The sequence below is a fragment of the Chroicocephalus ridibundus genome, chromosome 3 (assembly GCF_963924245.1).
Source record: "Chroicocephalus ridibundus chromosome 3, bChrRid1.1, whole genome shotgun sequence".
Classification (NCBI taxonomy): domain Eukaryota; kingdom Metazoa; phylum Chordata; class Aves; order Charadriiformes; family Laridae; genus Chroicocephalus; species Chroicocephalus ridibundus.
Window position 1 is genome coordinate 118,379,779 of NC_086286.1, and position 121,462 is coordinate 118,501,240.

The window sequence follows — 121,462 nt, forward strand, 5'->3', positions numbered from 1 at the left end:
CGAGCGGCTGCCAGGAAATCTGAACCCTCCAGGCAGGTCTGAAGCTCCAAAGAAGCTCATTAGGAGCTGCTCAGCTCAGCTCAGCGAGGGGTTTGTCCCTGTCCTATGGTCCGGTACATCAGCTCTGTCACCCGCAGCGTGCCCCTGACTCCCATTTGCAGACCTGGGTACTTTAGGGATCCGTAGGTTCTGTGTGAGCAGAGGAGGAAGAGGCAGAAGCCCTCTTGTGCCCAGAGTACTACCGCTGGTGAGAGAGCGAACATTTTCTTCCTACGTTCATTCTTACCAATGAAACAAAGAGGGTCTTTAGGTCTTCCTACATTTCAGCTGCTATATAAGAAGCCTCCGGAGCATTTCCAATCTGTTAATGATGGGGGAAATGCTGCTCCCAAGATACATTTCGCGCTAAGCGAGTCTGGGAGAAGCAAGGTGGAGACAAGGATCTGGAGAGCAGAACCTACCCACTCCCACCTGCCTGCGTTAGAGGAGTCATGCTGCATCTTGCGCTGTTGGTGATGCAACGAACGGTTCAAGCTGTGCTAAAAGCCCAGCCCAAATTTCAGGAGCAGAAAGTGAACCCGCCCAGCTCCTTGCGGTTAGGACATACTCCTCTGAAGCGAGGGAGGTGGGTTCAAAACCCTGAGGCCGATAAAGGAAACGAATTCAAGCATCTCATTTGCTGGGCAGGTTCCCCAGCCGCAGAGCCAGTCGTGCAAAAGGAGGAGGCTCCGTCCAAAGGGCTGATGGAGGAAACACCAGCACTTCAGTTAAACCCGTACGCTTGGTCTTCCCTGCTGGCTCTCTGCCCCGATGCAGGGTGGTGGCTTCCCGACAGCCTCCGTGTTCTCAAACTTAATATGAAACGTTGGGGTTTGGTTCACTCTCTTGGAGAAAGCAGTTGCCTCCTCTCCTTAACCCACACCAGCTGGGAAAAGCCCATGTGCTGTATCGGCTCTGGAGGACTATCAACACCCGATGGACGTCCTTCTGTCCCTTCCACCTGGGAGGAGACCACCGATGACTGGTCTCTTCACGATAACAGCGCTGGTTTCTAACCCCTCCTGCTGACAGAGGGGGGTACCTGGGCTGCTCTGCCACACAGGAGTGCTGACACCCCAGGCTCCTTCCGCAGCATCACTCCGATGGTCTCTTCCTGCGTGGCAGGATCTACGTTTGCTAACTTCTCCTGAACCTCTCCAGCCCAATTCTGCACACTAGCCCTTAAGGAAACACAGGAGAGACTTCAAATTGAAACTCTTCAGGCAGAGTAACTCATTGCCCGTATCGCACCCTCATCAAAACACCAGTACTGCTCATGGACTGATGAGACTTTTGTGATTGCTTCAAGTGCTACCAGTAGCTTGGTCAGGCGCGAACCTTAGCGTTAACCTGACAGACACTCCTACCCTGTTGTGGGCTGGGGCAGCCGAGATCAGATACAGCATGTGGTTTTCTCCCCCGCCTTTCCCTCCTCAAGCAGCAACACGGAACTACATCATCACTGAGCAAAGCTACAGAAGGACCTGCCGCGCTCAGGACACACGATGACCAGCCACCGTGGTATAAAATTAATTCAGCGTTAAGAGCACCGCGGCTGACCCGACTGCAACCCTTCAGCAGCAAACTGCTTTTCCGTTGAGTTAGCACTGGGTCTTCTCCCCAGGCGCACGACTTCCAGGCAATCCACGATTTTAATTCCAGACCAATTCTACACCAATCATTAGGTCTTGAAATGCTTTTGCTGTTGTTCTCTCAGCTTTACTTCCCTGAATGACACGGTGGGACTCGTCACCTCACCGTTTACCCATTTTCCTAGTTACTAGCATGTTGAACATCAAACATTCTCAGGAACAAACCTGACTGACAGGTCAACCCAATGACCACGCTACTACGCAGGGAGGCACAAGCATCTCCTCAAATGCCTGCACCTTAGAGCAGCGGGAAGAAGTGTCTGAACTGTTTTCTGGATCTCCATCAGCACTCTAAACCGTCTGGACATTATGCCCCCAGAAACCTCAGTCGTCCCCGTACTCCGACGAAAAACTATCAAAGGATCGAGCAGTCAGGGAGGGAGGCAGTAGTATGGTTGTTCTGTCCATAAGGGGCAACTTAGGTGAGATATTTTAACACCACGAAGGAGACCCACTCACCTTGAGCTAAAAATGGTCCTTTGAAAATATCCTGGGCAGTAAGAGAAAGGAGTGTGGGTCCAGCGATGCCACTGACCGCTGACAATCCCAGCCAGGAGCTCAGCCCGGACCCAGCGGTGGGTGAAGAACCTGTCATCAGGCTGTAGCCTGGAAAGATTTTTATTTTTTTTGTTGGTAAGATAATATGAAAGTTTAGCTGCTCAGAACTAGCCTCCGGAAACTTAATGATCTTACAACAGGGTTCTTCAATAATTGACTGATTCCTGTCAGGTCACCAGAAATGAGCAGGACCTTCGCGAAGCTGAGCTCCACAGACAGCAGACAAGTCGCGCAACTGAGAATATAAAAAAGAGCTGGTTTCCTACAGGAAAAACACAAGACCAGATGTATTTCACACAGTGTTATTCACACATTTTCATTTTGGTTTTTTTTTTTTTTTTTTTTTTTTACAGTATATACATGTGAACATTACATCATTCAATATGAGCCACCTGGAGTCAAACCTAATCAACCTGGTCCATAAACAATCTATATCAAAAAGCGATACTTGAGCAAAAAGTCGAGTGGTTCTACCCCAAGCCTAAAACAGCTGAAAGGAAAAACAGTGATTTTCACGTTCCTGGATAGAATTTGCGCAAAATGATTTTAAGAGAGCAAGTGGAAGATTATGTTCAAGATACTGAAAGCACTAAAGATGACAGCTCTAGGACTGTTTAAATTCAACCATGGCATGAGTGCTACAGGGACAAAGTACTGGGACATGATCAGCTTCTGCCTGGACGTCCCCGGAAGCCCGACTTACTGTCTCGCATGTTGAAGAGAACGTCGGCTCTGGGGGTTATAACACACAGGGTAAAAATAGTCACCGAGGAGAATTCACGTGTCCAAAGAAGTGCCTCTAAAGTCACCCTCTGCACGGCGACGGGAAAGCTCTGGCTCCAATGACAGGGCTTGTACCCCTCGAGAGGAATTTTGTCAACCGCCACGCAAAAACTGCTTGGCAATCGGAACTGTGCTTACTGAACGACAGATTCAGAAACTGGAAGCGGGCCAGAACAAACGTTCCCATTTGCCTATTAATGAGTTAACGCTACCATTAAAAAAAAAACAGGTAGCGCCTCAGATGTATGCTTTAATAAGATTTATGTAAACCTGATATAAACAGTAATACGACAGAATTCCTTACACAAGTTACACCACCACTGTTTTCTTTCCTCGTGATCAGACCCCTACCGTAACAGCCTTTTATTTGATCAATGGTCAAGATGTTGCTTCCGAACGACCTTGTTGATCAAAACTTTAGGTTAAGCCATCCAAATGAACGTTTTACACAAAATACTTACTTCAACAACATACAAAGCACTTTCTTTATCTTTCAGAAACTGAATATACAAAGTAAGCTTTTTCCAAAATATTTCCATAGGCAAAGGATTAAAAAGGATTTTAATTATACACATATGGTCACAATTCTGCCTTAAAAAGATCATTGGGAAATGTACATAAGGCCGCTTGTAAATGTACATCATCTTTATGTTACTGTTACAATGTCATATGTCCAGAGAAAAAAATTGACAGTATCATACATATTTGCTTTACGCTGGGAGAAGGCTATTCAAAAATACAGTACTCTTCTGTACAAAAAAATCATGCCACATTTATTAAGATGGAAGAAGCATTGGTTTCTGCGATAACCAAATCTTTCAGTCCATTTCTTACTCTGCTTGTTATCCCGACTTAAAATTTGAACAGACTGATTTCCCAAAGTGTCCGTATTAACAGAATCAACAGCTATGTTATAAACAAAACATGTTTCTCACAATAGATAAAAAGAAAGCCGGTTCATATTTCTGAAACCATATAAAGATAGAATTTAAAAAAATCACTCTTGATTTGCTGAAATAAATTTACATTATACAACACTATATGCCAGGGGGAGAAAAGGGAACGGGGATATGAATATACACTAAAATGCAAATTTTTGTCCCAAAAAAGGGGTAAAACAAATTACATTTACAGCATGAAGGTTTACAAATGTACATCTGTACAACCAAGGTAAGCATCACTACTAAATTAGCAAGGCTTGTAATAAACATCGAAACGAGAGATTTGTTTTCAAACTGTAAACTTACACCTATTAACTACACGTATACAATGCATATATTTATAGGAAGCAAAAAAGCTATCTGAATATTTAATCAATCATGCTTAAATGTTGAGCTATCAAGTTTACTTTTCAGTGGCCCCTTTTCTCTTCATCAATAGCTATTTTTTTTTTTTTTTGCATCTACAGTGAGAAAGCAAAATAAATGCTCAACACTTTCAAATCCTTACAATTCTATATGCAAAATAAAAAAATACAAATCTCTACTCTTCCTGCCTTGTAAAACTGACTGTAAAGTTAATACAGGGTTCACTCCTTTTCCACCAGCGTACTTTACCGAGTGGAAGTACCACCATCATTTTAATCCCTCTACCTTGTACAACAATTAAATATATAAGTATATACAGCACTTTTATTTTTAATACATCGCTAGAGAAAACCTTAGGGCACCGTTTTTAAAAAAACCTGTAGCCACAGCAAGTGAAAGCTAGTCTTCTGAAGTTCCCATTGTTATTCCCTACTTTAATTTGCTGTGCCCTGTTTATTATTTGGATAGTATGTTGTGAACCACCAAAATACAACTTAACTTTTCAACATGTTAAATAATGTTTATGCAGCTGATCGATTTTAATCTGGTATAAAAGACTTCACACAAAAGGGAAAAATAAGGATTAATTCTATATACAACTCTATAAACCTGTTGTGCTATGATGCTGGGCAGACCTACCAGATTGCAAGCCAGTGTATTAAAAGAATACTGTACTTTTTCCCTTTAAAAACTATTTCAGTGACTTTACAAGGTAAAAATTTACAAAATATGTGACAGCTATTTTGATACAATTACATCATATACAGGCATTCTGTGCTTTGCCAGCCATCCAATCTGATAGGTCTCCGGATCAGGGCTGGAGATATTTTTTCTTTTCTTTTTTTTAATAATTCACTCCCCAAAAATATACACAAGAATAAAAATTTTACAAATGGATGAACAAAGTCAATAAATAGATTTAAAAAAATCAGAACATTTAGAGTTAAGTTGTATGTTTTGATCATTCACAATTCAATTTGTCTTCCATTTCTTTTTTGTCTTTTACAGCATCCCGTTTGGTGGTCCACCAATTGGCCCCAGATCAGCGCTGTTCTTCAGGTAATACTTTTCCAGCTTGGCCAGAATGTGTTTGCCATAGGTATATTTACGCAGAGTTGTGATGTGGGGTCGAATCTGTAAGAAGAAACCCGTTATTTTTTTTCCTTTCCCCCCCCCTCGAAAATTTCAAGTAGAGGTTACTAGACTTTAAAAATATTACGTAAAAAAAAAAAAAAAGTATGTCAGAAGCCTGTATGTCAAAATTTTGGAAGTTTGTGGAAAGATGGAAAATCGGTGATTTTGACTCGACCAAACAACTGGCGTACCTGTCGCAGGAAAAGGGAGGCAGCCCTTTTGTGGGAGCGCCCTGTTGGTGACTGGGGGAAGCAGAGCTCCTGCTGGAATGTACTGGGGCCCGCCTTCAATAGCCCGGGGCAATTATGGCAATAGCACTCTTGTCCGGGTCTGGATATTTTAAGTAGAAAACGTGCCCGTGTGTTAGGAAGTGTGGGAATGTCTTTTGGGAAAACTGCAGAATGGATTTAAACCAGCAACGCGCAAATAAAAAGAGAAACCTGTATTTCTTCTCCGATAATTAATAAAGATGACAGATACTACCTTTTTATATTAAAAGTATTTCCACAGAAAAGCTGGCACAAAGAAAGGATAGGAAATCCAACTTTGGAAACTTTTCTGTAGATTTCTATTTTTAACTCAGTGCTCAGAGACTTGGATATATTCTGCTTTATCAAACTCCACTGAATTTAGTGTTTATACATCAAGTTCTGGATGACAGGAAGAGTGAGTTTTACATCTAGCGGGAAAGATTCTAGCAGAAAAATTAGTATTGGTATTTTCTGAACCAGTAAAACTATATACGAATATACCTTGTGCATTATTATCTTCCGCTGAGCAGGTTCAGCCATATCAATCATCTTCTGAACAACATAGTTGGCGTACTGGTCCTTCATCATGGTGTATAAGGCACTGTGAGGACCATCATTCTGGCAACAGACCTCATCAATAAGTAAAGCTCTTTCAGCACGAGAAGCATGAGTTACGCATTTTTCTACCACATTGCTGAAAAATAAGACAAATGCATTCTGTGACTTAAGACCTAACGTTCTTTTAAATAGCAATTTTAAGTTTATCTGAATGGTGTCAAGTGTCTTAACACCACTAAAATGCCACGGCAAACGCATCAAGCCCTGACTTCCAAATCTTTAGCCCGTAATGATTGAGAAAGTTAAAGGATTATACACTCTTACTCATGTAAAAAAAGTAATTTTCCGATACTTATTATCTTGTAGGAGACATTTTCCACTGGACCTACAGTAGATACACCAGACCTCAGGCTGCAGATCTATTCTAGTACATCTATTTATTTTAGCTGTGGGCCCTTTAAGACACAATAGGGAAAGCCAGAAACGAAGCTGCCTGCTTTTTGAAATAAAAGTGCTTTTCAGGAGCATGCCTACATCAGTGACACTGTCAAATGTTTCTTTTTGTAGAGGAAGTCTCTGAGCTTCCAGACATCTCGGAAGCTGGAAAGGACGTCAATGCTTATAAGGCAGCAAAGTGATTCTGGTCCTACGCTTGTGCTTTAGAAATTAATCAAGTTCCAAGGAGAGGATTATGAACAGTTCTCTTCAGGCAAAGAAAAAGAAAATCCAGATAAAACTTGCCAGTTTGCGTACAATCGATTTTTCAAATGCCCCCATAATGTCACAGTGCATTTCTACTTAATGTTGGTGAGAAGGTTAGTCTCGCTAAATCATCCAGCATGGATTCTGAGGTGTGTTTTCCTTAGCAAAAGGCATGTAATCTGTATTCCGGCAAAAAACACTGAAGGATGAGTTTTAGGTTCTAGTGTTAGAGTGGTTCAGGGCTCCTGCAATAGTCTTTGAGAATTCCTAATGCATAAAATCCTTGTCATGCTGAACCACCGCTTTAGACTTGTAAATTGCTTGGCTGGACAGTCAGGAAGTCCCAGCTCACCATCATCAGTGTATCCAGCACGTTCTAGGAGAGGTTTTCACCTGGCTCTGGGGATGCTCACATACAGACTTGGAACCCATTCCCTGCACTTGTACGAGGTGAAAAAAAAGTCATCCCGTGAACCCGTGGAATCGTCTTTGTTTTGCTACAGAACAGCATTTCCCCTTTCCCTTCCTGAAATCTAGTACCAAATACCACCACTGTTCATCTCTAAAAAAAAATATGAAATTTCAGCAGGCAAGTTACACAACAGGAAAAAACCCACATCACATCCTTTTTGTAACACAATTAATAAATCCAATACTACAACTTTAAAAAGATTAGTGAACCTTTAATACACGAAGGCTGTGCAATACCTGGCAAATTTGTGCTGACTCAGAGCTAGAACTTTTCCTCTTATTTCTGAAACTATTTTACTCTTGTCTTCAGGACGACCGTGCTCCAGTACATGTTGAATAACGTAATTTCCATATTGATCCTGAAAATAAGATGACTTCAATTTTCTTTTGCGTTCAAACCAAGTAATCCATACAGCTTTTGTACATTTGTATAAACTTTCAAATTACTATTTGCACAGGTACAAGGAAAAATACAATAATGTCAACATAACAGAAACAAGCTGCAAGAATAGAAAATAGATGCAAGAAATACTGCATCACGAATTACTTAACGGCCCACCCAATTTCAAAATTTTACGCAAAATGTAAATAATCTGTAAAAACAGCATTTTGCTGGAGTACCTTTTATCCTCTTAAAGAAAGAAGTCCTCAAAATTACGATCCTAATTCTTGAACAGCCATAATATCTCCCTGAACTTTGGTTCCCCAAGACAGTTATGTTTTAACTAGAGACTTGTATATACAAGAAACCACTGAGAAACTAGACCGTGAATATGTAGCAAAAGGCAATTCTTGCCTTTTTACGTGTGGAAATTCCTACTGAACACCGAGTTCCTTCCAGTATTTTAGACTGATTCAATTTCAAAGCCATTTGTAGCACTCGTTTTGTTCGTCTGAGACAGGAAACCATGTTGTATAAGGTCTTTTGCCTTCTTTTAGAAAAGATGCCCTTTTTGTGTAAGAATACGCAACCTTCATATCTTTACAATGTATTTGCGTTCAGACATTATCAGAAGTTATCTGAAGAACATCTGAGTGAATCAAGATAAACTAGGAAAAAAAGCAATCTCTGCAATAGGAAATATACTAATTCTGTGCATTTACAATGTATATTCGAAGCTACGGTCAAAATTGTAAGGAAAAGGCTTTTTTATATCTTCTTTGCCTCCCAACTTCCAAATTCATTTTCATTAAAACTATGGAAGGAAAGAAAAACAAAAAAATCAATGTCTACAAAACTAAAAAGACGCAAATGCATTTAAACTATTACTTAAACTAAGAAATAGGAATAAATTATGACAACAATAAAAAGCTCTGAAATGCATTAAGAAATTAATACACGCACTAACCTGCACTAGCTGTTCTGTGTGTTGATGCAGTTCTTCTAAGATTGGCAGAGTCTGCTCAGCAGTACAGTGTTCCAGAATACGCTGAATTACTCTACAACCATATGGATGAGTTGAAAGTACAAATACCTTAAAATAGGATTGCAAACTGGAGTTAAACCAACCGAAGTTAACAGATATAGTAATGTTACCGTGTTCAAAATGGAACTGAACATGCCAACTACTTCTATTAAAAAAAGTGTTGCCTGCCAATATCAGGATTCCACCTCCAGCAGAAGACAAGAAAAGACAAAAATGCAGTTTTTTGTATGTCAAGGACTCCAGTAATTACACAACTAAGAACTCAAGTTTTCATTACAATGTTTCTACCCTACTTAGCTGCGAAGTAAAGCCTGGAAGTATGACCCTTAGTTAAGCACTGTTCACCTTTCAAGCTTTCTTTTTAACTTTGTACTTCATTTTCAAATTTTACAAGTCAAAATCTTGTTCATTCCTTTTGCTTGCTTCTCCAGAACCCAGGTTTGTGTTTCAGGGATTAATTCAGAAAATTTAAGAGTCAGTGTTGGTCAAACTGAACACAGAATCTTGTCTGATTAGACACCGATCCAAACGATGCAGGCAGATAAAAAAAGAGATATGCATTGTTACATTACATGAGTAAAGTGTGGTATTTTCCATTTGCCACTTCAGATTAGCTAATATTTTTTTTATGTATAAGGATGGATGATGGATGTCCAGTAAAAAGAGCGACATTTTAGTCAAGGGGCTCTATTTACAGTTTAGAAACTGCATCTCACCTACCCCATACACACTTTTTGACGTAAAAAGACCCGACCCTAGAAACCTTGGTATGACATTTACTGACCCGAGAAACCTTGGTATGCCATTTACTACTATGTACAACAATAATTCAGGTATTGCTGTTCTGTAAAACGTGAAAGAAGGATATTGTAGATTTTGTTAAGAAATACATTTGGCCATCCATTAAAGTAAAACTTAGTAACACAGCCAAGTTAGTAAGATTTTACAATTCTTTGAGACTATAAAAGCACACGTTTGTCTCAGAGTATTAAAATCTTATTTAGCTGTAGCTTGTTCTCTAGCCTGCAGCACAATGTCAATCTTATATTAATAACTTTTTTGGAAACAAAGCAAAAACCCCAACCTTAAATAAACAAATACCACCCCTCTTCACTTAACACTAGCCCATATGCAGGGAACAGATTAGTGTATTTCTTCAAAGTATTTCCTTAATGATAGACATTAATTGGGAAACATTGAAAGACAGACTTGCAACAGAAGAAGAAAAGGGAAATTTTAATGAAAAATTTATGCCAGAAAGCAGATACTTTATTATTACCATAAAAAATGGAAACGTTAAAAGTTATAAAGGAAATTTGAAATGGCGTATCACAAAAGTCAAACAGGAAGCCTGGCCTTAAGCCAAATACCTCTATTGGTATTTATAATACATCCAAACAGTCTTTCCAGAGCCTCATCTCCAACAGATTAATCTTTTTACAGCATTTACAGCTTTTCCGTTTTATTATCCCTTTTTTATCCTACTTAAAACCAGCTGACTGCAAAGTGTCAAACGCTATCTTGCATATGCAAATGATGGGAAGAGATGTGCAAATCAAAGCAACCCTACAGAAGAGGAAACGAACTGTTGACACTACCTGTCCTTTGAATGCGTCAATGATGAACTGGAGCGACTGGGGCTGAACACACTCGATACATTTCTGTACAACGTGGTTTCCATTTTGATCTTTCACACATTTCAGAACATGACCATCCAGCTCTTTCACCATGTCATTCTGGAAAAAAGATTATCCTTGTCTTTACAATGTTTTTTTTTTTTATTCCCCCCTCAAAGCAATATTCCATTTCATCCTAACTGTCCACATTCACTGGTGGTTTACCTGTGTAGCTCAGCAATTTAATTTAAACAACTATTTTAGTCCCTAGGGCATTTCATAATGAAAGGAACAATCAACGACTTAAGCAAGTAAAAAGATGGATGCAATAAAGAGAAATAAAATTAAAAAAAAGTATTGCTCTAACTTACAATTACCTGCTGGTCAGGTGAGATTGACTCAAGTGCTTTCTGAATAACACGACAACCATACATCTGTAGGGCTAACGGCAGAACATGACCACGTATGCGTGTTGCTAGGGCTAACTTTTGATCCAGGCTTCCAAACTAAAAGAAAATAAATATGCTGTTAACAAATGAAGACATAAATTCTAGCATAAGGCAATATTACATGTCAGAGTTAAGTACTTTCATGATGTATTACAGGTTTACTGCGCGCCTTGAATGATTTTTCCCTTTGTATTTTTTCTGGGTATATTTACCAAGAGCTTTTATATTCTAAATGCAGCATTTTGTAACATTCCACATTCCAGCTACATACCTGCTATCAAATGCATGACCTTGAAAGACAACAGAAGAGATCAAAGTAGTTTCTACTTGACTGACTGTAGAAATATTTAAGTGCAATAACCCGCTTATTTAGACAAATCATGCCAGGCAAATTAATTACAGATTACTGTAACATAGTCATTCAAATCAGATTTGCTCTGATATCTCAAATTTGTATAGGTCAGTGTATCTTACATCTTGTATACAGTAAGCAAGCTGTAAGAGGAAGGGGCGAGGGGTCAAAGATTTCAACCCCTGAGGTATCTTCTTGGTATCTTCACATGGCTTGAAGGATCATTCTTACCATGGGCACTTTGGGAAATCTAGAAATACTTGGGCTTTGTGGAGCAAAATCAAAATAGTTTTGTACACTGGCTGTATTAGAGTATAATACGTTTCTCAGCAGTAGCCAATTCCTGCCCGTATTATTCCCTCTACAATGCTGCTACAACCTTCTGTGCTGCTCCATGTTGGGTAGAGTAGAAGCCAGTCAGGCTTCATAATAACACACAAGACCCTGTTCCCAGATTCCACACAAGCTCCTGAGCTGGCACAGTGCAAGAGACCACACAGAAGTGATCGCCTGGACAATCAGCTGGGTGGCACCAGCAGTATTCACACAGCACTGCTGCGACCTGTCAAACCTCACGCTTGTAGTCACCTAAGACTGAAAAGAAACCCAAACAACTTCGTCTTCCTACACCTGTACTACAACTAAGGCCTACTGCACTTTTTTTCTTGAGAACTCTTCCACAGAATTAAGATGAAAACACTCAATTGACAATGATCATCTATGTATCCATCCAACCTAACATTATGGAAAAAAAGAGCAGTTGATGACCCTTGAGCAAGATCAGTATCTTACACACTATACATCATCCATGCTTTTCAGAAGATATTTTGGTTGCTAAAAAAGAATATCAAGTAAAAAAAAAAAAAAAGAGTGAGGACATTGTTTCATTGATTACTCATTAAAAACTGCATTCCTGTTTACAGCAACCATCTTATTTCTTACTGGACATTTTCCGGCTTCATCTTCTATCCACCCAGATACTTTGATGTAATCCCCGATTTAAAGTACACTACAAAAGTATACCTTCCCTACATATAACTTTTTCCAGGACACAGGTATTACTTTTTCTTCTCTCTGTAAGTCAAGTCTTGTAACGCTTTGATAAGGCTTTTTTTTTTTTAACTCCAGTTTTTAACAAAAAACAAAGTTGTTTTAAATACTAGTTTTAATAATATTGGAGGTATCTTATGATATCCCTTCCTCAAAATTCTTCTGCCTCAATACATTTTATGTGAGTTTCTTCATATACAGCACTGGATGAAGTTCACACAGGTATTTATTTGGGTACGAGTGCATTTCCCAGACCCACTCTCCACCAAAACGCAGTAACCAATAAGAAGTATCCTTCAAATTTTTATGTTCCTCATTATCTCCTGAAAGTCTGCATAAATTACGCTAGAAGGCTTGCAAAGCCTGTGTGCAGCCTGCACGTTCACCAATGTTCACCAACATACGCGTCACCAGCGTAAAGAGAAACTGGGCCTGTTATGAAGAAAAGCAGGGGATACAGAACAGAAAACAAACGTGCAATGCTACACGCTTGGGTTCTGTGCTAGAAGCGCAGCAGAATTCTGCTACAATGTTAAGAAAAAAAATCAGTTAAGTTTAATCAGATTTTACAGCATTTCACTCGCATTTCTGTTCATACACGTTAAGGTTATGCTTACCTCAAAGAACTTCTGTATTACATAGTTTCCAAACACATCAGTCATCAGTTGATACGCTGCTTGCAGGATCTCATTAAATACCATCTGGCGCTCAGCTGGAGTAGCTCGCTCCAGCTTTTGCTGTATAAATCTAAGTGCAAAAAAAGGTACATTATGCTTTACATAAACAACAGGAAAACCTCTCAAACGCCGTTTCAATGAGACACCTCAAAATTCTAAAGCAAGTATTCAACATTTATAAAACTTATTAAAATGAAAGTAGCACCTTCGCATAATAAAAGGACACGTCTTAGTGAAATGATACTTAAAAACTTTAATTTGAAAAGGATTAAAGATGAAAAGAAAACAATAACGAAGTACCTGATGATGTATTGCTGAAAAATGGTTTTACATTCCAGATGCCAGATATTTTGTTTTCTTAATCAACGCCTTTTTTGATACCTAAATACTAGAGTTTACAAGTCCAGTTATGAGGCTATTTCTACACTGAGAAGTTCTACAAGCAGCTAGAGGTATACTACTTTTATAATGAAATTTCCTAGAGAAGAAAAAGGCCAGCGTAAGAGCATGTGCTGCAATTAATGGCATGCGCTGTATTAAAGAGGACTAGCAGCTCATTCAAATGTTTGATGTCAACGTAACAATATCAAAGCAGTAAAATGTTATTAAGTTATTAACTTTACTATAGTCATTACCTAGAACCATGCTGGTCTTGGGAAAATTCAACAATATGTCCAACAAGGTCTCTTAGTTGAAGATTGGGGAAACGATTGTTTCTGAAATCTTCCAGCAATCGGCTACGTCCAGAAGGCATAATATCAGACCTACTGTAACGAAGGCGTGAAGGAGGGAAGAGCTGACTGGTGGAGCTAAAAAGACTGGAGGTACTTGCTGCACTGCGATACTTTGCTTCGGCTCCAGGTGCTGCAGAAATATAGCGACCACTACCATTTGTCAGTCCTCCTACAAGGAAGCAGTTCCGTCAGTAAAAGCCGTAAGGAAAATAAGCAACAGCACAACAGTAAGTGTACTAGAACTACGGATACACCCTGGAGCCAAAGTAAACAACAGTGTTGTCTTGTTATTTATATTTACCTCATTACGGTTGGAGGAGTTAGACAGCTTTATCTTCCAATAAATAAAACCATTTTCCTCCTCATTTTTATTTTACGTGAAGGGCACCAGGAAAAGAAATGTCATTAGAGGAATATAATGAAGCAGGTAAAGTGAGCGCCCACTCAGGCTTACGGAAACTTTAGAACTGGGTGGGCCTTAGCTCGGTGGGCAGATTTCCACTTCACAATACTGACTTATACGCTTGTTAGTAGTCTTGAAGTTAGCCAATTGTTTCAAAATAGACCATGAAATCTGAACTACCCTTCAGTCCCTACTGAGATATGTGTCCAGGGCATTTTTGGGGAGGCACGCGTGGTGCCTCGTCATGCTGTACCTGTTCTGCAGGATATTTAACGACTTCAGCATCCCGGGCTTTCAATATGGTACTTCTTGTAAGCACTAAACGCGTCAAATTTCAAACCAAGTAACTAGGAATGCTCTACTCAATTCTAAACCAACAAAAGGTATATCAATCCGAAGTTCCTTTTAGAAACCTGAAGTCCTTTCCTTGCTGCGAAAACATCCATCGCTCTCACTATACTTCATCTTTCCTTACTTTCTAAGAACTGAATTGCCTTCCTATGTTTAGGTCCTGCTCCTTTTTGCTAGTGATTCCACCTACAGCTATCATCATCTCTCAGTCCTCTGAATTTCTCCTTCCATGTCGCTCTCTAATCACTTTATGTCACTCTGAACTCCTCCAGCAGGCCTCTCTCCCCTCCACTTTAACACAGGCAGCCATTATCATAATAAGCATGCAAACAAAGCGTCTTTCCCAACTACATTATGATTTTTAACGGGGTACTGCTACTCTACTACAAGCAGAAATATTCAAAGACAATTCCCACCTACAAACCTCAACTCTACCACTTAAGAAACCCCAAAAACTCAACAACCTAAAATTATTGAGTATGAATTGGAAAAGGAAAGTATTTTCAGTTTCCCTACAAATTATCTAGAAAGTGACATAGTAACCAAAAGCCCTTTCGAAGTCAACAGAAGAAATATCTACATTTGAATTTAAAACAAATTGCAGTATGTGCTGTTTGAATGGTGCTCTATTACAAAATTATTAAAAAAAAAAAAGAAAAAAGAAATCAGCTGACAGTGCCCCAGCCAAGCCTTCTTTTGGTTCCAAGTATTTATAAGGCCAGGCATCAACAGTGTTACAGTGGGCTGGTAATGGATTAATGGTATCTTTTTTGAAAGGTCAAATTGCAATACCGGAATTTGAGATGTTAGTGCTCTGCAAGACATATCAAGCATCACATTTATTGCACTGTATCGGATTATGCCCTAAAATAGAAATAATTAGTATTTACTTTACAATTAGTTTTTAAAATTCAGTGGTAAGAATCAGTAAAGAATCAGTAAATACTCTATGCCCCACAATACCTTTTAAAAACCACTAGGTTTTCTTTTAAATTAAAGCCTCTCAATTATTTACAGCCAGAAAAATCAAGTTTTTTTTTTTTTAAACTATCACTTTTAGTTTACATTGACAATCACTATTTCCAGGAAAGAGCCGACAGCGACATGAGATTGGACAAAAAAGAGAAAAGAAACCCAACATTCTGCAGGTGAAGCAGTAAGCAGAGTGGTGCTCTACACTCATTTCTCATCTAGGACCAGCCTTCTAACGAACAAAAAGTTATGCATCTGAAATCATGGTATTTCTGATCTAGATTATTGGAATACACGAATGAAATCCTACCTTCCCTGTAAATGCTGTGTAGTAACACTATTTAATGCCACGAGAGGGCAGCAAAGCCCGTTTAAAAATAAGTCTTATAAGCTACTTTCCTGTCATAGCATCTCCATTTCTCCACTCATCACATGCTCAATTCTGTGCCAGAAACTGATAGGACAATTTATAACTATATGCTCAGAAACTGCACGGCTCTAATTACCATACACAGACATGGAATTGCACATGCGACTCACGAATGGCTTCAGCTTTGCTTTTTTCTTTTTTTAACTGAGCCTTCATGTAACTATAAATTAAATGTGACAATTTGTCCGGCAATTGAAGCAGAAATTAAGAAACTCGGTAGTGTTTACTAAATATACTGTATATGTGTAGTAGAACTGCACACGTACAATACATTTCATGCTCAGGATTATCAAGCCTTTCTTCAGTCTAATTTGGGAACGATCTCTTTTTAAGACTTGTAAGATGACTACGCTGCAACTGGGAGACTCCTGTCTAGCCTGTGAAACTACTTAGGACAATCAAGTTAAGCAGGATCATAATACAGGATGGCTGAAAACATGTCCATCATACCTAGAAGAACCTGTCATACTTCAAAAGCACACAGAAAGCTTAACCTTGTAAAACCCTGGATGCTGTTATAAAAAACAGTAATTTAATAGGTAATTAGCTTTTCTTCTCATGTAACCTTTTATTACAGCGGTGTCACAGCTCAGTGGCAACTTTGGGGATTTGAAAAATAGTGAAATCCCCAAAACAAAACTATATCGTCATAGGTACTTATTATATGCAGATATACTCTTATCTACAATGGGCTACTTTCTGAAATATCGTACTCGTTACTTTCTCAGTCCAAAACCACCAAAACATTAGTGTGGACATAAGGACACATGGTCTCCTTCCTGAAAACTTTGAGTGTGAAAAGCTTAGAAATGGAAAACTGAAATCTGAATTCAAGTTACCCAAATCCTCCTGGTTAGCGTACCGCATCCCCGTGCTCTTCAAGAACTCAGGACACTTGTTTTACAGATTCTGATTCCAAACTAGAAAGGTAACAGCCTAAGTCCTACAAATCACTTGGGGAACATACCCTACTGAATAAAGTCTAAACATTTCTGCAAACACTGAAAATTTAAGAGACTGTTATCAGGCATCAGTACAGCCACACAATTACAAGCCGCTGGGGAATAAAGCGTGCAGTTCATTCTTCGCATAATCACTTAGCTATCACTTCTGATCTTGTAAAACACAGATCTCCAGTGCAACGAATAATATTAAGTTGTTTTACAATTTAATTGAACCTAAATCCCTGTGGCTACTCCACAGGGACAAAGAGGCAGAGAGAAATAAAGAGGATATAGACCATCTAAAGAAGAGCCTTACTAAGCTTCAAGGACACAAAGCATGTTAAACTACGAACTCCTTAACATGGACAGCATATTAAATGTAAAGGAGAACATGAAGAAAATATTGAAAACTAGATCTAGGCACGTTTATTTTGATAGCATTAGTCTGTTAGTACTTACAACCAAAGTATTTCTTCAATAATTTCTAACCAAGACATAAAACAGATTTAGTGCGCAGTAACTGTTTGAATCAGTCAGCAACATTATTTTCTAGTAAAATACATATAAGTACACAAACACTTTAAGCTTGATTTCTGCAAAGTATTTGTTCATCTGTAAAAGAGTAGCTTCATCTCATCCTCAGCTAAAAATTTCATCTTCATATGGAAAACAGAATTACACACATATATATGTATGTATATTTTACGAATCGATGCAAGTGCTTATTACGCCTGGTTTACCGAAGCCCTACAGAGTAGGTACACAGCAGAGGCAACGCAAAGCTCCCCATACTGTCTTGCCAAGGGGCCTTTACTCTTACCCTGACTGACTGACCACTTCTGAAGAGAAAACAACATCCATCTAAACCGCTAACCACTTTGGCTTGCAATGCACAAAAAGTAATTACCTCATAAAGCCCAGATTTTAAAAACCCTACTCTACACCAAACCCTTACAATGCTGCAACGTACTATCAGAGTAAGCACTACCAATCTAAAAGGATTTTTTTTTTTTTTAATAACATAAGAAAAATACTTCCTCTTGCAGTTTTTTGTCCCTGGGAGTGAAAGGGTAGTTCAAATTCATGACCTTACTGCTCCAACCGATTACAGTAAAGAAGCAGTTACAGACAACTGAGAAATCCCCTCAAATACAGGAAAACTGACACTAGAACAAAGTAATCGGCACATTCCTATTTTAGGATGTTGGGTAAGAGTTGGTGCAGAGAGATAAAAACAGTAAAATATCACAAATTTCTTGTAAAAGGGAAACTGGTCTTAAGCTACAAATTGCAGCAGTGTCTGACAAAGGGGTTATAAAACCATGCACCCTTTCCCAGTATTGTGCTCTAGTGTTCTGGTGGCTGAAACAGGAGCAACCGAGTTTGATGCCCATTTTAAAACAGGAGTTAAACTTAGCTGAACCTGTTGATATAAGCAGGCAGGACAAGTTTTGAAGGTGGAGGGAGAGCTGCATTTGACAGGCATTATCAGAATACCAATGGAAACTGCATGCAGACATGAACTTACAATGTCGTTCTACTCTGAAAAGTGACTACGTGATAATCATACCCTTCTTAAGATACACTCCCTCTTTGATTTCAGGTGTAATTTCTCATTTGGTGAGAAAGCTTTGCCTTTTTATTTTTATTTTTTTTATACATGAGAACAAAACAAATGCTTCCATGAGTGGTCGATGAACACACCAGAATAAATTTAACTGGATAGACAATTAACTGCAGGAATGGTCTTCAATATTTTGTGATGGTGCGTCTCGGATGTAGCTGCACAAAGATACGACACAGGGCAGAGTGCAGGAAATGCTAAAAAAAACATTACTGCATTTTTGTGAAAGCAAAAATCCAGAAGACCTCAATTTCCAAATTGCAGATTGATTTGGTAAGGTAGCAAAAACTTTACCCGTAATCAAGGTCCACTTCACTTGGGAGATGAAGAGGCAGTAGCAGACATGGAAGCCAACAAGGTTGTGTCAATTTTCAGAGTACAACTGTACATTCTGGCTTTTACACACTGATCTAGAACATCATTTTAACAAACTATTACGCTTAGTTCACACTGCCAAACAGTCCAAAATGGATTAAACCCAGTATTTAACAATTTCTGCTGATAGAGGTAATCCTCTATATGATCGCAGCTTATTTTCTCAGAACTGAAAAAAGCCTTTTAACATCTATCAAATGTGAAACAACACAAAACTTTACATGTTTTGAATTTTAGATAATGCCTTCCAAAATTTGGTTTAGGTATAGTTTTCAGTAATATGAAAACTATTGTGAGAGTACTTTGAAAAGAAAGAAAGAAAAAGATTTCCATGATAACCCCATTGTCAGATGTTCAGAACTTTCTCAAAAGCCTCCATTTGGGCTGAAACTTTCCATGCTTGGTCTCAGCCCAAAGGTGCACTTTGTAGACCTGAAAAAGGAAAAAAGGTAAGTAAAAAAAAATAAAACGTGCTGAAACATCCCCTTGCCCAGTTTTACTTCGGGTATTCAGCACTTAACCGTGAAGGAGATACTGAACTGTAAATGTAATATATTTAAATTACTTTTAACCTTCTTATACAAGTCACTCACACATTTCTCACTTAAAGTGTATTTTGGTAGGCACTTTTAAATTTTGTCCTGTTTTATTCGCACTAACAGAAGTACAGGGGATTAGGCTGCCTATTACATGCACAAAACTGTGCACTGAATAGTTACTGGAGCAACAGGCAACTCAATCTTGAAATTACATCCAGTTTCATTGTATGATTTTAGCATCCAAATTAAATGGCCACAAATATTTGCAGCGAAAAAAGGGGAAGTTTATCAAGTAACCTCATGCTAGAGGCACCGTCTTGTAAATAGACTATAGGCTGTGGTGAGGTTTATCTTTTTTTTTTTTTTTTTCCAAAGGTTGAGCTTCCACATCATCTAACCAGCTCAGAAATTTTCTAAAAAATTACTATCATCATTCCTTAAAAAAATACATCTGATAACAGAGAGCCACCACTGACAAAGCCTTTGCTACTTCTTTCGCAAATGTATTTTCTTTTTTTGTTTTCCACCAGCCTGGTGATAAAACTATTGTCTTCCTGGCAAAGCATCTGAGCCACGAGGTAGAAGGCTCACCAATTCAAAAATCACCTTTCAATACATTTTACATTGAGATCTCTGCTCACTTTTCTACTTTATCATGGCAAGGGGCAGTAGCGAAAGTCAACTTCACTGTTAAACACAGCATCATTTTAAGAAGTCCTTAAAGTGGTAATACACTCAAGTAGAAACAAAAATAATGCACCTTTCCTTGTCTTACTGTAGAGACATAATACAAAAAGGACCACCAATAAGTCTTTACTAGGCTCTCTACTGGGCTTCTGCAAGGGAAGAAAAACCAATTGTTGGCCCGATCCTGCAAAAAGCTGAGTGCCCTCCATTGGAAATCAATGAGCATTTGAACGTGCTCTTCACCTTTGAGGAACGGCCCCTCTTCATTACAAAACTGTTCAACAGCAAAGGTAATGTGACATCTCTTATGCAACATATATTTTACACATAGAAATACAAACACACATACAAACAAAAAGTGTTTTTTTGATTTTTTTGTTTTTCTTTTTTTTCTTTTTTTTTTTTTTTTTTTTTTTTTACCTAAATGCAAACTGGATGAGGATCCATGTGATGAAAGTGATGGCGGTGGCGTAAGTGAATGTCCTGGCGTTTGGCTTGGCAGAGGCATGCCTATTGGACTTGGAGAGGAGGAAAATCCCAGACTATTGTAAAATGGCTGCCCTATGGGTGCTAGGCTGCTACTAGATCTTTTGTACAATTCAGAGCTAGTAGATAGAGAATCTCTCCTTGTGGCACTACTACTTGCAGAACTGCCAACTGAAGAAGAAATAAAAAGACCCTAATTACACAGTGTCAACTGAATAAAACCTATCCCCAACTACAGCTGGGCAACAACAGACGCGATCACAATAATTACAGCAATCGTTATGACAAAGACAATTACTGTGATAACCACACATGCTTTTAAGTAAATCTAAGTGGGTATAAACATACCACTGATAAGTAATTTCACCAATGCCCACGTCTTTCAACAGTTCATTCTAGACTTCTCACAGTAATATTGCAGTACTCTGTTTTAACCGCCCGGCTTCAGGCTTTGGGACAAATTTTTGTGATCAGATTACACCATCACTTTACAGAATAAATGATTCCAAAAATATTTCCACTAAACTCTTCAATAGATTTTCTTCCACTGCTAATTATTAGTCAGACAGCGATACCTGATTTCAGGAAAAAAAAGGCTAGAAACAATTGATTGTTGTTGTTTAAGGGTTCAGAAAATAATCTATGTTGCTGTTCAGCTGTTTCTGAACTTCCCCTTGTTTGTGAACCCCTCACCTGCAGGAAAAAAATGACTACTTAAAATTCCCTGTGAGAATTATGGTTCTCAAAGAAGCGTTTTGAAAAGATATTACGAAGGAGGAATAGGCTAAGAAGAACGTGAGAAGCAGAGCAGAGATAGGAAAATCAAGGTGAGAAACTGAAAATGTAATTTTACTGCTACCAGTATTTCTAAAAGTCAAATTAGACTAGAAGCTTTGGGAGACAGTGTATTAGTGAAGGACTGGTTATCCTGCACAGCATCATTCAGCAGGGCGATGAATAGTCTAGGATAAATTAGGAGAACAATAAAAAAGTTTTAGAAATGTTAAATTCTAGTATCTGTTGCATACTAGTGAAATATTAAACCAGATCGCCTGTTTTAAACACCGGAACAGTATTCCTCATGAACAAAACAAAGATTACGGATATTCTGATAACAAAGATGCTTCTTACAATGAATCTGGAAAATTGATTTTTACTTCAACTTAAAAAGGAAAAGGCCAGAATTTATACTTCCATAATCTTTACCTTGTCAGGTACCTTCCACTAAAGCTGGCAGCACGGCCCAATATAAAGGTCGCCTGATACTTCCCATTTTAAGGCACTAAGTTGTCTTCTCCTAATGTTAGCAGCTGGGCTAATACTTTTCATGGCAGGTACCTGTTTGGACCAAATTTTTCCAAGAAGTTCTGCCCAAACACCACTGCCGTTTCAGAAAACCAGGCAAGGAAAGATGCTTTATCCTTAGCAAAAATAATCCAGCGACCTATTATTTGAGAAGTTAATGCTTTCACATACACTCAGACCAACGTGCTAGCAACAGGAGACCTTTATTTTAAAGCTCTCTTTGATTGAGCTAAAAATCTTCGCAAAAATTGCAGTTCATACAAGTTCAGCAGAGATCTGCTACAGACTCATAGCTGAAAAATTAAACTCCTGCCCATACACGGCACATCTGAGATGCTGATAAAGGTTTTCCCTGCAATTGAACTCCTAGGCTTCTGTGTGCCGTGGGCTCTGAAACTGCTGTCCAAGATCCCACCTTGTGTTCCAAAGGCCCATCAGGCAGTGTGGAAAGGAAGTCTTTGACTTCAAATGCAAAGGAGACAAAAGCCAAACACAAGAAATAGACCAGAGAAAAAGGAAAAAAAGGAAAAAAAGGAAAAGAAACCAGAACCAGGAGGAGAGAAAGGTCAGACAAAGGAGCCAACAAGGAGACTGCAAGAAAACTGGCAAGCACTTTCAAAACCAGCAGGACTGAGGATGAGAAGAAAGCAGATCTGCAGAAAAGTTAGGCTGTAGAAGGTATATATGACTGTGGGGCAAAAAGACTGGAACAGTAAGCTGATAATGGGAAGATGACACAATACAAGCAGGAACAGAAACGTATTTGGGAGGGGGAGGGAGGGAAAGCAGGAGATAAATGTTGCCTGGACTGGGAAGGAAGACATCTAGAGGAGAAGCCAGAAGGAAAAGACACCGGACTAACTAGGCAAGGAGACTGAGAATAAGAAATCAGAAGAGCAAATTAAGGCAAGAGTGGAAAGAAATCTCAAGATTTAAGACTAGCTCTACAGGTTCTGGCTCAGCTGGTGAACCACGTGAACAGCGTTAATACAACGCTACATGATGAATTGTTATTTTTCCAACTATGAAAAAAGCTAAGCAAATTTTAGCTTTCTTTCTAGGTTTCTTACTCAGCTAAATTACTGCAGCTTAACAAGCTACCGCGAACCAGCTGAGCTGCATTTTCACATACACACACAAGCAAAGTTCACAGAAACCAGAAGGTAGTTTGAATTAGCTTACCCCTCTTCACCACTGCCTTTGCTGACGCAATTACTTTACACTTGGTTACAAGCCAGAAGTAGGCATCTGGAAAGCTGCTGTAGCCGATCTAATTCTTAGTTACCTGTTAAGCTGCAGTAACTTAACCTTTAAAACAGAGTATGAATAACTTTATAATAAAAGAGCGGAGACTGTAAAGTACATACAGCCATTTATATGGTACGCTCGCCTCTTCCGGGCTTTTTGCTTTATTGTTCAGTCATTCATCTAGAACATGCTCATCTCTGCATTTTTTGCAGGGTTTTGTTTTTTTTTTTTTTCACTGCAACAACTGAAAACATAAGGGCAAGATCTGTATTGCCATCTGTCAGTCTTCATGGCAATATTTTAACTGAAATTCAACCTTTACAACACATTGAGGGGAGTTACAAAGAAGCTGAAACTTTGGCAAATAAAAAATTAAAACTTGTTTTTAATTTGCCTCAACATGCATTAACACCATTTGTATAATTATTCATCTGTGTAATTCAATTTGTATATACATACAGCTCAAGAACGCCTTAAAAAAAATTATCAGGAAGCTTTTTTTTTTTAAGTGGCTATTATGGCAAGTACAATTTATATTTGGCAGACGGGCACTTTCAATATACTTTTATTCCAATAATACTACTAAAAATATTTCAGGTTTAGATAGCACCTTTCATCAGCACTTCTCAAACTGCAAAAGCAAAGGCTTCCTTGCTTTCCTGTGGAAACTACCGTGCTAATTAAATCACCTAGGATACTGCTGCAAAAATTCAGCATATGCTCTCTATGCTGAAGGCTTTGGACAAAGCTCTGGAACTGACCTTTGTTAGAAGAAAAAGGCTTAATCTCCTGTGCCATAAAGAACTACGCTGATTCTTCTTAAGTAGATACACAGCTAAAATTTGTATTCTATGGAGGTTTTTGTGATAATGCTGGACAAAGACATTTATGACTTAAAACTATTCTACCTAGAGACTTAAAATGTGTGCACTGCATTATATATGCAGATACACTTATAATCACTATCTTTCAATGAAATGAAACTACTTAGGAGTGAAACACAGCTGCTACGAATTCACTGAAATCCTACAAGTAGCTCAGGACAAATTATATTACAAGAAAAAAAAAAAAAAAGGACTTGAATAGCACAATGACTTGGTAAGTAAGATTTACCTGCTGTGGTATTATGCAAAATTAAGAACCTCTACATGACTGAGTAGCCTCCACGTTTTTTTTTTTTTTATTTATTTTGTTTTTAAATTAAAGATGGTATTTTTAGTGTCTCCTTCTCCACTCTTTAAAATCAAATTCTAGAGAGGATCAGTGTAAAACTTAATTCTGGATTACCTAGCATTAGTTTAGTGTTTAGTTAAAGTAAATAACTTTTCAGATTATTTTATGAACAACAACTTTGTGTTGGTGCGTAGTATATTTAAAGTCACTATTCACCTCCACTTAGTTACCAAATAACAGGTATCATGGTTTAATACTGTTTTTCCTTTTGTTTTTCCATATACTAAGCTACCTTGCAATAATCATTCTTTTTTTAAAAAAAAAATACATTTTAAAAAATTATTTCCCTTGGGGCATTTAACTTTGAAAACAAAACTATCAGAGTTCAAAATTTCCCCCAATTTCTACCCATTTGCAAGATACACAAGATTATAAACATGCTCCACTGATTTCATTGATTATAATAACAATAATGATAATAAGCAATTCAGTGGTGTAATTTAGAGATTAATAGTCAAAGGAAATATTCTTTAGAAAAGATATTTCACTTGCCTTACTAATACTGAATCTGAAACATAAGAAAACCTACCTTGCATGTTTAAAAACTGTAAGACATTTCTGCTATAGAACAGAAACATGATGGCAACATTGATTTTAATTTTATTTTTTTTTTTTAAACACAGATGGGTTGATAATATTCGGGAGCATCTATTGAAATAATTCAAGGCCTCAAACTTGCACACAATTATTTATACTTAAATGTATCCGTGATTAAACCTACTAAAGTTAACAAGGACTATTCTTGGGTATTAAGTCTTCCAGTTTTAAAATCCCATTAAAAATGTTATAGAAAGAAGCACTTCAATATTAGATTAAATTTAGAAAGTTATATGCTATTTAATTTTTAAAAAATTTAGGAATTTTCCTGACATGAAAATTACAACAAAAGAATGCATATCTCAAAAGTCATCAACTGTTATTTTAAACACAGAATGAAGACTTCCTTGAAAATAATAATAAAAAAAAAAAGCTTACTAAAAACAGTAACACACTTCTGGGGCAGAATACAATGATCAATACGAAATAGTATTTTGGAAATGACCAAAGGATATTCTTCAAAAACGCATCTTGTATACAGAGCCCGAGTGAATTTAAAACCCCCCTTTTCTTCCCCTATAGTTTGTTTTAAACCTGAGTAACCTATTTTTGCATTCTTTTTAGAAATGTATGTGTATATAATACGTCTGGATACAGATACATTTTTTTTTTTTGCTTAACCACAAAAATCTCACAGAATTTCCTCACTATATTAATAACCTACCTGATGAGCCAAATCCACCAAGTGCAGAGCCGATAGCTGCTCCTAAAGAGCTGCTACTTCCAAAGCCAAGGGATGTGCTTCCTGGTTGGCCAGGACCATGTGAAAAAAGGGAACTGCTCTGGGAGTTATTGGTCAAAGAGTTACTGCCATAAAATGAATTGGATTGTAGGCTACTATTTGTTTGCTGTTGCTGTTGTTGTGGCTGGGCACCAAGTGGCCGAAATAGACCGTTCGTGGCTCCCGCGAGATTGTTTGCTGTTCCTCCAGCTGAAGCAGCTGCAGCTGTAAAACACATGTTTTCAATCATAATTACTCCCGCAAACATTTCTGACTGAAAATGGACTATTCAGATCTAAATTGTATTTTCTCGAAGCCCTTTTAAACAAGCAGAAATTCACATATTAACAGACTAAAAGAGACTTTATAGTATTACACAATCTTAATTACCCGAGGGGGAAAAAAAAAAAAGACAGCATGCATTGTAGGCTAATCAAGGCTGTAGAACTGTTTATGTAATTGAGGGAATTTTCAGTGTAAACATGTAAGACATTACTGTTTACTGCACTGTACTTCTATATCCAAACTTGCAATAGCAGAGTTGCAGCTAAGAGTCATTCAAAGACCTCTTCAGCTACTAATGTCAGAAGCGAGTTCTGCATAGAGAAAGAAGCTTACAGAATAACTCAAAATCTGATTTTCTGAACAGATTAATGTAATTAATCTGGTGCTCGTATTTTGGATTTTAATTTAACAAATGCATAAATACAGTGGTTCAGTAAAGTAGTACCAGACCTTATTACTGATAAAAAGAGAAAAAGGAAACTAGAGACTTTTGATATAACTAATTATCCTCTTGTGATGTTCATTCTATAGTTTTTTCCTTGCCATACTTTTCAGGAGAAAATACTTTCCGGAGAAAAGCATAGCAAGGCCCCAGAGCACTCCATCATCTTCTGCCAGGCCGAAGCAATGAAATGATGCTTCTCAGAGGACACCATTTAGGAGATTGATGAGAAGTGCATGTTATATGCATGGGGAGACGAAAGGGGAAAATGTTCATATCTGACAAGCAACAACATTTGCAGAAAAATGCCTGTGTATGTATGGGGAGAGGACTGTAAATTTGAATTAAAAAAGGAAAACTACTTCTCTGAGAAACAGCAGTGTCTCTCAGAGAAAGGGAGGCAAGAGAATAAGACAGAGAGCATGGACAGTATATCCTTCACAACTCGAAAACGTCACAGATGCATACAAAACACATCAACAATATCAGATACTAATCAACCAACATTACGGTTCAGATTCAGTACAGAAGTGGAAGAAGCCTCCATGCAGGATCAAGTACTTACCTGCTTGTGCTGCTGCAGAACTGATGATAACAGGAGTCGAGGCCACCAGTCTGACTGGTGCTCCAAGGCCAGTTCTCGCTCCAGGGCCTACTACTAAGGCACCAGTCTGATCGTAATAGGCAGTGGGAGCTAGTACTTGATAGCCTACACAACGCAGAACACAGGAATTACTAGTACAGATAGTCAAGCGTTTCTTCTCTCCTTGAAATATTCTGACAACAAACTACTAGGAGGCAAACAGCATTTCTGCCATATTGCCTTGGAACCTCAACTGGACATCAAAAAAACCCAACAGTGAACATTGTAAAAGAGTGTGGCAAAATCTTATCTAAGAATGCTCTACATAATTTTTTAAGGCTAGAACAGCTAAATTTAGTAGGCTAAAGCTGAATTTTATTTTCAAGGTCAACAAAGTACGTTTGTAACACCATAGTGAAAAGGTACAGAACAACACAAGTGGCCACATTTGGATCATTATTGAATCAAATCGTTCCAGCAATTTAAGATACTCTACGTTTCTCCTGTACTCCTTTATACATGAAAAAGGTATTGAAATCCGCAATTAAAGGGCTGAACTAAATGCAACTCTGGCAATTCCATACATTGCCTAGCCACACTTAAAAAGTCCATCTAGAAAAACACCTTAGGAAAGGAATGCTCTATGTGCAGGAATACCTTGGACCAGTCAGTTTCACAGAAGAAGAAAAAAAAAAAGACTGTAATCCAAGTATAATTTAATTCAGCTGACAGTTAAAGAGTTGGACCTGGGGGAGAAAAAGGAGGAGGGACTGAGAAAGGAGAAAAGCAAGCAGTAGGAAGGAAAACAGGATACAAGATATGAATGAAGGAAAGCAAGAGAGACAAAAAAGAGCAAAACAAAACCTGTTTAGGACAAGAGCAAGATAATTAATTTTAAAGCTCTGACATTTTATAATGAAGTAGAAGAACTGGAATAAGAATCCCTAAAATATGGACGTCAATAGGATAATCTAAGAAAGGGTGCTGACAATGAAACAGTAACACTGTCTAATTTTTAGGTTGACTACTCTTTATAAAGCAATAAAACAAAACCCAAGAGAATTTCAGTATTCCTCCCATGTTCAAATATATACTAATGCTATTAAGAAAAAAGCCAAGATTGCAAAAATCACACATCTATTTTTGTACGTGTAAGAATCAAGATTCTGCATACTATTTTAAGCCAGTTTCCATGTAGGTTCAGAACTAGGTCTAGCAAGAGTTCTCTCTGAAATAAACACGGACCTGAACATAAAGACCTGGGCCTCTAATTCCAAGTGAGTACCTCAGTCACCAGGCTTCCACGTCATGTTTTCTCCTCAATTTCTAAAAGATCTTTTTAACCTTTTCTGCCTATACGCCTTGCTCCAAAACCAGATCTGGAAACACCATCTGCCTACTGGCCTGGTGGACACTTTCTCTCCCACTGAGAAAATCTGAAGATAGGAAAGAGACCCAGAACAGGAGAGTAGTGATGAAAATCCAGATCTTTAGGTTCAATTCACGGTTCTGGAGATGACTGCGCTACAGTGGTTATAAACACTCGTCATTACTACCATTCCAAACCTGTTTGTTCTCAATGCTCACTACTTGTTTTGCATCACAGGTGCATCTATCTCCTTTCCACCAACAGCACAGGAAGACAGTTGTCCTCCACAGCGCTTGTCTGAAAGTTTGGCTAGTTAAAAAACAACAAAACCAGGTTTTTACAATTGAATTGGTTAGGAAACCTTCACTATAGGTGCCATTGCCTCTTCCACCTACAAAATTGTGCTGTCCTGCTCTATCACCTTCCCCACTAAGAAAGATTGCTGCATTCCCAATGTAGGGAGACGTGAGAGTGACTGCTGCCTCTTCTACTGTAGTTCTGTAGAGAACACAGCATAGAACTTTAGAAGATTAGTGACACAGCAGGAAAGCTCTTTAAAATACCACATACTTTCCTGCATACATTAACAATGCTTAATGAGTAGTACCTACACCACTTCTACTTTTACTCATAGCATGATCAATTGATAATACCATGTTGGTCCTGCCATTTGTTACTGTCATATAAAACCCCTTTGTCAGAACTCAGAATTGGCTAATAATTACCAGCATTTACTCTGTCCACCTACCCTCTCCTAACGTTCAAACCCACAGACAATGCTATAGCTGCATAAAAAAGGATTGATCATATATTTACACCCTGGTGCTCACCTGAAACGAATACACAGCATTTTATATGACTTCAGACCCACAATGTAAACAAGCCTATTTTCCAATGCAAAATACTTGGGGGAAAAAACCAAGCAAAAAGATAACTTACTAAGTATTGCATAAATTAAATTTACTGGGATTAATACTAATGCAGTTTAATACATTAATTTTAGAATTTCTGTAATAATTGACTAGTATGACTGCTAAGCAACTTGCACTTGCTCTTTGCATTACAAAATGCCCTGTTTCTCTTGATACTTCCTTGCCACTATCTTATCTGTGATGCTACCCCCAAACAGGTCATTTAAAATTAATTAATAATAATTAAATAAAAACTAGTAATAATCAGGTCATTAGCATCAAGATACCAGCCATCACAGAAGGTTCAAGCTATGCATGAGAACTGATGAGCGCTTCTATGTTCCTGATCTCTGAAACAAAGACATTCTGACCTGGAATATGAGGCCCCCCAGCTTTCTGCTCAAATCTACTAAAGGAAAGCAATGTAGGACTACTTGTGAAACTGCTGAGGCCTTGCTAAATGCACCTGCAGCCTAAAAGGTATAAAACTATTTGCTTTGACGTCAAAAATACGATTTCAGAGAGGCCATCTTAGATCAGATGAAACAATTGAAGAACAGCTCCCATAGCAAAACTGAAGTCTTCTGCTTTGCCTTCCTTCAAACTTTGCAACCCACCCCAGGAAGATGAACACAAAGACAAAAACTATTTTCCAGCCTTCTCTCTTATCAAAGATAAGATGGTGACTTGCCAGATCATCTCCTCTCTAATTCCCTCTCTCCTCCTGTTTCAGTTTTCATTACCTCTCCCTCACATCATCATCTCCCTGTAGCTGTGCAATTAACCCTCCAAATTAACAACTATCAAAGCTCATTTCAGTGCCTTCACATTCAAGCTTACTGTGGTCTTCCACGGCAACCAAAAACCTAAAACATACTCTTTGCTTCCTAATCAGTTCCTAATCACACCTTTTATTTTAGAATTCAACTGCTCTATCCACACTTACTGTCTCCAGATCAGCGGGGAATATGAAAGTAAACAATCTGGTTTACCAGTACGGCGCTTTGCTGAAATGATTTCTAAATGTCTCCAAAGCCACAGACTCTGAAAACTTTCTGGATTCTTTTCACACAAACCTTAAATGTCCTTAAAGAATGAGAGGAAATCTGTTCTCTTGGCTCGTGCAGCCCATTCTTAGTGTTGCTTTTATCCATCCAGTAATTTCTTCAGTGTCTTTCACTGGATACTTCACACTCTCTTCTCACTTTTTTTTTTGTATGTAATACCACAAAGTTCTGCCCAGATCTCCTACTCCCTTCCCTGTATGCAACTTCCCTCCCTGACGACATCCAAACGTATGTCAGAGTTTGTCACTTCTCTCTACTCAATTTAAGTTAACAGATACGACATGTCTTACTGCCAACTCAATTATCTGCCCCTTTTAACACCACCATCCTGACACCTCTCTCTCCCCCCCTCCACTCAGGAGCATAACCTGGTCCCTGGAGAGTCCTCTCTCTCCCTGTGTAGAAAATTTACAGCTTCTCCCTTCTCAGCACTCCCAAAATCCAACTGTTTTCCTCTGCATACACATTTGAAAATTTATTCCGCTCTTCATCTTCCACCTTTCCTCAAATGCTGCCGTCTTCCCTTCAGTCTCCCAAGCTCACCAAAACCTGAACCACTATAACCTTTTGTTTGTTCTGAGGAAGATACACACAGCCTTATCTCTGCACTTCTCCTCTCACAAATAAAATTCAGAACTTACTATCCTAGCAGTGATTTATGCTTTCTACCAGCATTATAACCTTACCAATACTGTAACGCCCTGTTATGTTTGCCACTATTAAATTTGACTTCTATTTCATACTACCTAGAGACACAGCTTACATGACACACTTCAAACTCCTCTACATAATGAAAAATGCAATGCTGATAGACAGAAATTGTTGGTTTTAATGTTTTATACGTGTTTTTCGGACAGATCAATTTATGTGCCCCACCTACATGCTAGATGCACCATTACAATCAGTGCTAACAGCTTCACTTGCGTGAAATTCAACAAAATTAAGTTGCATCTGATCCAACCAAAAGAGTCATTGAAGCCTCCGGAGGGACTGAGCTGACCTGCCGCTACATATTCTATTTTAGGGTAAGCGGAGCAGCTCTGCAGCCTCTGTACAGCAACCGCACCAGGGAGATCTCCACTGAGCACAATGGCTCCTTAGACAACCGAGGTCACATGCAGATTCCTGAATTTGGATGATTAAGCCAAGTCCAGCCATCATCTATGACGAGAACTGGTTTTATTCATAGAAAAGAATGTATACTGACCACTTTATGATGAAATTGGGAGTACTCTTTGACTTTGTCTTGCATATTTATTCAGTCAGAAACTGTCTGGATTTTAAGAAATCTTGTTACTGAAAGACTTGCCAAATTAGGACTGGAAGAATTAAAAATCTAATCGCACAACTCCAACGCAAAATGTATTTCACTTCTGATGGTTTTAAATAACAACCCTAGTTTTTCTGAAAAGAGACTTAACAAAAACATAATGTGAGAAGCAACCTGGATTTCAGACACTCTCTCTTTGCACTTAGGATATGTGCCTTAAGTGCTACATGAATACACCTCCCTAAATAATTAATACAGAAATACTTGAAGTATCAAATTTGAAAAACAGAACAATCCCATAGGTGGGATAGCTCATTAATTTCATCCAACATGAAGGCTGTGGCAAGGAGAAAGCAGCTGAAACAATTTAAAGAGGAATATGGACAAGCTGAATATACTCCCATTTATTAGCTTGCAGTTGAAGCCAAACCACAAACACTATCCCTGTAAAAACATTAAAAAACTTGAAACTAAATTTGAACCTACACTTTTCTTGTAAAACATCGAAGTCCATTGAAACAAGAATTACACACATTTTCTGCTCATTTACTACATTGTATGTGTTGTTCAGTGGTTGCTACCTGGGATGCACTTAAATCACATTTTGGTACCTAGATGTAATTTAGTCGCCTTGACTCAATTTTATAGAAAGTGAATTGTAAAATGCACCTCTGGAGCAAAACCCACTTTATCCTAAGCCAGGTAACTACAATAGAGGCAGATGGATGAAGACCAAAAGTTCCTATTTCTCTTCACTAGCTAAAAAAAGTCTTAAGTATCTAGCTCAAATACAGACATACAAACCAGTATCATGATTTCCTTTTTAAGTGGCTTGTATTCGTTTCATTATTCTATATCCTTCTCCTTCACCTAAGAGGAGGAATCATCAGCGCTCCCTACGACTCAGTACAAAACCATCTTATGATGGCTGAGAAAATAAACGTCCTTTTTGTTTATATTTTGAGCCCCACTCCCTGTAATAGTATGGTCAGTAAGGTTGAAAGCCAGGTGCACACAATTCCTATTACAGAACAGTCTGAAATACGTGAATAAAGTTTTTCTCTGGCCATCCAAGCATGCAGCAGATGCGACAAAGAATCAACCTCCAATAGAAATGTAATAAAAAGCTTCCTGCCCTCACAGGAAACCTCTTGGGGCTCGTGCAGGAGGAAAAAAGTCTCCAAGTCCAATCTTCACAGGACAGGCTCTTGCATTTTGAAGTTTATGCATTTGACCACTCAGTATTACTTTCAATCACCCCTTGGAGAGGGAGCCTTTTTGTGGGTTTTAAGAATTACCCTTGAATTATTTAAGATGGATACTTTTCTGTTTGGAAAATAATGCTCTTTTTTACATCCTCCTGTAATGAAGCCACAAATTTGGGCTGGGTCTCGGGTGTTGATTGACTCAAGCTGAACATCACAGGCTTTTTACAAGGCACAGACCACTCCACAGTCTTAGAGCTCCACGTCCAAAGCAAGAAGTAATAAGTAACTATAAACAAGTAAGCACACACACACGCCAGAACACACAAAAAAGGTATAGCTAAGCCCTTTTGCAAAGATGCTCATAACACCTCTGATATGTCTCTCTTTGCAGGCCTTCTCCACTGCTTTGGTGAGGCACAGAGATAGCACTTGGCAGGTGCTGTGAAAGCACACTTTGCTGATTCCTCATTTTAGGTGAAAGAGAAAGATCCTAAAAGGTGAAGATACTACTGCATGAGAAGAAATAAAAATGGCAGTTATAAAACAAAACAGATAAGAAAATCACAAGTGCCAGTCTGTTCTGCAGCTAGAGGCGTAAAATCTCATGGTGTGAGGCCAAGCGCACAATGCAGTCCCGGAGAATCCAGCAACAACCTCTGACTTCTACAGGCTGCAAGGCATTTCACAGCCGCGCTGACAGAGGACAGAACCTGTACACGTCAAATGCATGTGCAGCTGAGATCAACTTTATCCAACTTACCTATGTAAAATCTTAACTTTCATCCTGAAGAACGAGCAACTAAACTTAAATTGTTCTCGCTCAGGTAACGGCACCAAACACTTAAAAGTGATGCCCAACTTCAAGCTAACACATCGTGCATTTGTGACACATACACTGAAACTCAGAATAACCATTCCCTGGATAAGTCACAAGCTGTGCATGCTAAAAGGATCTCAGGCTCCAAGCTTTGGAGTGCTTCCACTTCAAACATGTTGTGATCTTCAGAGGTGATTAAACAGTAATTTTCTTTTAAATTTTCTGATTTTGGATTCTGAACTCTAGACTTCATTATTATACACCACAAGTAAAAAATTACTTCAGAAAGACAAATTAATACTTCCAGTTGCATCAGAGGAACCATTCAGACAACTCATGACCTTTTAAGACAGCACGTAGTTCTTTCATTATACATGAAATTATCCTGCAAAAATCTACAGTATTCCTTGTAACAACAAAAACAGAGAAAATGCTCCAAATCAAAAATGCTAGGAACTTCTTGTGCTTTAAGAATCCCGTGCCAATATTTTAATCCACCCAAACAACATAAAACTATATAAAACTCAATTCTAAGCAGCTTATCATAAACATAGCAGGATTTCAATAGTTAATCTGGTATCTAATAACACCAGTATTTTAACTTGCAGTGATTCTCTTAATCCACTGACAACGTACGTACCTGGCATGCCCGTAGCAAGACCCTGACCAAAAGCCAAAGCTGGATTTGCTGCTGCAGCTGCTGCAAGTGACTCTGCCTGCTGCCCCTGTTGCCCCTGATTGGGAGTAAGTGGGCGCTGAGTTGCTCCAGCACGCAGAACCTGGGAAAGACCAATACGACACCCTCTCCTTAAAAGGTAAGAAAGCAAGTCCATTACATGCTAAAAAAGGTCTAGGACAGTTGGTTTGAATATCTGATGCCACTTAGCTCTGAATTTCATTGTGGGAATACTTCACCTTATTGATTTCACAGATAGATACGTACAAAGAATAAAAGGCATAAGCTATTTTACTGACAAGCGTGACAGTAAAATATCCGCCCTGCTCTGGGCAGCAGAACTCATGTATGTTCCATCGATAGTAATGAGTATAAAGTGAGCACGAAAATCTGCAGGAGTGATACATTTATGATCTGCATTATTTATTACCTGAACACCTGTCGTTCCCTGATAAATACATTTGTTTACACTATGTTCAGGCAATTGAATGGTGTAAGCCTGGATACTTTAGAGCTTGTAGTAACCTGTCTAAATAATTAACATTACACTGCCAACAGTGCTGTAAAAAATGCACCCACTAAGTTTTAAGAATTCACACAACACTCTATCACCATGCAACACAGGCTTGTTTTATTGTGTTCTGACAGCGTATCACTGGGAATCTGATTGAAAAGCAATCTAAATTCTTGCAACTACTCTATTCCTCTTGGTTAAAACAATCTTTTCCAGATCCAAAATAAGAGGGGAAATACAATTTACAATATATCCCCACAAAGTATCTTCCATGTTATTTGCATAAATTGGATATTAATTTTGTAGAGAAAGCAAAAAAAACACCGGAGAACAACTATCAGCAGGAGGAAAGAGCCACCTGAACATTAAAGCAGTGATGAAGCTACTCTGGAACTTCCCAGTAATTCAAAGTCACTTCCCATCCTAAATTTATAAGAAGAGCATTGAAATTGACAATGTTGCTAATAAAAAAAAAATAAAATATTTACATTCATTCAAGCATAAGATTACTATAAGATCTGGGTTTTTGCTTTGTGGAAAAAGGCCATTTGCTTACACTCAAAGATCATACAATGGTTTTAAAAATCCATCCAGATTTTTAAAGTTACTTAAGAAATGGGTATTTCAGTAAGTTCTTGTAACAATTGCTTACTCTTGATTTACCCAGGCAAAAATAACATATGGCACACTGTGATGTTGCAATACAATTATTCCATCACAGAAAAATATGCAGGGCAATCCGTCTTCCCCATGAAGCAACAAAACTATTGATAACCACCTTTATTTCCCTACTTTTTAAAGATACGAAGAAAAATGTGTAACATTTTATTTTTCAGTTAATTAATAAAAACGCGGATCAATTTTTTTTCACAAGCTTAAAAGAAAAAAATATGCTCTTAAAACTACTACAACATCTCTCTTTTCATCCCCTTATGTTAGCTTTCCAGATTAGTTTTCTACTCTACATTAATTTCTGAATAACTGTTCAGGCAGCATTATCTAGACATAATTAGGATTAAAGGAACTATTTTTTAATTTTTTTATTTCAAAAACTGTGACTGCAAAATAAGCTAGATGTTTTGCATGCAGTAAATAAATTTTTAAAAACAACGATAATCAGTAATGTAAGGAAATTGACCATTTTTAATACTCATTTATTATTTGATGCAACACATCCGAATTATGTAAAATTTTCTGGAAGCTGATCCTTACATAAGGAAAATGTCAAGGTAAGGCTTTAAATGCACATCTCCTTTTTATGAAGAACGTACCGGTTGCTGTCCCTGTTGTGCCTGTGAAGCTGCTTGCTGATTTGCTGTGGTATTTGCTGCTGCAGCTTGCTGCTGAAATAAATTCGCTGGATACACCCCCCATGGAACACCATAATACTGAGGCGGAACCACAGCAGGACCTAAAACCAGAAAACGCGATTATTCCATCTATTGCAGCTAGTTAAAAATAATTGTTTCTATTGTTTTTAGCATCCCTCATTGATCTATCTTCTAAATGTCAAAATGGAAATCAGTACTAAGAAGAAATGAATTACCATGTTAGCCAAAATGATAAAGGAACACAAATGGGTTAATTTAAAAGACCTGCATCACACCATACCTTCTCTTTGGAAAAAAAAAAAAAATACCCTTGTGAGACTCAGGTGACAAAGAAAATACTTTAAGTAATCAAAGCTTATATACTAAAGAACACTCAAAATCAGTTTCCATGGTTGGAAAAAAAGATCATTTCAGAACACTGCAGAATGAACACAATTAACTCTCCTGAGAGTGATACACTGAGACTCTGATTATCTATTATTCCTCCTTTCTGTATGCTTCCTTTGCTTATAAACACCTCTGCCTCCCCTGCCTACTACGTCACACTCTTCAGAGTAGGCACGCTTACTTCTTTAAGTCTATTGATAAAGAACCCATAGAAGAACAAGCTCTCTATATCATTGAATCATACACATAATGCGATATGTATACATGTATTTTAGTTCTTCCTACTGCCTTTCCTGAGAAACCACCAACTGGAGATGCAAGGTTTTTTTTCCAAAATGTTATGCTCAGGTCTGAACACTAGCTGGGACTTGAATACTCAGTAGTGTTGTTTCACAGGGATATCTATTAACTTTTAAAGAGATCTTCCTGGGCTTGGGGTTTATCTGTTGTCTGGGCCTTTTAGGACGCTGGAGACCATCTTTATAATGAGTAAGCCTGGAATTAGAGAATTAATGCACCAAGTAAAAACATACAAGGAAAGACTAGCTGTCTCATCTTTTGAAAGTAATACACACTACTAATGTCAGATCAAACCTTATTATGAATAAGTAATTTTTGGAACAGAAGAAACCGAATTACTGCATATAAAAAGCCAGTGGAAAGAAATACTCAGAATCCATATATAAGAGAAACTGAATCCCTTTACATTTTAGTGAAAAATTTTCAAAACCACAATATTAATTTTCCTACAAGTCCCTCCTTCCTAGAAATACTTTTACAGGAATAAACAGGATGGATTTCAGCTTTTTTCTAATTTAATTCAGTAAAATTATCAAGACAGACACTAGAAAGTGTTCAGTTACCTGCTAGGGTAGCTGCTGCAGCTAATCCAGCTGCAGTGTATGGGTCAGTACCTGGAGGAGCAGCACTGATAATGTATGGGTTTGGCACAAAAGCAGCTGGAGCCAAGCCTGCTGAGAATACGCCTGCTACAGTAATAAACAGAGTTTAATTATAGCTAACATACTTAGCAAGCATCATCATATTCAAACCAATCAAATCATAAAGCATATCTGTTAAAATCAGAACTGCTTGTACTTTGGAAGTTTTAAGAGCAGATACACCATTACAGAAATTAACACTTCTATGTCTTCTCACCAGTCCTTTCTTACTAATCCCAAGGCTTTGTTTTGCTGGATCTACAAACCCCAAGGAAATTTATCGCATACGTATCTACCCACCCTTAAATAGAAGGGATTATTCAAAGTGGAACTTATCTTGCCCAACTTTAACTATCTGAAAGTTACACTAGTCTCACAACTAAATCTGTATCAGACAAATCATCTAGTGTCTGAAGTGAATTGGCCAGAGAGAATGAATCACCTGCTAGAGATACAAATCTCTTTTCACTACCAACAGGAAAAAAAAGTCTGACCAGCTAGTTTAAATCAGACACCTGGCTTTTAAACAGTCAGTTATGAGGTGCTAATCTTACTTTCAAGAAGCCAAATTTGATATAAGGATTGTAATGGAAGGAGACAAACTAAGCAACTCAGCCATCAAATGAAGCATCACTACCCAGAGTTTTCCCTGTCTGTCAGATCCACAGACTTTCTCCAACACCGAGGCAGCAGCTAGTCCACCAAGCACGGCACATCAAACTACGCTCCTCCTTCCAAATAGGAGGCTTCTTGCTAAATTTCTATTAATATGGATATCAGAAGCGGCTGCATTTCAAAGGGGCAAGATACAGCTGACTGCTGAGTCGGCACTTTATACAGAGCAGGGGCTCCTCAGCACTTTAGAAGTCAAAGACAGGCAGACAACAGGACTTGCGGACCCACAAACATCTCAATCTGCCACACTCCCAGCTCCGAGACTGTATGAGTCAGCCACGTAACACTAAAGAGCTGCCAGTTTTAAACCCCAGGCTGCTGATCCCTGTCTGAACAGACCTCAATCTAGCTAAACAAGCCGGTGGGAAAACTTAACTGTCACCGTATCAGGAGAACATGGACACAACCCTTCGGAGATGCTGTTTCCTCTTTCTCTCTGCCCTTCTGATCCTGAGAACTCTCTTTCCCCTCACAGAGGAAGGAGAGAGGTGCACACACCTCAACAGCCGGCTGGTGAGAGAGGGAACGGCAGGGGGAATCTTTAAACCTGCTCTACGGTGTCAGAATGTGAGAAGCAGCCTTCCTTAAATAAGGAATTGCTTCCATGTGCGCTCCAACCTCCCTCACCCCAAGCGTACAGCTTCCCCATAGCAGCAGATAAAACTGTTGTCACTGAACTACAGCCTCCTCGTTGATTTGCCAGCACACGAAGAGCTTTATGCATTTAATTAATTCACTGAATTACTTTAAAGGGATGGAAAAAAATGCTTACTAAAGAATAATTCCATCACAAAGAAAGGTACCCACAAGAATAAAGAGCTATTTGTTTAAAAGGTGTCATTGACAAGGAAGAATGAATTAATCAACACAGACGTTTGATTTCAAAATCCTACCATAAAACCATTTCAAAGTAGATTATCAAAAATACTACTAATAATAGAATAGTAGAATTGAAAATTTTTGTTATTTTAGTAAATACAGTGTTTCTATGACTACTTACAGCAGAAAAGGTTTTTTACTTTTTCTCCTGTCAAAATTCAACTACTGTGCTACACAAGCAAAAATAAATCATATTTCTTTGTATAACACAGGTCAAAGTAGGCAAAAATTCACAAAACAGCAAACTTTCTCTAAGGACAGGACAGCGTTATGCAGTCATTCTGAGCAGTTTTCAGGAGAACCATTAGAAGGGGCCAATCGATCAGTATCTATTTGAATTAGAATACCATGGGCAAAACAGCAAGGATTGAACCAAAGTAACACACTCACTTTTGCCAGAGATTTTTGCTGTACTTTACAAAAACCTCACCTATGTGCGGCTGCTGAGCTGCAGCCAGTGCGTATTGCTGCTGCTGGGCTGCTGTTAACTGTTGAACAGTCAGAGCATTAGTCCTCTGGAAAAGCTATTGGAAAAGAAAAAAAGATGCATTTCAGTTTTCGAAAGTCAGGGCTATAAAATACTGGGATTTACTGAGACAAAAAAAAGATTTTAACCAAAGATTCTATCCTAAGAAGTTACTAAAGTAGAAAATTATGCACCAGTATTCTTCTAGATTAAATAGACATTTATTTGCCTTTGAGTAAGTCACAGTCAAAACAAAATAATATGCTTAAATGACTGATTATCAAAGAGGATCAGTTTGGCATGTTTTCAAGTCCAGTACTAACCTGCTGCTGAGAATTGTAGTCAAAGAGTCCTACAGTAGCTCCTGAAGAGTCCATTTGTACCTGATTGCCAGGATAGTCAAACTGCAGAGAATCAAGACCAACTTGTTCCATGGCATCTAGATTCTGATTTTCTGGATTTGAAAATTCTTCTACCAGAGGCTTGTGGGCGGTAGGATTGGGAAGTGGACCTAATCCTTCTGTGGTGCTGGGATTGGGGCCCAAGCGTTCAGCTACTTCTGTTGGGGAGGCTTGTCGACTTCCAGGGGTACGACTGTTCAGAAGAAATTTAAGATAGACTCTTCAGTCTTAAATAAAGCTGTCCACGGGTAGACTAGAGTATTTCTATTTTAAAAGGATCTCGGAACTCAGAGACTTTACAAAAGGAAGTGACAGACTGATTTTAACAATTTTAATCAGCATGCATTGATGGCTCAAAATAAAGGACACATTTCATTTCAAAGCATAATTTTATTTATTTTTTAAACCTTAAGACTATACAGCTCTTTAAATCACTGAGAGAAACAAACTAATCTTTGAGGCTGTCTTGAACGAAATGGAGAGAACTGTTGTCACCTGTAACTTTTGGGATGGCTCTTTACTGCATTTTGGAAGCGACAGGAATTATTAGAAAGCGTACCAGAGAAATTTAAAAATAAAAAAAAAGGAGAGGAAATGGCTAAGTGCATCTCAAGCAAGGAAAGAGACAACAGAACCTTAATTGGAAGAGACAAACACACAATACAGCAAGTTATCTTTCACGTCTCAAAGGCAAACAATACTTTTTTTGCCTTAAGTAAAATGGACTAGCAACTGCCTTATTTAGCATTTGACTGCAACACTTAATTTCCTACACTACTCATTTAATAAACTACACTACACCACATGATTGGTCAGGGGAAAAAAAAGTGTTCCTAGTATAATTCCGTTGATTCTATCTCAGTTTCCGTAAGAATATATGTATAGCCTGTTGTTCCAGAAGAAAGTCTTTAGGATAGAGCAAAACATAGGTGTTTGATTTCTGATGACAGTAAGACAGAGATATGGAGCTAGAAATCATTTACTGTGCCAAACCCCTGAAAGTTCAGTTTCCAAATATAAAGGTCTGGTGGCAATTCAGATGTAGATACCTAGACTTACGCATCTTTGGGTGCACTAATTGTTTAAATTTCCATCAGAGGGGATGAAATCCTAGTCAATACCCTTGGCAGAGCCTAGACAGCGACTCAACTGACCAGTCACTAGGTGTTTACTTTGTGGTAAAAGCTGAATTGTTCTCTCATCTCTACTGGTTGTATTGGCTGCATCCTGGCTGACTACAGGGGAATCTGTGCACCTATAAACACCTACAGGCAACACCTGAAGTGAGACATCAACAGATTCACAGCCTAAACAGATTTGCAACCCTAAATTTGGTTAGATTTTGGGTACTTTGATCTGGAGTGGTATCCCACGTTCTGTGTCAGGCCACATTGTTGAGAGTACCAATTTTTACTGGCAAAAATCTAAGTCAGCTACTCAGGAGTGCGTGAGGAACCTACGATCCCTTAACATTATCGTGTTGGCAGAACTCAATAATTATATATTGTTTCTCAGGAAACATACAACTTCCAGTTAAGCTTGCTTTATTTGTGAAAAGTAAGCTCAAAGACAAAATACCATCTTGCAAGATGAAACTACATTTATTCCAGCAGCACGCTGCCAGACCAGTATGGTGTACTGCTAATTCTAGAACAGTGACACAACCTTAGTACTACCTGTTCTCCTCCCTCTTCAGGGTTCAGAAGCTGAAGTATTTGTTTCCTCACTGAAGCACAAGATTAATGCAAAGAAATCTGCCAGCACTTATGTATTTGCTGATATCGACTCTAAAGACTGCATAGCAAGAAAGCAGTCTTTTAGTGAGTTTATTCAACAATACTGTATGGTCTATTACTTCAGACAAAATACTTCAGAGATACAGCAGTTACACTAGTTTTTTTGTAATGTAACAACCAACCTCATGATGATCATCTGTAACATACCGGCTACCACCTAAATACCCTAGCTAGCTACCATGTCTTGCTCAACATACAAAACTTTTTTGTTGTTTTTTGAAACCACGTAATATTCCTTGTTCTTCCCAAGTGGCATACAGTATCAACAAAGCAAAGAACAAAGGGAAAAAAGGCAGTTATTTCAGTACATATTTTAGTTTTTAAAAAAAAAAGCTGCAAGTACAATAAAAATATGAGGAGGAGGACAGGACAAAGTTTCTTTGTTTACCTAATACAGGTTGCTCCTTATATTGGTGCTGTTCTGTTGCTATAGTTAAAGTTGTGTCAATACTTCAATTATAAACCTCTGTTTGGAGGGCTTTACACCACCACTTTATACGGCCCATTTAAATTAGATGGCCTTAGTTTTTTATTTTTGAGAGGTTTACTGGCTTTGGATGCTTTTTTGCACTTGTGTATTTTTAAATAATTTCTCTATTTAAATAGTACAAAAGGTACTTTGCAAGCAACTATTTCAAAACTGAAATAGATACTGGTAAAGAAAACCAGGACAATTTTATTATTTTTTTTTCCGCACATGATATTGATGGTAACTTTGTTTATAGTGCATATTGCAGCATGCATCCGAAAGGAGCTAATCTGAGCTCTCCAATACGCTTGGTATTATATTCTTCCCAGTACTACGTCTTGAAAAATAGACTTGACGAATCCCTCCTTAGCCTCAGGTAAATACATTTTTTAAAGGGTAGGAAATACTTACGTATGGGATTCAAACATGCATTTTAATATACTTGTTCAATTATGAACTAATGAAATCACAACTATTCGGTCACGTTCATCACATTAATACAAATTTATGAGCAGCACTCTAGTTAGCAGATCTTATTAATTCTTCTGTATGACAGTTACAAATGCATCACAGTCATCTAAAAACAAAAATTAGTCCTTTAAAAATACCCAATTTAAAATGCAGTTTAGTATTAGGAAATAAAAACAGGCTGGCTGTGCTGTCATATAGGAGTTCAGTTCAAAAGCTCGAGCTTGGTCCAATTTTTTTTTTCCCCCTAAGAAAACAACCAAACCACAACATCATTCTACACTGTGAAGAGGTGACATTTAACTATGTGAACAGGGAAATACGTTGTTTCTCTTTAGTCAAATAGATGGTTTCTATAAAGACTTTTGCGGGAAATAACTGTGTTAAGACTGTGGTATCCACTAGAAAAACTAAAAGGAAAATTAAAATTCTGTAGGACTTGCTCTCTACAAACAACAATCAGATGCAAAAGTTATAGAGTATTAAAAAGAAGCAGAGAGAGAAAGGAATTTAGTTTGAAATTAGAAGGGTTAAAGTTTTCATCCCTCTTTAATTCACCACATTTTGAAGGTACCCATTTACTTTGAATAATTACTATAATAACATGAATTTGTCTCATGAGAAGTGAACACACACATTAATGACATCCTAAGAAACATGTGGCACAGTGGGAAAAGGGAGGACGTGGGGTAGGAAGAATCAGTCTGCAGCTGGGTAATGTTTAAAGCTGACACACAAACCAGAACTGTAATAATGCCCTTAAGAGACATGCTCGTCTTCTTGAGAAACAGTTAAAAGCTTACTTAAAATCTTTGCAATCGGCATCCATTCCATTTGGCAAACCTCTGCCATTTATTTTAGTAACATCCTCATCATCTCCTTGTTTAAGATCTCTGTTTTTGTCCTCCTCAAATGGAGAAGCCTTGCCTTTCTGATCTCCTTTCTCAGGTCCATCTGTTTCAGCATCTCTAGTGCCCTGAGGAAAAAGAATCTGTTTGATTCTGAATATTGAACAGAACACAATAGGAGCACCACAAGGTGACCTAATTCTACACTACAGTGCACGTAAACAATACAAACAGTTTGTTTTCAATGAAATTGCATTTGGTGGGTAACTTGGTCATCAAGTTTCAACCACATGCAATTAATAACTGCCAAAATGTGAAAAGGAATGCCAAGATTTATAATGGAAGAGCTAACTCAACCTTAACTATAGCGGTGCTGTTAAAGCAGTAACACTTTGAGTTAGATAAAGTTTATTTTATACAGTTAAAGCATCTAGTACAGAACAAACCCATATGGAAACACGGAATAAGAAGATCTAGAATAAAGCCCACCACGCATTTTGAATTAAACTATTTGCAATCTTTTTCCTACCTTTATTTAAAGTTTTTTTTTGTTTTGTTTTTTTTTGTTTGTTTGTTTGTTGTTTGTTTTTTTTTTTTTTTTAAAAAGACAGCTATTTAGTCAAGATTCCCAAACCACTTCCCTCTTCTGCCCCCTCCAACCAAGGAAGACAGACAGATAGCAACTACACGCTTCCTTCTAAAGAGAAGAGTTAAAAAAGGAAAATGGACAAATAGAGTAGAAAATATAACCACATAAGACAGTAAGACCGTAACAGGCAACTAGGCAAGCTTAACACACTGCGTTACTTACAAAAGCTCCTTTCCTAAACCGGGAATCCAATTTATCAGCTGGAGAGGAACTTAACACATATTCTACCATGCTCACTCCAAGGCCACCACTTTCTGATCGTGGAGACAATACAGCATTTACTTCACTGTTTCCATGAAAACCCTGTCCAGGCTTTCTCTGTACCATAATAGGTTGGGACATAGAATGGTCTGTTAAAAACAAATAAATAAATAAAACTATTGTATTTTTTAAAATACGACTTGTAATATTTTTGCGTTTCAATACAGAGGCAGTATTAAACAAGACCAAAATTAAATTAAATAAAAAACACCAAATCCTAGTTTCAAAAAGTGTAGTTGGCACACAACCACCAATGCAGTATACATTTTCACAACTGAAGGAAAATAAAATTTAATATACAATTAAAATGATATTAATTTATTTTGAAATAACTTTTAATAAACATGACTGATTTTTCAATACATGTACATCCATCACTTACGAGGAGTTCCCCATGCAGTCTCTCTCCACTCATCACCAAGGAATATCCCTTTTTGTCCATCTTTTGCTGAATCATCAGGTTCCCAAAACTTTTTGGCAGGTAAAAGCTGTTCCAAAAGAGAAGATGTTTTTATTTAAAATATGCCTATAAATGGCCAAAGAAAAAAAGCAATACTATTAAGAGGATATGCAAGTAGTTCATTTTAGATACCCAATGCAGCTTTACATAAGGAAGCGCGCATTGTGCTGTGGAATAATTATAAACACTTAAAAGTTACATTCTGTTACTGAAGCTGATGCTGTATAAAGAAATCGCTCAAATGACCATAATGAGACTGAGATTCTGAAGTTATGAGGGAGACATACAGAATATAGAAGCAGCTGTGAAAAAAGCTCATCAAATTAGAATCACAGAACAGAATCATAGAATAGAATAGCTTGGGTTGGAAGAAACTTCTAAAGGCCACCTAAGTCCAGCCCCCCTGTAGTAAGCAGGGACATCTTCAACTAGATCAGGTTGCTCAGAGCCCCATCCAACCTGACTTCAAACGTTGCCAGGGATGGGGCATCGACCACCTCTCTGGGCAACTGTTTCAGTGTTTCGCTCCCCTCACTGTAAAAATTTTTTTCCTTCTATCTAGTCTGAATCTTCCCGCTTTTAGTTTAAAACCATTACTCGTTGTCCTATCGCTACAGGCCCTGCTAAAAAGTCTGTCCCCACCTTTCCTGTAGGCCAGCCGCAATAAGGTCTCCCCGGAGCCTTCTCTCCTCCACGCTGAACAACCCCAACTCTCAGCCTGTCCTCATAGCAGAGGTGCTCCAGCCCTCTGATCATCTTCGTTGCCTCCTCTGGACCCGCTCCAACAGGTCCATGTCTTTCCTGTGCTGAGGGCTCCAGAGTTGGACACAGGACTCCAGCTGGGGTCTCACCAGTGCGGAGTAGAGGGGCCGAATCACCTCCCGCGACCTGCTGGCCACACTGCTTTTCACGCAACCTGGGATGTGGTTGGCTTTCTGGGCTGCGAGCACATTGTCAACTCATGTCCAGCTTTTCATCCACCAGCACCCCCAAGTCCTTCTCAGCAGGGCTGCTCTCAATGCCTTCATCCCCCAGCCTGTATTGATACCAGGGGCTGCCCCAACCCAGGTGCAGGACCTTGCACTTGGCCTCATGAGGTTCACATGGGCCCACTTCTCCAGCCTGTCCAGGTCCCTCTGGATGGCATACTGTCCCTCAGGCATGCCAACCACACCACTCATGTTGGTGTCATCTGCAAGCTTCCCGAGGGTGCACTCGATCCTACTGTCTATGTCACTGATGAAGATATTAAACAGTACTGGTACCAATATGGAACCAGTAATTAATTAAAATTGATCCCTGCATTAAACCAAGTCAATACCCTCAGAAACTTTAACTAACACTGCCTTCTTTCCATGTTGGCTCAAAAGCTTGGCCTTTAACTAATACTATCATAAGCAGAAACAGCAGCAGTTCACTGTCAAGTTCTTTTCACTTCGAAATGCATCATGTTCCAAATTTTAGAAAGCGACTAACACACGTGGTGGCAAGTCAGTTCCTTTAGACCATGGGGATCTGCTGGTTATAAATCTGTGACATTCATATTCGAAGTTCCACATAACAATGATTTCATTTAGCTGTATGATTTCTTTTTTCCATTACTACTTCTAAAGTAGAGCATTTCAAGTTAGATGTGACTTCTACTGTCTTCGAGGACCAAAGATTTAGTACGACATGACAGAAGCACTGCACAAACAAAAATATCTCAAATGTCAGCATTCTTTTTACTTTTATTTTACTATTTTTACTTTATTCCTCTAACTTTTCCCATTGGTAGCAGTACAACTGCCAAACTCTGCCTATCAAATTTTCTCTTGAATATGTAATCAAAAAAATGTATTCTCAGACCATATATTACATACTTTAAAAGGTCCGTCAACTGAAACTACAGTGAAAACAGCTCGCAAAAAAAAAAATAGGGAAGATCTCGGAAGATAGCATCGTAATCCATCGAACTTTGCAAAATGTAGTGTTCAATTCAAAATTTCAATTTTTGATAATTTGGAAAAAACCACATGTAATCTCATAAAGCTCTCTTTGCAATAAATGAGTACATTCCAGACTTCTGACTCTCCTGTTACTTAAGTGACTAAAAAACGCTTTTGAACTTCACAGCTGCTTAGTATGACTAAGCCACAATGACCCTTGATGAAACTACTAACAAGAGTAGTTTTTTCATGTATTTCTTAATGTAACATTGAAAGAGTTCATAAAAACAGTTTAAAGAGGAGGATAAGATTGCCATTACCAGGCCACAACATTAACACTGGAACAGAGGTGACAAGAGCTCCTCTGGTGTAACTTAAGGACTGACTGAAGTTTTTCTATGCTGCGCATAGCTCTTACCAGAAACAAAGTATTTTGACTAGCTAATCTGATGAAATCCCTGGGTTCCTCACACAAATTCATTATCACAAAAGGACTCAGGGTGGAGGATGATAAACAGCCAAAGCTCAACAAAATTGTAAGAGACTATTATGCTTGCAAGAGCGTTACACTGTTATGACCTGCCCCGATAGAGATGCCCACTTTCTCAATGCATGGGAGAGTCATCACCAGGTGTCAACCAAACATACTTCGGAAGCACCAGGATATTACATTTTTACCCTGAATTTAAGGGATCAAGTTAGCCATTCAGAGGACAGGGAAACAGACTAATGGAATCTTACAGCTCTGGTTCAAACAAAACCAAAAAGTTACACATTTCAGGTCATCCTATGCAGTCTGCTCACTCTCTTCAGCTTTATATTGTAACAAGTTTGCAACACTACCTATTTTTCATTTTGTCAGTTACTGGTAGAACAGAAAGCAAGCATTTCATCATACCTATGAAACCTTGGTTTTGAGAAAGAGAATCACATTTTATTTTAAATGCAGTCTAAGACAAGTTCAACTGCGTCCAGCTGAGATGAGAGCTATGAGAAATACAGAAGTGAAGGTGTCACAACCTATCACAACTATGTCAGTATAAAACAGATAAAAGTTAATATCTTGGGTGTCCTAAAACAAGCATCACCTTAAAGTATGCTTACCGTGAAATTAGAAAACTCCACTATTAGACAGGCGTTCAGACAACATAATGTTAAGAACAACATGCAAATTTAGAGCAGAATATGCTGCAATACTGGTTTTGGTTTCAAAACTCATTCACAGGATTTCTACCAGAGGAAAAAACCTGCCCGCTGGTAGAACGCAGCAATAAACCTCACTGCAAAGGCAGAGGTGTTTTGGGGGGACTTTGTTGTCGTTTGTGAGGCATTTTTTAGGTTTCCTTTGGTTTGTTGGTTTTGTGGGTATTTTAACTACATACTTTCAAATACCAAATAGATATACTCAACTGATTGCAATCTTCACGTACTCTGGTACACAAAGAACACAGAATATCTTTAACACAAAACATAACGCATCACCTGTACCTCAAGAGCCTCAATTTAAACTATCCTGTTGCAGATCAAACAGATTTGCAGAACATTTTCTGTTAAAATCTCTGCGCAACAAAGTCCCTCAAATATTGAAATAAATTGAACTCTTAAGTTTACGATTTTGCACAGCCCTGAGGGCCTGTGATTTAGATTTATTATTTACTTATTTTTGATAGATGTTGTACATGACATACACTATGCTCTTTTTAAAGGGATGTTTTAGCTACTGGGTTGACATATAAATGAGCAGCGTTAGCAGCTGTCAACTATTTCATTGTGGAACTAAAGAGTACTTTTCAGAAAAACAAAACAAGTGTGTTTCTCTTTAACAGACAAGAAAAAAAAACGATCAGTTCTACTGAAAAATCAAGTTAATCTAAATCAACTTAATCAAGAAGTTGTCATCACAAATTAATACAGCTAAAATCACTGTACTTTACCATTTGATAACATGCATTTTGGTCAATATTTCCAGCATTTAATCCAATAAAAAAAGAAACTTTACAAAGATACATCCAATCCTAATTCAAAATAATGGAAAGAGATTGCCATATTTCTTACTAAGCTCTTCCAACTGTATGATAAAAAGTCTCTTTTTTAGTATCAGTACTGATCCCTGTTATCATCTGCCAGATGAACAAAGCCCTTTTCTATGCACAGATAATAACCAATTATGCTAAAGCTGCCTCTTAACCAGCTCTCTGATAAGTAACTGCACAGTCTCGATTACTGGGTCTTGAATTAAGGATTTTTTTATTTATTTAAGATCAGAAATCATTCCTACAGAGCTGTCTGCAATTTCTCTGAATGAAGTTTTGACACCAGAAATGAATACGTTGTCCTTAAAATGGAATTTGTGTATGCTTTGATGCTGTAAGTTTCTATAGGAACAGACACCATCAAAAAAATATTTAGTTTTATATTCTGTTTGGCAATTAATTTTATGTATCCCTGTATTAGGTCACACTAAAGGTCCTGAAGCCCGCTATGTTGGCCCCAGAATAGCAAAGAACAGATGCCTAGAGAAGAGAAGCAGCACCATGTGTCAGTACTTCTTCAGAATATTATCATGACCTTAAGGGTCATGATAGCTTTTGGGAGCCAGAGCCAGAAGCATCATCTGTGTTTAAACCAATCTAACAGCTAAAATTTTAAGAGACATTTAGAGAAAGACGCCTGCAATACAGCAGATCTCCTGCTAATAAAGCTTCAGTCTGTTTCTTTACAGAATAAATTAACAAAGAATTGCAAGGCAGAAACAGATCAAGGAAACTGTACATCTGGCCCGTGTTACGCTGTGCTATTCCCGATACGGATTGATACCAGGCTCCATCTGAACGCAGCTCAGATGGATAGCTTAACAGAAGGATTTCCAGTACACATTATTTCCAAAATGCATTATGGTACAATGAAAACAGATTTCATACTATATTCCTTTACATTGGAACATGGAAGAGATACTTGCTTGATGATTCACAAACAGATTTTAGTAATGATGTGAAAAGTAAGACTTAACAGCCTCCTAATGCCAAGTATTGATTCCCAGTCAGGAAAAAAAGAAGACCAAGAAGGACTAGAATTAAGAACAAGAAATTAATTTCAGTTCAGAGAAAAATCTATCCAGACAGAGAAAAAGAGGAAGAGAACTTCCCAATAGCTAGAAGCAGTTCACTTGACATGACCTCTCTTCCACACCTTTCAAAGTAGACAGTGAGCAGCATGCAAGAACGTACAGCTACCAATTCTAGCTTACAAGGGTATTTATGAAGACATTTCCTTTAATATTTTGTAAGGTTAAAATCAAAAAGAAGGTTAAAACAGCCATGGAATCTATTCCAGAACTACTGTATTGTTTTGCAATACATTAAGAAAATTACTGAGTAACTCCACCTAGCTATGTGAACCAGTCATATGTAACTTGATTTAATTCCCAAGCATTTGTGCCATCTTTCACTTCTACTGCTTTCAATCTTTCAAATACTTCATGGGTGGCAAAAGAACAAATACCAATATAAATTTCACCCATCCACCCTATCGTGCTCTTGGTACCATCACAGATACCTTACTAACACCTTTACCTTTCAAAAAGGAGCTTTAAGAGCTGAGGGGGTAGGGGGAAGCAAGTACATACAATGTGGCTACTCAGCTTTCAAAAGAACAGGGCTTCATCTACTACTGCTTTTTCAAATAGGAGATCGTTCAAGAAAGTCAACATGGAACCCTGGATGAAGCAAAAATTGCTGAAAAGCCAACTGATTGGTTAAATGCTTCATCAAAGTGAAAAAAATCAAGTAAGAATAGCCAGGTGTCATGCCCAGAAACATTCAGCAACTAGAGCATGGCATTTGTTTTTCATCAGTGAGTTATTGTTTCTGTAAAGATCATGGTCCTATCATCACTTTTAAAAAGTTGAGCTGAAATATTCTCACCGGTTCAATTATCAACTGAACTGGGTAAATACCCAGCAAGACAAAAGGATCAGTATTTGAAATCTTAGTTCAACGTGAATTTATTTCATTACCATATCCTGTCAGGGCAAGTAACTCTAATGCATGTTGATTACTTTCTAAACAGTTCAGGGAAGTGCTTTTGAAGGTGCCAAGTCATCTTTTGTGATGTTAATCCCCCCTCCCCAAAGTACACTGACTTAAAAAAATCCCAAACCGATTGAAAAAGTCCTTCTTCCCTCTAGTTAAATTATACAACAGCACTCTTCACCTTGGTCGAAATCTTCTTTTAAGGAGTAATTACCAGTAAAAAAAAAAAAAAAAAAAGTAAATTACCACACATTTCTGCTAGGGTATGCCAGTGTCACTTTTTCCGGAGCCAAAGCTTTTTCAGATCCCAGTCTCCTTGCCTTCTCAGAGGCAGTAAGCAATTCTTCTAAGCTTTCACTAGCTTAGACACAATGACACTGAAAATACGCCCCATTTCATAGAATTCCACCAACTTTCAAACAAATTACCCCGTCACTTCCCCAAAAGTATCAGTCATCTAGTAAGACTGACATAGTAACACAGTAGATCCAGTCAACAATCAGCCCAGTGTCCTTGCAAAGCACTTGGTTTACTTTCATCTTAGACCAAAAACCTTCAGTTGCCTGAAAAATCAATTTGGTCTTAAGAGAAGCTCTTTGCTTCGTGTTGTAATATTTAAGACTTCTTAAATTGTATCAACATTTCCAAATCACCAAGCGGATTTTCAGCCCTCAATAATTACCTCTCCCATTCCCCGAGATTCTAGGGCAAGAGCTTGAAACTCATGATTCATCTCATCCACAGATCGAACCTGTAGGGGGAAAAACAAAAGAGCGATCCATTAGTCAAATGTATTTTCAAAAGTTGAGTTTGTCAGAAATGTTGTGGAGTATTACAACTGAAAGCACACACAAAATTTGCTACTCAACCTAGACTGAACACGAGTTTAGATTTCACGAACAGATACAGTTAGTGACCAATTTAATGAACAATGCTAATATAATAACATGCAAGAAATTCTAAGAGACTTAAAAATTTTAACCTTCATATATCCTGACAGGCATCACTCACTATGGAAACAATGACCAATATTACATTTGCAACAAATGCCAAGAAAAAGTGAAATTAAAGATCTGGACATACAATATCCTCTGGAAAGGAGACGAGCCATTGCGCACAATGTTACCGAGTACTTTCAACAGCAAACAAAGAAAATCTCACAAGACAGGTTACAAAACCTACTAGCAATACACTGCTTTTAAAATCTAGTAGCTGACTGCATTATCACAATTTCTTCTGCTTTCTTCCAGGAAAGAGCACTCTTTCTTCTCTGCGTGTTGTCTTTTTTTTGTTTGTTGTAAATATGAAAGGCATATTACTAAAGCAAGAGTTGTTGCTGCAACAAACCACCTCCTTTTCCATGGCATGCAGACACAATGCACTGGGTGCATTCTTTCCTGAGAAAAGGGGTTTCCACAAGGAATTTTCAAAGCCATGACAAGCTTTGAAAAACAAATAAAAAAGGGAAATTTAGAGCTGTTTCTGCCTTTCCCTTCTTTCTCAACAGCGAGTTGCAGCAGGGTAAAATGGTTCAAGTTCAAAGTAAAATTAAAGTTTCCCTCCAAATACCAGTCTCTCCTGAGGAGTTAATTTCACCCAGTAAACCCAACTGTTTACATTAACAAATAAAACAAAAGTTACTCCATAAAGCTGATTACACATTAAGATCAGTTTTTGAAAAAACACTCAAATATTAGGCAAAGAAACAATCTCGTGCTTTTAATATCCTGGCGCAAACAGCTTTTCCAGTTCTTTTTTCGCAGTCTCAAAATGCTCTATTCTCAAAATCCTACTCTCAAAATACTGCTATTGCCCCATAATCATTATAAGCCTTTAACTTCTGAGGTTTAGTGTCTCTGTACTTTTGAGGAAGAAATTTCACAGCTCAAAAAAACATTCCCTCAGAAAGAACAATATTTTAGTTAAGATGGATTCTGAAATTTCCAACAATTTCAGTGAGCTACTAAAGAACAAATTTAGTTTCACAGTGGCTTGGGGGGAGGGGGGGAGGCAGAAATCAGCACCTTGACCTTTTTTCCAGTGATGCTGACATTTAAGTCAATTAGGTTGATTTTCTTCTTTTAAAAACTGAAAGCAGATTTTCATGTATCCTTAAGCTAGTTTTTCAAATGAATTAAAAATTAGATTATTTATAACTTATGTGAAAGCAGCTTTTTTTGATTAGCTCAGAGAGATAATCAAACCTTTATGCATGCATATAGAAAAATTAACTGTAGAAGAATAATTATTCAGAAAGAAAAATCAGAAATTCAAAGTTTGAAGACTTCTGAATTTGGGTATTACAGTTTCTGAAAACAGAATTTCTTCTACAGATGATTGAGAGAGTTGCTTATCTTACCATAAGCCACTCCCCATGCTGACATCATGCACTTTAGTTTCAATTACAATCAAATCATAAATTAGATACTTTTGCCTTAAGAGGTGATTTTGGTCTAACGGTATCTAAACAAAATTTGTAGCTAATACTTGCCATACTATATTTACTGTAAAAACTACCCAAATCATTGTTCCATAAAGAACAACCAAGCCTGAACGATGTTAACGTTTTTTGGTTGTGTTTCTTTTTTTTGGTTTGTTTTTTGGGGAGGTGTGTGTGTGTGTGTTGGTTTTGTTGGGGGTTGCGTTTTTTTTGTGGTTTTTTTTAGGTTTGGTCAGGTTTTTTTTAATTTTTGGTGGTGATGGTTTTGTCTGGGGCTTCTTTTTGGCGCTGCAAAACCGAACACCAAATGCTTATTTTTCACAATTCAGCAAAGTTCAAAAACATGGCCACGTGCACTTCCAAGTCTCTAAGAAAAGACAATCCAAGACTCAGGGTAACAGCACATAATAGCACAGCTAACTTTTTTTTTTTCCTGAGCAGTTCAGAGCCAACTCTAAGAAACTGAAGTTTTCTGAAACCGTAAATAAACTTTAGTACGCTTAACATTTTGCTCACTGGCCCCTTTCTTACAACCACGAAATTTAAGTTAGTGTTATCTATTTCTCTTGCTGCTGATAGCAAAAGTACAGTCCTTTTCCTGTAGCAATGAATCTCCATTTCTGTTTCCATCAAAACCAGCAGCCCACAAAATCCTGTCCCATATCACAGATAGTTTGGAGATTGGAGAAAATACAGGCAGCACTAGTTATCTTCGGAAGATCTGCTTTCCTCAATGCTAGCCCTATCCCTACAACAACTGGAGGAAACATACAGCGTAATAAAGCCCAAGCTAGATCTACTGCTTCTAGAGACATGCCCTCTCCCTGAAGGAGAAACTTCGCTTAGAATTATCTGTATTACCAGAAAGTTTTGTTTTCTCTAATTCAATGCCAACATTCATCTAATTCATATACTCCAGAAATAAGCTTTTTTTTTTTTTTACATACTTTTTAAACCCCAAATTCAGAACATTCAAAAAATAATTTCTCTATTTTTATTTATTCCTTGTCATCTGGAATAATTCATAAATCAAAAGAGAGGCCTATGAAACATACTGCTCAACATTTACAACTATTTCCTGGTTTTGGCTGATTACATTTTTTTTTTTCTCCCCCACGATCACTCTGAAGACTCCTCTTTCTCCATTTACCACCTACCTGCTTTTGGGATTAGTTGCTAGATCTAATCTTAGTTTTCAGGAGTTGAATGCTAATGAGCCTTTCCAACTAAGACAAGCTGGCAACAGTTCCACATTTCTGATACACATCAGATCATTCCACAGGGCCCCCAAATTGTGCACAAATGGATACTACACACCAAAGAAGTCTTTAGGTATAACAATTCCTCACATACTGCTGTTAGAACTGTTTAAGCGTATCCATGAACTTTTCCCCTTAGACATACTGATAGGAAATTTTGATCTTTTTCCCCTTCCACAAAAACTGGATACAACGTACCAGCATGTATTACTCCGTTTTTCATTCCTAGGGCTGTGATGAGATTTTAATAGAGTGAAAATAAAGTTATATTTTTAGTAGACTCTTTCTTCATAAAGTTTACACTCCTTCCCTCTCCTCCTGAAAATCACAAAATAATTTATTTTAAATCTCAAGTCCTGTGCAAACAGCCTGCCCAGGGAGGTGGCTGAGTCACCATCCCTAGAGGTATTTAAGAAACATCTAGATGTGGTGCTTCAGGGCATGCTCTATTGGCAGAGACTGTAGGTTGTTTGGTTGGACCCGATGATCTTAAGGGTCCTTTCCAACCATGAAGATTCTGTGATTCTGTAAAAACCTTCCTTTACTCCATCGAAACTCCCAGTAAGATTAGTTATCTCATTTCTTTCTGTGTTTCACTACTACCTCACACTATGTCCACAAGACTATCCTGAATGCTGCAACATTCAACCATAAATTGAGTCCGTAACCAAGCCGAGCACATCTAGCCAGCTACTGATGAACGGGTCCTTCCACCCTTCCCCCAACAGCTTTTACCACTCCCCTTGCAATGAATTTGGTAATCATCAAGTAAAAGGGTTGATTCTGAAGGATTTTTCCTTCTTCCATGCATGAGAGCTTCACCACATCACACAGCTGAACTGGCTGAAACCCTACAGTGGGGAGACCACTAGATTTGACACGGGGAAAACAACGAGGAGAAACTGGTCCAGAGCAAGGTGGAGTGGGAATACCTACTCAGCAGCAGCTACATGATAAGCAATGTCAAACCGTGTCCTGACATACTTCGGGACAGAATTCAGGAGGCCGACTGTTGACTGGATAGTCATCTAGGATTACCACAAGAAACAGTTCTTAAAAACATATAAATTTCTGTAATCCAGGCACCCAGATCCAGGGACAAGTACTGTCTCCAACAACACTGAATCCCACCAGAAATAAGCTTCTAACCATTTTCTTGGAAAAGCAAAGATCACTCCCTTCTTTGGACAGAGTTGGGGAAAAATAATTATAAAACAAACAAACAAAAAAAGAGTAAAGACGACTTCATTTTATATGTTAGAAGTGGTTAAACCAGCTAACCAGAAAGTAGTAAAGACACTTTTTCTGCATGAAGAAATTCCAGATCTTATCTGTCACCTCCCAGGTGAATACTCTGATCACCCTGATGAAGAAGAGAATGACACATTTTGACACTGGAGTTATGTTACTAGGCCATAAATTCAACACAGAACACCTGGCAATTACTGTACTGTGACTGGAAAGAAACGGAAGCTTCTGTTCACATTGCAAACGCTTGAGCCTTTTTCTTTATTACGCTGAACGCTTTAATGCAAAATACCTTTTTAGTAGTTTTCTACAGGGGTGGCTCTTCTGCAGCATTTGTCTTCTTATGTATGATACATGCTTATGGCAGAGTCTTAGAATTATTAGCATGTTTAAAACTAATTTAAGAACACTAAAATGGCTTCATTTTAAAACACAATACATAGTTAAACATTGTTTTGTGAAGCCATGCCAGACACTTGACTACATATACAAAAAGCTCATTTAACATTTCAGATGGGTAGCCAGGAATAAAAACAGTATTTTAATACAAATTAAAACATTAGACACATATCTAGTAGATTTAAAACAAAGGACAATGAGAGAAAACTATACAACAAGCCTAAACTGCAAACCCCCAGATCTCTTATTATCAAATATTGCAGTTCAGGGCTGCATACAGAGATCTCCCCTCTAGGATATTTTGCCAAATTACCTAAGATTTCTTTATTTTGGTTTAGAAGCCAGACAGCAGTACCTCCAGACAAAAAAAGCTGCTCAGCAGCTGAACAGGCAACTTCCAGAGTCACAACTGAACTATGTTTTGTACACAAGTTAGTTAAATACTAAATATTTTGTGTTCACATTTTAAGAAAACAAGACATTTGATTAAAGCTGCCTTTGACCAGATGCATCTTCCCATACCTCTTCGAGGCATCAAGGAACCAAAGGTTCACTTACTGCCAAAGCGGTTAATGTAAATTGCTGCTCATGAGTCATTCAAAGTCTACAGGTATGTCGTGTTTTGAAAAGAGATAACATTTTTGAGCACCATATGTAACAGTAATGCAACTTCAGACTTAACTGATTACTCCAAAACGGAGCAGTCCACGCTCCTTAAGCGGTTTGAATAAACAAGATGTTAGGCATTTCTGACAAACACTTAAGCAATCAATTTTAAGTTCTAATACACACTTTCGTGGTCAAAATCCCAAAAGCATAACATCTTCCACCAATAAGTATTTAATAATTTTCATTGCATTAAAATATAGTGTTCTAAAACCAACTCAGACTTTTTGCAGGCAAGTGAATAATTCCTCAATCCCTGTATTTTAGGCTTCTTAACTCATATTCTCAGATTGAGCTATACTTTTGCACTACATTACCCTTAATACATTCAAATACTCTTAACAAAAACAAATTTAATTTGTCAATTCAGTTGGCCTGGCTCAGCAGCCACTCTGGATCTTAATGTTCTTGTGGTTTATTTCCTTGTGAACTTTCTATTGTAAAGTTTGAGAAGCAATATTACCAGTGCTGAGGACACCAACAATGAAAAAAGTGAAACTAGGAGATTTCAAGGCAGGGTTTCTGCAGCATGTAGCAAGGGGGGGGGGGAAAAATATATATACTCAGCAAAAGGACTGTGCAGTCTGCTGAAAATGCTAAATCACAAAGGGGCAAGGTGAGAAGAGCTGACACTTGCATACACAACACTGACCAAATGTTTTGCTTGCTTTTTGGTTTTTTTTCAATAGGAGTATCAGTAACCTGGAAGCATGCACACGGGAGAAAGGCATCTCCTAGGTTTTTATCAACAGCACATACATATATACATACACACACACACACATATATATATATCTAAATATATATAAATTATGCTGGTTAGCATCTCACAAGTTAACTGCCAAGTTTGGAAATTACAGATCTACTTGCATATTCCCTGCCAACAGACCATACAGAGCAAGCAGAACAGGACACCACCTCCCATGAAGAAACGCAGAGGAAAATGAAGCACACCTTGCCACCCGTCTCAGAGCTACACGATGGTTCAGGAACCTTGGGTTCTGTTCCCTACACGATGGTTCAGGAACCTTGGGTTCTGTTCTCAGCTGTGAAATGGAACGCGCTCTAGGAAACAGGTAATTGCACTCGTTCCCCTGAACATTAACTCTTCCATCATGGAAGAAACTTATCTCTTCCTTGCACAGGCTTTCATGCTGTCTTCCCACCCAACAAGCTCAAGCTTTACTCTAGGAGTGGCAGAACTATTTAGCACAAGTTTTTTCTAAATTACTGTCATGTGTCCTCAGTGCTCAGGATCTTAATCCCTACAGTCAAATACTGGTAGAACTAGCAGCCTCACGTAAATTAATAATAATGTGTCTGTACTGAAACCAGATTTTATAACTATTTATAACAGTTACACTGTTTGCTCCATTTGAAGACTAAAGTGATATATTCCAACATAAGTAGGGCATATAGTTTATACTAAATAACTTAGCACGTTTCTCAAAGTCTTTTAATTGTCTAAGAAATTATCCACTCAAAAGTGTTTCTAAGAAATGTACAGAACAGGAAGTCAGGGTGACAGATGTTGCAGGAGTTTGTAAAATAGAAGTCTAGAGAAAGAGACAGCAGATAAAAAGTTTATACGTAGATAAAAAGTTTATATATAGTTTTACAAAATAGAAGAAAAATCCCATAAAAACTTGTCCAATGAGAGTTTTTGTAAACAGGAAGTTATTTTAAAAAATTTAATTGAAACAACTGATTAAAGTAGTATTTATCCATATATTTTCTAGCTTATTATTTAAATGAGCTATAAGAAAAGGTAATTCTTAAAAAAAAGGGCTGACTGGTCCTTTACTGCTTGTAAATCAAACTGAAGAAGAGTCTTTCATATAAGAAAATGTACAGGTTGAATCTTTAACGTGAAATAGTTCAGGTGTAATGCCATCTAGTTTGGTGAGACTCTGAACATTCCCCCTACCGCACTCTTAGACAGGCGTGTATTATTCTACATCTCTCACTCCAATGTTCCTGCACAAATATACCACAAACAAAAGACAGACAAAATATATTCAGAAGTTTGAAAACAAAGCTGTGAAATGAAATCTGAATCACAGTTCTTGTCTAAACACGCTTCTTATTTAATTGGTGCCTATTACTTAGTATATGTACAGGACAAATCTCTTTCTTCCAATTTTAATTATTAAGCTAGTCAGTTAGCATCACCTTCCTATAACAGAGTAGTTAGTGCTACTGATGATGAAACAGAAGTTTAGGGGAATTTATGAGACAAATTTCTAACCATTATTGTTACATTCTACACCGAAAGCCCTTGTGAATAACAACACTATACAGCTATTTCTATAAGGAAGCGTAACATTAATTTGCTGCACTGCTGTTTTGAGACATCAGCCTTCGTTACTTCATTGTTAGCTCATATTCAAAAACTCTATTAAGTTAAAAAACTTAACAAAAAATTTCAGTGTTCTCTAGACAATGTGCTATTAAAAAAGACTTTGCCTTTTCTGAAGATGAAAACTCTGTGTTCAATAAACCCAAAATTTATCTACCCACAAGCAGGAACTAGAGACAATTTATCTCAAAATATATTGTAATGATTAATAAAACATGTAACATTCATTCTAATAGAGAGTCAGCAAGGGTTTCTTAAATGTGTTAACAAGAATTGGAACAATTAGAATGTACAAGCCTAGAATAAAGTAAAAATTTCCATAAATTAACTTTCTACATCGCAATCAAGACTTTTTTTTGCTGATGTGTTTCCTTTAGATATCTGAATTATCTTCACTTTTCTATTCGCTACCAGAGAATCCGAAACAGAACACCTCCCCCCTCCAAAGTAAAAAACACGCTTTAAATTTTTGTTTCAAGAAATTATGTGTTTTTTAATACCGCCTTAAAAAGAATGTGATTTTAAGGAATGCCATGGAACATAACTGATTTCTAAACAATATAATTTATACCAACAAAAAGATTTTGTACATATGTATATACACACCCACCCCACACCCCCATGAAAAGTGGGGCTGAGGAAATTAGAGTCACTCTGACAGAATTTCCAGGAAACAGTTTTATTCTGTGTTATGGTAGCACTCATAGCAACCCCCTTCCTCAGAGCCGTTGCTTTCATTTTCTTTACTCCTGACCACAGTAGATGCATTTACAATAACATTAATTTTTCAAGGACACTGGATGCAAGAACTGAAGTCCCACCAGTAACTCCCCGCTCAGAAGTTTCTACCGTCATGACTTCTCCCTCACTACCCAGTACCCTTTGAACAAGCTCTGTTGTTGTCTTCTTTTCTCCTCCAGCAGGCAAGAGGAAACCAGAGAATACCAACACAATCTGCTCTTCTCAAAGTGGGTGCTAAAACCAGGGATGAAGACATAGGAACTACCTAGTCTTTAGGCAATGAACTGAATCATGGGCAGAAGAAAGAAGAAATTCAGAATTTTTAGACTTCTCACTCCACTATGAATACGTAGTTGTTTGAAAGAAGGCTGCTGATAAAGCACACAACTTCTCTTTATCACCAGCATAAAATGGCAGCTAAAACCCCAGAGTTTCAAATATATCAGTCTGATTCAAAATCTACCTTGATTCTTCGAGCGTTTAAACTCTGCGTAACCCCAAGGACAGCCAGAGAACACTAAAGCATGTTTCTTTTCACATGTTTTAGAAGAATTACTATAGGGCAGCATATGTGTTTTCTACTTTATCTGTCTATAGTAGGGGAAGGGACACTTAAAGAAATTGCTGTTATCAATTCTTTCAGCTGTTTTCTAAGGATGTTCTCTTTGGACAATATCTGTATTTAAACTAACCACAGATTGCCGAAAAGCTGAAAAAAACCAGCAAACTGTTAAAAAAAAAAAACACAACTACAAAGAGACTACTTTAATTCAATAAGCCTCATTTCTAATTCAGTAAGAGCAGCAGCTTAGCCTTGGACATTAATATCTCATTAAATGTTGGCCAGCATAGTCCTTCAAAGGAAGTAAAAAAAAGTCCAAAATAACACCGAAGACTTTATACTGATGACAATTAAGCTACTGGAAATAAAGCAGGCTATTTACAATTCAAATTAAAGTAATAAAAGCTTTGTAACAAAAATTAGTTCAAAGACTGATTAATACATCTGTGTTATGATGGATTTAAAGCCAAAATCTTCAACCTTTTCAGTTAAGAAGCCAAAAATTTAAAAGCACTTATATGTAAAGGCAGCTATCGGCACATCAACAGCAGAACTTAGGGTAGGCAGAAGCAGTAACCGTGGACGCATACAAAAAACTTTTGAATTACCATCTAATAAAATAAAGGAAGGCATTTTACAAGCAAAACTTCTGATCAGATGTCTAAATTCCAGGTTATTCATTCTCATCCAAACTAAGATATTCCCTCAAACTGTTTACCCCATTATGTGCTGCCCCCCAATTCCCTTCACATATTTACACACCACTTTGCTTTGCTCCCCGTGAATTCCAATCTCCATTGTCTTCACTATAGACAAAAAGCTTCCACTAACTCTTCTGTTACCTTCACAAAGATACCCAAGGGCCCTCATCACCCTGGCTTTAATGTAAACTGTACCAAACCAAGGTAGTTCAGAAAACTAAATGTAGCTCCTGCATGCAATAAAGCAGTGTCATACATTTTCATAAGCCCCAATTTTAATCACATGAAAAAAAGAAAACTACATTCTAAATGTGCAGATAAGAACTTAGATTAAGCAAAAAAACATAACACTGACACAAATTTAAAATATTTTTTCTTTACTTGACACCTTGAATAACAGAAGAAAGTGAATGAGAAAATACAAAGAAATAAACCACAAACGCAAAGCGCCTGAATGGCTCCATGCAGCCTTTTTCCCCCCCAACCTTACTGGCTCCCAGCACTTTATCCTGGATGTCTATGCAAAAACTTCTCTAGACTGGCTACAACAAGTTTTAGCTGTGGGACAAAACTCCATAGCCACAAGAAAATCATGTTTGGAATGAGGCCTCACTCATAATCCCACCTCGAACCTGGAGCACATGGGAATAAAATGCAAAGAAACATCAAGTGGCTCCGTTTGCAGGCAGCTCAGGTCTCTGGTTCCCGCTGTGCCAGGCTCCAAGGTGCTTCCAGCCCGTGTTACCTCCTGAAGCAGTGCTGCCGTTCAGATTTATGCTTCAGTCATTAATTCCTCACAGACCTGAATCAATTCTGTACAGAGCTATTGCTGCACAACTATACAGAATAACTAACCTATATGTAAATCAAAGATAATGCACAGTTGACCACATGCTATTTGTTTTGCTGTAGTATAAAATCAGTCTCCCTATGCTAACTACTGAATAAGCACTAAAGTATGAAGGACTCTGGTTCAAAGAGCTCTCAGTCTGAGCATAAGACAAAGATTGATAGAATGAGAAACCGAACTGGCAAAATAAGAATAAAGTAGTTGTTCACGTTGAGACAGTCAACAGTACATGCGTGCCAGGTATTTGGAGACATCAAGGCAGGTGAAAATGTAAAGACTAGCTCAAGGAATATGTCAAAAAAGGTGAAAATTTAAAGACTAACTCAGGAAGTATGTCAGAAAGCACAAAAAAGCTGAAGAAGGCACAAGCGCGCTTGTGAATACACTTAATAAAGACACAACTAACACGACAATCCACAAAGAGGGGGTAGCAGTTCACAGCTTGATAGCATACGAGACAATGTGCACTGGGGGGGAATTGGCCAAGTATCTCATGAGCTGAAACTACCAGCTGCAGTTCGAAATGTTGGTGGTGAAAAGGTCAGAAATATGCAGATGAATCAACACAGCAAATGTGATTGGAAGTGGTGATTAAGGAAGAGATTCTCTGAACAGAAGTTACATGAAATAAACTTGTTTGCGCAAGTCAGGTGACTGCAATTACTCTCCTTGTCCTGAGGACAGTTAACACTAAGATGTCTATTCCATGCACTACTTGCTTGAAACTAGTAAAAATACAAGCCAAGCATCTGCAAAATTCAAAGCTGTAATTTTCTTCTCTCTAGCTAGGGAAGTGATTTAAAGTATATCACAGAAAAGTTCTCAATGCTTTTCTTTCAGTTGAATTACATGAAAACACCTTGCAGTATTTCCCAAAATATTCTTTTTTAGATATTTCAAATCAAACCGAGGGGAAAACCAGACAAGTTACCTCTTTCCAGCTATGTCTGCTGCCAAAGCTGTGAGTCACAAGCAGGTAGTAAGGCAATGTCTCAAGTATGCAGGTTTCAAAACATTTAGATTTTTTTAAACACACAAAAAGCCACAACCTTAAAATTCACCTGAAAAACTTATACTTGCTCCGAATTTCACAGCACTAGTATGATGAAAAAAATCTCACCAAGAAATTAAACAAGGTTGTTTTAACAGGGCATAAAAGATTTTCCAAAACAGGAATCAAATGCCCTCCCCCAGGTCTCCCCTGACCACAACAGAAAATCCTTTCAGTCTAAGATTTCTTTTCCTAGTTTGTTTGTGAAGCTTCAGAAGTTTTACTAACTTGTAACCTTGAGAAGCTGCTTAAATTATATGTTTGACATTCATAATCTGGGTTTCTAGTTAAGTGGAGCTAAATGCTACTCTAATTAATTGAAGAAAACAGCAAAATAAAAAAATTAAAACCAGTGTAAACTTAAACACAGACAACACTTACAACAAAGTTGTTACAGAACCTGTTGACTGCAGAAACAGAAATAAATGATCTTCAGAGCAGCTTCAGATGGATATTAACTTTACAGGGAGATGGAGCCATCAATCAGCCAAGACAAAACTTGAGCTTTTACTATGATAGACTAGCAATAAAAGGAAAATTATGTGCTGCTTAGCACTTGAAAAAGTCTTGAAGTATTACTCATGAAAGTTATTTTGAAAACACTTCAAAATAGTTAAATTTCGCAATTCTACTTTATTTTTAAATCTCAGTAAAAGTTGCAAACAAAGTTCAGAAATCAAAAAATTTGGACTGTAAGCTCACTCAGATTTCTAGGGACAGTAAGTAGAATCTATAAAAGAAGAACTAATGATTCAGGAAATGCGACTCCCACTGTAAGGTCAGGAAACAGATGATGTTGTTCCCAATTTGAATGATGAGATTATGTTCATTGTTCCAAGGGACTGGCTACACGACTGTGAGGTCTCATATGGGAAAATTATTTCCCAATTTCCATTGCACAAACATATTAGCATATCTTATTTGAACAACACACAAAACAATCTTATTGTTCAAAATCAAGACAAAATTTTCGCTAGAAATTGTCCATTTTATCCGGAGGCAACAACGTTAAACATTTGCACATTTTATTAGTTTAATAACATCCATGCATTTTCTCTTGGCTATATTAATTCTAATAGATTCACACCGAAGCCATGCTGAATACTTGCAAAAACTGTTACATGGAGCTTCTCCTCCATATCACAGAAGTGCTAAAAAGCTCTTGAACTCAGCAAGACTGTTTCTTTTGTTCTCTCCATCCCCCCCCCAAAAAAGATTTTTCTTTGTTTCAGCAGCTATTCACAAAACTTCTCCAGAAGTTTGTAAATTCTAACACAAATGAGTTACAGCAACTGCAGCTCAACTGCAGCTTTGCGCAAAGACACAATTTATGTTCTTTTGTTTATAGCACCACTATCCTTCGGATGCTTTGAAAAGGCATTTTTCTGGCGTTCTTTTGCTTATGAACTCGTGCTTCTTCAGGATCTGACAAAGGCTCTGGTAGACGTACATGCAGGCTTCTAACATGTTCACCATCAGTTCTTACCCTTTTCCCTCTACTGGAGGCATAGAGAACAGAAGCAGCAAACAACATGTTAAAATTCATAACCCAATGTATTTAGCTTAAACTGCTGAAGGGCTTAAGTACCTTTGCCATGAGGGAGGGAAGCAGATATGGGGCCAACAGGGGAATAGACAGGACAAATAGCCTGGGCCATATCACGCTGCTGTAGCTCTTTGCTTCAGCATGTGGGAAGAACATTCCCAAGTACTCTGACATCCAAGAAAATATATCCTGGGCTTCGCAAAAAAATCATCTCCACAACTCCAAATATTACCGACTGACTGCTGATCACTAAGCCTCTGTATCCTAGACGATTCTTCATTGCAGAAGTGATGTGAATTAATGACAAACAGATCACTAACCTATCTGCAGCCCCACGGGGATGTTAACAAAAGGACAATGCCACAGTGGACAGTGATATTCCTCAGATGCTGTGCTATTAAAGAGCCTGAAGTGCTTTTTCGGTCTTGAGGGAAAGAAAAAATATGTCAAAAACCTAATTGAGCTGTTTTTTATCCCTAGTTCGTTACCTTTTACAACTCTCTTCAATATTAAGTATTTTAAAGGAAGATGAATGAGACCCAGGGACAGTAATTTCTAGATTAAGAAGTCTGTACTTAATCCTGTCAGTCAGTGACTAGATGCTCACTGCTGTTTTAATATGAAGGGTGAGGATGGCGGTCTCTTAACTTAAATTGCGCTTTTGGCTTTGACATCTTGTATTGAGGAGCTGCGCATGCATCACCTTTCAGTCGAGTGTCCAAAGATTTCTTGGATATCATCTCTCATGCAAACGAGTGCTCCTCTAGCCTCTGCCCTCCCTTATGCTACTGCCTCCCCCTTTGACAGCAAAGTAGTTCAGCTTTCCACAGTTTTTGCTACAGGAATAACTGCTGTCCATCACTTTTATCTTCTGTTGCCACAGCTGAAGCAACCTTAGAAGGACACAGACGGAATGTGAATGTTAACAACATCACACATTTCTGTGGCTCTTATTCTATGAGCCAATGATTTTAGTTTTGAGTCAGAGTGGCTAGTAAATTTAGACAGCACCGTGTCAAGCATACACAGATCAAAAAGATTTTTCCATCTCGACAAAGTGTTGAATTCCATTCAACAGTAGTGTGTTTGAACTTCCTGCTCTTCTCTTAAATGTGTACGGCACCTGAAATTTTTCCATCACAGTCTTGATAATTTCCAAATCAGCATACATCAAGCCTCAGTTACTACCACAGAACTGCAGAATAAGCCACTTGGCCTTTCCCTGTGCTATCACAGGCCTCTAATGCTGTTGTGTATTAATAGAATAGAATATTTCAGCTGGAAGGGACCTTCTAGTCCAACTGCCTGACCACTTCAGGGCTGACCAAAAGTTAAAGCATGTTATTAACACCATGAACTGTCTTCCAACTACTGATGGTTCACTGAAAATTCCCATAGTTCATTTCTCAATAATCCCTTATGAGGGACACTTACAAGCGATTCTTCAGGCTTTTAACCAGTGAAAAAAATAAATATCCTACTAGAAAAACAGTTATCTTTACTAAAGACGCTGTCTTGCCTTATGCTTAATGAGATGCTCAGTTCTTCTGATGCCTTTCACATTTCACATTTCAGATGCCTTTCAGAAGACCAAAATAACGTTTCCCTAGTCTTCCCAGGAATTAGTTTCTTGGAATTAATCAAAAGTATATTCATTAACTTCTTATTCTGACTGACTTTGAATGGGTTACTCGACTTCTTGAGCACTTCAACTAATTTAAAGATTCTTCAAAATCCACCAGATTCCAGACAAGTTGATCTGTTCCTCTTAAAAACAAATCACTCATAACAACTCTTCTTTCAACTCATTTCTACATACCACTCAAAGAGCCAGTCAAAAGGACCAGGTATCTTCTGGTCCAGAAGAAAATACGTTTTTCCACATTCTGTATTTCCTTGAATCCAGCTGTTAAGGCCTCAGGCTTATGCTAGTTTCTTGCCAGAAGACTAGTAGGGTTTCAAAACATAATTTTAAGCTATCCTTATTTTCAATGTATGAAAATGTCTTACTTTTAATAATTATTTTTTCTTGAAAAATCCCTGCTGAATTTACAATTTTCCATTTTTGTACTTCACTTTCTAAACATTTTAAGTTCCTATTGAATCAGTGGGGCTAAAGCTCCATTGCCTTCATGAAAAAATGGTTCAGTCTTACTATATTTATCTAACATGCTTTTTTATTACTTTAGCATTCTTACATTCTTTGACTGCACTATGGCATACTAGAATTTATGTCAAATTTGCAGTTTTAAGATACGCTTAGATAACATATGATGAATCAAAGATTTCAATATTTTCATCTCTACTTCTTACCTATACAACAATTTGGGCAGCTGCTTGAGGAGGGGGGGTGAAACCAGATGACCTCCACAGGGGCCTTCCAACCTCAACCATTCTGTGACACTTATCTACTGTACTTATTTCTGTTATTTTTCCTTCCAGTTTTTCTCTAAACGCATCGATGTATCTACCTGCATAAGCTGTCTACGCAGTACTCACAGAACACAGTTGTAACTAAACTCCCTCCACAGTTTGCATAAATTCAGACTTTAGAAAACCCAGTTCTTTAGTACTTCTAACTCAAGAGATGTCTTTTCTAAAAAAAAAAAAAAAAAAAAAAAAAATTTAAAAAAAACCATTAACTTCTGTCTTAACAAAATCCCTAGAGACACTGGTACACAGAATACTCAAATCAAAGAGCTGAGCTGGAGGAGTCTCGATCTGTACTTGTTTTCTGTTAGTTCATATTGCTCAGGGAACTGCAGAATGGGAGCAGTGAAAAACGGCACAACATAATGGCAATACCGATTACAGTAAGTTGGAAAACACTACCTTCACATGGGTGACAATGCAGCAAAGTAGAAGTAAGACTAGTTTCCCCTTCACTAAATCTTCATAATGTGTAAAACCACTGAAGCTCTTTAAAAAATAAGAATAGTTCCCCCGCATCCCCCATCCAAGTTACCAGAAAACACACATGAGGTTCATGACATTAACCTGATGAAGGAATGCCGAAATATTTTGATGGACCTCACCGATTATTAAACAAAGTTAGTGATTAAGACATAGCTCTGATTACCACTAGGGATGGAAAGCACGTGTCAAAAGAGAGATGCAACTGTTACTCAGCACTTACCTATCTGTGAATAATTTTACACATTATCTACACAACATATCAGCCTTGGAAAATGCTAGTGAAAACTGGCACCATTGCCTGCATAACAGACTGAACACTGGAAAGGAAACCCCCACATTTTAATACTCAGGAATTGTGTCCAAGTGGACAAATAGAATACTGTAGAATTTTGCATTTACAGAACTGCTTTACAGTTTCTGTAAAAGTGTAATACAGAATGTGATACAGGCTGAAACAGGATGTAAAGGGAATTTGCTATGCAGATCAATGTAAGAAGAAAAAACTAAGAGTAAAACCACAAAAAAATGCCACAAAAAATTAAAGAATGAGAAAAAACAGATGAAGCAAAACCCAGACACAACAGATATTCCCGCTTTCAAGCAACATTTTTAAGCAAATTTTATTTATTCATATTTGCTCCTGTATTAACTACATTTTTTGAACATGTTCCAGAAGTCCTTGGGCTTGGGAAGGTGCAAAATGTTCCTCGTGGACTTAAGCGTAGCACATTACAAGAGTCCTGGGGAGGAAAGCCATTCTTATCTCAAATTCAGAAGGAAGTTTTTAAAGAAAAATTAGGAAGTTGTATCAATTATTGGGAGTAAAAGCTTAAAACTGGATTTTTTTTCTTCTAGGTTACTATCTGCAAAAGGAGAAAGTTAAGTTTTGATCTACACTTAATTCTACTACGTCTGTTTTATCTTAACAAAATTTTACCTGCAAGTGTACAAGTAAGACTGTGTGCTAAATCCATATTACTCCTCATAGACTACTAGAAGCTAGCCCCTTTTCGAACTAAACCAGCTGTTTTGCATAAATTCAAACCTAATGATCTGATGGTATTCTGATAAAAAGTAGTTACAGAAAAATGAAATGCTTATATAAGTTAAATGAATGGTTCAAACTGAACACTTCAAAATTATTTTATTTGCAGTTTTACTTATAACTCCTTTAACAAAATTAACTGGAAGGTTTTCAAAGTCTATAGTAACCTAAACTGTAAAACTAGCTTAACTCACACCTATCTTTCTAAAAGATGTAGATTTAACACAAAACACAGGAACTGTTGCTATGAAAAACAAACAAACTACCTACCAAATGATCTATATGAATGCTAACTCTTGTGGGCTAGTGGTGTTTGCTGGAGTAGCCACTCAACTGCTCACCAGCCTGCCCCTGGAACAAATACCCAACTCCAGCATCACTCTGAGAACATCCACTGAGGGGTACCTGGGACACTGGAAGCATCTGACACTGCAGTTGAGAAGTGTTTCCACCTGAACTGGGCCCTGATGTTGCTCCAACTACTGTTCCAGGTGGGGCAACCCCTACTCCAACCCCACTGGCTTCCTGATCAATGTTCAGAGGCATCATTTCTCTGGTCTCCTGCCAGGCCACTTCATTCATGCCTAGGAGAACACATGGAATGCTCATTCCATGTAGAAACCTAAAAGAAAAAGTCTTGATAACATAAAAGGCTTTCCCACATATCTTTAAATATACAATTCTTATAACTAGGATTAAAGAAGTCTAAGCTATATAAGAACAATATTCATTGTCAAAATGTTTACTGATTTAAACTTTAAATTTTAAATACCATTACCAAACTAAGCCTCTAAGATAAACAAAGTACCACAGATTTTTTTTACAAGACAATATATTAATGTGGTACAGCTCTATATATTATCAATGCTTGCCCACATATTTCCTTGCTAAAAACAACCAAAATACAATTTTCAATCACAATTGGCAGCAGTTTCTTTTACATTGCTACCATGATGTGTAAAACCACTAATTCTATCATACCACTATGTCTAACTTTATACATTTGTAGACTACATAATGAAGCAGCACAGAAAACTAACTTCTCTATCTGAACTACATCTCATTCTTACACACCAGCATCAGTTTTTCTTTCAAATTTGTTAAGCTATGTAAGATTCTAACGCAGTAACTGACATTTAACTTCTCTAACCCACATGACGATACATTTTGGGGTTTTCAGAAAATAAAGATTTCGGGCTCAGATTAAAATGAAGTTTGCCAACTCCTTTTTGAAGCATTTAAGTTTTGGCTTGAAACAAGTATAAAGGACAACAGCAAAAATATCTCTCTGATCTTGACAAAATCCTCTGCAGGAAGAGATACCTGCCCCTGAACACATACTCTTAATGATGTCCACGTATATTCTTCGTCTACCATATTACTGATGTATTATCAATCTTTTAGTACGCAAATGGACTTTTTAAGGCAAGAGGACTAGATATATAAACCCCAAAATATCCCCTACAGTCTTAACTAAGTATTTCCAAGGGGGGGGGGGAAAATAATTTAAATTTCAAGAAATGCCTCGCTTTTCTTGCTGAACAACTGTTAAATCCAAACAATAAAAACTGACATATATGGGAAGATATTTAATCAGAATAGAACACTTAGGTATAAAGATTTACACGAAATAAACCACAGTCCTCTAACCCCTCTACACAATTCTACATTTTTAATCTAACTTTATCAAGTACTGAATGTCCAATCTTTTGGGGGATATATAATACATAGATAGATACATGGTAGAAGGATTTTTTTTTTACGATCTTGAACAATCTTAGTTTTGTGAGTAACCTATGATCTTGAACAATCTTAGTTTTGTGAGTAGCTACTTTGTCTTATTACTACTGTTACAGTAGATACTCACTCATTGTCAAAATACCATACTAACATCAGTTTTGCAACGTCTTCAGACTATGTGACTAGTAGCATGCCCAGAACTAAAGGTTAAGCAATATATATCAGAATGGAGATAAACAGCAAGATAGTTGAAAAATATGAGTCAAAACAGACAGACTCATTATTTTTAGCTCAACTACACGAAGTCCTCTCCAGCAAGTCTAGCTTTGTATTTAATCAATAAGCACATGTAAAGACTTACAGAACTAAATACACCAACCCAGCTTTCAAAAATTCACTTCCCCTTTGAAGAGATTAGTGAACAAATTCTATATGCAACTTCAGACCAGACACACAAACAAAGAAAAAATTTATACAACTAGTTCAATACATCACTCAAAATTCTTCCTTGAAATAACATGGATGAAATTTAAGAGTGAAGTTATGAACATAGGTCTGACACAACCCTTATTTCCATTAGGATGTATATGCTGAGAGCTTTATAATGGAAAGAAATACAACCTGACCTATTGCTTGTAACTGAAAGTTTTCCTATTATCTCAATAGCACTGATGAAGCAAGAGGTAACCTATCTTAGAACTGCATGAAAAATGAAAATAATCAGTATTACAAAATGTAGATCAGATTACGTAGTCCAAGGTACACACATCTATGTTCTAAAAAGTCTGCCTGTTAGAAAGGCTGCAGATGTGATATTTAGCACAGGCAGCAGAGGACAGAGGATCATATCACCATGTTTAAAGTTTAGTGGAAATAGGTGCATATATAGAACAGCTAACAAAAAAGTCAAATTGCAGAGATACTTTTGCTACATTTTTGAGTTTTAGATTTCTTTCTCAGTTCCTAAGATGGTCGTCGTAACCTCTTCAGACATATTTCTTCTACATGTCTACAACTGTTCTTAAACAGCAACGTTAGGAAAAAAAATTTGTTAACCGATAATGAAATATAATCTTTATAAAGATATTGCTAGAGATGACATCTGGTCTTTATTTGTAAGCTAAGCATTTCACATACCAGCTTGAAAAGCTCTTGCCTGCTGTTCTAAAAGCGACAGCAGGTATTTCAAGTGGGATTCAAACTAAACCTTGCTGTAAAGTTCCAGCGTGCAAGCCGTTACTATAAAATAATTTTTATACTACTTGTTTGAAATTATACCCAAGCAGCTAGAACTGAACAGGTTTACATGTTCTGATGTCATTTAAAGCTCTTTTCTACTATATGACTGTGCAGTGCCTCCAATTCCATTACAAGAAGCACTACATAACTGGTATTTGTTGTTACAGGGGGAGAAAATGCGCTTTTAAACGCAAGACTTCTTGTCCGGTTTCTGAGACAAGAGCCTGGGCACTGGCTTTGTGACAAGACTGGAATGGCTGCATTGTGTGGAATAATCAAGACAACAGCTATGTTATGGGTGGGGAAAATTCACATTAGATGAGGTAAACATTTTCAACCAAATTTACTGAAGAGAAAGAAAACTGTATGTATTATACGTATAGATATGTGAGTTTATCAGTGAGAAGTGTTTATAAAGCATGTCTACTCTACAGTTTTATGTTATTTCCTTTGTAGAGTTTCTACTAGAAACTGTTTTTAAAGACAATACAATGTATTAATGCTTGTTTCACAGGAGATTCCCAACACAGAAAGAATTCAACGTTCAAGAAAATTTAGGTTTCTTTTTACTGCAATGGACAGTGAATTTTTATGTAATTCCACATTCAAAAAGAAGCATGAAGACATAAGAGGCAAGAATTCAAACCATCTACTGGATTACTTGCCTCTGTGTATAAAAACTTGGTCTAATCATTTTGGGGTTTTAGAAACCACTGTACAAAGAAAAAAAACCAAACATGAGGTTATCAAGGAGAATGCTTTTAGAAAATTCTACATATGATGATTATTCAATGCACTGTCACATATCATTAAATCAAGGGGGGAAAAATATCTATAAGCGAACTAGAAAGTGCTGTTGAAAATCAGATCTAGTTCATAGTACTCAACAAGCTGATGTCCTGTTAACACACTTGCCCCAAACATCTGCAATATCTGGCCCAATGAACACTGCAAAGAAATATTTGAGAGAGCAAATCTTGAGGAAAACATGTATACAAAGCTTTCACTGTGCACTACAATCCTACGTAACATCTAATATGTAAGGTATCTTCTCATCAGAAGACAGGCAAGTCCAACTTTTACAGCCAACTGCTTCTTGCACTATTGGCTCAATCATGATCCCAGATAAGATTGTAATTGCCTCAGCACTGTTCCAATATCACTAGTATAGAGGACAAATATTAAGTACTATAGGAAAAAAAAGTACCATTCCCTATTAATGAAGAAAAAATGCTATTCAAATAACATGGACTTTCCTACGTGCAATATCCACATAATAAACTCCAGAATCTGCATTATCAAGCAGTTTCTCACATGCATTTGCCTACTAACCATTCTTCTGGGACAAATTCCAAATTTTCAACTCTCTGAACACTTCAGAAAACTGTCAGGTGATTTAGTGTCATTTCTACACATATAACCCAAACTACACCACCACTAAATTATCATTTCCCTTTTTATCCAAGTTTCCTTCTCCCACCTACCTATTTATATTCGCATTGACACAAATTGAGCTGTAGACCAGAGAACGGCAGACAATAATTCTCTCAGCTTCTCAACAACACTACAACTGTTGTTAACATTTGGTTTTAAATCTAAACATGACTAAATATAACAAAATACTATGGTTTATATGTAAAAATGGTAACATGGGGTAGTAATTATATTTCAAATGCATTCATATCCCACATACCTGAAGAGCTATACCATCAACTCACGCAAACTAAAAAGGCCTGATCTCTCAGTTGAGATGCAACAAAGACTTCAGTAAAAGAGAAAGTAAAAGAAATCTGAAAGGATTTTGTTAAGGTGTAGCATATAAGCGACAAACAATGAGATGATATAACAAGTTTTAGCGATTCTCATTTGCAATGACCTAAATAGCTCATACACGGCTACATTACTCAGAAAAAAGCATCCCAAAACCAGCTGCTATAACCTCTTATCACATCACGTATAAAACATGCTACACATTTCAGTGTTAAGCCATCTTGCTTCTGTTGTAAGCCAGAAGAATATGAAGCGTCCCGGGTATATTAATTTTCTCTCAAGGAATTAGGAATCGGAGGTTATGAAATACATGAAAGAGAACAATGCCAAAAAAAATAATCAAAAATAAATATCTTTGTACAATTACTGCTAAGGAGATTAAAACCCAAACTGTTAGTTGTAAGCACGATCCACTCAGGGCAGCTGGCATTTTCCTCAACTTTTTTGTTATTGTTGTCCGCGCAGACACGTTTGAAGAAAAATTAAAACCTAGCACTTCATTGTGTGCTATCAACTACCAAAAGCGTTTGGCCTCCCTCGCTCCACACCCTCAGAAAGCAGTCATTAGCCTTAAGACCACTAAATATATATATATACACACATACATACGTATACATTAAGCAAGTTTTCACGCTTTCGGTACGCCTAAACAAAGCCCGTTTCGCCCACGTTCCGCAGGCAGGCGATTGTCCGTGGGGTGGCCGAACAGCCCCCCCCCCATGTCCCCGGCTCCTCAGGGCACCGAACCCCATTGTAACACCCAGCGCGGCGTGTCCGCCCCCCGCCGGGGCCTGCCCCACGCTCCGGTCACCCTCACGCGTGTACCGGCACCTCTTCCCACCTGAAACCCCCCCCGAGGGCCCTGTGTCGTCGGTCCCTCCCCCCTCTAAGACTTCTCTGAGGCAACAACTTCGCCCCCCAAACCCCGCTGGGCTGGAAACTGATCCCCGAGGCCCCGCTCCTCCCCCGAGCCCCCTCCACCCCCCGTTCCCCTCAGCTCGCCCAGAGCACAATGCCTGCCGCTCCCCCCCCCCCGCCCCCCGCAACGCCGCCGCACCCCTCACGCCGCCTCCCCTCACGGCGCTCCTTCCCCACCTCGGCGCCGCTCCCCGGCGCGGCGGGAGGACACAAAGGCGGCGAGGCGCGGGCGGCCGCCGAGCAGGCCCCGCGCCGCCCGGTGACCTGCCACAACATGGCCCCCCTCCCGCCCTCCTCCTCCTCCTCCTTCTCCTTCTCCTTCTCCTCCTCCTCCCCTCCCCTCCCCTCTCCTCCCTCGGCGCGCAGCCGAGGCCAGAGACAAAAGGGGGCTGGAGGAAGGGGAGGGTGGGGGGCCGTCCGCCCGCTCCGCCCGCCCGCGGCCTAGCCAGCGCGGCCCCAGCCCCCGAGGATACTCACGGGCTGGCTGGCGGCGCTGCTCGCTGCGATGGAGCCGGAGCGGGCCCTGGGACACCCCTGCCCGCCCTGCCGCCCTCCTCCTCCTCCTCCTCCTCCTCCTCCCCTTCCTCCTCCCTCTTGGCGCCTCTCCTTCCTGCCTCCCCTCCCCCCCGTCGGCGGCGAGGGGCTCACAACAACATGGCGGGAGGGCGCGCACGGAGGGAGAGGGACAGCGAGAGCGCGGCAAACCTCCCCCCGCCGCCGCCGCTGCCGCTGGCCCCTGCCGCCGCCACAGCGCATGCGCGCCCCCGCCCGGGAGGGAGCGGCAGGCGGCGGCGGCCCCCGGCCCCTTCCGCCGCCCACCGCGCATGCGCCGCCGGCCTCCCCTCAGAGCGGCCGCGGCGGGCGGGCACCAAGCGGCCGGGCCGTCCCCTTGCCTCCCGCCAAACCAAGCGGTCAAAACACGGCTTTTGTGTGGTGACTTTTTTTGTGCGTGTGTGCGTGTCCCCCTTTTTCGTTTTTCGTCGTCGGGGAGCGGCGGCGGGAGGCGGTGCCCGTCCGCAGGCCGGGGGTGAGGAGACAAAGGCGAGGCCCGCGTTGAGGGGTACCCGGTGGCTGCTGAGGGCCTCCTTCCCCGCCAGGCCGCCTGCGTTCTACAGTAAACAGAGACGCATCGCCCTAGTTATTAATTAACTACTGTGCCGGTAGCTGCTGCGAGATGATCTTGGGAAAGGAGTCAATCGTTTCCTTCCCTCGAGAGAGAGTTAAACACAGGCTCTCTGATACAGCGGTGTGGTTGCTGTTGGTAAATACAGTGCTGGATGCTAGTAAACACTGCTAGTGATGGGTTTTAATGGCCTCACTCAATACGAGCATAAATTCTACTTATTTAGCTGCCTCTGAAAAATAATCAGAATGGTTAAGATCGGAAGGGATTCTAAAGATCATCTAGTTCCAACCCCCCTGCCATGGGCAGGATCCACTGGACCAGGTTGCTCAAAACCCCGTCCAGCCTGTCAGTGACATTTTAAAATATGGGTTTCACAGAAAAGCTGCTATTTTGCCTTTTTTTACCAGTTCTTAAAGGAGTCTGGTTAGAGAGTTCTCCATTTTAGGAAGCGGCACGCAGATGCCATCCACAGATCAAACCTCCAGACAAAACCCAGTTATCAGTCCTGTGGCGGCTGTTCTGAACCCTGCTACCGGCTGTTTTTTCTGTAGGCAGGAAGGAGTCGGGCTCTGCCAGCACCGGGGACCCGTTGCAGCTACGGCAGGGCAGGAGCAGCGAAGTTGGGGTGCAGGATTACTGGGGTACCACTGCTACGGCTGGCGGCAGCAGCTGTGGGGATGAGATGTCTGTGAGTACCAACTGCGTTCTTAAAAATAGAGATGTCTTGAAGGAAAAACCCTCGCTGTTTTCAGTATTTATAGTCAAGGTTAAAAACATGGAAGTTCCCAGCTCCTGGTAAAGATAGAAACGTTTTTGCAAGAAATGAAAATGACTTCTTTGGCCTCATGCTAGTCAGCTCGGTACCCAGACGCCTGCAGTCCACTGCTGCTCACATGCCTAATCCCTGTGATCCCTGGCATCCTGTCCCACTGCCACCTTTGGGCTGTCTCTAAGGAGGCTGCAGGGCTGGAAAACCAATTCCTTTGCTTACTTGAGGAGCAAAGGCCTCTAAGTCACAGCCTCCAGGCCAGCCCTTCCCTTCATGGAGACCAGCTGGGACTGAAGAAAACCCTGTCACCCTGCCATCCCGAACACTTATAGCAGCTGGTCTACGTTCCACCAGCTCTCCAGCTCAGACCCTTTTGGGGCCCTGGTTTGTTCTGGATAATTCTGATCAACGTTTGTGTAAAGCATTAAACGTTCAGGAAGAGCTCAACATGTATTTGATAAGCATAAGCTTGAAGGACTTCTACATTGCTCTGCTTCTCAGTACTGGAAAACCCAACCTGATCAAAAACCAGAAAAAGGTTTAAATGCAATCAGTTCAGGATTTGATCTGAGAAATACAATTATTTGGTTCTTGTCTAAAGTATTTAAAAAAAAAATATCTTAGCACCACACAACTCACAATTTGATAAGGGCACTAAAGTTTTTGGCTGATGCTAAAATAGTTCAAGAAAAGTCTTTCTTCTGAGTAGAAACTTTTAAAGTACTTAATACTTTAGATAGTTTAACTTGGTATCACTCCATTACAAAATGCTTTTCCTTTCTCTTCCTTCTTTAAAGAGGCGTTAACAGCTGGCTGGGCTCTGCTTACACTCCTAATGTTTCTGATAAACGCCATTAACGCAGTTATGCTTTGGGGTTTTTTTCTGTCAATAATCATCCTTAATGAAAAATACTAAACAACTGTCATTTTGTGATTTGAGTAGTAGCCAAAGTCCAGTAATGACTTGATAAATGCCCAGTCTACAGTTTGGAAAAGTAGCCAAGGATATGGAAAACCTGGATGCCATTTCTTTCCTTTGCAGTCTTCCTATGAGACCTTGGGCAAGGTACTTAATTGAAAAGCACTCACAGAAATTGAAAGCTGCACACCTAACTGCCCCCACTCAGCTACTCTCTAATCCTGAAGATGTCTACATTTTCTAAAGCTACAAACTTTGGGACCTAAAACTCTACATGAACAAAATTTGTTCTGCTGTGCTATGACATCCACATCCCCCAGCAGTTTTGACAGACAGTGCTGTTAGATCTAGCAGGGTAGCAAATAGTTGACCTGTATTAATTAAAACCAAGGTATTCCTCCATGGAAATGAAAAAAAAAAAACAAAACAGATGTGGTAGACCTTCTCAAAGCATCTCCAGAAAAGATGCAGGTACCTACAAAAGGTTGCGCTCTTTTAAAAGTCTTTTAAAAAAACTTCCCAGGACTAGGGAGCACCCAAATTGAAACTGAAAGAGGGAATATTTAGCTTAGATATTAGGAAGAAATTCTTTACTGTGAGGGTGGTGAGGCACTGGAACAGGTTGCCCAGAGAAGTTGTGGACGTCCCATCCCTGGAGGTGTCCAAGGCCAGGCTGGATGAGGCTTTGAGCAGCCTGGTCTAGTGGGAGGTGTCCCTGCCCATGGCAGGGGGGTTGGAACTGGGTGATCTTTAATGTCCCTTCCAACCCAAACCATTCTGTGATTCTGTGATCTGATTCCTTTGCTCAAGATTCACAGGTCTGACTTTCTTAGAGAGAGTCACGGAAATCAGCAGACTACTTTGGCTGCCCTATGCTGCAGCTGGGCTGTTCTTCAGAAAAGAATTCAAGATCTTAATCTCAGGTCTTCTGCTTAATGGCCTTGCTGGCCTTGCAGTCATAGAATCATAGAATGGTTTGGATTGGAAGGGACCATTAATGATCCTCTAGTCCAACCCCCAAGTCTAACTACGCCCAGTCTAGTCCCCAGTCTACTATCCTATCGCTTAAGAGGAGCAGTCATAAATAGGTGACCCTCGCTCAGTTCTCTGAAATAACAGCTGCAGTTAACTACCTACCAACTTCACAGGACAGCGCTGGTGCTCGGAAGCAATTAGAGCTATCTGTCCACATTCCAGAGTAGGGTGCTGGAATGGTGGTTTATGTCCTTAGCATGTCCCTCGTTACCTGCATCTCTGTAAGATGTGCTGGTCTGGATGTATGTTTCGTGCATTTACAGGAGCAAATCCCGTTCTGAAGCTACTAATTTTCCCAAATACTGCATAGCAAATCTAGGCACTCCGTGTACAATTCTGGATTCCACTTTGTCAACAGACATACAATTCATTAATTAAAAAGTCAATGAGTCTGAAATACATTGCTGTAGGAATTGGTCAGTATTTCATGGTTTTTGGCCAGCAGTGACCATAATACATAGGAAAGTTTACTGAGATAAGAACTCTGGCCCAGTGGGCCAAGTGACCCCTTTGGCTAGTCTCTCCCTGGGGCCACAGAGAAACAAGCCACAGACTCTTAACAGAGGGACTTTTCCATCCACGCCTCCTTCTGCCCCACCACTGCCTCACGAACACAGCCTTTCCCTGCCACAACCATTCACCGCGCTAACTCAGGATTCACTCTTCTATTGCTTTTGACCAGGTAACTTGTTCATTAACTCAGCTCCTGCTGCTGCATCTCCTTATACCTATACTGTTGCCTTAATTCCTACAAGCTTCACAGCCTATTGCTGTCTCGACCCCCTCTCTCTTCTGATACAGAAACACCTGTCCCACTATATACAGCTGCATCCGTTGCCCAATTCTAATGTTTAAAACTACACATGTTTAAGCTTTTTTCCCATGTGTGGGATGAACTCTTCTGAGTTACCTTCGCCTCCTTCAGATTTCCCATTTAACACACAAACTGGTACAAAAAGACCTTCCTTTAGTAGGATTCCTGTAAACCCATTTGAAAACAGCCAGGCTCTCAGTGTGCTGAAAAGCCCAGTCTGCCCTATTGCTGAAAACTGTGGTACTGCTTCCATTTGTTTCTCCTACCTCTCTGTGCAACTCTAAGTTTCTTCAAGGAAGACCATCTATTCTGTGTTCTGGTTTTTTTGGACTAGCTAGCAACTGGCATCACATACTGAGCTAGTGCGAATGAGAACACTTCCGTTTAGGACCAACAGAAAATTCACAGCTGAATTAGAAATTTTGCCGCTAATCCCATTTTTTCAGACTTACCCGTTCCTATACTACTGTTTTAAAATGCAGGGAGACTGACTTGCCATTCAGTTACATTGCTCCTGTGGACAGGATCAGCTTTTCCAAAGAAGCTGGTCTGCAATAAGGTTAAAGGAGATGCGTGGGAGGAGGCGTCAGCGAACGGAGCGTGCAGCCCTGCAGCACTGTATCTTCATGAACTTGTCCCAAGGAAGAAGTGTCTCTTGTGGAAGTCCTTTGCTAAGTAAGTCTGTGCTAGAATGGCCGAGAAGGTGTCAGCTGAAGACTCGTTTCACCGGCAAGACGGCTTTTGTCCCTGAGTCATTCACCCCCTCATAATCGGCTGAGGTATAAACAAGCTTCATAAACATACCTCAGAGTCACAGCCACCAGAGACAGTCATTGTGACAGAACAAGAGTAACTAATGGCATCACTTCATGTACATGAATGTAAATAGCTTTGGAGTGGCAAAGCCAGAGATAACGCCAGCTGTTTTTTAGATTCACATTCACTTTGTTCACAACAGAGTGGCTATCAATGCTTATCTTAAGAAAAAAGCCCGTGTGTCTCAATAGAAGTGTATTTTTCTTTGCAGTGGAGAATTAAGTTCCAGGAACTCTTCACTGAATTCTGCTGAATGCAGACTGCAGTGGCTCTTAGAACTGAAGATCGCATATTATACTCGGTACAAAGAAAGAAACCTCAAAGGTGAGCATCAAATCGATTCTCACTCATTTCATACATTAAGCAGTAATGAGTAAACACTCTAATTTCTAAAAAGTTAAAGAAGTTCAAAGAAAGATCGCAGGCAACAAAACCGATCACAAGAGCTCTGAATAAAAGGCGGTATTTTTTTTTTTGTGCACTTAGAAGAAGATAGTTCAGCCATATCACAACAAACTAGAGTGGGAAGAACGTGGGATTTTTTTTTGTATCTCCTAAGGAAAACCATTCTAAGAATCCTAAAAGCGCATCCAGAAGTTTTGATTTTGTTGCATAAAGTCTCACCAACGTAGCTTGCATGAACTAGAAATTCTCTGTATTTTCAAAAGTAAGGAGCCATAGAACAGAGGATAAAATAGTAGAAAGATCTGCAACAGTACTTTGTGCTTATATCATTTCGCTCATCTTAGATTCCTCAACACCCTTCTACCTATTGCTGCATCAAACACTGATCCTTCTCCTGCAGCAGGTTCTTCTGACAGGGCTCCGAAGAAGCAGCCCAGCACCAAGTGGACTTTGCTTGGGGTAACATTGGACATCTGTGGTCATCTCTGCTCTTGTGATGTGATCACTAGACTATATGTTTTTCTTCTATTTTAATCATACCTGAAGCTCCCCCACAATTTTCCACCTTACACAGTGTCAGGGGGCACAAGCAACGAGACATGTCTACATGACTGGAGATGTCATTTGAATACCAAACCGCAGTATAGCCCTATTAGCTCAGAGCTAATTAAGACCCCTGTTCTGACCTGCCATTATGGCATGGAGACATACCCACTGGCCCCCATTTCCACGTAGAGAACCCAAACCTTATTCTATGCCAAACAAGCCTTCAGCGCAACAAGACACAGCGCAGCAAATATACAACGCCAGAGATCTATGCAGGAATGGAAATCCTAACTTGCTTCCTGAGCATAAACAAAATGGTTGAGCCCTGTAATACCGAAAAGTAGGTGTCAATGTTATGCATGTATTGCATAAAGTATTACATAAATAGCGACAGTGTATTCATACATATGTGGGCTTACCTTTAATTATATCTGCAGGTTTTACAGACTTCTGAAGGACCTCTTCTGTTTCCAGTGCATCCCTCTTCCTAGACAGCTAGGCAAACACAGAACAAAACAAAAAAATTCATCGAGCTGAAAATAATGTGTTTTTTAATATCGCCAAAAATTCAAGTTCTGTTTCTGAGTCAGCTCTCCCTCCCTTGCAGAGCAGGACCCCTTGTCTGCAGCTAATCTCCTATCAGGGCCCGACAGCCGTTTGTGCCCCCGCAGTGCTGGGGTGGGGACCCAAGGGTGAGCCTGCGTCCGTACCAGAAAATGGAAAAGGCAGGGTGAGAAGGAAGAGCAGCACTTTGTTTTTCTGCGGGAGCTGCTGGGGGAAGAACCCTCCAGCCACCCAGCTATACCTTTGCTGTTCGTAACACTGGGAGCAAAGAGCTGTGCGAATGGGAAGCAGAGATTAGCTGTTCAAATGGGAATAATCGATTCCCGTTTCCCTGACAGAGGAAAAGTAGGCACCAGAGCACACCCCGCAGCCTCCTGCTTGCTTTGCCTACTGGCTTGAGCTGGCTCCAGACGGAAATCCAGTTCAGCTGGAAAACTTCTTCCCTCGTAACACACATCCTGTTAGTGGACTGCAAAACAGGAAGTTTATGTGTGTAAATATGAGTGCCTTTCCACTCATTTTGGCTAAGGGCTAAGAATTAGAAGACAACGTTTGTAGATTCATCCAATTTGCATTCAAGAGAACAATACTACTTGAGAGTGATTCTTGGCCATCATCATTACGTCATGAATTGATCGGCTTGACTACATCACTGACAAGGGCAATTAGGAAGCGATGATCAGGGACCGGAAAGAGTCCTCCAAGCCTTTAAGCATGGTTCTTTTCCTCATGAAATCTCAAATAAAAATTTACCTAATGGAAATAGAACCTGGTCCCCATCTCCCACACATATTTCCCCTGGAAGGCCAAGAAAAGACGAGTAATCCGTTTCATCCTTCCTTTTATTCATATCTATTTATAACATTAACCAAAGCGTACAGATGGGAGTAATTACAGTCTCAACACATCACTATCTTCCTGAGATCGTTAGTTTTTCTATCAGTAAAATCGTACAAGAGGAAGCATTAGCTGCAAAATACATGTTTGTAACAACTTCATAAAGCACCAGCCAGAGATCTGAGTGTCATAACCTATGTGAATTTTCCAGGTAAGCGTTTTTTTTTTTTTCCTTGATATTTTGCAGAGTCAGAGTGAGGTTATAATTAAACAGAGTGTTAAAATTAATCCCTTGTCCTAGCTTTTTGAGAAGCTAGGCAGAAACTGGCACAGAGACAGGCTGATCCCCTTTGTCCCTTGTCCCCCTTATTCCAGGAGAGGAACTTCCCAGGGCCCTAAGCATGTCCCGGAGCCCATCGTACAGCCTATATCTACTGCAAAAACGAGATGTTTTGGGCAGGCAGGGGCGAAGCCTGAGCTCGTGCTGGCCCTGACTGCCTGCTGGAGCACATCCCACCCCAACGTGGGGGAGAGTCATCTGCCCCATGCGTGTTGACAGCAGTCAGTGGGATGAGGGGATAAGCCTACCCAGCCCCACCCTGCACTTCGTGCCGGGACCGAGAGAAAGCAAACAGGCAGAGACAGCCCAGAAAACTGTCAGGAGCTGCCGCAAGCCGTGTTACCTGATTTTAATTCCTGGCTACAGTTCTCTGAGTGTCTTTCCTTGTCCCTCACACAGGTCCCACACTCTACTGCGCTACCAAAGCTGGATACTTCCTCCCTTTTGCCCTGGCGATTAAGAAGAAGAAAAGAGGCAGGAGGGCAAAGAACCCTCTGCCCCTTTGGGTTGTTGGGAGGAAGATGCTCGCTGGCAGCAGTGGGGTGGGCTGGGGAAGGAGCTGCCTTCTGTGGGCCTTCAGTGTCACTTCTGCTCCAGGGTTTCGTTAACAAAAAGGTATCAATTTGGGTGAAATCTTTAAGGGACTAAGTTAAGTACCTTCAGTTACTATGTCCCCTTTTCACCTAAGAAGAACTGGGATTATTTGGGCCAGTGTTATTATTATGTTTTTGACAAGAATCATCCAGAGGACGTTCTTTTATTATAGAATGATACCTAACACAGCGAATATAAAGTTATAGGTTAAGCTCTATTGCATGTGTTGTTAAAGTTTGTTTTAAAAATAATAAAACTATTTAGTGTTAGTGAAAGTATTATTATACATTTACTCATAAATGTAGGAACGCATTTCACTGATTAAACAGAATTTCAGAGTTGAAAATATAGCCGTGTTTTAATTCTGGTTTTCATCTTGCTTGGTAGAAAGTTTTAATGAAAATGTTTATTTGTATTCTGGTATTTAAAGTGACAGCATTCGTTTGATAATGATTTTGCAAAACAGACTTCATATAGGACAAGATAATCTAATCTTGAATTAAACCTAATAAATAAATTAAAAATTAATTCAAAAATTCAGAAGGAGTTCTTAAGAGTGCAAACAAATGCAAAGAAATTGTTGGGGCTAATTTAAAGCACTGCTAGGACAACAAAAAGAAAACAGGACAGGTTTGAAATGCTGTGAATATATACATGTTTATACACTGTGTATCTATATAGCCATAAAATCAGGAAATATGGAAACAGGAATGAAGGAAGAAATCTGTATGATATTTCCTCAGTGGGTGAAAGAAAACGTGGCAATGGCACTTAGTACAGCAACTGCCTGCAGTGCCGACATGGGAAGTCCTGGAGCCAGCATCAGTCTAAGACTGATGATTTTTTGTAGTTTTGGGGTTTGTTTTTTGTTTTGTTTTGTTTTTTTAGTGAAGTCACTGCTGCCCAGCCTGGGGAATGAATACTTACACAGATACTTTTCTGTTGCTCTCAGTCTTAAGACTGAGATCTTCTTCACTTAGGATCTTCTCTTGTTGTATTTGTTTCTAATGTTTGCAGTGTCTACTGGTAAAAATACAACCCTTATTTGCCTGTTTAGCTTCAGAATGCGACTCTAATCATATGAGAAGCAGCATTATTTTTCCCAGTTTTATTGTAAACCTTTCTAATAAAAATTTGTTATAAACCTTTCTAATAAAAATAAAATGTTTGTAAACTAAACTTTAAGTTACAACTCCTGACCTCTGCAGGCAGCGCTGGGATCAGTCCTCGTGAAACTTGTAATTACTTTCTTTTCAGCTCTGGTTCTTGTTTTGTGTTATTCCACCGCTATTTTCTGTAACGGTTCTTTTATTTAAGGGTACACCCACGCAACGTATAAGAGTGGGACCGTTACTGCCCTATGCCCGGCTCTGCAGAGCAGCCCAGAGAACATGCAGTACCACGCTAGTAGCTTCCTCCTGAATACGGTAAGATAACTGAACAAAATATTCAGTATCTGATTGGCAACACATGGGATACCAAATATGTTTTCAGGCCCAATATCTGTAAAACAAAAGCAAATCTTTCGAAGTTTGATAGTTGCAGAACAAGAACACGCTGAGCCCGTACTGAGCGAGAGCGGGGAGCCCCGAGCTCACCTTCCAGTGGCCCCACTGCAAAGCCGGACAGGAACCACTAACTCAGCTTACGGTAAATTCTTGGTTTTTAGATTCCCTCTTAATTGCCTGGACTCAGATCTGCTGTTGTAACATGACAGGGAAAGGCAGTTACAGTCCAAACTTAAACAAGCTCCGTTTTAGTGATTATTCTTGGTGTGAAGCGTAGAACAGCTATGCATCCTCAGAAATGCCTTTTTTCCCCCCATTCTGCTCCCAGTGGCCCAAGCTGGGTTTTTTTTGCTAGCTGCAACTCATGTTGGCGTTTTTACAATCCCAGATGGAGCTTCTTTGCTGCAAGGCAAAAGCTTTAGTGACATGGTTTAGTGGTGGATTTGGCAGTGCTAGGTTAACAGCTGAACTCCATGATCTTAAGGGTCTTTTTCAACCCAAATGATTCCATTCTGAGGCATGACAGGGGCCCTGGTCCCTTGGGGGCAACCAAGCATTGCTGGCCCCTGGGTGCACAGGGGCTGGCAGCGCCATGAAAGGACCTGGTGGGTCCAGGTCATCTCCAGTGGGGTGGAGGCCTGAAACTGCACTGTTTGGGAGCTCAGATGTGAGAAGAACCAGGACGCCCTGGGGAGGTAGGGGATCAGAGTCAAACACTCTGGCACCCCTCCTCCAGGCAGACCCCCCTAAAGAAGTCCTCTTTCCTTCTCCTGTTTTCACATGGGGCACCTGGGACATGTTTTCTCCTGCCCCATTTTTTCTATTTCAGAGCTCCACTTTCCTAGTCCTTATTTCCTCCCTTTTTTTGAGCAGGCATCTCTACTTATATCACAAGTGCAGGTACCAAGATCTGCCTGCAATTGCAGCTCCAAGCCTGCATTTTGGAGGAGAAGGTACTCAACTTGGATTTGTGAGTTTCCATGCTGTCAAGTAGAGAAGGCAATTGAACCCACATTTTATGTCCTGGGGTAAATTCTGTAACCCTTAGTTCATCTCATACAACTTGACTTTTGGTTTTGGATTTTTTTTTTTTAATGTATTTAAAAAAATAAAATCTCAATTCCTGCACAATTTTCTAAGTATAATATTGGTGTCTACTTCCAAAGAAGTTTACTGGCAATGGCTTTGGCCACTCCATCCTCAGATTGTGGGTTATTTTTAATCCCCATTCTGAGATTTGTAACTCTTTCCCAAGCATGAGATAGGGAAGCCAAACCCATAACTGTGTTCCAAATACCACTCCTGGGACCTAAAATTAAATATTGCAAAATATTTGCCCACATGTTTTGTCTAGTTCTTACCACTGACATTGGCCTTTACCTTAAATCAGCTTTCTCTAGTCCTTGTAGCTATTGCTGGCATAAAAATAGTCCTAAACACATTAAAAAGAATTTTCTTTCACTCTCTATTTGTGTTGCCTTCATATTGAAGAACTGATACTTACTGTAGGCTTTCCTTTTAATCAGTAATGCAAAATACCAAAACCAAAGGTAGAGTGAGCCATGTTTCACTGGACAAAGCTGCCTTATTGTTTGGAGACCAGTAGATGGCAACACTCATTGCAATGTCAAAGGTAAATGAAAAGTGAGATGAGAGTTGTTTAAATAGGGGATTTATTATGTGACAGCTTGAGCGGCAAAGTTTTGCTACTCCACATAAGAAGAAAGCAGTACTTTTATTTTTATTCCTGCTCATGCACATCTTCTGAAGGGGAGCAGTGAGACAGTTTTGACAAATGATAACTGTGACCATCCATTTGACTAAAATATCTTATCGCTGCTCCTTACTGATGATACCAGTCAAAAAAAGAATGAGTCAGCGGAAAAAAAAATCTAAAGCAATCAGACTGTCTTAGCTTCCACAGGAATAGCCTCAAGTTCTCATCATGATTAATTAGATTCATTATTACTTTAGGTAGAAGCAGCTAGAACTGAGTAACAATGATCCTGGGATTGGAAATAGACCTCCCTTTAGGAACTGAATGAAGCTATTGATGTACCAGTTAATTAATCCTTGTTATCTGAGTGGTCGTATAGAATTTTTTTTGACATGATCAAATTTTGAAGAAATGCAGATTCTTTCTACAACATTAGATTTTTCCCTTTTTTTTTTTATTTCTAAGAACAGGAGCTGTGAAGGGTTGAAAAGAGCCTCTCAGGCCCTCCAAGAACCTTGCATTTACACTTCAGAAAAGAAGCTCCTTCATTAAAACAGGAGAACAGTTGTGGGAAGATATCCGTAATCTTACTGGAAGGATGCTTAACTACCTGTAGTCATATTAAGTTTTCCTTTAGCATTGATTTAACTGTATTTTGTGAATGTGTTTTAAATTAGGATTGGTATACATGATGCATGTATGGATGCACACAGAAGTGCAGTGTCTGTAGCAGAAAAAACCAGACCTTTAGACCAATGAAGGATTCCAGCATCGCCTCGCACTGTGATTAGCAACTTCAAAAAGAATGCGCTACAAATAGCTAAACCAGCTAACAAGAACAGCACTGTCACTTAGTGGAAGTAAAACAAAATACTCTGCGTTACTGGGATGCCTCCCTCCAAGTTCTCAGGCACTTTGCAAACCATTAACTTGAAATACATTAATTTGCATCCTTGAGGTACGAGGTGTGTATGTTTATTCTCAGAACTCACAGCTTTGCTAGGAAGACTTTAAAAACCTGCTTGATACAGGTAAAGTAACCTTTCACTCTTGTTAAAGCTACAGCTTGATCAGCTGTGAATTTTTGTAAGTGACTTTGAAATTAGCTGGGATCCATTATTAGCTTCGAAATCCAGCTGGGATCCATTTCCTAGTGAATACTAGTGAATTGGTATTAGGAATGGCTTCTAGTATCCCTTATAAACCCCCCAAACTTTTCTCATTATTTCCTTGATCGCATAAGATTTATACCGTAAAAAACCCTACTGTTTAATGAGATCTGAGTTCTTTTTTTGCTTCTTTGAAAAAATTAAAGGCCTTCAGCCCGATGCTAAAATTTGTGCAACTTTATTTGCTTTATCATGAGAAATTATGTGACTCGTATATGTTGTTTTTCTTACAGGCCCATGAGTTCTGCTAGGTCCAAGATAACTCCTGGACTCTTCTTGCAGAAAACTGCCAAGCTAGCAAGATGATTTAAAGAAAAAGAAAGGCAAGCAAAGAGAAATCTAAATGATTTAGAAGAGAAGGAATTTTTAGACAAACAATAAAAATACTTTTCTGTTTATATTCATGCTTTTTTGTAAGCTCAAATGTTTGGTTTGAGGAGGACAGATAGTTTTAAAGATTCAAGGTCTGCTGTTTCCATGACGGGCTGAGGAAGGTCTCACTCCTGTTTTCTGGTACTTAACGCAACAGAAGTCTGCAAGAGACCACCAAGGGCAGTAGCTCTCCTTCTTTACCGTTGCAGCCAGCAAAGTTTAGTTTAAGTTCAAAGGAATCCGTGTGGACGTTCCCTTCTGCTCTACAGTTCGTACAGATCACAGATGACAAAACACACCCTCGTGCACAGTAACAATGTTCAGATTTATAGCAGAACCCTCCCCAAAGTCTGAAATTCTACATGTTAGATATCTAAGTAGCGGTCAGTGGCATTTGCAAAAGCTTGTACCTCTACATTTGTCTTGGGTGCGTGCTGAAATGTGTTTATGATGAGCAGTGACAAAGTCCTCTGAAGATCATGCACACAGTGAGCATGTGCGTACCCCGTGCACATTGGCAAAAAGGGCCCAATAAAAATGTAATTACCGCCTTTTCATTAATCTCCTGCACCTTCTAAAATTTGAAAAGAAACAGAATTGGCCCCAACCATCGTGCAGAAAAACAGTCTCTGGGCTGTTTATAGCAGAACATTTTGGTGTCTTTGATTAAGACACTGGAAATGTTCCTCATTGAGCAATGCCATAAGCGTGTTGGGTGACGGGTTTGTTTGACCACTTTGTAGTGGGGAATGAAAATACATCTGAGCACTAAAGCAGGTGCTTGAGCATTGACTTTTAATCAAAGAATAAAGTACAGATTTGCACGGGGATTTTGCTTACCTATTCCTCATTTCAGATGCCATTTGAAGCATAATTTAAAGGATAGGACACAGTCCAGTGAGATTCCGAGTGATTCTGAGGCGGTGCCGAATGCTCTCCATTACCATTGCTTGCAAGGAGATTCAAAGGTAATCAGTCTTGGCAGGGTCTGAACCATCATAAATTAACAAGATAAAATGGGTAATGAAAGAATGCAAAACGCGGAAGGTACGTTTGTATTTCTTGACAGTGTTCAGCATGACTTTTGTAATTATTAACTTAACCCTAAAAGCCTGAGATAGTCTTATTCAAATGACTCAGTCTTATTCCACATTTTGTCCTAACAACATCTCCTAGCATTTCCACAATGAGGAAAAGGAAGACAACAGATTCACCTCATTCATACACAGATCTGAGTGAAGGAGAGGAGAAATTAAGACTGAAGCAAGAGGTCGGCCTGATTAGTGGAGTGTCATTAATTGCAGGCACTATGATAGGCTCAGGAATCTTTATGTCCCCTGAGTGGGTGCTACATCACATGGGGAGCCCGGCCAGCAGCCTGCTCATCTGGGCAGCCTGTGGTCTCCTGGCCATGTTTGGAGCCCTGTCGTACGCTGAGCTTGGAACCATAATTAAAGAATCTGGAGGAGAATATATTTACATCTTGAGGATTTTTGGTTCTTTTCCTGCTTTCCTTTTCGCCTACACTTCTGTTATCCTGGTGAGACCAGCTGGTTTGGCAGCTGTCTGTCTGAGCTTCGCTGAATACGCCGTTGCGCCGTTCTACGTGGGATGCTCATCTCCACAGGTTGTCATCAAATGTACAGCTGCTGCCTGCATCCTGCTTTTGACGATCATCAACTGTCTTAACGTGAGGCTGGCGACGTCTGTTATGAACATCTTTACAGCTGCAAAGCTCTTGGCTTTGCTGGTGATCGTGGTGGGCGGAGTGGTGCTGCTTGCCAAGGGACAAACTCGGAGTTTTCAAAATGCTTTTGAAAACACGACTGCAGGTATCGGGGCGGTTGGAGTGGCCTTTTACCAGGGACTGTGGTCCTATGATGGGTGGAACAACCTGAACTATGTAACTGAGGAACTCAAGAAGCCTGAGGTGAGTGAGTGAGATGGGTTTTACTTACTTAATCCTGCTGCTAATATGTTTGATTCTGTCTATGATTGTGTTAAGAGTGGTAATCAAGGGATTAGAGCATTGAAGAAAGACTACTGAGCTTTCCTCCTGGCTTGTTCTGTCGTCTGGGGTAAGACACCTATGGATGTATCCAGAAAGGATAAAAATTAGTCTATAAGCAAAATAACAGCCTACCTACAAGAAAGCACTAAAATACCCCATTGACTCTAAAAGAGCTATTAGGCAGCACTTGGGTGCTTTGGGGATCAAGTTTTGTCTTAATGTTTAGAGGATCTCACTGTAGACATCTAGATTTATGCAGAAAAGCATTCACTGCTATAAACCATACAGGTTCCTTAACACCACGTGTTCCCTAAAAGGCTTGATCCGTAAGGTGTGCATCAAAAACCCACTTAACTCCCCTCATTGCGCGGAGAGGGAGCTTCAGAGCAAGCCAAGCCTCACTGGAGAGGGCACCTAACTCTCTGAATGACCCTTGTCTTCAAAAGTCTGCTTTTTAGGCATTGTTCTGTCCATGCTGTAGGCATTGAAGTAGCTCACTTGCATCTCACATCAGCCCTCTCTGTGCCCTATTACCTCCTTTTACAGATCAGATGCTACAGCAGTGAACGGCCCTTTTTCAGAAAGAGCTGTGTGAGTGCAGAGTGTATGGAGTGTGCTTTCTTCCAGTGCCAGCATGCAAGATTTTACTGATTAAATGGAAATACACAGTTAAATATTAACCTAAATGGCAAGCGACGATCCTCCGGTCAGGTTGCACTCTCTCCCACGGGGCCACGAGCACTGATATTCAGACCCTTGCGGGGTGGAGGCATCAACATAAGGAATTGCTGTGTCTTGTCCTACGGTGGGAATGGGGAATGCAAAAATTGATATTTCAGGTTTTCAGATGTATAGTTCCTCTATGATCACCCTACTAGTTGTTTTTTTTTCCTGTGCTTTCAGCTGCATAAGGCAGTATTTGCTGATTTTATTGAGCCTTAAAATGATCTGTGGTGTTGCAAGATCGCAGCATCCTGTCACTAGAAAAAAAAATGATAAATTCCTTCCTAGAGAAAATCTCCTTTGTGCTGCCTTGCTTGGAATAAACCTGTGGAGGAGTTAAATGTGATGCAACACACAGTGGTACTTCCTCTGTGTCAGTGGGATGTTCATGGGAAGATGCAGCACACCAGGAGACATAACACACTAGTAGCAAATAAATCAGTATCAAAGTAACCAAGAAGCGTGCAACAGACATCTTAGGCAGCTATGAACCAAAGTGGTTTTGAGTAAGATTTGGGGGTTTGGGGTTTTTGGGGGGTTTTTTTTGTATGTTTTTGAAGTGTACTAGCTTTTGAAGTGTACGATCTTACCGTTTGCCTGACATCTTTGGGATACTGGTGTAAAAACCGCGATGTGAATCTGGATGTAAGTCTTGTTCCGTGGAAAAGCTTAGCGAGCAAAGGCGTTTGAATGAGAGACGTGGGTGGTGGCAAAGTCAAAACAAACAAAAAAAGCCCAGTGCAGGCATAAATGTGCTGCATCTAACACTCTTGTCATCCCTTTTCCAGGTGACCCTTCCCAGAGCTGTGATGATTGCCATTCCTTTGGTTACGTGCCTGTATTTGCTGGTAAACGTGAGCTACTTGGCAGCCATGACTCCATCTGAAGTGCTGTCTTCAGGAGCTGTGGCCGTCACCTGGGGGTGAGCTCCGCTTGTGGCAACACAGCCAATGCAGTCCTGTAAAATACGGGTTGTCTCCTGAGTTTCAGGAGGTCCAAGTGCTCTTCCCAGTGGGAATAACGGCACTGCATTGGTCAGGTCAGGAAGACCTGTCAGGCCGTGTTACAGGGGAGCGTGCTGCCAGTCCCCGCTCTGTCACCTGTAGGGCAGTGGATAGCTTTCCCCTGCCAAAGGCCAAGGCTGAGCAGACCCATCTCCAAGGTGCACCCAGGCTGCCAAGATGAGGTGCTCTGCATCACACCCTTTATTCCCCATTCCCATTCATTCCCTCTGAGAACCCGTGGCTCCCCTCCAGCTCATGTTTTTCCCCACGGAAAGTGGCCATAAAAAGGGTTGAAGTGCACACCAGGACCATCTCCCCACAGCCAGTGAAGATGCAGCGAGGGTCCATATCCAGAACTGGGGAGTGGGAGATGCCCCACGTTAGGCATTTCCAGAAGAGTGGAAAGGACAATGTGCTGCCCCACTAATGCAGAGGCAGTGGTTTGGGAGTGAGACAGGAGCCAACTGGATGAATCCTGCCTGCTCGGCCCCTGGAAATTAGACCAGACCAAAGTCTTTTGGTTCAGTTTCTCCATCTGTGAGGAAATGGAAAATGGCACTGATCTCTACAACACCTTTGGGAAGGAGAAGCGTTATACATGGGTTGGGTAGCCTTGGGTAGTTGTATCCTTAAGTTGGCTTGTGCTTTTCCAGAGTTGCACAGAAACTATTTGTACCTTCCATCAACCTAAAGTGTTTGGTGGTATTAAACAGGCTCTGGCAAGCCAAGGATTTTAGGAAGAGAAGGAAGGGACTGTCATGAGAGATGTAGGCACCATCAGCTTCTAGCCAGATGATCTTCCACCAGAACATCCAGCCTTAGTCTAAATATTTCCAAAGACACAGAATCCATGATAGCCCTAAATGAGTCGTCTGGCAGAAACGATGACACGGGGTATCCAGAGATTATGTTGCTGCTTATCCTCTTCCTAAAAAGTCAGCAGCGGCTTTGCTTCCGTGTGCATTTCACAAGATCTCTCCAGTTTGAAGATCTGACTGAGCTCTTGCTCGATGTGTTCTCTAATAGCCTTTCATGTCACTATTAGCAGGAGCTTTTAAAGGTCTAGTGCTTTGTTTGAACAGGTTACAAAGCCTCACTAAGCTGCAGTGTCATGAACTTTCTCTGCCCTTCCTTTCCCATCATTCCTAATTAACAAGTTATTTGTGAGCTTCCTCTTTTTAACACGTCTCCTTTTCCTGCCTGATTAACCTTTTCACACTGAGAGTGCCATTTAAAAAAAAAAACAAACCACCATTGAGCTAGCAACCAGAAAGCTGGGCGCTCAAAAGCCTGGAGGACAGGTAGGTAACCAGAGGCTGAGGAGGGCGCAATGGCTGCGGTTCCCCAGCAAGAGATGCAGCTATTCAGGCCATTAAGGAAGGCTGGGAGGAGTATAAAGAAGCCAGAGGAGGACGTATCACCTTTAAATGCATTTATTCCCCATATAAGAGCAAGACTGCCGGAGAGAAACATTGTTCAGTGATGAGAGGTGCAGCCACAAAAGGAGCTCGTGAAACTCTCCCCAGCATTTCTTCCGTGCCAGTGATTTAACCGCAACTTCAGGTCTCAGTTTGCTTGTAAGAAGCTACTCTCAGTAGCCCCTGTAGTTCATGTTCAGGGTCCAAACAGCAAAGCACCGATCTCATAAATGCAAAAAACACAGTTGCTGAAGATTTTATTATTAATTTTGTGATGCATGTTGCTTTCCCTTGAGATGTTGTGATTATGGAGTTGCACAGTCACAGGAGAGGCCCAGAATCCGTCATTTTGAAAATGGGAAAAATTTTAGTTCTGGTTATTGCAAGTAGCTTAATAATTGAAGCCTGAAGGACCGTGACCCAGATATTAAGCTTCTAAACTACATTTTTGAAATTATTGGTGTAGATGAGCTCCTGCCATTACTTTGGAAAGTTCAGCTCTCGATTTTTGAACGTTTGGGATAGGTGATAGTAAAAGAAGAGTACATATGGCTTAAAGCCCTACAATTCAGATGGAAATATCAACTGTTCTAAAAAAACTTTTGAATTTTGAATTGTTGCCAATTAGGTGAACAGTGTGTTTGTCTGTGTATGTGTGTGTACATGTTTGAGATAATTACCCCAAACACCAGCATTTATTACTCAACTAATATTCTTCATGCTGCTTCATTCCTGAAGACGTGCTTCACTTTTAGGTGAGAAGATTATCACATCTTCCAAATACTTCCCTTGAACTCTATTTGTGACCCTGCTACTTCTTCTGTTATGGAGATGTCCCAGTAAATGTCTGAACGTGTTGTAGAACAAAACTTCTGAAATTCAAACAATGGCTTTGGCTTAAGCCTGATTCCCAGAGTAGCAGAAATACGTGCATATGGGAATAAAGGGTTAAATTCTGATTGGGGAAGAGATTACAACATGGGATATTTCTTCAGGTCTGCTGGGAACAGTTTTTCTGTGATTTCTAAGCTCATATGGTTGGCTGTGATAGCAATACCTCTAGGATTCGCGCCACAGCATCTGTACACAAAAAGGGGATTTTGCCTGTTGCGACAGCTTTGTGCACCATTGCAACGCAGACGGGTGTAGATGTGTGTACACCGGGCAGGAAGAAAAGCTGCCTTTTCTGGACAAGACAAAGTTACTAGCAACTAAATATTGTGGGAACTGAAAGGCGGCTTTAAATCGTTAGAAAAGCTTTGGAAAAAAATTCAGTGAGAGTAACGGAGGGAAGAAACCTGTCTGGTTCTAGGATGAGTATTTGATACACCTACGAGCTGGATGTTATCCTCTGAACTCTTTCCCACCGCAGGGACAAAGTCCTGGGCAGTTGGGCATGGCTCATCTCCCTGTCGGTGGCACTGTCTACGTTTGGGTCATCGAACGGCACGTTCTTCAGCGGAGGCCGCGTGTGCTACATTGCTGCAAGGGAAGGCCATATGGTAAGGACAAAAAAAAAGGGGGTCCGGCTTGTTTTGGGCACTAAAAGAAGAGAGGGAAACACCCTGTATGTTCAGCTGGTAGAGTGATAGCTCTTTGGTGGTTTCTTTCTTGCTCAAAGTCTTTCTTCCTCATCTTTTTCAAATGTAATGCGTATCTTGTCTCCGGACTTTCTTCTTCAACCACGTACTTTCAGAAAGACACATAATCACATCTAGCCTGGATTTTAAGAACAGCTTTGAAATGAGCAACTGAAATGCTGCAGTATTGGAGGACCTAGCATAGGCTCTGGGGTGACCGAGCCAATCTACCGGCCGGGGAGGGGAAGCCTGGCCGTGCTTGCGTGTTGCAAGCTCCCACTTCCCTGCTCCCACTGGGAAGGTAGCCCCGCACTGGCAAGCTGCCTTTGCAGGCAATACCGACTACTCAAGCTGGGGTCAGGGTGTTCCAGCCTTCCCATGGGGTAGTCCACTTCAGATACAGTATAGGTTATCTCTGCTCTTCAAGCTTCATAGCGATTACAAGGTGACGCTGAGCCTTACATCTCCCCTAGTTGGGGTTTTTAATTGGTTTTGTTAGGTGGGGCCAAGTCTGGTAGCCCAACGGAGGTCAGGCTGCTGCAGCTCCATGCTCCCTAGTCCAACCGGTAAGTCCAGCGTGTATTCCCAAAGGCACACACACACGAACACAAGTATGCAACATATATACACACATACATATATATGTATATGTATACGTACATAGGCCACACAGATTTACACACAGACACTCGGCTCACACAAACACTAGCACAAACAGCACCAAGGGCCTCCTCCTGTTCCCCTCTCTGGCCGATCAGGGAATAGCGATAGAGGGAAATATCTGTGTAAACATCTGTATAACCTGGCTCCCTCCAGCAGCTGGGCTCAGACATTCGGTCTGCCCAGTAGCTTCCAGTCTGGATCCCAGTCTCCGCAGTTGCTGGTACCTGGGCGTACAAATCCCCAAGGCTGCTGCTGGTACGGACGCCCTCACTCACAGGCCTCCACGCCTCTCCCTCTCAGGGCTTGGGCTGAGCTGCATTTGTCCTCCTCTGCTTTGAGCAGGCGTGTTGTGTCCCTCCTGGACCTTTCTGCTTCTTTGGTCCTCCCTCCCCACACCATCTGGCTCTCAGGTTTAAAGATCCCACCCCGCAGCAGCCCACTCCTTGTACGTAGGAGGGAATCTTTTATGCGTATGAATGGCCAGGTTGGTGGCCATGACTGGGTTGGTGGCTACTGGTTTTGGTGGTTACTGGTTCCACAGCTTCTCTTACTGATGACAGGCTGCGTCTGCTGTATTGTAGCAACCTCTGTGCTGAGCAGTTCACAGATGGTCTGAATTTGACCGTACCAGACTAAGAGCTGAACGCTTATGCCATTTCTCAGGCACTCAGCTCTAGCAGAAGAAGAACTTCTGCATGATATTTTGGTTGGAAATGAAAAAGAAAAAAAAAAAAGCTATTCTCGTTAAACCTTCCCAATGAACCGAGCAATAGAGAAGCTAGTAATTCTCTCTGTGTTCTGGTTCGTTGCATAAGTGTTTCAGGAGTAGCCCTTGTCTCACGTTCCAGTCAGCCCAAGAGAAGTCAAGGCCCAGAGAGACGTGACAGACGGCAGAAGCACGGGACCATGCACAAGGTCCTGATGATGATCGGGAAAGGTCCGATTTGACTCAGCCTTAGTCTGTCACACTGGTAGTTTGAAAACCTCATCTAGTCTGCCTAAACTGAGCGCATATGATACGAAATCAGTGAGACACAATAAAAATATCCTTGAGGGGGGTTTCCGTGTTTACACTCCTCGGAGTTGAACTCTTACATTATGATGCTTATTTGGTGATTAAGAGTGGCTCTGGCCGCAGGCAGAGCTCCCGCCAGCAGCTGAGGGGGATGAGTAAGGGTGTCTGGGTACGTGATATGATGGTATATTGTTTTGCTTTGGCTTCCAGCCAGACATTCTGTCTATGGCTCATGTGCGATGCCTCACGCCCTCCCCTGCGCTGCTGTTTACATCTGCTATGTCTTTAATAATGATAATATCTGGAAGCTTCACCAGTATCGTGAACTTTTTCAGGTATGTATGAGTAGCGTTCCTCTTTGCATCCCCTGGGCGCCTGGTTTTTGACATTGTTTTGGAAGTATTTCCTTTGAATATTTTTTTGAGCCTGGGCTCTTGCTTTCTAACCAATATTGTGGAGGGGAGGAGGGGAAGAAAGAAAAGGAAGAGCTTAGGATCCAGCATCTTTGCAACACATGAATGCTTCTGTCACTATATACTTAACTGGCTGTGATTCATTCTCATATTGAAATGAATCTATAATATTCAGATCATTCTAAAGTTCTCGTTGTGCTGGAAAAGAAATAAATGGAAGAACTGCTAAATTTATATCAATATTCTCCCTTTTAATTGGAGATATGAACATCTGGGATCTGCAAGGCAGGTCTGATATTCCTGGAAGATCTCACCCCAAATGTAATGCTGCTTTTTTTTTTCTTTTTCTTTTCCTTCCAGTTTTATAGCATGGTTTTTCTATGGCATGACTATTTCTGGTCTCCTGTATTTAAAAATCAAGAAACCAGAACTGCCAAGATCTTACAAGGTGAGGTAATCACATAAAATCCCAAAACCCTTTTCCAATATTGCCCAAATAACTGAGAGTACGTTATGAGGAAAGAGCGAGCACCAGGGCTGGTTGCTTACAGATTTAGCGTGCTTGTCCTTTTTTTTGTTTCACATTTTGTCTCGGCAAAGTCAATGAGGGGCAAGATAGTGTGAATATATAGGCATAAATCAAGGTTGAATTCTCTGTCTTGATAAGCTAATAATGCACTGCCCCCTCACTGTGGAAAATATGTCTGCCATGCCCTCTTTTTTTTCTAAGACGTTTAAGAGGAAAATGAAGGATGATTCTGATCAACAATGCAATCACCCGTATATGCTCTCAGAGCTTGGTCACACTCCTCAGAGGACAGCCCAGGTGTAAGAACCTCACGGAGGACAGAACAGTCAGCCAGAATGCCCCAAGTCCTTTCAGATGGCCAGGGGAGAGGTTTGTCCCCCACAAAACAGCGAAGTGGAAGGAGATGAGGAGTTGCCTGTTCTTCCCCCTGGTGCCATAAGCGAGTTGAGCTGCAGCGCTTCCTCCGTGACTGGGGGAAATGTTTTTACAGAAAAGATCCCAGGAACAGGAGACCCACAAGACCGTGAATGCAGGACAGTGACTTTTCCCTGAGAGAAGCTGAATGAACATCCTGGTTTTCATGGGGTTCCTCCGGGAGACGGACGACATGCTGACACTGCCAGGCTGTGCAAAGCAATAGCGGGTGTCCCGTGGGGCTTAGCATGAAGGAGAAGAGCAGTGCTCTATTAAGTTTTCCAGTCACTGGCTTCTGTGGCTGTGTCCTGAAATTAGGATGCTGCATGAAGATGTTCACACAACTGATTGGCTGAATAGGCTTTAAGGAAAAGAAACTCTGCTTCTGCAATAGTGTTTCATACACTGCATACAACTCCCACGGTCCTCCAGGCCAGTCCCGTGAGGATGTCAGCCTGCTGCAGCCTTTGGCTCAATGGCCTCCAATTATTCCCTTAACTAGAAGCAGCTCATGTCTGAAGGTTCCAGGTCAACTGACAATGTATGGCTGATGTCCTGCAGAATCTGCATGCGCATTGCAGGTTTATATTTGAGGGTAAGATTTCCCTTGGTTTGAAAACAACCATTTTTATTAGCATTGTGCCAAAAGTGTTAGAAGACAGTGGGGAGGGAGCAGAGTGGAGCACCCCACTAAGGCAGATGAAGCCAATGGCAGATCTTCTCCGTGCTCTCACAGGTAACCATGAAAAACATTTCCTTTGGTCTATATCAGTGCCCTTGTGCTGGACAAAAGGCACAAAAGTAAAAATTGGAAAATTCCAGATAAAGCGTTCAGTTTTTCATCTTGTGAGATCATTTTGTGTTATGCATTCACGTGCCTTTGAGGGAGGCTGCCTTCAAATTTAAATGCTTTATGACTAGGCTTACAGAAAAAAGCCTTTGAGGTTGCCTGTCCACCTATCTGTCAACACATGAATAAACCTTTTTGCCCAAGGGAGTTAAGGTTCAGTTATGTGATTTGTGCATGTTGCTGCGTGGTTTGTCCACAGCTCAGCTTTTGGACGGAAGGTAGTAGGAAAAGCAAGAACAAACCTGGCACTAAAAACAGTAGTTTGCGTCTTCAGGCCTAGGAGGGCAGGGAAGACCAGGGGTTAGGGTGTGTGGCAGTGGTCTAGCTCTTGCAGGGATTTTCAACCTTGGAGCGGGGGTGGTCTGGGAAACAGGATGTCTGGATTAATTGGAATGTCTAGATAATACCTCAGGTTGCAGCAGGATTTAATCTAAAAAGCCTTCTTCAGAAGTTTCAGGGTTGTCCAGACTCAGACTGGCCCAGGATTATGTGAGTCTTCACGCTGTTTTTTTGCTTTCACAGGTCCCAATTATCATCCCCATAATCGTGTTGATGGCAGCTGTGTACCTGGTGTTAGCTCCCATCATTGACCAACCCCAAATTGAGATCCTGTACATCGTCCTGTTCATTTTCAGTGGCGTCATCCTTTATTTCCCACTGGTTCGCTACAAGTGCCACCCTCGCTTTTTACAGAAAGTCACTTTACATCTCCAGTTGTTCCTGGAAGTTGCTCCGACCACCAGGGATGCAAACTGAGATATCGTCCTCCTGGCATATGGCTGCCCGCCCCTCATGGTTTATCCCAGCACCTTGGTTTTCAAGGCTTAGAAAATATTTTTCTGTAAGGGAGAATGAGTAGAATGAAAGTGTCCCTAAAATGTCTAGCTGAGAGGGACTACAGCCATGACTCCTCATGTTTCCTTAAAATTCTGGGGACATGTTTTTCTCATTTTCAGCTCTGCCGTGGCAGATTACATACAGATTCCAAAGGAATATGTGCTTTTGAATTTTCCATCCGAAGAAGAGCTGTTCCTCAAAATCTTAGCTCTTAAATTTCAAGGCAACCGTCAACAAAAGGCTGACAATGAAATATTATCCCTATAGCACGCTGTGACCCTAAGCCATTCTTGGCAATGCCTTTAATTATTTCCACCTAGTTCTGCCCATTGTGATTGCAGAGCTTCTGAAATAAAGAAAGCGTGGGCACACCATGTTCATGACAAAAAACCCCACCTTTTCCACTCAGTTGTTCACTCTGGGAGTGTGCTTTTCCCTTGCTCCTTCCAGTCCCAGGTGCACAATCACAACAGTCCTTTCTCTGTCTCAGTACATGGTTCCACCACATTTCAGCCCAAATTATCCTACACCTCCTGCAGAAAAACTTCTGACGTGAGACGAGAAGTACTTTAAAGCTCTGTTTACTCAGTTGAGAATGCACTTGTCATCTGGGATCCATCCATTCATGATGAGGACACAGGCAATGTCACTTAAGTACTGACAGTCACCCAGTATCCTTCCTGTAATTCCCCCAAAGACAAATAATTTTGCTTGTGACAAAGTAAGCGAAAAAAATAATCTACAGCACATGTGCCAGAAAGATACTCTCTTTGTGAATTAAAGAAGCCACATACTGGGCTACGTCAGCAGAAGTGTGGCCAGCAGATCAAGGAAATACTCCGTCTCTTTGGACTCAACAGTAGTGAAGACACCTGAAATACTGTGTCCAGTATTCAAGAGGGAGTTCAAGAGGGAGTTGTGCTGTTCAAGAGGGAGTTGTGAAGACAACAGAGCCAGGCTCTTGTTGAGGGCGGCAACTAGGGGCAACAGGCACAAATTGTGGCTTGAGATGTTCGGGCTGGACTTCAGGAAAATGTCTTCTCCATGAGGGCAGTGCAGCGTTGGAGCAGTGTGCAGGAAGGTGGTGAGATCTCAGCTCTTGTACATGTTCCACCACAGCCATTTCCACTAATTTCCATGATTCTAAAGGCACAGCACAAAAAAAGTCATGGGCTGTGCTCTGCCCACACCTGACACACTGCAGTCGCTGTTGTTTCCCATTACCTTGAGGCTCAACCCTTTTCCTCTTGTTCTAGGGGAAAAAGAAACATTGTATGCTGGTTTCTTTCCATTTGTCCAGATTGTTCCTGGATTAGTCATAGGCTAAAAAGGTCTAGGTGTTAGTCCCAAAAATGTCTTGTTGTGTCTCAAAGTACTGAGTGTTACTCAGGTCAACTTTCTGTCAGCATTTCTTCTGCAGATCTGTACCTAACACTGCGTTCCTGGAACAGGGTCACTTGATCCTCCAGACCTCTTCCAGCCCATCTCAGAGCCATGTTTCTGATTACAATCTCATTCTGTAATGCCGCCCCTCCAGTTCCTATGAGGGACGATACCAGCAGCTACAGAGAAAGACAAGAGTCTTTTCTAAGTGTTAGGTATGATAAAGGTATGATAATGGGACCGGCTGTTGCTGCTCATCTTCTAAATCCTTAGCTTAAACAGTGTTTAGGAGAATTTCTTTCCACTGCTTTTTACTGGAGTTGTCAACAAAGGCCAATGAAGGAACAGTTTGCCCCCTTAATCCTATGACTAGGCAAAATTTTTGGGATGCCACCTTGTCTTCCCTGATGGTGAGGGTATACTTAAAGGACTGATGAGCTCAGGAGCTCTAGGTTAACTTCCCACCGCTGCCCTAGGCACTGCCTGGGCTCTTCATCTGTTGTCAGGCAAGCTTCTTAAAGGAGCTACATCTCAGCTACTTATCTAAAAATGAGGCTAATATTATGTCTGATTATATTTTTTTGGGAACAGTCTCTGTTTCCTACATGTATTTATGGAGCCTACCACATGGAACTGTGCTCTTTTGGCGATCTACAGTCCATATCCAAAAAGTGGGAATTTAAGGCTTATTTCAAGGTTAGACATGTGCAATACTTGTGGCTTAAGCTACCTATCCCTGTGTACCTAAGTACAATCTGGGTAGGTATTGTGTGCCCTTAATTCTTGTAGAGCAGGAGTTATTGCCACTGTTTTATATTATGGGTGTAGTACACTACAGATGATGAGGAGATGAAAGGATTAAGTGGCTTGATCAAAGTCACCCAGGAAATGTGTGGAAAATGTGACTGTTTCTTCCAAGGTGGAGTCAAGCATCTTATCATGTAGTCCATCCTTTCTCCCTGTGCACCTCTGACATATGAGCAATAACAATGAACACAAAAAGACTTAACACTTTGCATAAGTAGCCTTTATATGTTATTCGTTTGTGTATGGATACAGGGGAGCTGAAAAGCTGCAAGTATCATAAATTGCACCCATCTCATTTTCCATAGATATTGTAACAAGATGTTCTTTTTATTTATGTTGCCTAGGGTTTGCATGCGCAAGTGTTCATAATGCCAAAACGAGATGCTGAAAGCTCAGAGAATGGCAAGATAATTACAATAAAATGGACATTAAAATGAAGTGAATTGACGTGGTTGTTGCTGTTTTTCATCCAAGGAAAACAATTCCATATAAATTTTACTGCATGAACATAAACAATCAGCATCAGGCTCATCTCTCCTTGCATGAAAGGTTTAACTACATGCGTGGGTGCTTATATGTGCGTACACTCATTTTTCAAAATGATTGCTTATCTGTTTCAACCCCAGCATATGCAAATCAGAATCTCTCTTTCCGTCATCAGACATTTGCAGTAGAAGCGTCAGGAAGAGGCAGCGTGTCCTCACTGTTCATCGCTACGGCACAGAAACAAACACGACGGTGGGCAGAGCTCTATAGCTGCCACCATGTCTACAGGTTGTGCTGTAAGATCATGTTGGTCTTCTCTGCTTCCGAAGCTCCAGATCCCTCTGACCTGTGCTTTGCCCCTTCCTTTGTGGGCTCTGAGGAAAACGGGACTATCAGCATTTCCCTCAAGGTAATCAAAAGGTCTGTACTTCACCTCAAGACCCTGAGTATAGTTGAATCTCAGTGCTTCGGCTGGCAACCTGCAACCACCAGTCAGGGGTGTTACCTCGATGCACAGCGCTGAATGTCTTTTCATGAATTCCTCAGAAGCATCAGAAATGGACTACACCTAGAGACAGTCAAGGATGGTCCAGTGTGTGAGAGGGTACAGAAAATCCTCCTCTGGTGGTTTTCTGATAAGCCTTGCTCATATGCCCAAATTGAAGTAATTGTCATCATTTGTGGTTGAGGAGAAATTTCCCCTTGGGTGAGACAGAACAGAATCCATAATGATTTTAATTTTCCTCTGTTGCAGAAACACAGTTCACCTGCTTGGACTGGCTGGGTTTATCTCATCAGTTCACTGCTAGTGCAGAGGGCTTGGCATTCAGTCTCTCCTGCCCTTTCCTGGGACACAGAGAGTAATCAAGGCCTCACTGGAGCCTCTCAGCAGTGCTAACTTGCTCTCCAGGTCATCAGACTGAGGGGACTGTAGAGCTTCTGTTTTCAGAGATGAAATAAATACAGCCAACTCTGGGAATCCTAGACCATTAAAGCGTGCGTTGGAACCGACCTCTGGAAGTCTCTCATCCAAATCCCTGCTTGGAGCAGGACTATTCCCCACGCTAGATTAGGTACCTGTGGCTCTATCTCACCATGTCTTGGCAAAAACCAAGCATGGAGACCCCACCATCTCTCTGCACTGCCCTCCTGATAAAGAAATTTTCCGTAAATCCAGTCTGAACCTCTCAGGCTGCAGTTTGTGGCTGTTGCCCTTCACTGTATCATCTCCTACTGGCAAAGAAGTTGTCTCCATCATTTTTTTAACTCTGCTTCATGGATCTGTAGGTTGCTCTTTGATTGGCTCTTATCCTTTTTGCCAGACTCAACAAGCCCAACTCCCTCAGCTTCTTCATGTAGGTGACGTGCGCTAGGCCTCTAACCGCCTTGGGAACTCTCTGCTGGACCCTCCTCAGTTCCTCCCTTTCCTTTTTGAACTTGGGAGGGGTCAGAAAGTTGGATGCAACATTCCAAGTGTGCCCTTACAGCTGTCGAGTCTACAGGGACACTGATGTCCCTTGATCTGCTGACTGTACTTCTCCTAATGTAGGCCACTATGCGTAACCCCAGCTTCTTTCAGACAGTCAGCTCCCAGCCTGTGCTGGCACATGGGCTTATTCCACCCCAGATGCAGGACTCATGCTTCTCATTGCTGAACTGCAGGATGCACCCGCTGGACTAATCCTCAAGTTTCTCCAGGTGCCTCTGAATCAAAGTTCCACCTAATTTAGTACCACCCGCAAATTTGCCGAGAGCACATTTTGTCACATCATCCAGGTTGTCCATGAAGACACTGAACATCGTTGGCACCAGGTTCAACTCTTATGGTACTTATTACCAGCTGCTGACCAGATGTCAAGTCACTGATGTAGCCTTAGTGATGTAAAGGTGATGTAAAGGTGATGTAAAGGTGATGTAAAGGTACACACCTCTGAGAGATTCAGCTGAGTGGAAGGCAATGGCAAACCCTTATTTTAGAATTGTAGAATGTGTTGGGTTGGAAGGGACCCTTAAAGGTCATCTAGTCCAACCCCCCTGCAGTCAGCAGGGACATCTTCAACTAGATCAGGTTGCTCAGAGCCTCATCCAGCCTGGCCTTGGATGTCTCCAGGGATGGGGCCTCCACCACCTCTCTGGGCAACCTGTTCCAGTGTCTCACCACCCTCATTGTAAAGAACATTCATCCTAATGTCTATAACGTTTTATACAGTTGGTGCTTCTATAACGTTTTATACAGTTGGTGCTAGTATTAGAAACTTTGGATAGGCTGTGATAAATCTACCCGTCAGGATGCCTCAGTCTGGCAGTTTACAGGGATCAGTACCTTGCACTTTATCATTTGTTGACTAGTTCATTGAATATCACCAGGGTCTTTGTGTAGGTGACTCATTCCTCATGAAGGAATGATTTTTGCTAAAAAAGGATGCAGACCCAGGGTCATAAAATAAATGGGTGGTCTTAGGTTTGAGAACTAGCAGTGAGACTAACGGGTAGTGAAATCGCCCATCTGTTTTTAGACTTGAGCTACCATGGCGGATTTGTCCTCAGAGGCGGTGAACCCTACGGGTTGAGTGTCTGGCAGATAAATGATCATCTTTTACTTCTAAAGACTGGTCATTAATTCCTATTGTTTAATTTCATGGACTATGCCCTGGTTTTCATGCAGTGAGATGACAGGCAATGGGGGAGCTGAGAAAAGGGAAAATAAGAAGTAGACTGAAAGAGAATTCCTATATGTGCAAGTCTTGGCTTGTGTGTCTGAATTACCTGTGTAAAATCCAGACACGGACAACACCTAAGCAGCAAAGACAGTTGCCCAGAAGTTCAGAAATGCCAGAATAGAAGTTGTTTGTTCAGCAGCGATTCCTTTCCTTTCTGTTTGTACGTTCTGGGCCTATCTTTTAGTGTGTAATCTATTTTTTCCACAGCACATCTGTGTCATTAATGGACAAAGTAGGGCAACAGTTCAGTATTTTGCCTTTTCCCGTTGCTTGGTCTGTGGCTGCCGTACTTCATCGACAGGTCACGATTCCTCTGAAGGGATGGCTGCGGAATGAACACAAATTTTCAGCATTAGGTACGAGGCCTGGCACAAGGGGCATCGCCACAGCCCCCTTGCTCCCAACTCCTGAATTGGGGATTGAGAGCTGCCCCCGGGATCTCTCAGAGCATTGGTCCTACTGTCCCCCCTTTGCTGTGGCCTTACTCCGGGGCTCTGCATGCTCAGCTTTCCACTCGCATCCCACCCTGGTTTAGAGGAGGCTGATGAGACTTGAGCCTTGCTGAGCTGTTGTGAAGCTTAGTTCATTCATGTTTGTAAATAAAAGGAAATCATCTTACTGAAGAGGAAGCAGGAGGGTCAAATGATGCTGATGATAGTCTTCTTTCTCCTTAGGCCAAGCAGCCCCTTTTACCTATAGTGTATGTTAAGCGTGTAGAGCCTGCAGAAAATCCACAGGGTTCCATTCCTGAAGGGCCACTCCTGTCAGTGATAGCAGCTGAGCCACCACCAGCCACATCCATCCAAGGGTGGACGTCAGTCCATCAGGGACACGTGGGCACCTTGCAGGCAGGAGCCATGCCTCGTGCACAGCAAGACAGTGGAGAGGAGGTTGGAATGTGAAGTGTACGTCCAGGTGATGCTGCAAAATACCCCCAGGATCGGGATCCTCGACACCTCCGGAGGGGCAGAGAGCTGTGCCCCTTGGACTGAGCTGAAAAGTTTGGACCAGATCCTGCTGGGGATTCGTATCAGGCTCCCCATGTACCAGGCACATCCCCTCGGTGCTTCCTGGACTCCAAGCCACTGTGGGCTCAAAAATGGGCCTTAAAATTTCCCCGCAGCCTTCACCAACTTTCCAATGGGTTGTCTCACCCAGTCTCCCCCAGCACCGAGCCTTCCTGCTCCTCCTGCCCCGAGGGCTGTGCTGCCAACCTGTCCAGTGACCCCTTCCCTGTTTTTCCACTCTCCTTTAGTTCACTTTGTGCAAAAAATACCATTCCTCAGATTTGCAATGCAAAAGACCTACAGGTGAGGCTGACAGGGAGGGAAGTGGGCAGGGTGGGCGTTGCACAGCTCTCGTGGTTTGAAGAACTCACAACAATTTATTGTTGTTTAGACCATTATTCTCTCACCCGATGACCCCTCCCCACCCAGGAAGGGGAAACGGGGGAAAACAAGGAAACACGAGGGTTGAGATATAAACAGATTGAATAGAGTCAGACTAAATAATTGATATTAAAAATACTAAAGAACCAATATTGATCCCAATACCAATATAAAATATCCAAGGATTATACTCAGCCCATTCTATCAGCAGGAAGCTGATGGCAGGGACAGCAAATGTGGGACACTGCGGCTTCGGGAGGAAGGGAAGGGCTCAGGGCTCCGGCACAGGGGCAAGGAGTTCTCAGGATCACAACCATCACAGAAGAGAGAAACTCCTCAGCAAACTTTCTAATTTATATTGAATGTGACCATCATGGTATGAAATAATCCTGTTGGCCAGCTGGGGTCAAGTGCCCGGGTCTCGCTGCTCCTCGTCCCTACACCTGGTGAGCTCGAAAACACCGAGACCTTGAATCCCTCATCCCATAGCTGGGGAGAGTCTTGTAAAAATGCAGTTTTCACAAGCATTTAAAAGAGGCCTGACTGAAAAGTAAAATTATCGAAAGACAAATTAATCCTGTGCTGTTCAACCCAGGACAAGGCTGAAACCTCGGCTCCACCCTCGGCTCCGTTCGCTCGGACGGGCGGGTGTGCGCGTCCCCCGTGCTGTTGTCCCCGAGGCCGGGGTGAGGGTCCCCCTGCCCACAGGCAGCTGATGGAGCCGAGGGCGTCCGACCGGCAGCTCCAGGCCCTGGAGATGGTTTTGCAGAGGGGATGGATGCCGGCAGATGGCGGTGGCAGCCACCTGATGAAGAGCTCGGTAGCATCAGCCTCTCCCCTGGGCGAAGCAGGACAAAGGGGAAAGCTGCGGAAGAGGGGGAGGAAGGGATTAGCTCTCAGGAAGGGATTAGCTCTCACACCAAGGGAGTTGTTTCATGGTGCAGCCCGCTCTCTGGTACCACAGTATGGGTCGAGTCACTGAAACAGCAGAAAAGCTCATTTTGGGGACAGGTGAATGAGATCGATCAGCTTTGCTCATGGTCAGCCAAACGCCAGCTCTGCTGCGAGGGAGAGGGGGAGATCCTGTGGCTGGGAGCGAGATGGGGAGAGGGAACAAGAGCAAATCCTGCCCTCCCCAGGAGTGGCCTCTTGGTCCCTGCACCCTGTGGCCATACCCCAGGCACCCGCCATCGAGCAGCCACCAGAGCCACCCGGTGAACAACATCAGGGGGACTTCTCTTGGGCTGCAACTATTGCTCTGCAGCAACCTCACCCTGCCCCGGGACAGGGGATTCTCCTCAGGGCCATTGCTTTTCTGCTTAAAGCAGTAGCGGCTAGAAAAGAAGACGGCTTATTAGTCTGAAATCAGCACGAGTCCTTATGAAGTCAGGCAAATTCATGAAAACTGAATTATTCATGGCTGTATTCAAAACATAACCATTCCCCTGCCATGTTGTAAATCCAGATGAAATGCTTTCCTACTGGAGCTGGATAACCCCAGAGGTACTTTCATAACGCACTTTAAAAACCCGGCTCTTTGTCTTGTCTTGGGATCAAAGCTGTTTGGGCGGCAGGAGCCGCCTCCCGGAGCGTGCAGGACCCTGCCCAGTCGAGCTCAGGGCTTGCTGCAAACCCACAGGGTAAAACTCAAGAGTCAAGTTGTGCAACCGAGCACAAAGTGAATCTGACGTTTTCATTTCACGGTCCACGGTGAGTATTTGCAGGTAAACACATGGGATAACGGCTAAGCGTCAATTAGATGTATTTTCCATAGCTTGGTGCTCCAGCAGAATCAAAGAATCATTTAGGTTGGAAAAGACCTTTAAGATCATTGAGTCCAACCGTAAACCAAACACTACCAAGTCCACCACTAAACCATGTCCCTCAGCACCACATCTACCCATCTTTTAAATACGTCCAGGGATGGTGACTCAACCACTCTCCTGGGCAGCCTGTTCCAATGCTTGACAACCCTTTCGGTGAAGAAATTTTTCCCAATATCCACCCCAAACCTCCTCTGGTGGACCTTGAGACTGTTTCCTCTTGTCCTATCGCCTGTTACTTGGGAGAAGAGACCAACCCCCCCGCTCTACACCCTCCTTTCAGGCAGTTGTAGAGAGCGAGAAGGTCTCCCCTCAGCCTCCTTTTCTCCAGCCTGAACAACCCCAGCTCCCTCAGCCGCTCCTCGCAAGACTTGTGCTCCAGACCCCTCACCAGCTTCGTTGGTCTTTTTTGTACAGCACCTCAATATGCAGAAAAGGGGCATTTATTTGTGATGGGTTGGTCCATATGACAGAGAAGATGTAGCTGTGAATTAGGACCTGCATTTGAGAATAGACTGTTTCAGTTGGAAGAGACCTACAGCAATCATCTAGTCCAAATTTCTATTGCCATTTTATTTTGCTAAATGCTGTACATATGCAGAAACCCCCTCAAAAATGAGTCCTTTTGCCAGAGACCATCTGTGGATAACTGCAGAACCATGCAGAAGAAGAAACACGGTTGTGTTTTCAGTGGATGCAGTTTATGTCCTGGAGCCCGGATTCCTGTGCAATTCAATGCACTTTGGACCATGTATGCAAAGCGTGACCCACAGGAATGCTTTGTGGGACAGTGTTTCCTCCAGGAGCGTTTCCTTAGAAGAGGTGGGACTGGCAAACAAGTCCAGTTTTCCCTTTCCAGCGTTCCCTTGGGTAGGACAGTGGGGGAGTGCACTCCTCCTGGGGAAGAAGAAAAACATTTACCATTCCACCAGTTCAGCTTGTCCACAAGGACGTATCCCCCTCCCTTGTCTCTCCAGTAGGGAATACCTGGATCCGTGCTTGTGACATGTCAGTGGCCACAGAGATGTCTTGTATTGGTTCAGCTTCAAGCAGAAATGGAGATACGTAACCCGTATAATGAAGCTTGCAAAGCAAAGAATACGTGTAAAAACAAGATACCTGCTTTCTTTTGTAAGAGGACAAAGAAAAGAAAGAGCAGAAAAGGCAAAAACTTTGGCTGTCTGCTCTGAAAATGTCCCAGGCGGATGTAGTGAGCCAGCCATGAAAGGTATTAGCTATAGCTAATTAATTCCCTAAAAGCACTTTGAATATTAGCAGGTTAATTCAACCTGGTAACGATGCTGTTTCTTTAATACCGCTCTGAGCAGCAAATTCTCCAGGGTTACGATGCCTTATCTGGTTTTTCCCAGCCGCCGTTGCCCCCTGGGACACCGAGCATCCTTTCTGTGGGAAGAGCCGTGCCGTGCAGGACACTATCCCAGCATTTTGTGTGGGTGGCTTTGGCTTAGACTCGGGTTTTGTCCTGGGATTTGTTAAAAAAACAAGGGGGTTTTGCCTGGTGGTGAATGCATTGCCCGAAGAAACCGTCAGGGGAAGGAAGAAATGAGGACAGAACAGGATGGGGAATCTGGATGGCTTTTCGGAGTCGTCGGGAGAGAAAGACCAAAAGAGATGAGCGAGAAGTTTGTCAGAGCAGGGACAACTCTGCAGCCTACAATCGGCTGGGGAGGGCTCAGTTTTGGAGCTACTGAATAGGTAGAGAAAAAGGATTTGGGGGAGAGGAGAGGAAGGGGGGAAGCTGAACTCACTGTACAAACCAGATGTATTCTGCATCTTCATATTATGAACCAATGAAACCAGAAGTGTTTTCCCACCGAGCATTGTGGTATGCAGTGCGATTGCTTACACACTCGGCTAGCGGTAGCTGGAGATGGTACTTGAGACCGGAGCCCCTCTGTGAAGGCACCATGATGGGAGTCGTTCCCCAAATTGCCTGCAGTCCCCAAAGCGATGAGACAGGGAGCAGGCTGTCCTGGACTGGTGCTGGAATGGTCTGCTGGGTCAGGGGTGGAAATCTCACTTCTTCTCTCCGCCATGACACTGAAGAGGTCACCTGGGGAGGTCCAGGTGGACCTCCTGGCCCCTGCTCTTCCCCCTCCCCATAGCCCTGTTGTTTGCTCCCCGGGTGGATGGAGGAGGCTGATGGAGAGTGGTGCTGAGCGTGGGGTGTGCTTAGGTGACCCGAGCCGCCCTGTCACTTCTCAGCGGGAGGTTGTCCCTGTCCCTTGAGTGTTCCCTACGCATCTGCCGAGCCACACAGAGCCCTGCCCCTGGCACTGGAACGGGCACCGTGTAGGCTCAGGTGTTGTTTCTCCGCTGAGCAGCAGGAATGCTGCACAGCCCCTGGGTTCCTGCAGGAGCTGACCTGAAGGTTTGTGTTGTCCTCTCTGCCACCCGATCCGGTTCCCCCTGCGCAGCCACGTGCTGTGTTATCCCTGGCTGGGGGGGCGCCGGGGAGGAACAGGCAGAACCATCAGTAACGCAAGAAAATCAAACCTGATATAAAATCTGCATCAATTTGATCATAAAGCCTTAAAACCACCCCTCTGTTGCAGCAGTGCCATTCTGGGGGCAGACGTGGCCAAACGGTCCCTCATTTACTGCTGAGCTTCTCCTGAAGGCCAGTGCAGCTCCCTCTGGGGGACACACAGGTCTCTCTGTCCAAGTGACTTTCAGCCCCTGGTCCCGTCCCAGACTTTAGTCTATGAAAACGCAGCCAGGTCCAGCTCCCTGGCTCTCACGGGCTGGGTGGGTTGGGGGGAGCTTTTGAACAGTCTGATGCGTCGCTGGAGTCGTCAGAGAGCAAATGTGATCCAGATGTGTCCTCCAGCATGAGGCTTTTCTTTCGGAAAGAATTTTCCCAGATCTTTCCCCAGATTTTGCTGTCGGGGTTTCTCTCATGACATACAGCTGCCTGGCTTCCCTCCAGCTCCTGGTCATATGCATTGTCTTCTCAGGGGGAGAAGGCATGGCCAAAATACTGCCTGCTGCCCTCCACCACCGCTGCCTGTCCATCCCCCATGCCCAGGGAGCAGAGGGTTGAGCCTCTCAGGAGCCCTGAGCCAGCCCCTCACCCTGCTTCAGAAAGCCATCCACATCCTGGGCTGCATGAAAAGCAGCGTGGCCAGCAGGTCAAGGGAGGTGGTTCTCCCCCTCTGCTCCACTCTGGTGAGACCCCAACTGGAGTCCTGTCTCCAGCTCTGGAGTCTTCAGCGCAGGAAAGACATGGACCTGTTGGAATGGGTCCAGAGGAGGCAACGAAGATGATCAGAGAGATGGAGCACCTCTGCTATGAGGACAGGCTGAGAGAGCTGGGGTTGTTCAGCCTGGAGTAGAGGAGGCTCCGGGGAGACCTTATAGCAGCCTGCCAGTACCTAAAGGGGGCTACAGGAAAGCTGGGGAGGGACTCTTTATCAGGAAGGGTAGTGGTAGGACGAGGGGTAATGGTTTTAAACTGAAAGAGGGTAGATTTAGATTAGATATTGGGAAGAAATTTTTCGCTCTGAGGGTGGTCAGATACTGGAACCAGTTGCCCAGAGAAGCTGTGGATGCCCCATCCCTGGAGGTGTTCAAGGCCAGGCTGGATGGGGCTTTGAGCAGCCTGGTCTAGTGGGAGGTGTCCCTGCCATGGCAGGGGGGTTGGCACTGGATGATCTTTAAGGTCCCTTCTAACTCTAACCATTCTGTGATCCTTCCTTGGGAGTCCCCAGCACACAGCCTGCCTGTCGTGAAGACAACAGGACGCTCAAGCCCTGCTGCATTGACCCGAAATGATGCTTCAAAGCACACAGACAGTGGAGCCAAGAATGGAGCCCGGGCTCCTTACAGCCTCCCTGCCCTACGCCAGAAACGATGATGAAACATTTATTGATTGCAATGAAGTATTGCTGCACTGAGAGAGCTAAGGCAGGAATCCACGTGGCTCAGCCTTTCAAATCCTTCGCCTCGATATTTTTCCAGCTATCAAAATGTATTTTTTTTCCTCCCAGGCAGACATTTGGCAGCAGAGTTAAGTGAACCCTAAGGGCTGTTATAACTTAGCCCCATCTTTGGGAGCCCAGTGATGCATGAGAAGGAGCTCTGTATTTGCAAACTCCTAAAAGCACATATGAGTACTGCATCCTGCTTTTCCATTGAGACTTCCAGGCATCTTCCAGCAGGATCACTGGGTGGCCTGCGGCAACCGAATATCAGCGCTGTGTCATCTTGTCTGTTTATTTGGTGAATTCAGATTTTCATATATTAGTGCGATAGAGAAATTCAGCAGATAATTCACGTGGGGGGAAAAAGATTATGCTTGGGACTGCGATGTTAAGGAATTTAAATCAAGCTCTCTTTCAATAAATGCAACCCATTAAAACCCTCTTGATTGTCTACTTGAATATTTCAATTTAAAATGCTACTTAGAAAGAGTAAATAAAATATGCTTCAGTTCTGCAAATTAAATTTATCCACAGTTAAAATCCATTGAGAGATACCCCGAGGGTGAATTTGCCCGACATCTCATTTCTGCCCTGGGGTGTTTCCACAGCAGTCTGAGTCACCCACAGCTCCCAAGCTGAATTAATTTCTGAATCTCATAGTTGATATCCCACAGACAAAGCCACGTCTGTGATTCAGAAAAGCGCTGATTAACACCGGGCGGGAGGAAGCCAGGCGCTGCCGTTTGCTCCCGCCCATTTCCCCCCAGCTCCCTGGCTGTCTGCAGGCCCCGCGCCATGCCGGCCGGCGCTGGGGGAAGGCAGAGACCCGGCGGACGGGATGGGGAAGCCGCGTGCGTTGGCGTGAGGGTCCTTTCTCCATCCCAGCAGCCATCAGCGGCTGCTCTCAAGCACATCTCCAGCGGCAGCAGCCAGGACTCCTGCCGCAGCTTTGCCCACTGTAAGCCTGGCCAGAGCTCCTTTGCTCATGCTAGAGCGTGTCACCAGCTTCACAGAATCATAGAATCACAGAAAGGTTCAGGTTAGAGGAGACCTTAAAGATCATCTAGTCCAACCCCTGTGCCATGGCAGGGACACCTCCCACTAGACCAGGCTGCTCAAAGCCCCATCCAGCCTGGCCTTGGACACTTCCAGGGATGGGGCATCCACAGCTTCCCCGGGCAACATGTGCCAGTGTCTCACCACCCTGGGGTTTGGCTCCAGCCTCTCCAGCCCGGCCTGGCCCTGCAGGGAAGGTTCTCCTGCAGCTTTTTGCTTCTGTCTGCTGGGGAAGCTCTGTTAGGAGGGAGGAGACCCTGCCTCACTGGGGACGCCTCACACCAGAGCCTCATACGGCAGCAAGTGATGGTCCATCGCCAGTGAGCTCTGCCACCGGATTTCTCACGTTCTCCACATGCTAGCAAGGTGTTTGAGGAGCTGCACGCACCAGTGGCGATGCCTCAGGCAGCTGGAATTTTTTCAGCATTTTTGACTCCTCCACATTTCCTCTGAGCATTCAGCCGCTTTTGGGGCACCAGGCAGAGGCACTGCCTCCATCCATGGAGGAGAAGTCCTGGTAGGGACGTGTCAGAATCCTCCACGAGCTCTGAACTCCCATTCCCCACATCCTCCTGCAACTTCAGCTGGGCTTGGAAGCGTTTCAGCTGCGGGCAGAGGTGGAAGCCCAGCTGTGCCAGGGCTTCGCAGCCCTGGAGCGGGTCCCTGTGCAGGGCAGTGGGGTGGTTCTCCTGCTGTGCTTTGGTGGATAGGCAGATGGTGCCATCAAGATGATTAACAGCACCGAAACCAGTTTGCCAAGAGCCTATTGATTTTCCAGAAGGGTAACAAATTTTCTCCTTATGTACCAGCACCGAGCCTGCAGTAATCTGCTGTGCAGCAGGAGGGAAATCAGCTTTCAGCGTGATTTAGGGAGGGCTGTGTTGCATCCAGACGCATACCAATATGGTCTTGCTTGAGTGCTGTTACATACTGCCTTAATAATTAATTAGAGATAAATAACATTTATGTTTAAGGCTAATTTGTAGCTGAGTTCGGGCAGCAGACTGCGTGCCAAGAGGAGGTACTGCGCTGGCTGGATGGCTTCCCTGGGAGCTGCAGTGGGTAAGGACTGACCCTGGGCTCTTCCCCTCCCGGGGTCTTTGAGATTGGGTGTATGGCCGCGTGGAGAAGCCGCTGTGGCACTGTGTTAACCTCTTTCCTTGGCAGATTGAGAATCTGGGAAGACCTCCAGTTAGCAGAGTTCGCCAGACGTGATGGTTTGCTCTTGTCTTAAAGCTTTTAGGTTGCGGGCAGACAGCAGCAAGGGACCTCGTGAGACCCTGCCACCGCCGGGAGCTCCTCCCTCTCCTCTGGGGTGGCGCAGCCCCTCGTGTTAGGCACTGTGCAAACATGGGAAAAAAAGATTGTGCTGAGTTTGCAATTGCATCTCTTGATCTATATGGCTTTCCTCACAGAAGTGTGTCAAAAAAGCCTGATAGGTGTCACCACAAGACTTCTGTATCCATCTAATTATAAAGCCAGATCTGTCTTGTAATGGGAATCCAGCTGTCTGCGTAGTTGCAGAGGAAAATAACAAGTTTGGTTTCGAGACGTTGGATGCTGCTCATCCCCGAGCCTTCAGCTTTCGCCCTGTGGCCCCTGCTGGAGGCTGAAGCATTGACGCACCCGAAGGGGACCATGGCGATGCTCTGGCAACCGCGGTAGGGGCTGACGGTAAGGGCTACGAAGGGGACTGGAACACCTCTCTTATGAAGAAAGGCTGAAGAATTTGTGTCCCTTCAGTCCGGAAAAAGGACGGCTGAGGGGGGACCTTATCAACACTTATAAATACTGAAAGGGTGGGTGTCAGGAGGATGGGGCCAGGCTCTTTTCAGTGGTGCCCAGTGACAGGACAAGAGGTATCGGGCACAGACTTGAGCATAGACTTCCATCTCAACATGAGGAGGAACTTCTTTACCCTGAGGGTGGCAGAGCCCTGGCAGAGGCTGCCCAGAGAGGTGGTGGAGTCTCCGTCTCTGGAGACATTCCAAACCCGCCTGGACGCATTCCTGTGCGACCTGCTCTGGGTGACCCTGCTCTGGCAGGGGGGTTGGACTAGATGATCTCCAGAGGTCCCTTCCAGCCCCTGCGATTCTGTGATTCTGTGATTCTGTGACCAAGTCCTGTGGGCCTTGAGCTCCAGTTGTTGGGGGAGAAGCCAGTGTGTCCTTCCCAACGAGACTGGGATGAAGAGAAGCAAAAGTCTGAGCTGGCTCCGTCGTATTTCAGAGCACCATCATCTGTTGGCAATTTACTACTAATGCACCATATACCACGTTTACGGCAGGTCACTGGCAATGTACCTGCACCCATTCATCATTTTTAATAGCAAAGCAGTGCTTTAGTGCAACGTTAATTTAAATTTACCTTCCTGCAGAAAACTGGTGGACAGGGAGCCTTCCAAAAGATGCATTTTTATTAGCACTCTCTCCTACATTTGGCTGCTGATAAATATTTATTTAGACTTACCCTGCCAAAGGCTTTAAACGCAGCCACATTTCACCTCCCAGGAGCAAGCGGTGGCAGAGCGCGGTCAGCGATGGGCAGAGCCTGCGGGACAGGCAGCGGCGGGCAAACCCCAAAGTGTCTTCTCCCGGTGGCCTCACCCCACGAACACGAGGGAGGTCAGAGGCAGAGTGGGGGGAGGAACCCCAATAATGTGGTTCCTGATGTGGCATCTCCCAGGGCTGTCCCAAGGGAGCCCCAGCCCAGGGTCCAGGGGGACACCCAGCACCCCCAGCTAAAGGGAGAGGACAAAGGCAGGTAAGTTACTGCCTCATGGGAATGGGACACGTTATGGGATGCAGAGGAGGAACATTTTGGGATTGCACAAGACTTACTATGGGGTGTTTCGGAGAGGAACCAAGGGTGGGGAAAGGGAGGGATCTGGGCAGTTTGGGAAGGAACAAGTGTGGAAAAACAGAACGATCAGGGGATAAAAGGTGCCAGTGGCATGTAAAGAGTTGGCTGGTTGGTATGTCTGTCTGGCCATGCCCTGCACCCGGTCAGCAGGGCCTGTCTCCTCACTGAACCCCATCTCAGGGGGAGTAGAGAGTCCCTCACCTTTTCCTGTGTGAGGGACTCTCTACTCTGTGTGCACATGTGCGTTTGGGGGTCTAGGTGAATCACTGGTGAATGTCAAGCCAAATTAGCTGGTGAGTAGGATAAGAGGCTTTGGGAGCCAGGTATTGAGGGAACCGTAAGCCTGGGCTGATGGTGGAGGGACAGGAGGTCTGTGCATTGGCTACTAGAGGGACCAAATGGCCAGCTACTGGGGAGATCCTGGGGTCTGGAAGTCAACTAAGAGACCTGTTTGTGTGTGTTTGTGCAAGAGACAACTGGAGATGAGAGGATCCAGGGGCCAGATACTGTTTAGACTGAGTGTCTTGGGCTAGAGGGAGTGGCTAGAGGGATCTGCGTCGTATATATATCCATATAAGCATATATATATTCTACTTACGGCTTTTTGTCCTGATCGGCTGGAGAGCAGAACAGGATGAGGCCCTTGGTGCTGTTTGTGTTTGTGTTTTTAAGCTTTTCTGTGTTGCTGGCCACGTATATACATAGATATGTGTTGAATACGTGTGTTTGTGCTCATGTGCCTACTGGGAACACAGGCTGAGCCCCACTGCCAGCTGGACCTGGGGGCAGGGGGCTACGGCAGCCACTGGATTCGGCAGCCTGTGACAATAACCTTGGGCTAGCAGTTGGATTTGAGCCTCTGCAAAGACTATACTACTGCCTGAGCAAAAGGACTGGATGGGAGAAGATTGCTCTTTTTAATGCCTTCAGGCTTGCAAACTCCCTCTTAATCCAAGTTGGATGATGACAGGCAGCTAAATCCCCTGCTCCCAGCACCTGGGCACATCCGCTGTCCTGGTTTCGGCTGGGATGGAGTTAATTTTCACAGGAAGCTGGGAGGGGACACAGCCAGGACAGCTGACCCAAACTAGCCAAAGGGATATTCCATACCATATGACGTCGGGGAAGGGGCTGGGGCATCGGGTTCCGGGTTCCGGGTGGTGAGAAAAATTGCATTGTGCAGCACTCGCTTTGTATATTCTTTTATTAGTATTATTGCTACTGTTTTTTCTCTTCCTTTGCCGCCCTATTAAACTGTCTTTATCTCAACCCACAAGTTTTGCCTTTTTCTTCCGATTCTCCCCCCCATACCACCGGGGGGGAGGAGCCGCGTGGTGCTTAGTTCCCAGTTGGCGCTAAACCACGGCAGCCCTTTTGGGCCCCCAACATGGGGCACGAAGGGTTGAGATAACGACAGATCGGACCAGAACGTGTTTAAAACAAATTTGTTATATTTGTTATATGCATTCATTACGTTAGTTTAATAGTCGCTGGGTCACAATGTTGCTTCATTTATTCTCCGAGTTGTGCTCTGTAATACCTTACTTGCTGTGTACACTGCTTACCGCTGTCTACCAAACGCTGCTCGATGTTGTGCAGCACCTTCAGGGAGAAGAAAGGAAAAATAAACCAACAGTTACTGTGGCTACTCAAACCCTGCAGACAGGCACTGCGGCTACTCCAACCCCTGCAACAGCTACCGTGGCTACCCAAACCCCGGCGACGGGCGCTGCAGCTCAACCGAAGGCACTCACCCCGTCCCTCTCCCTGAGCGAGCTGCGGGATATGCGGAAAGATTTCAGCCGCCATCCGGGTGAGCACATCGTCACCTGGCTGCTCCGGTGCTGGGATAATGGGGCCAGTAGCTTGGAATTGGAGGGTAGGCAAGCCAAGCTGCTGGGATCCCTGTCTAGGGAAGGGGGCATTGACAAGGCGATTGGAAAAGAGAGACAAGCCCTCAGCCTCTGGAGGCGACTCCTGTCAGGCGTGAGGGAAAGGTACCCCTTCAGTGAAGACATTGAATGTTATCCAGGCAAGTGGACCACCATGGAGAGAGGTATCCAGTACCTGAGGGAACTAGCTGTGCGGGAGATAGTTTGTTATGACCCGGACAACACTGAGTTACCCATGGACCCTGATGAGGTCCAATGTACAAGGTCCATGTGGCGGAAGTTTGTATGGAGCGCACCATCATCATATGCCAACTCATTGGCAGTAATGGAATGGAAAGTTGAAGAGGCACCAACGGTGGATGAGGTGGCTGACCGACTCTGGCTATATGAAGAAAGTCTCTCTTCCCCCCTCGTCTCAGCTGTGGAGAAACTGTCCCGGAAGATCCAGCAACTTGAAGAGGATATGTCCTACTCCCCACCTGTACAGACCAGTATCTCAGCTATTAGGAGTAAGCGTTCCTCTGCTAAAGAGAGAGGATATAGAGGGTACACACCACGAGGCACCCTGTGGTTCTACCTGCGTGACCATGGAGAGGACATGAGGAAGTGGGATGGACAACCTACTTTGACCTTAGAGGCACGAGTCCATGAGTTGCAAGGAAAAAAAAAAGGGGATTCTTCCAGGAAAAATGCCACTCAAGTTTCCAGCGGGCAGTTCCTCAGACAGAGTAGTAGGGCTGATCTTACTTTTAATCCTCTTGAAGAGACTTCTAAGTCATTTCTGCAGGAAGTGAGTAATGGATACTATGACCAGGATTAGAGGGGCCCTGCCTCCGGCCAGGTGGAGGAAAGGGACAATGGGGTTTATTGGACAGTGTGGACTCGATGGCCTGGCACATCAGACCCACAGGAGTATAAGGCTCTAGTGGACACGGGTGCACAGTGCACCCTAACACCATCAAGCTATAGAGGGGCAGAACCCATTTGTATTTCTGGGGTGACAGGGGCACCCCAAGAGCTGACTGTACGGGAGGCGGAAGTGACCCTAACTGGGAATGAGTGGCAAAAGCATCCCATTGTGACTGGCCCAGAGTCTCCGTGCATTCTTGGCACAGATTACCTCAGGAGAGGGTATTTCAAGGACCCAAAAGGGTACCAGTGGGCCTTTCGCATAGCTGCCTTGGGGACAGAGGATTTTAAACAGCTGTCTACCTTGTCTGGTCTCTCGGAGGACCCTTCTGTTGTGGGGCTGCTGAGGGTCGAAGAACAACAGGTGCCGATCGCCACCACAACGGTGCATCGGTGGCAATATTGCACCGACCGAGACTCCCTGATCCCTATCCATAACCTGATTCATCAACTGGAGACCCAAGGAGTGATCAGCAAGACTCGCTCACCCTTTAACAGTCCCATATGGCCAGTGCGAAAATCTAATGGAGAGCAGAGGCTAACAGTGGATAATCGTGGCCTGAATGAAGTCATGCCACCGCTGAGCACTGCTGTGCTGGACGTGCTGGAACTTCAGTACGAACTGGAGTCCAAGGCAGCCAAGTGGTATGCCACAGCTGATATCGCTAATGCATTCTTCTCAATCCCTTTGGCAGCAGAGTGCAAGCCACAGTTTGCTTTCACCTGGAGAAGCACCCACTACACCTGGAATGGACTGCCCCAGGGGTGGAAACAGCCCCACCATTTACCATGGACTGATCCAGACTGCACTGGAGAAGGGTGGAGCTCTGGAACACCTACAATACATTGACGACATCATTATATGGGGCAACGCAGCAGGAGAAGTTTTTGAGAGAGGGAAGAAAATAGTTCAAATCCTTCTGAAAGCTGGTTTTGCCACAAAATGAAGTAAGGTCAAGGGAACCTTGGTCACTCAGGAATTCTAGAAGTGATCATGGACTGGACAGAAGGCAAAGATTTTGGATAACCTGAACTGGCTTCAGTAACTGGTGCCCAGCAACTTCCTCAAGATCAACATTTTCAACCTGCAGACCATAGGCATGGGCCACGCCAGATCCACCAGCTGCGAGCTCCAGATGCAGCATGCAGCAATCCAACACCACAAATCATCTCTCCTGCCCTGAAAGACTCGTGTGACAGATTTAGCCCGAAGTCATGGATTAAATGAACTCAACAGACATTTTAGAGGGTTGGTCCATAGACTAAGGGAATGCTTTCTGTGTATGTATGTATGTATATATACCTCAAAGATGGGAAAAGTGCGGATTAATTGGAAAGTGTAGGATCTGGGCATGACGTAGATGGTACAGAATAAGGGGTGGATAATGTCCTGGTTTTGGCTGGGATAGAGTTAATTTTCACAGGAAGCTGGGAGGGGACACAGCTGACCCAAACTAGTCAAAGGGGTGTTCCATACCATATGACGCCATGCTCAGTACGTAACTGGGGGAGTTGAGAAGGGGGCAAAAATCGCTGCTTGGGCATTGGATTCCGGGTGGTGAGAAAAATTGCATTATGCATCACTTGCTTTGTGTATTCTTTTATTAGTATTATTGTTTTTTTCTCTTCCTTTGCTGTCCTATTAAACTGTCTTTATCTAACCCACGAGTTTTGCCTTTCTTCCAATTCTCCTCCCCATCGCACCGGAGCAGGAGGAGAGAGCGAGAGGCTGCGTGGTACTTAGTTGCCAGCTGGGGCTAAACCACGACACCACCTTGCGACACCGCTCGGTTCAGACACACCTGAGCTGACAAAGTTGCTCCCAACGGCATCGAACTGCTCAGAAACCAGTCATTGGTGTGATTCATGAATCGGATGTTCCTCTACCAGTCCGTCTCCTCAACAGACACAGCCCAAGGGATGTGCTGAGATGAGTCCCCCCAAAAAGCTTTCTCACCCTGACACAGGAGGTAGCTGGCATAAAGCATATGTGCGGGAACTGAGCAGACTGAAATGTGAACACATCAACAGCGCAGAGGTACTTTCAATGACGGACAAGTCCACTAGCAGAGATGAAGCTGACCAGAGAGGCTTACAAGGCCTTAGGGACACCTAAAATTTAATTTCGGCAGATAAAGTTGCAGTCCTTCTGCCTTTTCGTATGCTAATCTGCGCTGCTGTGGAGGAATGCCACGATCCAGCCCTACGATTCCATCAAAACATAACGAATTACAGGCTCTTGTATCAGTTTGCCATTCTCCAAGTGATTGCAGAGAAACACTCTAAGCTGATGAATTATTTAAAACAGATGCAGTACTTTTCAGAAAATGAATTTGATTAAGTGGAAAGATATCAGGAAGAAAACTGAGACAAAAGCCTAAGAGAATCTATTTTCATAAAATATAGCACGCTTCCTGTCTGATGATAATTTTGAATAAACAGACAAATTAGTAGATAGACTGATAAATTGTCCACTAGGAAGAGATATTTACACAGGAAACTAATACAAAGTGGAGAATGGTCTTGCTAAGCAAGACATATTGCCCTCTCTCCGCTCCAGCTGCGAAACAGGCAATGAAAAGGAAAGAACACAAGGGGGTTTTTTTAGGTTCAAACTTCTCTTCCTTCCAAAGCCCTGTGCTGTGTGGTGTACGGGTGTGCTTCTCCTAAAGCACTACTGATACGTCACTTTGTAGATGTCACTGAAGCTTACAGGTACAGTGTCTCTGTACAAAACACATTCTAGATAGTCATGGCTTTCGTGGCTTATCACAACCTGTAGAGCTTTACAGGGAGAAGCCAGGTCCTTTATCAGACGAGATCTGGAAGAGGTGTTAGAAGACACGAGTGTCCAGGAGCTTCTTTGCTTTTTTCCCAACAAAGTCAGCTTGTCTACAAACCTCGGCTTGAGAACGTTCTTAGGCATGCAGGCTACTGCAACACTATT

General features: G+C 41.5%; 2 protein-coding genes across 9 annotated transcripts; one reads left to right on the forward strand and one right to left on the reverse strand.

The window, feature by feature from the left end:
- Window positions 1-2,567: 2,567 nt before the first annotated feature.
- On the reverse strand, window positions 2,568-81,240 carry PUM2 (pumilio RNA binding family member 2). 8 transcript variants are annotated; one of them, XM_063330544.1, is made up of 21 exons: window positions 81,107-81,240; window positions 51,490-51,558; window positions 44,771-44,876; window positions 44,290-44,477; window positions 43,434-43,606; window positions 39,820-40,090; window positions 39,461-39,554; window positions 37,399-37,524; window positions 36,089-36,228; window positions 34,268-34,406; window positions 26,968-27,111; window positions 25,619-25,900; window positions 20,506-20,742; window positions 13,662-13,929; window positions 12,967-13,096; window positions 10,870-11,004; window positions 10,481-10,618; window positions 8,805-8,930; window positions 7,693-7,814; window positions 6,226-6,418; window positions 2,568-5,473 (listed from the first exon to the last, which is right to left on the reverse strand). In XM_063330544.1, the coding sequence occupies exons 2-21, from the start codon at window positions 51,538-51,540 to the stop codon at window positions 5,342-5,344; spliced, it is 3,195 nt and encodes a 1,064-aa protein (XP_063186614.1). In that variant the 5' UTR covers window positions 51,541-51,558; window positions 81,107-81,240; the 3' UTR covers window positions 2,568-5,341. The 8 variants fall into 8 exon arrangements, with proteins under 8 accessions (XP_063186614.1, XP_063186617.1, XP_063186611.1 ...); XM_063330547.1 differs by lacking the exon at window positions 81,107-81,240 and adding an exon at window positions 74,735-74,886; XM_063330541.1 differs by lacking the exon at window positions 81,107-81,240 and adding an exon at window positions 74,435-74,554 and having other exon boundaries at window positions 37,399-37,521.
- A 7,712-nt stretch (window positions 81,241-88,952) lies between these two features.
- On the forward strand, window positions 88,953-101,802 carry LOC134513991 (b(0,+)-type amino acid transporter 1-like). Its single transcript, XM_063331242.1, has 6 exons — window positions 88,953-89,718; window positions 91,311-91,444; window positions 94,317-94,446; window positions 96,413-96,537; window positions 96,976-97,063; window positions 98,931-101,802. The coding sequence occupies exons 1-6, from the start codon at window positions 88,975-88,977 to the stop codon at window positions 99,162-99,164; spliced, it is 1,455 nt and encodes a 484-aa protein (XP_063187312.1). The 5' UTR covers window positions 88,953-88,974; the 3' UTR covers window positions 99,165-101,802.
- Window positions 101,803-121,462: the final 19,660 nt, after the last annotated feature.

Excerpts from the sequence above, each read along its gene's own strand:
- PUM2 (XM_063330540.1), bottom strand. The coding sequence starts at position 74,533 with ATGTTGTGGCAGGTCACCGGGCGGCGCGGGGCCTGCTCGGCGGCCGCC. Across the intron at positions 51,559-74,434 it reads CGCCGGGGAGCGGCGCCGAG|GTTCGATCTGTGGATGAGAT; the intron begins GTGGGGAAGGAG and ends TTCCCCCTACAG. Across the intron at positions 34,407-36,088 it reads CACAACAGGGACAGCAACCG|GTTCTGCGTGCTGGAGCAAC; the intron begins GTACGTTCTTCA and ends GGTCTTTCCCAG.
- LOC134513991 (XM_063331242.1), top strand. The coding sequence starts at position 88,975 with ATGAGGAAAAGGAAGACAACAGATTCACCTCATTCATACACAGATCTG. Across the intron at positions 91,445-94,316 it reads GCTGTGGCCGTCACCTGGGG|GGACAAAGTCCTGGGCAGTT; the intron begins GTGAGCTCCGCT and ends TTCCCACCGCAG. Across the intron at positions 94,447-96,412 it reads CTGCAAGGGAAGGCCATATG|CCAGACATTCTGTCTATGGC; the intron begins GTAAGGACAAAA and ends TTTGGCTTCCAG.